Source organism: Meleagris gallopavo, chromosome 8 (assembly GCF_905368555.1).
Source record: "Meleagris gallopavo chromosome 8, MGAL_WU_HG_1.1, whole genome shotgun sequence".
NCBI classification, from domain to species: Eukaryota; Metazoa; Chordata; class Aves; order Galliformes; family Phasianidae; genus Meleagris; species Meleagris gallopavo.
Genome location: NC_139411.1, coordinates 29,886,002 through 30,014,716, shown reverse-complemented (window position 1 = coordinate 30,014,716; position 128,715 = coordinate 29,886,002). Strand labels below are relative to the sequence as shown.

General features: G+C 38.5%; 1 protein-coding gene across 1 annotated transcript; it reads right to left on the bottom strand.

Moving 5' to 3' along the window:
* Window positions 1–78,086: 78,086 nt before the first annotated feature.
* On the bottom strand, window positions 78,087–125,592 carry PLPP4 (phospholipid phosphatase 4). Its single transcript, XM_085229410.1, has 7 exons — window positions 125,111–125,592; window positions 108,644–108,752; window positions 103,690–103,780; window positions 101,038–101,101; window positions 99,453–99,577; window positions 82,484–82,654; window positions 78,087–81,114 (listed from the first exon to the last, which is right to left on the bottom strand). Exons 1-7 carry the CDS (start codon window positions 125,164–125,166, stop codon window positions 80,915–80,917), a joined length of 816 nt encoding a protein of 271 aa, XP_085085536.1. The 5' UTR covers window positions 125,167–125,592; the 3' UTR covers window positions 78,087–80,914.
* Window positions 125,593–128,715: the final 3,123 nt, after the last annotated feature.

Sequence of the window (128,715 nt, the reverse complement as noted above, 5' to 3'; positions counted from 1 at the left end):
CAATCCCAGATACATGACAGACTGGGAGAACTCACTGAGAGCTGTTCTGCGAAGAAGGACATGGGGTTTCTGTGGATAAAAAGCTGGATGTGAGCCAGCAGTGTGCACTTACAGCATGGAAGGCCAACTGCATCCTGGGCTGCACCAACAGAGAGTTGTCAGCAGGGTGAAGGAGGGGTTGTCCCCCTCTAGTCTGCCCTCATGAGGCCCCATCTGTAGTCCAGATCTTTAAGGTCCCTTCCAACGCAAGTCATTCCCTGATTTTTATGATTCTACATATATTTTCTATGCCACAGCATCAGTAAGAAGGCAATAAGCCTGTAGCTCCAAGCAGATTTCTTGAGTTGTGCTTGATGTACATTGTGGTTTTGGGGGGTTATCTCTCTTCAAAATAGTGATCGCTAATAACTGTTTATTTGTTGTTTTTCATAATGAAAAAAATGCCACTAGATGGCCAAAGTTGGCATGATCATAATGCCAGCCACATGTTTTTGCAGTGCTGGAACGTCACTTTGCCACTGAAAGTGCTGTTCCTCTTTTCTTCTTTTTCTTTTTTCTCCTTTCTCTTTTTAATCACAGTTCAATTTGTGCAAGCTGGAACTCAAGGAGCAACCTGGTGCCTTTTCCACCTCTCTTATAGAGAAATGGAACAGTAGAATCACAGTACATTGCTGACCACCATTTAAAGATGAACTTTAACTTTTTATTTCTCAAAATCTTCTCATCCGAAAATGTCTCTGTCAAAGTTAAAGCTGATGAATTACTGTTTGGAGATGTAGAGAGCTTCTTTGTTCCTTTATCACAGTTTGTAGACAACATGATCTATAGATCCACTCTGCAGAATTCTTAGCAGTCATTAACCTCACTAATTTTAGTTATTTTTTCTGAGTTTCTGTAGTCATCAAGTAGATATGGGGAATGAGTATGTGAGTGATCATAAGAAACAATAAGACCAAGTACTTCAGATAAAGTGAATAACAAGACCTATGAGCTTTGGGCTCATGTCTCTAAATAATTATGCTGTGAGCTTGAAGTAGAAAAAGCAGGATTAAGATAAAGATATATGCACAGTCTCTCTCTTTTGCATTTCTCTTTTATGTAATAGTAATTACTGAAGGAATAATCCTGTGAAATCTTCTGGGACTTCTTTAATTTCTGTGGCCTTAAGTTAGAGCTTCAGGAGTTCCTGGGATCCACCAATGAACCACCATAATTCTAGACCATGTGCTGTTGTATTTCATTATTCAAAATAATCAGGATATGTAACTAATTCATATATGCTATTGGGCACAGCTATATTTGCCTTACAAATTGTGTTAGTATTACCTTAGCATTATCATTTCTACTTCATGTATTTAAAGCTTCTTGTGTTCTCTCTTAGTTAAGTGTCCCTTGCTGAGCTGGGGCTGTCAGTGAAAAATACAAAGCACCATGCTGCTCTCAGCTTTGTCAGGGCTCATGCACAGACCAGGGGGTTTGCACAGCTATGTATATACCTCGTGCATCCACAGCATTGTGCCATACTCTCTGCCACTATTAAAGCAAGAGTTTGTCCACCACATTCCATGCAGCTCCAGTCTTTGTGGGAGATACGTGGCTGCTGTGAAGGACTGCTGCTATCCCAGGCGGTGGTTGTATGTTCCAGTTCCTAGAACGTATCAGCAGCTTTAGGTTATTGTTTCAGCTAAGGCATTACGTATTCAATGTCAGTAGAATCAGCTTCTAAAGTTGGTCTCTTGATGGTGACAGTAGAAGGCAGCTCTACAGAAACATCATGTGCATATGAAGTGGGAAGAAATGAAAGTTGATAGTAATAAGAGTACAGGAACCATGGAAAAAAAAAAACATGGTTAACAGGTGAAGGCAGTTACAAGTGTTTCTTCAATAAGGCTTCTTCCTTCGGTGGCTGATTTTTATGCTTCAGACTGCTTTCTCACATGGCATTAAGTTATGGAGAATCAAGTGACCTTTGGTACTTCTTCTACGGCAGTGTGTTACTGTTCAGATGTAGAATTTTAAAGAGTTTATGTAAATACTTCCCATAAGTACAGTACGTTTTTTATCTTTGAAATAGTGCTGAAAAAGCAATATTTATGGTCACTGATCAAGGCAACACAGAAGCAAAAATCCTCACAAGACATATAAAATGTCCTATTCGTCTGCCTGTGGAGTGAAAAGTGACTTGGCTGAAATACTGTATTAATAGGTAAATACCATGTATGCATATATATGAGAATCATCTTCTGAAGGGTCCATTTAAAAAAAAAAAAAATTGATATTGGAAAAAACATCTGACCCCTCCCCAACTAGCGGTGAATTAAAATGTATTCCTTCCCCATCTTGTCTGAGCTGTATATATTGTTTTACACTCTGTGGCATCAGCAGTATGTGTCTGTTTTTCCCTGCAGTAAAAGTAGTGGATAGAAAGTTGGATCTTTGATTTACTGATCTTTTTTCTAAAATGTTCACATCCTCTGTCTTAAAGAAGGCTCTCTAAAATGTAATCCTGTTTTCTCAACATGCAGTGGATGTCACACACACACAAAAAACAAACAGCTGTTATTTGAGAACATTCCCATGCACGCAAGAGGCTATCTGGCTTCAGCCATGTGATAAGCAGACTTTTAAACCTACGCACTATGACAGTATTCCCGTACATGATTTTATTTACCTTTCCATTTCTGACTTTACTCTGTTAAGGACAGAAAACAAAGAAAGGGAGGTTTAAAACAAACAAAAAGGAAACCAACTGGGCCTCCAGAGGTTGGCTTGATGTTCTTTCTAGGAGTGCTATCAGCTGGAGGGCTCTCAAGCCTCAGAAATATAATCTCTGTTCAAGTGGGAATTGCTATGAAATGCAGGACTTAAATCTATGAAACATAGGACTTCTACAAGGACACATGGTATTCTTCCACTCATCATTAAGATCAACTGAAGTCACTCAATCAACACTGAAAAAATCTCAGAAAAGATAAACTAAACTTGAGAAACCCTTTTTTTTTTCCCTATGATATTAGAAAGGATGAAATATATTCAGTTTGAAGTCAGTTCTCTCAGGCAATATTAGTGTAATAATTAAATAATGGTTGGCATTCATGCTGGGAGAGAAATCATAGGAATGAGAAACTTTTACTTCCAACTATTGTTATATGTAACCACTGAGTTTCGAGGCTTACATGTGTGTACTAAAAGCACAGTATCTGTTGTCACCAATATTCTCATCTTCAAAACCTTAATGTGCAGCAGATGTAAGTCTCAGGTGGAGAGAAGGAATAGCAATGGACAGAATCACATTTTTATGCATGCTGTCTGTGCAAGGCTTAGTACAATGAAGTGTTTCTCACACATTTTTAAGAATCAGAAACTAATTCCATTATATCTCTTTGATATTAAGTACAGAAGTGGGAAAGAAAGGAAGTTTGATGGATTTGAGAGGCGCCAGTCTGCAGACTGTGCAAATGAAAAGACACTCATATTTTTTCACAAATTGTTATCTGTTACAAATTATCCAAACAGAATTTGGTTTATTAAAATAAATGGCATACATCTCAGAATGCCAGTGCCTCCTACATTCAGTGGGAAGATGATCACTTTTCTCCAATCCTAAAATGGTTATTCCTCATGTCAGCTCGCCTGGGGTATGTAGGGTGCCTTAACTTTTCAAAGTCAATCAGAGCCACAGAGCTCCTAAGAAGTAACTGATGCATTAGACAAGAGGCAGTGGGGAAGTTCAAAAGATGAAGGACCCTGAGAATACAATTAAGCAGCACTGACTAATTAAGATCTCAGCTGTTACCAACCCAGAGTAAGCACAAGTCTATCATAAATGTTATTTTCACAGATTAAGTCTTCAACTCTTCTTGAAAGATTTTCTTCACTTTATTTCCTATTCTGCAAACTATTTCTTTTGACAATTATGGAATTTCTCCCATGAGAAGGTCATTTCTGCACTGACAAGATCAACAGATCTAAAACTGTGAGACTAAAAAAAAAATGTTGCTTGCTTATCAGTTCTGTTCCATCTTCATCCTTGTATTTTCATGTTCATTCTTTCTTTCCCTTGGCTACTTTTTGACATAGTGGAGAATACAGAAGTTTTTCAAATAATGTATTCTTGGAGATGAATTTTCAAGAATAAAACTCAAGGATAGCTCCCTATTCTTCACAGAAGTTTCAATAAAATATCCATGATTTGAAGAGGGAATCATCTGTCTGAATCACATCACAGACATGCATGCTTCAGAGCAAAAAACATACAAAAAATGAAATATTTAGCAAGAGTTATACAGTATTAAAGCCACAGGGGATTTGAAATCAGAGTGGTGATATTTACAAAGCATTCTTCATTTTCGTAATGAAAAAATGTCTGACCTATAAACAAATAATTTGTCTAAATTTTTACTTAATGTATTTCTGAGATCTTAATGCCTAACCTTCAGACTTGCATTTGAACAGGATAAAAGTACACTGCAAGTATATGGTGGTTTTCTTTTTTTTTTTTTACTTCTATCTATTGTCTGCTGTCATCATCAGTGTCCATTATCCTCCAAGAAAATGTTTATACATAGCAAATATCCCATCTGGAGCTTTTCTGTCCCTAGTATCCACAACAGTTGCTTTCTAGGTGGGTCAGCACTGAAATTCTCTATGTTTATCAAAGAGTAAACATTGATTCTTTCATTTACAAGCTTAAGATTGCTCTTAGTTCCTTTTAAAGGATTTCTCAGTCATTTATCTGGGTTAGGAAAAGTTGTATAAAAGTTGCAAAAAATAAGACTTTTCACACAGGTACATGCAGTTGTACCCAGTATACCCAGATGTATATCCATTTCCTATTCATCAAAACTGTTGAAGTAGGAAGTCTTAAATTCCAGAAGATTATGAGTCTTCTGATTTTCCAGGATGCAGAACAGCTTGCTGGCACACAAAATCCAACAAATAGGATACGTGCAGATAATTTGCATGGCCAACAGCCACGATTTCTTTCACAATTTTAAGCCAGTTCTGAAATATCATTTTCTGTTTTGTAATCCTTTCTAAATTAATTTAAACACAAGTAATCTCAAGGGCTTAATTTTTACATGGTATTGACAAGCATTGTGCTACAATTTACTGAGAGATAATTGCTCATTTACAGAAAAAAAAAAACAACAACAAAACAAAACACAGCAAACATAAAAAAAAACCTTTAGAGATTCCTTCCCCTGCCATGATACCACATTTCTTCACTTTTTTTTCTTTATTTTTCATGTTTTCAGAATTTGGAAGGATTCATTATGTGACTCACAAGGAAGTTTTTTTTCAATGGATGAGACTAATTATGGTGGCACTGTAAATATTTACATTGTTCTAGCCTTCTTCCTATCCTTATGCATTAAATGTCAGAGAGCAGTTTAGCAATTATTGTAGCAAGATTAGAAATTACACGAGGATGGTGGCAGGGAGGGGTAAAGAGAGAACCAAATAGAAACCTGATTATATCAGATATTACCAGTGGGATCACATAATTAAGCACATTCCTCATTCAATTAGGAAGCTCAATGAAAAGTATGTTATTGCTAGTCAGCAACACTTCTTACCAATTTTCATGTTGATTTCATCAGTCCTCAGAAGAGCTACCGGGCAAAATGAGTTCTTACATCTTTGATTAAGTGGAAAACAATCTGATTTATAATTTTTTCAATATCTGTTCAGTGAATCAGTGGCTCAGGATTCCTCAGTGTACAGAAAGATTCAGCAACACATACCCTAAGGAACCTGCTTTAGCATGATGGTTGGACAAGGTGATCTCCAAAGGTCCTTTCTAACCCTTACAGCTCTGTGATGATGTGATTCAGTAATAGGCAATTGAATAATGTAATAGTGTAATATGCAATAATTCAGTAATATGCAATTGAATAAGTTGCATATAGATCACAAAGTACCAATAGGTATGTGAGTGGGAAAAGGTAGTTTCTTTGCTAGGAGCTGTGAATGCTACCCATTGGCTATGGTTTTAAATTACAAGAGCAAGTCCTCAGTAGTCAAAAGCCAGTGGTTTGCCTTTGGTTAATTGTGTTTAATTGGTCCTGCTTAAATGAGGAGAGGAAAATAAGAATCTATAGAAGGGATCAAGAGTGGTTACTATTTGCTTAAAAAAAAACAACCACCAAACACAGAAATAGTTAATCTTATAATTTCAATGAAAAAGAATACTTCTGTGCTGTACTGTGTATTAGCATTCCTCACCACACACTTTCTAGGTGCTGATTGCACTATAGGAAAAAGCTTGCAGGATCTTGACTTTTTACGGAGGTGTCTAGTGATAGGTCAAGGGGGAATAGTTTTAAAATGAGACAGGGAAGCTTTAGGTTAGATATTAGGAGGAAGTTTTTCACACAGAGAGTGGTGAGGTACTGGAACAGGTTGCCCAAGGAGGCTGTGGATGCCCCATCCCTGGAGGCATTCGAGGCCAGGCTGGATGTGGCTCTGGGCAGCCTGGTCTGCTGGTTGGAGACCTGCACATAACAGAAGGGTTGAAACCAGGTGATCATTGTGGTCCTTTTCAATGCAGGCCATTCTATGATTCTATGATCACAGGAAGATGACAAGCTCACCTAGAGCAGCCAACAAAGTGGTGACACAAGGAAGAAAGTGTGAGGCTCTCACATCCCAGTCTGCTGTCCTAAAACATGTTCCCTCACATGAAAGGGTTCACAACCAGCAGGAAGGTGCTCAACAAAAACTCCTCATTAACTCATGCATTGTGGCTATCTTATCAACTCTTCCTTGAAAATTACTGTTTAGCTGTGAGTAACCCAGTTATCTCCCATAAAAGTCCTTGTAACACAAAAACCACTTGCAGCTACTGGGATACAAAGCACATCTGTCAAAAGAAAATCCTCATTAATAAAGTATGAGAATTCTGGCTCTTTTACAAAGCCTTAATGTGACACAAACCCCTTCTCACCACTTGTGATAATTTTGCCTTTGAAAAGAATGAAGTTTTCTAATGCGAGCTCACATCAGTGGATTTATTGCAAGGATGAATTTGATCCCTTCTTTTCTCATAGCGGCAATGAAGAAAGCAGTGCAATAAAAGAAAGGGTTGTGTGAGACAATAAGAAGTCAGCAGGCTCTTCTAACTCTCTTGTTTTCTTCACTTTCCATTGCAGTGGAGGCAAGGCACAGACTGGGCTTTGAGCAGCCCTGTCTGCACATTTGGCCAATCTCTCTCAGCACAGAGGGATGATGCCTGGAAATAGTGTTTGATTCATCTGCTGTTGGTACTCAAACACCAGCCTACCTGTAAGCATTTATCATATTAAATAACGTCCACAGCATAACTGCAGAAGAAGCGTGACAGCAAGGAAATTAATTGTTTCAATGAAAACTTTTTGCCTTGTCACCAATGTTCCCAAATTTCCACAACAGCAACTGCTGTGAAACTTGAGGCATTTGCATTTTTAATTTTCCCTTGCCACAACTGTTCTAATGAACCAATATTACAGTGGCAGTGATGGGCACAGATAGATGATGGAACTAATTACTAAGATGGCATGAGTTAAGATTTAAAATGTGGATTTAATTTTGGAAAACAAGCACAATATAAAAAAATCTGCCCTGCAGCTTTTGTAAACATAACTGACTGCACCCAGAAGATGACTTTTCTTTTCCCCTCACTTGCAGGAAAGTCCATTTTGCCAGCATATTTGCATGCAGTCCTCTGTCATACTGTAGCCTTCCCCAAAGGCCATTGCTCGTGCGTTTGCAATTCCCATCCATCTCTTTGATAAAACAGTTGAACCCTCTTGTAGTTTTTCTGTTTCTACATATTTTGATCCATTTGCCACTGCAGGAATATATTTTCAAAGCTCTGTGCAAAAAGTTTGCAAAGACTGGGAGTTTTGATTGTACCACCTGGAGTCCTCAAAGGCAGTAACATCTGCTAATTAACAAATAACTCAGTATATTAAAAATCTATCCCCGTAAGCTTTTGGTTGAGAAAAGAAACACTTTAGTAACTAGATTTGCTTTTCAGTACGATTGCTCTCATATTTTGACACAGTAGGTGTTTTCTAATAGTCAAAGAATAGGGGAAAAAAGGACCAGAAATAGGAAAGAAAGCAAAAATCGAAAAAGAACAGATAAAGGACTGAAGAGTAGGATTCCAGTCACGTCCAGTAGGGACAAATCAAAGGCTTCTAAATAGCTAGGGCAAAAATCTGTGTTGTCCTCTCCCTACTCTGTTTTACTCGTACAATCAGCCAAAGCTGACTGTTTTTCTGTATAATCAGCATAAATCATTTGGGGAAAAGTACTGTTTTGTGATCTGGCCATCTGTTACTATTATAACCTTACAGTTAAAAAAAATTGGACATCAATCTTTGTCAACTTTAAATATATATTCTACTTATATATTTTCTAACACATACTGCAAAATATCTCTTTGTTATTCATGATTTTTAGTTTATTGACCATGTTCCATACGTAACTTTTTAATTAAAATTTCTTTTAACTCAGTCTTTAAAATAGTTGCTTTTTAAGGAGTAGGTAGAAATTCCCCACATTTCTCCTGTTCTTAGCTAAGGTTTGAGGTCCATGAGTTTGGAGCAGATCTACTTTGTCTCATTTTCAAGCCATGGACCTTCTTTGCAAACTGAACATTCAACTTTGTCATACCTCAGAAGAGAGTCTTCCTAAAGATGGTTGAAATGTATCCAACAAAACCTTCAGGGCATGAACTGTTTTAGAAAGTCTCATTCTAACATTGCCCAAAGCACTAGTGGAAAAAGCTCTCTTCTGGATTAGTTTCTCTTTGATTAATTCTAACCAATTTCTCCTTTAATCACCAAACTTCAAAATGCAACATTTAGATTGACACCTTTCATTATCCCAATCAGTTTCCCAAAAGTCAGAAATTATACCAATCATTTCTAATTTCTGACAATTAAGTTTCTATCTGATGCATTTGCAGAAACACTGTATTTAGCAGAAAATTACAGGCTAGCTGTAGAAGAAGGATGCAATCAAGGTGAAGCATGACTTTTGGCTTAGCATGATTTCATGCACTGAGTTGCATAAAAGATGATAAGCATTTGGGCAGCTCATTTCTAATGCAATGCAATCAGAACCCCATGGTAGGTGTAAGGCAGCTGTCAGGTTTCTCTCTATGAAATTTAGGGAGGGAGGAGATCCAGCTCCTGGTCCATTTTGCAGCAAATGTGCATTTCTTTCTTGGTGCGTTCATACATACAGTGCTATTGCACAAAACTAAGATGGTATTTCTGTAATCATCAGGCTGCTTGTGAGAAGGAATTAATCAATGAGATGACACATACATCTATATTAAAACTGTGATTAAGGGTTCACAGATGAATTTTTCAGACCACAGACAAGATGTATAGTAATGTACTGCACATTCCAGGGCTTTCTGAGTAGTTTGGTTCTCTCACTATTATGAAAAATAGACCAAAATATGTATAAAAATTATCAAGGTTTCAGGTTTTGGACAAAAACATAAAAACAAAGCTTTAAATGCTTTTGAATTCAAAGAAATTGTGCGTTACATGTGAAAAACAGATACTGTCTTCTGCAAGCTAAGCATTATTTTTATTAAAAGCAGCTTTATTTTGGCCATACTGAAATATTGAGATGAATAGAACGTAACTTCAGCTTTTGTTCACATTTCAATTTAAAGCAGTGTCACTGCCAGGTATCTGTGTTGGGCATGACAATCCTTCATGGTCACACTGAACAGGCAATGAGGGAATGTATTTAAGTGAAATTCCCAAGCTGTGAGCTGTGTTTTATGAAGCTGTGTTGGATGTCACGTGCCTTCAGGATGTTTACAAGACCTTCTGTAAAGCAATCACCATCACTTTGCATTTAAAAAAGAAAAGAGGGCTTTAGTCTCAAAAAGACAGCTCTGCTTATCAGGACATATAACAGAAGCAAGATAAATAACATCAAAATAGATCATTAATAGTTACTTTGTAGTCAGTGCTTATTGGGTACTATTGTCACTAATACTTTACATAATGCCATTTTTGTTTCATTCATTTCATTTTACACAGCAGATGTAATTGAAAACAATGCATTTTAGGCAGTGCTGTACCATGCACAATAATTGCAAAAGGAGCCCTGAATAAAAATATGAGTTGAAAGTGCTATTGCATTCTACAGGGATTTTCACAATGAAAGCAAAAGTTAGTTAGATGATATTACTCTAAATGGATGGTAGAAACTGAGTTTAAGTTAAAACTTAAATTCTAAAGGCACTCCAACTTGAGCTCTGTGATTGATTAAACATGTAATTTGCCCCTGAAAGCATAAACTCATCTCTGGCAGCTACATCTTGAACATGAAACAACGAGGTTGTTGCTGTCACTGGCTATGGCAACAAAACACTACATAGCAACAAGATGTATATGCACAATAAGATGTCTCCATTAAATCCCTGTTCTAGTATTATCTACCTGTTCTGTCCACAAGAGCTGAGGAAGTTTGATTCCTATTGCAGCTATATTGTCAGTTCTGCTGAATTCCAAAAATAAAGAGAAAATGACACAAATATTTAATTCTACACTTGAGCTACCCTTAAAGGGAATAACTTACTTCATTTAGGTGGTGTGTCAAAAAAGGGAAGCAAAATCCCCTACATCACATAGCTCTCTTCTCAGAAAACAAAACCTATTTTCCCAAGATGTCTATAAGGATGACTAATCTGGTCTATCATTTTTTATTAACACAAAATGACTTCTGTGGTAGCACTTAGGCTGAACTGGATTTCATGCAAATCAGTGACATTAACAGATCTTATCCTGTTTTTCTGTACAATATATGCAAGTTGTCATCCAGCTGCCTGGGATGCTTGCAGTATTCCTCCTGCTTTTACTCCGTTAAATCTGGACACTTCATTTGCCTACTAATAAAATATCTTACTTCTTACTCCTTTGACAGAAAGCAAACCAGAACCCTTCTGTCCCTCCAATCCACAATGCATGGCAAACTGTAGTCTGTCTTTTTATGGCCTGTTCTGGTGAGTTAGAATCATAGAATGGTTTGGGCTAGAAGGACCTTTAAATTCCAACCCCCTGCTATAGGCAGTGACACCTCTCTCTACACCAGGTTGCTGTAACTGTAGCTGCAATCTGCTCATCAGAGAGCCCTAGTACATCAATGACACTTCTCACGGATGCTACACTTACCTGGGGTCTGCTTAGGATCAGAACTGAGATAACTGGTTTAGCTACAACCTCTTTGATGACTGCATGACAGTCATTGAAGAATAAGGTTAGAATAAGACCACCCACCTCCACCTTATTGACTATAACTGCCTCGCAGACTTGTTGCTGATGCTTCAGGTAAAGTCAAAAGCTGAATCCAGATGTCCCCAAACCTCAAATCAGAGATACCAGAGTGCTTTTTTTCCTCTAGGCTTGCAGGACTGGAAAGGATGATGCAAAGAATTTGTATGATTTGGATGGGATGACAAAGACCATTTTCAGTCTGACATTTATTTTGAGCTAGAAATCAGTCTTCTGCTCCAGATTAATATCTACAAGTGTGCTGGACCCAGTGAAAGATAAAGGGCAAACCTATTTCCTTTAACAGCCAACTGAAACTTTATCAAACTGAGCCTACAGCTATTAAATCAGTGGTGGAAATGGAAATGGTGCACTCTTCTTCTCCAGACTGATGGCGGAGCACATCAGCTCTGTTTCATCTTTATTTTCACTCACACTGCCCTTTGTCTGAATTTCAGCCTCATAGGTCTGTGGAGGATTTCTGTAGTGCATTTGTTTTGTGAAATTTCTTCCCTGGAAAGCTGTTCTGTTCTTACAAAGAGTTATGCTCTGGAACACAATACTCACTGATCCCAAGCATTATTTCTGAATTCCACCTCTTCTTTGCTACTGAGAACTTTACTAATTGATGAATTGATAAACATGATAACATAAAGAAGGATATATAAGTTCATGATGTAAAGGCGAGTGCCTTAACTATACAGACCCTAAAGGGAGAAAAACAAATCTGTAAGAAGAAATGGCTGTCGTGTCACTGAAACAGTCAGACAGAGAAAACAACTTGCAGCTCACTGCAATTGTACCCTGCAGTTTGCTTGTTGGTACAACTTTTGTGATAATAATATCTATAATAGATCATCTCTGGCTGAGAAAATTTCATGAACGTGGTGTAAAATGATGCTCTTCCACTGAAATGGAAGCAGCTATGCTGAATCATGTTTGGGGTTCAAATTTAGCTGACTCTTGCACGAGTAGGAGAAGTTTGAAAGGAAAAAGTTTTAGGCAGATGGAAAGAAATTACTCAGATTTGAGAGGTGCTATATTTAAGGTTCCCGCATGTATAAAAAGTGACAAGCAATTTTTACTAACCACAGCTTCTCGTGTACATGGATAACGTCTCGCACAAGTGAAGAACGTACTAAGTCACCACGTGTGTTAAACTATTCCCTCAGATTGGAAAGGAAAGAGTGCTGCTCCAGTCTCAACCCCAGTATTAATTACACCATTTTTCCCCAGAACTCTCCCATTACACTGTCACTTCAGAAAGTGGTTGCAAGTGTTTCATTCTGACAGGCAAATGGCACTTAGGAGGTTGGGGCTGTCCTTAAGTAGGAATGTACATATATATATTGTTTTTCCTAAAAAGCAAATTCCTTCGAAGACATTTGCTCAGGAAGACATCTCCTCATGCTTCCTCTCCTCCTCTGCAGCAGAATTCTCTGTGCTAATGAGGACCTCAGCCTCTGACCCTCTGACCCCTGTTAGGTAGACACCTGAATTTCCCACTACTGTGAGATACGGATACAACTTTTAAAATTGCCTGGAATGGAATGGAAAATTTCCTTTTCCTTTCAAACTGTTCTTTATCTGCCTTATTTGCTTAAACAAATCTCCCGTGAAAACAATCTGCACACTCATGTTCGTATTTGTCATTTCTTCGCACCTGTAATCAGATATAAACTGGATTTATTTTCACATAAATCTATTTAACCCCTTAATGTCACTCTAAGTTGCAGATTAGTTCATTAAAATTTCCTTCCTAAATGTGTTTCTGAACATGTACAAGTATGTTCCCATTGCAAGCACTGCCACTGTTGTTATTAATGCAGCACAAAGTATTTCAGCTTCCATCACAGAGCTGAAAATCACTTGTCTGGCAAATTCAGTTGAAACGTCCCCTTTTGCATCCAGGAACTCAGTTCTCTTCTCCGACTGCCGTGGCTGTATTACACTAAGGAATAAATTAGAGAAAGCACTAAGAACTGCCAGCAGCCAGCACCAGCACCTTCCAGCCCCTGCTCTTGCAGATGAAGATCTGTAAAGCCTCCAGAACAATAAATAGAGAGATTCCAACTGCAGATTGTTGCCACCTCAGAAAACTGACTCACTGGAAGATTCATGGAGATGTTTTGTGCTGCATTTGCATTTATTACTGTTCTGGATGAGTAGTTGTTCCTCCACTTGCAGTCCACCCATAAAAATCCACTCTGTGATGTTATTGCTAAAATACAGAATTCTGTTCAGGAAACTAAGCTGATCTAAATAAAAATATATAGCATATTAAAAACAGACTAGATACGCTATAGCAAACAAAAATTCAGCTATTGTGCAATGCTTTTTTGATAAATTTCTAACAGCATGCCAGCTCCTAGTCCAGGTAATTTGCTGAATTTAAGGTTTTTGAGGAAGAAAGTTTATTCAGAAGTGCTTCTTGTCTTTTCAGCCAGTCTCTTCTTTCGGAGCTTCATAACGCCAGATAGCCTGGGACTTCTGCATGCATGCAAAGAGGATTAGGGAGGTGAGGAGCAATATGAAGGAAAGCCTCACTTTTGCTTGGAGCTGCCCATTTTAAGGATGGTCAATCTAAATTCTTCAAATTTCTCTACGGTGCCATGAAAGCTGAAACGTGTGGTTATACTCATAACACTCAACCTTACAGCAGAATAGGTAGAATGAAAGAATTTTTTACTTTCTCAGCCTAGCCTGTAAATATTTTTGAGAGTGTCTGTAGCAGGGAGGGTGTCAGGAGATATTCAAGACAGTGTCTCAACAGGGATATAAGAAAGAAGAAAGCAGTACAGAATAATATAGTTGTTTGAATTGGAAGGGCCCCTTAAAAGCCATCTGGTCCAACCCCCCGCAACGCACAGGGACACACGCAGCTCCATCATGTGCTCAGAGCCCATTCCCTGACTTTGAATATCTGCAGGGATGGGCACCACTGTCTCTCTGGACAGCCTGTGCAGTGCTTCAGTACCTACCCTGAAGGTCTCTCAGGCTGCTGTCACAACAGAAACATCTCCCTTGTTAATGGGAAGGGGCTTGTATAAACTCTAGTACAGTAAAACAAAGAGCTTTCTCAACTCACCCCTTCGAAAACAGCATTTTGTTTTATGAGGCATCAGCAAGAATGTGCAGATAAATCTAAGTGCCCTCGAAATGCTTCATAACCTTTCAGCAAAACAACAGCTGTACATCCCCAAGCAGCACAGAGTGCTTTATTAAGTCTCTAGGTTGAGGTTTTGAGGAATAAATAAATAAATACATCTATTCCTTCTGACAAATGCTGTTTTGACAATTTGGCCTGTGACCTCGTGAGCTTCCCTGTTCTGTCCCATCCCAGGTTTGTGCTGGGAGCACTGGCAGACCTGGAAAACAGCCTTGTGTTATTTGCTAAACAGACATTGAGGATTCTTTGTTAAGAGAGTGACAGAATAATGCAAGAATATGAAGTTGAAATCTCTAATTTCATCCTTGGATGTCTACCATGTTGTAAATGTTCTTCTGGAAACATTTGCAAACGATTTAAAAGTCAGGATGGCCCATTTATAGTATACCATCCTTTCACAAGTGCAAAATATTGCATTTCTTTTGCAGAAAGGACAGCACCAGGAAAGAGAACAACAGATGAAAGAAACAGTCAAAGTTTTGTCTGAAACCCAGGGGTGACATACAGATGTCATGAATTTGTACCCACTGTCATTTCAGTCTGGTTTCAATATTCAAAAGAAATCCATAATGAAAAGCAAACAGTAGACTTAGAGTTCTAAAACAACTCAGATTCAAACCGAATTGGCAACTCTCTTTTTATTCTAAAAAGCTAGGCAGGAATTTACTACAGCTATCATTTTGTTATATATGGAATGATAGCAGACAAAAAGAAGTGTAGCTGCTATATAAGATTTTCCAGGTACACTGTGCCAGAATTGCAGTGTACTACTAACAAATGAAGTAAATGTTAACCAGTTCACTGGGATTTATCCTTTCTTTAAACAATGAAAAGAACTTTTATATTTGCTGAATCAGTCCCAAAGATCACACACCAACTGCTCTGCTTAATTAATTAATATCTTTTCTACAGCGAGTCTTAAACTCCCTATAATAAAATGTGGTGAGATTAAATAATGCCTTAATTACTTGTTAAATTGTACAGTATTGATAAAAAATGCTAAATTGCTGTTTTGCAGAGGTGGGCAGTATTTTCTGAAATCTGATACAGCTGCTGCTGAAAGAAATTTCAGTCTCAAGAAGTCAAAGTGAAAAGTAAGTGCAGGATGATAATTTTGCTGTGGGGGTATCATCATTTAGGTGATCTTTCAAACCATTTCATTTCCTCCTTTTAGTGTCATATGCAAAATATTCATCCTTAGTACTACTGAAATCTGCCTAATGCAGAGAGGTGAGGTGGGAATGAGATTGCAAGCACAATAAATCATTTATGACAGAAGTTTTCCTAGCTTGATTCTAAGGGCAAAATTATGGTTAGTAGGAAACAAACATTCATACTGGTAAAATTGAAACTGTTTTCCACCATCAAAAAAACATGCTGTTGGATTACTGGTAGACACTGATAATCCTTTATTGCAAAGCTGATATCTTTGGCAGCTTTTTAATTGCATCCATTGTCTATGAGTGTGTGGTCTAACAAATCATATATGATAGCTGCATGAAGTTTCTTGAAAGTCATCATTAACTGATGACATTAAGCTAATGATAAAATAATGGCCTGTGAAGGACTAATGTTGTTATTATAATTTAATAACTCAAGCAGGGTATATTTAGGATCACTCCATTATTTTCTTTAAATAATTTCTAAAACTGCTTGATTTTTTTTTTTCCCCAGGCTATTCTGCCAAAATGCCCAGTGAAAACATACAATTCCAGTGTGCAATGGACTGTGCTTTGACAAATAACTGGCTGTGGTGACATTTATGGTAGTAAACCCCGTCCATTTTTTCACAAGTCTGAGGCTTGAGGGGTCCTTCCTGCACAGTTACATGTGGATTTTACAACCTGTGGTAGAAATGAACATCCCCATCATTTCCTCATTCCATCCACTTACACATTTAACAGAACAGTCTTGCCCAGCCCAAATCTTTTTTGTATATCTAAACTTGTTGCAGGCTCAGCTGGTTTCAGGGCAGAGTTTTCTATAAAATGCTCCATTTATTGTCCTAGGTAAGGCTCCCTGCCTTAGATGTCCTGAGTGTGTGCTGCTAAAACAAGATAACAGAGCTAATTATTAGAGCTAGAGAGAAGAAAAGAAGTAAAAATATTTTCCATGATGCAAGGCGTTTGTCCATATAGTCTTCAAAAGGGTCATCAGATAATGAACGCAGCAAATAACAGCCCTTAAAATTAGTAGCCGCTTTTTTGCTTTTAATTAGGCAGAGCACTTTGATTACAAACACTGTTTAAAAACAATCCTTAATGACACAGACTAATTTATATTTTAAAAAGTAACAAAATATTCCAGTTTTTAAAATTCTGGGATGGCTCAAAGAGAGAACAATTAAATGGTTTAAGGCAGTGAAAGTCACTCACGCAGTACAAGCCGTTAGGTCTTACACAGCTTCTATTGACTCCATGTGGTCAGTGAGACAAATGATGCCCTCAGCTGCTGCACAAAAAAGTTATTTGACCACATTTCCAGCAGAGCAGAACAGGTTACCACCACCAATGCCACCAATTAAATTTCAGAGAGAAAGGCAATAATTATCTAGAATTTGGTAGCAGATAGTTATTTCTCTTCCATAACCTGAACAAAAGCTAACTAAATTCAGCAGAAAAATTTTTCAGTAATTACTAAGCTTAATCTTAGCACTTCAGTATGCTTATTATCTAAATGTACTGTTGAGAAGGTTGATTTAGTGTAGGTCAGCATTTTCTTAAACTTATGTATTTGTAGTGCGATTTAAACTGCTTCCCATACTTAAGTGAAAGGTGATGATGCAACTATCAAGTTTCCTACAGAAAAATTAAGTTTTCTTAGCACAGCCTGTAAACACTGGAAAAGGGAAGGCATTCTCTTTGCTCCAAATCACATGGAACATGGACTATTTTACATTTCATCTGAAGCGCTATAAATAATAAACATTCTAACATAAGGTCACTCGTTCTGGTTTTGCCTCTAGAACAATGGTTAAAAAAAGAAATATTTTTCTTCCCTTCTCTCACAGACCACACACATCAAAAATTCAGTGTTTGCCTAAATAATCCATATAGTTCTCCTTATTTTTCCCGTACAGATTTTTCTCCATGCTTTGGTGGTGACTGAATGCATTTTTGGTGTCTTCTTCCTCAACACTCCTTGATAATCCCTGAAGGTTTTCTCTAGTTTTCTTTCATCTGTTATCTCCTCTTTGATCTTGGGGATTCTTTTCTTTACCAGTCTTGAAGCTTGTGAGCCATATTTTCAGAATTAAAGCTGAAATTGTGAAGAACAGCATGGAATAAAGATATGCATATTAAATGAAATATAACATCTCAACCTCAGAAAGAAATCAGAAAATGAATTAAGTAGATGAAATATACTAATCTAAACATTAGATTCTAGCTGTTGTTGCCTGAAGAGGATTTCCAAATACCACCTATTTGTGTCCAGGAGCCTTTGGCCTTAGGTCTCTCTCAACAAAAATATCTCATAAGGATGAATTTCTGTTTGGCAAATCAAAGATGTTAGGGACTTTGCTTGATGATATTTTACAGTTTGCTGCACCTCAGCAAAAGATTCATAGTCTGCCTCAGATGTTGTGGTCTTGAAGGCAGGAGATGTGACTGCTGCTGGAGCTGTGGTTCTGTTAAAGGAAGGACTCAAAGCAACTACCTTGCTCTTGGTGAGCTGTCCTTCTGTTGCTTGAGCTAGGTCAACATGGATCTGGAGGATGAGCAGGGAGGAAGGAAACCTAGAAGCTGGGAATAGCACACTCATGGAACAGCAGAGGTGGGGAAGGCTGTCAGGCCTTGTCCTCCCCTCAAGGGACTTCTGGGCAAAGGCATGGCTCCAAACCAGCAAAAATGGGCTAATAGCTCTCAGTTTGACCAGCTGGGCACTGAGAGCTGATGATCTGAAGTTGCACCAGGGGAGGTTGAGATTGGATATCAGGAAAAATTTCTTCTCCAAAAGAGCGGTGAGGTGCTGGAACGGGCTGCCCAGAGAGGTGGTAGAGTCACCGTCCCTGGAGGTATTCAAGAATGGTGGACATGTGGCACTGATGGACATGCATGAATTTGACCTTGTTGTGATTGTTGTGGTTTTTCCAGCCTTTATGATTCTGTGACCTTGGGATATTAGGAGCAGGGAAAGATATCTGGAGATGTGGAGAGGAGGTAGAAGTTTTGCTGTAGTGCAATGCAAAAAATACAACGAATAGTGTGAGGAAAACTTGATCCAGCTTTTGGAAAGATGAAGCTGTTAAGCTTTGTTCACTGTTTTATGCAACAATACACAAGTATATTTATATGCTTTGTCTGCTCTCTCACCTTTTTCAGAAACTCAAACCTGCATGTTCTTCTTCCTCACTGTCCAGAGAGCCCACCACGGCCAGCACAGCAAAGCTGACCCCATCACTGCATTGCCTCCTGATGTGTGTCCTTCACTCCCCATTTTCTCAAAATTTATTTCAAAACTCTGCCATTTTATACAGTCTGAAAATCTATAGCAACTCACAGAGAAGTCAGTTGCTCCTTAGATTCTGTCACAAATTGCCTTGGTTAATAACTTTCTCAAAAGAACTATAGCCTTTTTTTAACTTTTTTTTATAGCTATAAAAGTACAATGTGCACTCTGATTTCACTGGAAAGCGTGAAGGTCTGTAAAGATTTAATAATTGATAAGAATCTGTGGACTGTGACAAACAAGATCTTTCTCTTCATCCACTTCTTATACTTTGAATGTTAAAAGACAATAACTGTGTTCTTCAGACTTCTGTGTATTTCTGAGTATTCATGAACTGCAAAACAGTAATATAAGAACACTATAAGGAATGATAAACTAGGCAGTGAGAAATGTATTTCTAAGTTATATGGTTCTGTTAAGCGTAGAGTTGCATTTCATAATATTATCAACAGTACAAGCGAGTTGTTACAGCAAAAGCAATGCTCACATTCAGTATGCAAGTGTTTAATAAGGAGAAATAGAACTTGTGAAGATCCTAACCAGTTCTTAGCAATACTCATGCAACTATAATAAATTATGTAAAGTCATTCATGCAGGAAGTTATTCAGAGATTGTTACAGATCTCAATTCTCAAGAATGTCTCTTGTATTAACAAGTAATTGAAAGTTAGAAGTGTTTAGAATATTCAAAAACATTTTCATATTTCAAACTGACAGGGACATTTTACGTTATTTACCACATGCTCCTGGACTCAGAAACTTGTTTTATTTGCTGTCATTTTTATAGAGCTAGTAACAGCACAGCTGTCTGTATATCAACACTGATCTTTCCGTTCCTCTCTCAGGCCAATTCCTTAAAACATTATCTGCTAGTACTTAATGACATTTCTTGTTATCAACCACATTAGATGTCGATATCTGCTGTCAGACAGATCAACATTCAATGCATTTTCCAATAAAGTTCATGCCAATACTACCTTGTTGAAATTCTGCTTACCTATATATTGAAAATATATTAACTGCAGAGCTGAACATTGACCAACATGTTCATTGTCCTTCAGTACTGGAATCAATTCAGAGCCTTCCAGCATAATCAAACTTTCAAGACATCTACACAAAGAGAACTTTGAGAACTTTGCATTTAGGATTGCTGCAGAAGGACTGAACTAAAAGACATCTGAGAAGCAGCAGAAATTTCACATTGAATTATGCAGCAGAATGGGAGAAACATATGCATTTTCCCCCTCCTCAGTCTATGGTATTATCTGTTACCTTTATGCTTAATTGCAATAACTGACTATGCCTTTGCATCTGTACCTTTTCAAAAAAGTACTTCCATATTTTCTGGGCTATCTGTGCCAATAATACTATATTGATGAGTGGTTTAAAAGTGCTCATAAAACATAAGCTGCTCTTCAGTTCATCCACTTCACTTCAGAGCAGGTTTTTACAATTGCAACAGCACAAGTAGGCTGACATAGGTATATATACTTGTGCCTGCTAGCTATTAGTGTATTAAATTAGCAATACACAAGTAGTTGGGAGCCTATAGAATAATCTGTGCCTGGAGTCGAGCTTTCTGGCTGTACAGACAGCAAATCCAGCTTTGTGGCTGACCTCCTACACACAATAAACATACAGTGATGGACTTCTGAGTTTCATCTGAGAGTTTAGCATGTGGTGTTTTAAACAAGGATGGGGTAAGATAGCCACACTAAGGATCAAATGCACAAAATAATTAGACTTTCATCCCCAAAAGATACTAGATGATAACCTACATCAAGTCTCATCTTGTGTATAATAAATAATTATTTATAAATAATATAAATTAATAAAAAATAATATTTCCATTGATTCCAAAGAACTTTAGATCAGCTTGTAGTACATCTACACAAGAAACACAAGAAAGCAAATAAATTTTTATTTAATTAGTATAAGTAGATATCTATATCTAGAAACCGAACTCCACACCATAGAAGGTTAGGATCACAGAATCACAGAATTGTAGGGGTTGGAAGGGTCCTCTAGAGATCATTGAGACCAACCCCCCTACCAAAGCATGTTCCCTACACCAGATCACACATACTTCCTTTTTTGTCTCGAGCCAGATCCAAATATTGTGACTGTGATAATCTTTAAACACGCTGCAGTTCTTTCATACAATGTTTTTCATTAACACAATTTATTCATAGACCATATTTTTGTCAATTCCTGTGAGTGCAGCTTTCAACACTGTATGCTTTCAACCTTAAAACTCTGTCCTGCTCTATAAACTGATGAGTTACCTTGTAATTTCAGCTCCACATGATCCTTACTACTATAGTTTGCTTTAATCCCTATTACTGTTATTATTTATGCAGTTCCCAGTGGTATACAAGACATTCATTAAATATTCTGTGCTTTGAAGTAACTGAATGTAAAGCAGGTCACCCATAGGAATTTATTACTTAAGCATCTTATTTCATCATCTCTTTAGAAAACCCAGTACTTTTATAATGTGATTCCCTGAATTACAAATTCATGAGGGATTGATTATATGGCTGTAAAACATTTCCAGATGAAAGGGGCTTATTCAGTTACTAACTCTTAAAACTCCAGAACTATTGCGTGAATACTCGAAGGTACCAACTCACCCAGGAGATCATTTCTCCATGAAGACAGATTTAGGTTAGATATTAGGAATAAATGTTTCACTCTAGAGGGTGGCAATAGGTGTTGGAACAGACTGCCCAGAGAGGCTGTGGATGCATCCTGATGTGGAATCCTCAGTACAGGGGAGACACAGATCTGTTAGAGTGCATCCAGAGGAGGGCCACAAAAATGATCCAAGAGATGGAACACCTCACCTCCAAGGACAGGATAATCTGGGGCTGTTCAGTCTGGAGAAGAGAAGGCTGGGAGGTGACCTGATAATGGCCTTTCAATATGTAAAGGGGAGTTACAGGAAAGAAGGGACAGACATAATGGGTGATAGAACAAGGGGAAATGCCTTCAACCTTGAAGAGAGTAGATTTAGGTTGGTTATTAAGAAAAAGTCTTTTTACAGTGAGGGTGGTGAGGCACTGGAACAGGTTCCTTAGAGATTCTCTCATCCCTGGAGAATTCCAAGGCCAGGCTGGATCTGGCCCTGGGCAATCTGATCTAGGCGTGCATGTCTCTGTTGCAGGGGAGTTGGACTAGATAGCCTTTAAAAGACCCTTCCAACTCTAAGAATCCTATGATTCTGATGCCAGTTGTAGAGTGTTATATTTTTTTTGGTTTGTCTTTAATCTTGTAAGTACTTCTTCCTCTGCTTAGGCTTTCTTTTTTTCACACTTTCCCTGACCTTGGAGAAATCAGACTGATTGTATCTCTATTTTCTCCCTTCAAGAAGGAGGTGATAATTCTTGACTAACTACAGCCTTTGCTATCTACTTAAAGCCTTGACAAGCAGATATCATACAGATATGAATATTAAAGAATCTCAAGGTAATATAAAAACTGCATTTCCACCATCAACACAGAAGAGTACTAAAGTACTGAAATGCTTACTGCATAGCAAAGAATACTCAAATAAGAAACTACTGTTCAGCAGAGCTTCATGGAGCTGATTAGAATGAAGTACTCTCAGATCAAAGTACACAGAGATTTCATTGACAGAACCAGGCAATTTTAAAGTTCCCATAAGATAAATCCCCAAACGTTGTGCTTGAAAATATTTTCACTTACTTCAGTAGCAGAAAAAAAAAATATGAAAAAAATTAAACGCACAATAAAATAGCTTCATGTTTACCTGTTTGTAAATGGAATTTTATGCCAAAAATAGTCATTCCTCATTTCAACCAATTCAATATAACAGCAATTCTCATAGTAGGTATTTTTTTTACCATGAGAAATCACCAAAGAAAATGCCACCTGACATGCTTTTGGTAGTGCAATTAGTTTTGAACTTCCAGAGTGAAAGCTGCCAAGACACTTGAAGACAAAAATTGTGGTGCAGATAGCCATAAGCTTAGGGGCTCATTAGACTCCTTAGGTTTAAGATCACACATGGGCTGAGCAGAGAATATCAGCAGCAACTGAACAACAAAGTAAACATGTAATAAATCCTTGATCAGACCAAAACTTCTGCTTTGATTTGGTAGTACTGGGTCTGCATCTGGAACTTGAGGCTCTCTTTCTTACACGAGATGACTCTTGTTCATCAGCCCTAATGTACAGCAGCCATTGGAAACCTTAATTTGGCTCTACAAGCAACTCTCAAAGTTCCTTTTACTATTAGAGCTAACAAATTGAATGCAATAGATTTCCTCCCCTGCACTATTATGCTTCAGGTTGTTGGCTGACACATACTGGCTTATAGGAAACATGAAAATTGTCCTTTGCCTACGATTTCCAGTTTGTCTTTCCTGTGTTTCCCTCTCTTCGTTTTAGAATAATTCACTGCCGAAAGGTAGAATCTCACAAGTGGCCCCAAACTGGGCATTGAAACAAGCCATTCTTTGCTTTCATGTTGGAAGGAGTGAAGCATGCTTGAAGTTATAAGGATAACAAGGTATCCTTTAGATAAAAAATAGTTATCTATCAAAATAATCTTTAGGTTACTGAATGAAATTTCCACCTAAGATGACCGTGATGCATAACAAAACATGTAGACAAAACAAAATTAATTACACAGACAAAATCATACTTAGTAGAGTGCAGAGAGGAAAAGGGAGGGGATCTAGAGTGGGAAACTAAAAATCACCATGAAAAAAATCTCATTAAAGAAGGAAGGAAAAATACTTGAAAGGAAATATAGCTGTTAGAGAGAGATGAAAGTTACAAGAGAAAAGAGGGAATGAAATAACAGAACGTACATAGGACCAGAAATAGCCCGAGGGGAAAATTAGACTGAAAAAAGATGGAAGCAAAAGAAGGGGAAGTGTTCAGGCAGAAGAAGAAAAAGGAGAAAACCAAAGCAGTGGGCAGAGGCAGAAAAGTGTACTACTCTGTATTTCATTACTACTGTCAGGTTTTACTTCAATAAACTGCAAACACTTAAACCAAACTGGATGTAAGCAACTTTTGTACTGAGGCTGCAGCACCCTGCAGATGTTCCCAGCAGCTGATCGCACACTGTCTCACGAGGATGTCATTCCTCATGTTTGTTTTTCTTTTCTTCAGATGTAGCTCCTGCCCATTAGTTAAACTCATCTCACTGAATCCCAAAGCAGTTGACTTCCTAACACCAGCTTCACAACTGCTCCTCTTCACAGCATCTGTCTTTTTTGGCAGCAACAAAGACAGAATATGACCCAAGTAGCTTTATGTGCAAGACGTCCATTTCTCATCTCTCAGCAGCACTTACTCAGATCTCCCTTTGCTGCCTTCAGTTACGTTTTTGCCCTTTAAGCAATAAAGCGTGTGTATAATTTTATTTTCTTAATTAGCACGGAATCAGTCTAATTAAGCAATATAATCATAAATAACAAATTTTGGCCCCCGTTGATGCTAATGTATATCAGGTGTTATTTCAATACCAGATAGTAACTGAAAGCAAAAATTGAATGCAAATCTTCTTAGCTGCTACACAACGCCAAGGACATATGAAAATAATTTGCCTTCAGATTTATAAAGGTACTTCCTTTTGTTTTAAAGGAACGTTTTAATTAATACCTTCACTTATTTCAAGTATACATTTTCCACTCTTCTACTGCTTAAAAAAGTAAAGCAGCAGTCTGTTCTTTCTCTGAGCAACCGTGCACAGAGATATTAAACCTGAGTTGATCAAAGAGGGTCACAGAAGTACCAAGACAAAGAGAAATATGTGTTTTAATTAGCAATAATTGCTCATTAACTGTTTAACAATGGTATCTCCTGACATAAAATAGATTTGCATCATATCTTGAACTTCAAGACGTGCTGGAGTCCAATGGAAGCCAAAGCTGAGACAAGCAAGTATTGAAGTCTCTACTGAAGGATTTTATAATCTGGAGTACATGACAGATTGAGAACCATAAATATATCATCATTTAATAACTCATTTACTTGTTAAAATTGATAGCAAAAGAATGCACGAGTTGGTTTTTGTATGGCTGCAACATGCAATGGATTTACTCAGTGATATAAATCAGACTTGATGGCCATAATTGTACAACATCTTGTTGTTAACAAGTAATTTGCCTCTCCACAGTCATCAGACGTACTCACACCTCTGCAACGGGATATTTTGGAGCACCAGATAGAAAAAACTCAGATGCTACAAATCTTGATAAGCTCATTATGAACACAGTTTCTGCTTTTCTGATGTTATTGATTATGGATTTGAACTGAGTAAAAGAAGAAACAAAGCCAGTGAATTGATGGATGTGGCTAAAGCATTGTTCATATGAAAAAGAATTTATCATTAGGGTAGAAGAGAATGGGGAGAGAGAAAAGAAGAGTGGTCATAATACCAGAGTTCAATGGCAGAGTTAAAGCTTTTATTCTCTCTTGAATCTCCCACAGGCATCTATTGCTTTAAAATCGTCTTTTATGATATACAGTCAGGGCTCTTGTTTACTTGCCTAAGTACCACAGATTTCCCTGCACTGGCTCATTTACTCTAAGAGAACTCTCCTGGACTTTCCAACTCTTCTCCACTCATCATTTGGGAGGTCAATGGTAAAGCAACTACAGCAGAGCATGGTTCTGTAATCTAAACTACTTCAACAATTTAAAATTGATCAGAAGCAGTATTTCCTCTGTGGGATAACTTTAGTTTTTCAGAGAGACAGAACAGCTTGGTAAACATCCACTCCCCGTTTCTGGAAATAGGAGATGGAGGAGAGCAAATGTTGCCTCTGGCTCTCCATTCCTTTGTTTCAAGGTATCTCCATGAAAAAGAGGCTGTTGCAGGCAATTTTCAGCGTTCCTATACAAATAACTTCTCCAATTTAGCTACAAGTATGTTACTTGCTTGCACTCCTCTTTGTCCTTCCCAGCTCCAAACAGCTCCGCATTTCCCTCATTAAAAGCAACGCAGGAAGGTTCAATCATACCCCCTCCCTGCTGTCCCCTAGTTACTTCGCTCTGGAAAGCTACAAACTTTTTAAAGTAACTTTGATATTTTAATTGCATTTGGAAGATTTCCCTTCCAATGTGCTCTACAGCAGTAAAGCCATTCCAATGGCTAATTAATGCTCATATTTGCCCCTTGTCATCATGCAATAAAATATGCTCTTCAGAAGAAGGCACGTGCCTGTATCATTGAGAATCAGTGACAAAGACATTTTCCCACTCAGAGCAGCAAACTTCAATGCTACATTCACAGCATTCATAACCACCTTAGAGATTTTCTGAAAGTTTGATTGCTCCTCATCAGCCTTTGTGTTTCTATGCTTCATTTTCTCCGAGATGCAGCTTTTGTTTAAAGTGAAAGCCCATCATTGCTAACAAAGTAAGAGTTTCAATTCTTAGGTACCAGCAACATCCATTTTAGTCTGCCTGTCACAGACAGCAGGTGCTGAGGCTGTATAGACAGAGTCCAAAAGCACACACCTATCTGCCATAGAAAGAAAAATGCTTGAGACAAAAAAAAAAAAAAAAAAAAGCAAAAAAGCCCCGTCTCACTGTATCAGTCTGTTTGAATAACCATTCTCACATCCCTGCCCGAGGCTCTTGTTCTATCATTTTGTAATCCCCTGACAAAGACCATTTGGGTTTTAAGTTCCTTTCTTCCCTATGGAAACTAATTAAGCAAGAAGAAAACGTTTGTACTGCAAAGGTTTGGTGTTTTCTTTTCCTACTGATTATTTTGATTGAAGAGCAAACCTCCGTTGCAGCTATTGGTACAGTCAGGTATTTTATAGCTTTTTTTCCATAGCTGCTCCGAACATTTCATATTTGCTGGATTAACTCGCACAGACCACAGTGGCCACCATCCCTCAGGGGAAGTGTTTCAGCAATGCAGAAAAGCTTTCCTGACATTCCTTTGCTTTCATATATCTCATAGCTATCTTAGAAAATGTACATTATTGGACAAGTTATTGGAAGGAACCTTTTAGCAAGTCGGAGAGGTCAAGAAACAAAACAGAAAAGAATCTTGCTGTTTAATTTTTTTCATAGTTCATTGCACTTATCCATTCACACGGTTGTTCCTAATCTACTGATACTCAAGTGTGACATCTAATCAGAGCCTTTCTGTACAGGGAACAGGTTGTTGTTTCTACTCAGCAGCCATAGAATCATTTGTTTAGCCTGACAAAACAAAAGAAAAATGCTTTCCAGAAGGTACTGAAAGGAAACAATTAACAGATGATCTTCCATGACTGCTCTTGACAACAGTACACATTCCATTGTTGTCATCTCTTGTCTTCAGTTCACAAACAGACAAAGATTCTCCCAGGAGTACATCTATGTCAACAAGTGGCTCTGTACTGGCAGGTTCAAATTAGTAGTTGACGTGAATTACCATAAAAACTTGGCATCTTTCCTCTTCAGTGCTGAAAATGAAATTTCAGGAAAGCAACATCAGGTGGAAATTAAAGCTTATCCTTTCAGAGCTCTTGTGGTAAATAATGAAGATTAGAAAATCAACACAGAGAAGAGCTGATGTAGAAGAAGGAAAAGTTGGAATAACAGCTGAACAATTGAGATAATAGAAGATAATAGAAAAAATAGAAAGACCAAATAGAGCAGCACTTCCAAGTTTGAGACGAGTATGAGAAACAGGAGACAAAGTACTTGGCTGAAAGATCAATAAGGGTTTTTGGCATGGTGGAAAAGAGTGGAAGAAAGTTTTGACATTAAAACGGAGAAAAGCTATACCAAAATTTGGCTGGAAAGAGAAAGGGAGATGTGAACAATAGGGATAAAAATCATTTTCAATTCAAGATGGAAAGGATTCTCCATCCCAAAAGCAGGAAGTAATCCTCCTGTGCCATGAGTTTTTTATTTGCCCTTGAGCCAATCACTCCATTTTCAAATGCAATTGCTCTGATTAGACCATGACTTTTAGGTCCATGGAGCCACTGCAATAGCTACAGAAAAAGAGAGGCAGTTGTAGGAGGAAAAGAAAACTTATTAAACCTTGAAAGCCACTGGATTAACAGCTCCAAAAAGTAGATTTCTTAAGAGATTAGGTGTAGAACTGTAAACAAACTCTGCATCGCTTTTTTTTTTTTTTTTTTTATGGGAACTATTACAGTTCATGCGAATATTAAAACTCAGAAGTTTTCCTGAAATTCTGCATGCAAATTCTGAACAAGACTTCAAAGGAAGTTCCAATAGGATTACCCAGGCTAAATCTCATGCTTTGATACTCCTTTCTTTTTTGATACATATAGAACACTACCTCTTGATGATAACTGTGCAGGCAGTACACAAACCCTCGGTCTACAAACAAAATGTCCCAGCATTTGGCTAGCACAGCACATTTAAGAGGCTAAAATGTGCTCCATTTTCATACCCTAAAACTCAGTCTGTTTAAAGTGGTTAGAAAAAATACATATAATTTCCCCTTTGCTTTCAGAGTAGCTTTCCATGACCAACACTGCACAAAAGGTTTAAAATCAGTTGTGAAGAGCAGTTTATTTTCCCTAATTTATTCAATTTTCACATGCTATCAAGCAAACTTGAAGATCTCCATTCAGTTACTGAGACCAGCTAGTATTTTAATCTTCCTTTTTTAGTTTATTCAATCTGATCAAATCTTATTTTAATTGCATTCAGCCTGTGCCCTCACTATACAACAGGGATGCAAAAGCAGAGCACCCTGACCTCCTTCCACATGAGGTCCTCTGCACCAGCCTCAGAGGTGACTGATGAGAAGAGGTAGCTGCCAGTGATGGCCAGTTGACAAAACTGGTCCACATCTGAGACACTACTCAATGAGATCAGGTGGCCTCAGACTGGCATTGCATCCCTCTTAATTAGTCTGACAGATTGCTGGGTTAGATAGGCAGCATTTAGAGGAGACAGAGAAACCTTCCAGTTGAAACGAAACGGCAGAGTCTGGTAGGACAAAACTGAAAATCAGCACAAAAGAAATGGCAACAACATCTACAGAATTAATAGACAGGCTCAAGAATAGACTAAGGGAAACAGATCTATTAGGGCATGGAGCCTTTGGTTTCTGCATATCATGCCAGTATTTTACCTAAGCTGGTCTACTTGTCATTACAAGTATTTCAGACACTTCTGTTGATAAAATAGAATCATAGAATTTCTCAGGTTGAAAAGGCCTTAAAGATCATCAAGTCCAACTGCAACGTAGCCATACTATCCTAACTCTAACAGCTTACAGCTGAATCATGACCCTGAACACATTTTGATGATTTATAGTTCTAAGAATTTAGTGTAAGAATGAGTTTATCTGTTAGGAAAGGTATCTAAAACCAGGGAATTATTTCATGAAGTATTTCAATGCATTCTATATTAAATGTTATTTGTGTATGTGAAATAAATATGAATAAAATATGAAGTTTGAAATCTTCACTAAACAACTTTTTTTTTTTTTCTGTTTTCAAATTAATGATAACTTTCCTTTGGTTACCTTTAAGGACTCAGGGAATAGCAGGAACGTCACCAGTGAAATTTTAAAATTCACAGGAGTTATGTCAGAACATTATACTACTTAATGGAAAACAATTTATGTGAAAGAATATAATATCTTTTTCTGAGACAAAACTTGCATAAAATAGCTCTGTAAGTCACTGTCAAAGCACACTGACTGCTGCACTGAGTTTATTTTTACCTTTGTAAATTACCTTCTAAAAATAAAAAGGTGGAACATTTTGAAGTTGGACTGAAAAATGCTAATGCGAGAACGTGAAAACAGAATGGATCCTCTTGGGAGCTCTGATGTATAATTTTTCTTCAAATAATGGCAAATCCATCCCTCATTTGCTGCCTTTTGAGTGCAGAGGTCCCCAGCCCCCCTGTGCCAGTGGCTCTGGCCAGATCATTGACTGCAAAGTTGATCATATACTCTTCTAACTGGTACTTGACCCTTATCAAAGAAATCCAGCTGCCCAGTCATGAGTAGCACATATAATATTAAACAGATTTCATTTTACTTCTTTCATTTCCAATAAAGTAAATTATCCATTAAGACCAATGATGGAAGCCAGCTCTGTGTTCTCCCAGCCTACCACCTCTTATTTTGTTTTCTGTTTTGCCTGTTATCTATGCCAGTACTTGATAACTACCAAAGCACTTACATGTTTATGATTGCATTTTCTGCTGTAGTTACAGCTGTCACAGCCAGTACACAGGAGTTCTCTGTCCAAGAACTGAGCTGTACTTCAATACACATCATCTATATCAGCCTCTGAGCCCAGAGTTTTATAAAAAACAGGAGGCACCAAATGCAATAATGAGTAGCAAGGCTTGGCTTATTTGCTTTTTAAATCAAATAAGCGTTGCCTACATTCAGATGAATTGTTTGCATTTCAGTAAAATGGTTACATTTGACATTAATATTTCCCCTATTGAACATAATTTTACAAATCCAGTTTTCTGTTGTTGGTTCCATATATTTTCTTTAGATGAGAATTATCTCAGTGACCTCTGATGTCTGTGTTCTCTCAGTGACGCTCATTTGCAGGGTACACGGCCACTTGCACTTGTTAATATTTAGGAACCTGGAGTTAATTACAGTAATTTCTATTCAAACAGGCATATCAAGAAAAAAACAAGAGGCTAGATTTCTTGATGCTGAGATGTTTTTTAATTAAAGACATAAGGAACTGATGCTTTATATTCCTCTTTAGACTTCCTCAGAATGCTAAAGCAAGTCACAGTCGGTAGGAAAATGCAGTTACTTTCATTACACCAACTGATACATCCAAGAGAAGCAGCCAAACGGGCACACAGTGCTGAGCACAGCAGCTGAAGGCCAGGTATTTACCCAAGGCCAAGCAGCCTCTGCCAAGGACACCACAGATACCCTTTAAGAGACAGCAGCACTGTGACCACCTAAGGAAAAGAGAGACCTGGGAGAGACTTCAGCTGTACAGCTCCACTTATGCTGTTTGCATGCAAATATCCCTTTGCATCTTTTGCCTCCAGCTTTCTGTAAGCAGCTCTGTCACGCACCAGACATTTCTGGTAATTCTTCTTATGCAGCAGAGTCCTCCCACAAGGACAAGTGTCAGTCACTTTCTACCTGCTTGTAAGAAGAGCGATAAAGCTCTATTCACACCACACACAGCTCCAGGCACGTCCATCAGGAGTCCTGTGGTGGTGTTTTTTTCTGAACAATTCTTTAAGCTACAGAAAGCCCAGGGTGTGTGATGAATGAGTTAGTTATGTTGTTTCCTATGTTGTTTCTTTGCAGTGGCAAAGAAATTTCTGAATGCAATATCAACAATACAAGGAAATGAAAAAACACCTACAGAATAGAAATTGGAATGCAATCCCCAGTAGTCCCACTGAGACACAAGGAAGACATCTAGGACCAACAAACAGTATTTTACTATTCAAAATAACACTCAGAAACCTGCTGTATTCCATTGCTACCTCTTATTGCACACCGACCTGGGATTGGTCAGCTTTCTGACCTTCTGTTTAACATGCAGCAGACCTCAGCTGCCTTCAGTGGTCTTAATAGCCATCACCAGCAAATGCTGTTTAAACAAAAAGGGTTTAATCACAAAAAGGTTTGATCACAAAAGCAACAATCATCACAGGCAAACACAAACGGTAGATATATGAGCAATAATACATTCCTTGATGTGGCAACTTTTCAGAAAATATCTTTTCCTATATGAAATCAGAATAATTAAGGTTGGAAAAGGTGACTAAGACCAGCTAGTCCAATCTATCCCCCACCATGCCCACTGACCACACTCATCAGTGCCACAGCCCCACAGCTCACAGACACCTCTAGGGACAGTAACTCATCCTCCTCCCTGTGCAGCCTGTGCCAATGCCTCACTGCTCTTTCTGAGAAGAAACTGTACCTAATATCCAACCTGAACCCCTGGCACAACATAAGGACCTATTATCCTATCTCTGCAACCTAGGAGAAGATATTGGACCTCACCTTGCTACAACCTTCTTGGTACCAAAATGACCAGCTTAGACTTGGGACTGCCAAAGGGTGCTCCTTCTAATAACTTCTTCCATTTTCATTCACCACTTGTTTCCATAAAGATCAGATGCATTTTAAGAGATGCCACGTCTATATTTCTGAAAGTTATTCTCCAACCAAATCATACATTTCTATTTCTACAAGGGATTACCAAACCCACTCTTAAAAGAATTACAAGTCACCACAGCACTCCTTGGTTATATCTAACCTTAGACAAATCTATCACCAGCTTGATCCAACAAATTTCCCATATTCTCATCAGACTCTGAGTGGAAATGTGGATTTCAAGTACACATTAGATAGCGATAGAATTACAAAGATATTTAATCTTGAGAATTTTAAGCATCCACTTGCACTCAGGTTAAATTTACTCAAACCTTTGAAATCCTGGAAATGTAAAGCATTTGCTATCAAATATTAACTTTACTCCAAGGAAACTATACAGAGGAAAAAAAACCCATCAATAATAGACTTAACTAGGGATAGCTTTCCAAGTAGAAGATTAAGTTTTCCACTGTTTTCTATTCCTGAAACCCTCAGAAAAGCTTCATTCATCATGATTCATCATGAAGCAAGTTCCCTGATTTGCTCCACAGCTTCTGATCTTATCAGCTGCAAGCACTGCAGACTTAAATCACATTGAGTATGTGCTGACACCAATACACATCATAAGAAACCCATTTATACAGCATAAAGCAGAATATCTTGATTCAAAGAAAACTCAGTGGATGTGGGGAGGAGAGTAAAACAGTGAATGCTCATTTATTCCCAAGTATACAGAATTTATATAAAGTTAAAAAAATAATTTCTTTACCTAAATCAAGGATATAACTTCTAAAAGTAAATTAACTTATAACATTTCATTCCTTTTGCTCCTGCAGAAATTTTCTTCCCCCAGTATATTCCCACAGTTCTGTTAAGAGCATGCAGCTGCTGAAGCAAATGCACAAAACCTCACACACACCTCACCTGGGCCCTCCTCTGATTTTAACAGCTGCTTTCACTAATATTCCGTTTTGCAGGAGTGTTTCTCTCATTTAGTTTGTTAGGTTCAGCTCTTCAGAAGTATGTAACTGCTATAATTAAACTCAGGTGTGAATTATTTCCTTTACACTGCATGCCTGCCACAACTTTGCATGCAGTACTGACCCTACTGAAACCAACAACAGAATTTCCTCTGAATGCAGTAATATTTCCATCTTCATAAAAAAATCACTGGGCAGTTGTCAGATGTATAACTCACATGGTTACCGCATGTATAGCTGCTCCTTTGGGGCATGATCAGAGCCTGAAAGACCTTTGTATTTAACAAATACCTCCTCCTCTCAGCTGCTGCTATTTGATTTCATTTTCCTCTGACTATCTGCCTCTGGAACTTTTTAATTTTCCAGCGTGTGGTTTGTGTCTTTCAGCACGCTACCCCCCATCACCAGGAGCTGCAATCCATACCTCTGCATGAGATCAACCTTTAGGGCTAAAGAGAAGAGGCACTCAGCACTCTGTGACATTTCATTTCACCACCTTTCCAGGTCTTTAGATATCTAGAGTACTTTGCTAATACTCACAGAGCTATCCCAGCTCATTAGGGGTCTGTGATTTGTCCATAAATCAGAAAGGTTATACGTGCTGAGAACTCTGCTTTCCTCATTTCTCTGTCAGCTCAGAAGAGTTTGCATCAGATTTCTTGGCTCTCCATGCAATTCCTCTGCTCTCTTCAAGTCAAACATTCTTCAGAGCTGTGGCTCTAGGCTAGAAGCAGGGTGCCCAGGGCCACATCCAAGTGGGACAGTCATGCCCATTGCCTTTTACTGCTGGCAAATATTGTTTTTTTTTTCTGAAATAAATATAGATAAGGAAAGATATGCTCAAGACTACTACCTTCGGCTTCCAGTAATGACAAACTCATGTGGGAGTCATAGTGCCACAAGGAGATGTGTAAATCAAAATTGTCCGGTAAGGGTCACAAATTTGTGACACAGAGAGCAAGGTTTACAAGTACGAGCACATCTTTGAAACCTGCTCCACTGTTTCTTCTTGTGCTCTCACACACAAACAATTCCATTTGTATGTTTATCCAGATCTATTATAGCATCTCTGCAGCACCGTGGTTTCCTGCATTCCTCACGAGGAAGTCACATCTTCCTGTACCTGATAGAGAGAATTGAGACACTCTATGTTTTTTTCTGATTGTAATCAAAGATCAAATGTTCTGTGGCCCCAAATCACTGCCAGGATAAATGAGTCTTGACTATTTATTTGGAGTGAAGATCTTGCGTATCTACAGTACGTAGAATGAAGAAACCTAAAGGTACTGAAGTATGAATTCCCCCTTTTGAGGCACTGCCTCATCTTCAGGAAAATGAAGATTTTTCCTGTGGTGTGGTTGTATTAATTATTTCTGAGTTCTCAAAACATACACAGTCTTGTTGCATTTTTCTATCTAAACTGAATCAGTGACATGGATGTTTAAGGAGATCTCACGATGATCTCTCTGAGGATACACCTGACTACATCAGGGGAAATACACAATTCTGCATTCTTGCCTCTCACCAATCACAGATATTCTGTGACTTGAAGTAGTAGTGCTTCTTTACACAGTAACATCACATTGACATTTTGCTTCAGATTTGGAAGGTTTATGTCCTAAAGGTAGGTGTGTAATGAATGATGGAAGTTTAGTATTCAGCAATCCACATCTGTTTCAGGTGGCTCAGAAGTAGCTCAACACTGAGTTAGTCCTTCAGATGACAAAAAGGAGCCGTATATCAAAAATTGGAAGAACTCAACTTCTAAGCAGATGCTGAAGTTAAACTTCTGTCTCTTATTCTATTGACTTTATTGTACTCAACATGGTTGCAGCAGAGCCATACTTTAGAGGTTTCCTGAACTAGAGCCACATGTTGAGCTCAGAAGTAAAAGAGATCACCAGAAACAGTTTGTTCACCAACAAGATATATTATACAAATAGAATTATGTTTTGAAGCAAAGACCTCCTCCACATCCAAAATTTGGATACTATAATTTTAATATTACAGATAGGAAGAGGTCTTCAGGAAAAAAACAAAAAACAACCTTAGAAATTTCCCATCTGGCATAAACTATGTATTATTTTTTGCATTTTTGTCACTGCTGTAGATATGAAATTAAGAAACCTGTCCTAAAAAATACAGAGGGATTTACATTGTCATTGGCAATGCGGGGAAAACAGTATTGTCGTGATTGGATTTGAAATGGGAAAGGATGGAGCCAGCTGACTGAATTTTAACCAAATTTATTTCATCAGTTATTATTTTAAATTGAGGAAATAATTTTTCTTTGGGTGACTGAGGAAGCATCCCAGCTAATCAACAAACCAGGCAGGTTGTTCAGAGAGAACGTCTGAGCTCCTCATATTAAACAAGACCAGGCATTTCCGAGGCCCCAGCAGACCACAGGCTGCACAATAGGAAAGGAGGGTTTTCTATCTGGAATTGACTTGTCAGTGATGATGAATATGTTATTGTGAAAGAAAATCAATGTGGAGAGATAGCAGCAGAGCTGAGCAGCAAACTGTTGGTAAATGAACACCTGCCTCTTTTGTGGTCTGATACCCAAACCTCCTTGATATTTTCTTCTAGGAAATCATACTGTGTTTTTTCTTAATTTAAGACAAGATTTCCAGAAGTGCCTACAGGTAGCAAAAGTGTCCACTCACCTTTGAATAAGGAAACTCAAACTGAATGTAAAACTACCAGCAGTGCACGTTATAGACAGTCTGTTTAACTCTTCACTAGCTCAATAACCAAGTTATGCTCTTGAATTCTTATCATAAGGTGAGAAATATTATGGCAGTGTTGCCTCCTGTGTTCAACAGAAGCTATTAAAAGTATCGTGGTCTTTTGTAAAGTCCCACAAATTATGCATCAACCATAAAAGCCACTTCCAAACTTCAGCAGGGAGAGCTGGTTCACACCACCCAGTGCCAAGCCTGCATCCACACTCCAAGCTAGAAACCTCCCTTGGCTTGTGCTACCAGTGCTGCCCTGCCAAGCAACAATTACCAGTGCTACTTATTCTCTGCTCAAACATCATCATCGCAGACTCCTGTGTGCCCTCAATTCCTGACATGTCCAGCACTGCTCTGGGAGCTTGTACTTAAGCTGCATCACAACACAAATTACTCAAGATCCTTGTTCACAGTGGCCCTTCATGAGACAGCTCAAACGTAGGAATGCATACATGTGACAGATTCAGTTAGCTAATGATTGCTTTGTATTATTTTTCCTTTGGTGGAGGAGAGGTTATTTAATGGGCTTTCTTCCTCCCTGCTGGTAAAAACTGACACTGAGGTGAAGCACAGAACATTTCATTAGCTGGAAACATGCAAGATTGCAAGGCTGTACTAAAGTGATTTTCTGAAATAAACAAGATAAAGAAAACCTTTTCAGTGCAGTTAGACATGGGAGGGGAAAAAAAAAAAAAAAAAAGAAAAAAAAAAGAAAGGAATTTTACCAGAGAAGAAATCCTGACGAAGTTATTTTAATCTCATATTGAGACCACTTTTTCTGTTTTAATGCCCTCATATCATCCTCTGTGCACTGATCTGTGTGAGGGAAGTGCAGTCTAATTTCCAGAAGATCCACCTTGTTCCTTTTTTTAATCTTCCCTTTTCACTGAATGCAGTACCTTCTTACATCAATACATGGAAATGGAGTCACAGCAGCTTAGACAAAGCAATGGGTGCTGCATTTCTGTCTTGCAACTGTGAAACAAAGGTATGGAAATGTTAAATAAAATTCCTCTAAAACAATTCATCCACTGGGGAACAAGAAATTCCTTGGATGAAAATGTGTGATTTTTATCACATGCATCTCTTTAAGACATGTGTCTTCTCTACAGAACAATGTAATTACTTTTAATAGATATCGGTGTCAGAAGTTGAAATTGATAGAAGAGACAGGTCAGATTGCAGGATGATGTTAACAACGTTTGCAGTGTCCTTTGAAAAACTGATTTTTTATGAAGACAGTCACTCTATATACAAAGTGCAAAACAAATTCGTCTGCACTAGGAAATCCCATCACTGCTATGGTTGAATACCAGGGAAGAAAGAGATCAGGAATGGGATACAGCTGACTGTATTTGTCCTGAGATACTTGAAAGATTAAAAGATTTGGCAGCAGTTGACAGCAAGAGGAATTCATTTGTGACCTGAGCTTGCTAACTCTTGTTATATCAACAAGAAGAAAAGAGCTACTTGTTTAAAAAAAAAAAAAAAACACACAAAAAACAACTCTTCTCCCATGGTGGGGAGGAAGGAGAGGTGAAAAGGCTGCATATTCCCAAGTGAGGACGTCACCATGAGGGGGAATGAGGAGCACAGTGCCTGTGGGATTGAGCCCCAGCTGCCTGGACAAGACAGCTTACATCCAGCAGAGGGCATGAAGGCATAAAGGTGAAATAGGATTTTTGGAAGAAAAGAATACTTAAAAGCTTTGCCTAAAACTTTTGAAGAGCTTGTTTGGCTTCGATTTAGGCTCCATTCATTGAAATATTAGTACAGGATTAGGGACTTACTCTGGGGCAGACTTAACTGGCTTAAAAATCAAATATTGGCTTTAGTTGAAAACTAAAGGGCTAGATTTATGGATGTAGTGAAAATTAAATTCAGAATTTACCCGAATACGAGAGTCTCTGTGTATTGTTGCTTTATATACGAAAAATCAAAAATTCCTTTCTTTGAGAAAAAAAAAAAAAAGAAAAAAAAGCACAAGAGCAGTACACAGCTGCTCTCAGTTCTGCTTCTTCGTTCTGACTCTCAAGAATTAGAGGTAGAAGTAACAGAGACTCAATGAATGTTTTGTGCTTTTAAACTCCACATAATGTCAGATATTAGATGTAAAGCTAAGAACTGAGGTTTGGACTCCAATTATCTTAAATTGTGGGCTAATTTAGAGAAAAATAAGACATCTTGTTTTATAGAAAGTGATTTGAAGGAATTAGGCATAGGTATGTACGTAGCATAGGCAAAGCTCTTGAAATAAAGTTTATGTAAGCAAGTTGCATTTTTGGTCATCTTGAATACTAAAAGAGGGAGCCATGGCTGTGTACTGGAAGCAGCTTTGAAGCCTTGCCTTTTATATGTTGAAACAAGGATTTCAAAGTCTACATGATGTTTGAAATAACTGATGGGCAATTTTGGTTTGCATTTTAAAGAAGAACCACATAAAGCTAAACCTTTAATTCCACAGATCCCGAGATCTTTTCTTATAAACACACTGCCCTGTGATGAATAATAACCTCACTATACTCCAATATTTAAATGACTGCATTTATTAGGAGAGATAAAAGTATAGTCCTCAAAGGAATTTGCTAAAGCAGAGAAGTTACTATCATATGCTAAACTTTAATGGATCTTTGAGGAAAGAAAGAACCTGATGTTTGGCATTGTTTTGTGCATTTTCATCTTTCCCAATAACTATGTTTTTTTTTATTGTTACAAAGGGAAAAATGATGATCCTTTCTTGTTTTCCTTCTGTAGTCATCAGGATTTTAACTACATATATTTAAATTTTCATTATCAGACAGATTAATGTTAATGGTAGAACTATTAGGAGATCATAGGATTGCTGACAAAGACCTGATGCTGGCTGGGAATTCAGTGCAGTGATATCTTCTGTCTATCTTTAAAGGAGTAATTCACCCTCCCCCTCCCAAGCCCCCATTAGACTATCTTGACGTGGCCCCATGAGAAACCTTCACAATAGAATGAAGAATGGTTTCATTCCTCTACAAGTTCCAATCTTTTAGCACATAAAGCTGGTTCTAAAAGTAATGGTGGCTCTTGTAATGGAAACAGGCAGTAAGGTAACTTCCAAACAGGTTTGTAAGTACCCTGACTATGGGCTACCTAGGGCTTGAGAGGACATTACATTGGGCTGCTAGTCAATAATCATCTGGAGACATAATCTGTACCCATTGACAAAGTAGACAAGGTTGAAGAGCTACTCTCTGAGAGTGGATGAGCTAAACTGTTACTGAGTTCAACACATTGTATTCCAGCTGAGTCTTAACTTAAAATTGTTAATTATCAGATATAATCATTTTGCCATTCCATACACAGAAAATCAGGCAGTCCCATTCAGGCTTGCACAATTATTTAGTTTGCGTTTTTCACCCTGACCATTAGAATATAGGAAAATATCCCCAAAATAACCACTGTGCATTCTTTTCTATTATCGATCATAACTTTTGACAGTAAAGTACATTAAGTCAATGATATTTTGCTCTTGCTCGGTTTCCTTTTTAACATAAGAATGAGGAAGATGAAAAAACATGGAAAATAGTCTGAGAGTGAGTTCAAAAGAACTCTCATTAGAGAAGGCAGAATCTACCCAGAGAGTAAAAGGAAAATGGAAATATTTCAGAACTAGAATATTCCCTTGATCACCTCACCAATAAAAAGTTAGTATAGTTCAGCTGTGCTGAATTGGTTGTGCCAACACATTATGACACCTTTAAATAAAGAGGACAAATACAGATTTCCCATTTAATAACCCAAATGAAAGTTTGCAATAAAATTTTGGTATTGAGTAGAAACCATTTGAATACATGCTCAAGCTGGAAGTGAAAGCAGAAGATTTCTGCTCTGAAATTGCATTCTGATAAAGACCATTCAATCCTCATCACTGCTAAAAAGAAAAGCTGACAGTGTACAGAGACAGAAGAGCTTTAAGCCTGTGGAAGTAATAAAAAAGGATAACGACATTTTTTCCATAGATCTTTTGCTGCTACAAGATATTGAGAAATAAAATACAAAACAAGTTCAAGCTACTTAGACTGGCTGGTTGTTAGTGAAAGCTAGGTACACTTGCTGAATGGTTGTTTTCTCCTTTATTTTTGTGTGTCTTTAGAAAAGAGACATGTTAAAATAAATTCCTGTTAGACAAAAGATTTAAAAAAAGAGACACCCAAAAAAGAGCATTACCATATTCAATTTCCCAGAAATGTCTATTATTGCAGTAAAAACAGATGGCACCAGAAACAAATGATCATCCACTATTCTTGACGTGTAGTATGTCTAATTAGAACAGGTTGTTTTCGATGACAATAATGACTTTCAAAACTTCATCAGTTTTTACACAATAAAAAGAAGTTGCAGAAAGCATTTTCTATAGCCTGTAATACCTGTATCCAAGCAGAGAGTTAATTTAATTGGTCTGCAAAGAAGTCTGTGTACTTTCTTATTTCTCTCTTAACTGACTGAGAGATAAAGGCATTTTAAACTTTTCCAGCAGCCCATTGACAATCCATAAACTCAACGTAACAGTGCTCAACTTGGTCAGAGCCTTGGATGTAACACTGCAGTGCCAAATGCTTCTTTTGACCCGTTTACTTGGCATTTATTAGTGATCATTCAGGAAGACACATCACTGCACTGAGTTACCTTCTGCCTTGGAATTACTTTATTTATTCTGAAAATGTAAAGCAGAATTGTAGGTGCTGTGGCTGTGGATGCAAAAACAAAATTTGAATTAAATGGTTTCTAAGGCTCCATGAAATTTAAGTGCAAATGTATTTAACTGCACCTAAACTATTGAAATTTAAGTACAAGCCTAAAAATACAATCCAAAAGTTTAAGAAGATTTCAGTATGAATTGGTCTTCATACCTCAAAGAAATGTGTAAACACTTTTTCTGATTTGAACGTTTGCATACAATCCAAAACTACAGCACCTGTAATCTGAGATTTTGGGTTGAAATCATTAAAGATGTACTTTCCAAAAGTTGTGCACAACGATTTCATAAATGCAAAATAAATAATAACAAATCTGACAAAGGAAAAGTGCAATGAAAGACAATTTATCAAAACATAGAACTGTTCAACTAGTGTGGAGCTTCCCTGCAATATTCAGATAATCTTTGAGCTACCATAATTGTAGCTAAAAGTCTATAAACCATATCTTTATTACATTACATATAATGTAGCACTATAAGCATACTTTTAAAAACTGATATTTAAGGGTCCTTTGTTAATCTTGGTCCTAACTTAAAAAAAAAATAAATTAAAAAATGAATCTAAGTGAGAAATCTCTTGTGCCTAAGAAAGCCCTTCAACACAGAACCTGTAAAATTGTCCAAAGTCATGAACTCAACCTTGATGTTCAGGAGTTTGTTAGTATGAATAGAAAAAGAAGAGAAAGAAGCCTGAAAACATGAAACTTCTCAGTGCTACCGTCCAAGGTGAATATATATGAATGTGTCAGTGAATTTAGTCTAGCTGAAGCAAGCATATTTCTATATCACTTACTGGAAATGATTACTTAATATTTTAGTTTAATATCCAATGTTCTTTAAACAGGCAGACTGACAATGAGGATGTGACTCAACATCTTCTGCCTTTTCCTTCTCTTCTATTAAGGAAACTCTCACCTCAGGCCAGTAAGGATTTTGCTACTTAACATCAGCATCATTAAGTATACTAAGTGTCATCTCATTAAAAAGACTGTGAATTTTCAACTATCAAATGGTTTTCTATGAAGCTTTGTCAGTACTGCTCCTAAATACTGCAAGGTAATTCATTACACTTAGTACAACTTTTCTGGGGAGAAGAACGTCCATGAGGTTCACATCCAAGACACTGAAAAGATTCAGACAGAAGCAGCTTTATGATTTAGCTATTTTGAGAACCACATCCCCCCCACCCCCTTTCTTTTTTGTTTTGTTTTGTTTTGCTTTTGCAAAGATTTACATAAGCCAGAAAATACTTTGCTGGTTCCCCAGGCTTACAGGAGCCTGGTTCTTTTGTAATTTCTAACAGCTGCAACATTGGCAGCAGTGCTGAATTTAATTAACCTGACAAAATGTCTGCTGGCCCTCTCCCTATTGAAGAACATATTTTGTTCTCTGAGGACTCAAATATTAGGACAGATCTGTGAATTGTGAAGGCTGAGACTGACTTGCCTCAACCCACAAACAATGAGGCACTCAGTATGCATCTGTAACCTCCCAGCATGAGAACAAGACCTAAAAGACATTTAAGCTCATGCACAGCATGGTTTCTGTGGGTAAATATGGCAGCAAACCAGAAGTCATCCAGTCTAGCTAGAAAGCTCTCTGCTGAGCTGGGTTGTGACATGCTTCTCTGTAGCCTAGCAGGGATCACTGAAATATCTCTATATAACACGGATGGTTGAGATTTTTTGCTTTCAGGGAACTCGAATAGCCTATAACACCTCCACAGATGTGTGCAGCTAAGCAGCCTCTCTCATGTAAACCCCAGGTCCTGCTGCTCCATTCCCACATCCTCTGGGTATGCATAAGTTCTTCTCATCAACGAAATGAGAAAGCTACCTAGTTTTTACCAAAATACATTACTGAAAACATACTTACGTACTGAAAATGTGCTTATGTACAGACACAACTCTGTCACACAGGAACAGCCTGTAGGAATAGCATACAGATGAAGTCTTGCTAAGTGTTTTCTTCTCTGATCCCTATAACAATTGCTTTCATCTCTGAAGGCAATGGGAACACTAAAAGAAAGAGGATGACAGAGTAAATCGGATACCACAGTGTCTTTCACAACAGGATTCCTTTGCTTATGACCTCTCCCATTACTTTTTCTTGGCGCTTGTTTAAAAACAGTCTGCAGCTGGGAGGTTCGGCATCTTTATCTGCTACCTCCAGGTGGCTGTGCTAGCACCTGCACAAGTCATGGCCCCACTTAGAAACATCAGTAAGTCTTCAGTCCTTTGGCCTCAGGCAAGGAGTGTTTTTCCTCATGTGCTATGGTGTTGATGTGCTTCTCCTTTGCTTGCTGCACTAGTTTGTTCCTATTTAGATCTGCTTAGTGTGAGAAGTTGCTTTCCCTCAGAAAACTAATTTTGTTATGCCCAAAAGTAAAAGCTCTTGTAGGATTCCCCCATAAATCAAGCTCCTAATTCCTGTTCCTGTTACCAATCACATCTATCTCCATTTCCCTGCCTGTGTGCCTGGCTCTGCACACCAAGAGCCTGCCATAAGACATCAGGATCTACTTATATCACAGGGCGTGTGCAGGTTTCTTCATTGCTAGAACAGCAAAAAGCCATCCTGAGGTGTCCTTGGTAACCTAATAATTACAAATTCAAGATGCTGAGAGCACAGACAAGTGCAGACAAGGAGAAGAAGGATTCATGCAGCCTGGTATCTTTGCTTCAGCAGTCACATAGCATGGCCATTAACTCGCTGTGAACCACGCTGGTCAAAAGGCAGATTTCAGTCCTCTCCCAGTTCCCCCAGCTGCTAGCAGGCTGTATGAAAATTGGTCTCAGGTGGTTCAGCTAAGCAGGAGAGCAAAGTGCCTCTGGACAGTGGGGTCACCTACTGAGGCTTAAAGTCTGATGGAAATGTCACCAGGCCTCCAAGGAAGTCCCTGCAACAGGAGGACCTTGGAGGCCAGAAAGTGGCATAAAGTAGAAGACCAGGATGTTTACAAGGAATAAAATTAATGCCCAACACTTAACGTTTTGCTGTAACATCCCGTGACCAAAACTTTTCCTTCTTATTCCTGTATCAGCTTGGCAGGATTTTACAAGCAGGGCTGAATAAGCATGAACTTCACAAGCTGATGCTGCATAAGGCAAGCTTGAAAATCATGTTCTATTCCACCCAGCAGCTGTGGCAGTTCCTTTCCTGCTCCACACACCTGAGCTCCTGCCAGTCGCTGTGGACTCTGTGCTGGTCCCATCACTGCAGCCCACAGGTGCCAGCAGCATGCCAGGCACCTCATGGCAGCCAGCAGGCATTCTCTGCCTTCAGCTTTTCCATTTCTGACCTCAGTGGGTTCCCCAGAATAATTACATGCTTCAAATGCATTTTAGAGTCTCTGCACTGGCACTGCCAGAGGTACAGGCAGAAATCCATAGATATGATTTGTTCACCTGCTTAAGGAAGGAAAAATGTAATCTATTCCCTACCCAGCATCAGAAAGACAGGAGCCATTATATGGGCCAAAAGCTGACTGAAAACACACAGATTTGTTTCAGAGACACTGTTTCAAACCTCTTAATATTGTCTTGTTCTTAAGTTTCTTCCTTTAAGATTAAAACTGGGGTTATCTTAGTTTGTTAAGGATACTTCATTTCTTTCTTTTTATGAAGCTATTTTTTACCCTTGAATTTGCAACAAATACTTCTCATTCTGAGATTACATTTTCTAATAATAATCTATTTAGTAAAATGACTTTTCTGTATGCTTTATTGCCTGATTATCAGCTGCCTTGTCTCTTTGTGTCCCTTGTGAAAGGAGGGCTGCAAATGACTCTTCATGAGGACACAAAGACATAAACGAACTCCCACAGCTCTGTGAGAAACACATTGATTTGTTGGGATCTTCATGTTAGCTCCTGGGCAGTCTTCCTCTGCCCAGCCTGGAATCAAGCTGTTAATTAGAACAGCAGTCTTCCTCTAGTGGCTGAAATCAGGAAAGGCTGGGATTGCCAATGCAACTATAAAAGCTTTCAATTTGTTTTTAAAAACTGTGTCTGCATTATTGGTTTGTTCCACAGAGTTCCTTGCAGGTATTTCATTTTCTATGGTGAAAATGTAGACTACTGAGCAACTGATGCGTAGAGATGAAACTCAAAATGTATGTCTCAATGCTAAACTAAGATTGATTTTACTACTAACAAAAATCCAGTGAAGTGGTAATGTTTTGAGATTAAAAAAAATAAATCAGAAAATCAAGTTGCTGATGGAGCTGATCACAAGGGAAGCTTGCAATCAGGAAAGCACATAATCAAAACATATAATCACTCCAAATGTGACAATAGAAAAGACCATAGTTTGGTAATGAAAACAGGGACTGCATGTATAATGGAAGCTCATCAGTCAAAAGAAGGAAAAGGATAAGCATCAGCACAACTGGATAAACTCAAGACTCCTCTCCTCAACAAGGTCTGAATTGTGCCTCAAACAGCACACTGACAAATGTGGCTGGGAATACAGGAGGTGGTATTCCATCCCACTTGTTTTCAACACAGGACAAAATCGTAACATGCAGGGGATGGCATAGAAGACAGTACAAGGTGAAGAGATGGGGAGTGATGACGAGAATGACCAGAGCATATGCTTTGCTCTGGAAAGCAGTGTTCTCTGAAGTGCTTTAGCCAAGCCCAGTGCAGCCCTGCTATTTTGTACTTAAAAGCAAATATAGATAACAGAAAAACATTGTACCTACAAAACTCTGTAGTGCCTCTGTGGCTTCTTTTCCCTCATCTAATCATTAAAAAGCACTCCTCTGCAAAGAACCACTCTGATTAAGAAAACTATAAACACAGCAAGGAACGCCTATCTTAGCCAGATTTTCCTGAGGTCAAAGCGACCATTACTTGTTTTGTTTCTGTTTGTTTTTTCTTCTCCAAGTGAAAGAATCTTTTCGCATTGCAATTCCTGGACTTTACTAACATAGTGCCACTATCTTACACATAAATCTTTTTTTTATTTTTATCACTTGCTAGAGCCCCTGTGTTCACTGTAACATCCACTTTGGCAGGCAAAAGCACGGTGCAATAAATTGTTTGGCAGAAAAAATGCTGAATTTTGTGAAGAAGCCAGAGAGAAGCTCCATAAATCTGGAAGCAACAGTTCATTGTTATGCCAGGACCCACGTGCCTCCCTGTGATCATGACATGCCTTGTGCTCCCAGCTATGGGTCATCCCAGTAGTGGGCTGCCCACAGGTCACTGCCATCTGCTGAGAAGAGATGGATAGCTGGAAGCTCATTCTCTCTTGTAGCTCCTCAATACCTATTCCAAACGACTGCAAATGCTGTGATTAAAAACCACTTTTAAATCAACAGATACCACAAACTCATCCCAAGGTAGCTGAGGGCTTGGAAAAGGCTGAGGAGGAAGGGTCGGATAATGCATTTGTGTTCTCCTAAGCAGGAACAGATAAAGACAAGCCTGTATCTGTTGAAATTATTTTATATACACATTATATACATTTGCCAGTAACTTTTCTTTAGTTCCAGGAGATGTTACATTTTTAAGCGTTTTGGTAGAATACACAAATAGAAGAAAAGCAATGATATCTCTAGCACAGGACAGATAGGATGTCAGCTCCTGCTCTTTTTCCCCACTGCTCTCTCAGCAGGCAACACAATTGCTTGGACAGAGCAAATTCCATCCTCATCTTGCCTGTCAGCCTTGAGAGGTTCAGAGGGACAGATACTGCTGTTTATCTTCCCAAGATGCTGAGCAGAAGCAGGAGCAGGCAGCATCCAGGACTGCTCATGGTAAGGCTGCATCTCTCTCTAAGGAGATGATAGCATTAAGGAGAGAACAAAGCCACCTCTAGCTGCGAGGTGGGCAATTACAATATGGCATGGCCAACAGCATCAATAGATAATAATGTAAGCAGAGAGTCATTACAAGTTGGAGAATGGTTTTATTCAATACTAATCAACTGCTTCAATCAATTGAGGAAAAATTATGCATGATTATGTTGCAAAATTCCAAATCTTTGTCTCTTGCATCTCGTTTGGTTTGTTGGTATCTGCAAACAGCCATCTGACTGGGTTTTCTTAGAGAGGGATTTTAGGGGATTCACAAATGAACAAATCTCTGCATGTAAATGAGTCTGTGTTGCACTTTACTTAGGCGCTGGAAAAAGGATGCATTTATTCCACATAAGCAATAGCTTCAAAAAGGTCTAGCAAATTCTCTGAGTGTTCAGAGAACATCTTTAGCAAATCCTTTCTATCTCAGCCAACACCTTTGTGAAACTGTTTTCTACTCCTTTTTTGTACTTGCTCTAAAACCCTCACACCAAAGCCATGTGTTCTGCAGCCTACCTACGGGAGCAGGAAATCCAGGATGTGCTTGGTGTAGGATGAAGAAAAGTTACAGGTTCCTGGACCATTTCTTGCTTCTAAAAATTTCAGAAGCAGGATGAAGTATCTCCTTGAGCCTAACCAGCCTGGGGGAGGCACCGGCATCACTGAGTGTGCAGTGGCACAACTGAACCATGCCAAGGTACAGAGCACAGAGGTAGCTGGTTGGGATGGAAGGGTGCAGTCACAATCCTTACTCTGGTGGGTGCAGCACAGCAGATTTGAATGTTAATTCTGCTGAATGAATTCAACCAGTGTATCTGATTTATATGCTAACATTTCAGCAGATGTGGTTTCCATTTACTTCTAAATTTCTAAGATCCATGTGTCAAGTCTAACATAATGCTCTTATGTAAGCAAAGCTCTAAAACATTTCATTGCCCCAAGGAATTACCTCCTGCATACTTCCCCTGTCATGGAAGGCACATTTTTAAGCAGCTAGGCATTTCTTTTAGCAGTCAGTATGCTTAGTTCATCACATCAAGGAACAATTCATTTACAACCCAGCTTGGTTAATCCATAACATTGCACGAGGAGCCAAGTCTGATCATAAAACTATTCTTGTTGTGAAGTCTGTTAATAAACTCAAGCCTACTAGTTTTACATCTTACTAAAAAACAGCCTTCAGACATCATTAGTAAAGAGGAAACCTGAGACTTGCACAAGCAATTTAACAAATTGAAGAAAAACGAAGTTCAGCTAATAGAAATACATTATTTTCAGCAAATTGCTGGGACCTTAGTTGTATGGAATAACATGAAACATTAGAAAATCAGTAATTAACAAATGCTTTTAGACTAGTGTCTAAAAAAAAAAAAAACAAAAAAACCCACTCACAATTTCTCTCAAAATCAAAACCAATTCCCCATCAAGATTTGCCAAACCAAAGCTTGGAAGTAACCCCTTTCAGTCACCCCAGTCTGCCAGTTACATTCATGTCAAACCAAATACCAAGAGGATCACCTCATTGGAAAAAATACTACCTTCTAAATGTCTAAAAGTGAACTTAAAGCCACCATTTAAAGATATTGGAATTTATATTCTAATGAGTGAGTGTAAAATAAAGATACCAACAAAAAAACCAGAGATCGTACTTTCTTCATGCATTTCTTTAATTTGGATTTTGTCATTTGATGCAAAATCTCTTGATTTCTTCAAATTCCCCTCTTTGCAGAGTGTCCTGGATGATGCAAGAATTTGACTTACGATACATAAAATATATAATAAGAACTTAATTCTCACTTTTATGGAAGCTCTCCCCTATAGGGATTCTTATCCTTGCAGAAACATTTAGGCTTTGCAAGGATGAAATGCAGCAGGTGCCTCCACCATATGACATAACACAGACAGTTGAGTGACTGGGACGTTAATGTGTTTGACAGCACTCTGAGTTGTGCTTTCTGATATTGGGTTATTAATGTCAACATGCAAACAAATTTCATGATAAGTTTAATGTAGCCTTCTTCGCCTTTATTGAGTATATATGAAAAGTGTCCCCAGATACAAAAGGGAACCATAGATTTGCAATCAGAATACTACTACGTGGGCTACACCAAAAGAAAATTATCATCAGGAACAGGTCCCATTTCTCCAAAACAGGTTATGTACAACATACAACTCTCCAATAAACAAACAAACAAATAAATTAAATATTGCAATTGACTTCAACAACACACAAGTCTTGCATCAGCTTGGAGCTGTGGTGCATTTTTTTCTAGGTGAAACATTTGCTTTCTTTAATTTTGCACTTGCTGAGAAAGCATTGTCACCACTCCCTGCCTTCCTCTCTGCCTTGTAAATTATTGCTGCTGTTAAGCGCTTCTGCCTAATAGGTTCAAGTCTGAAATACACACTGCATCCCACCGAGTTCACTGATGAAGTAAACACTGAAATGTCAGTGAAAGAGTTCAGGGAGGGAGGCAAGGGATGGAGTGAGGGAGCTGTGATTAATCAGCAATGATTTACCGGCGCTGCCTGCACACTCCTGGGATGTTTCCTGAAAACACATCAAGACTTGCTCACTGTGTGAGCAAAAGTCATCGTTAGAGTGCTCATAAGCTGCTCTCCTGGGCAGTATACCAGCTCACAGAGCACACTTTAAAGGTAGATTGCTGTATTTAAATAATACAGGTTCCGAACCTTTTCTTTACAATAGTACATTAGCATGTTTAAAAGGTTATGTTCTCTAAAGAAAAGTGAAAATATTGGCTGAGCTGCATTTTAATGTATTTTGTTTTCATTCCACTGCTAACCAGAACATTAGCTTTCCCCTCAGATTTGTGAGGGAATCAGATACAGTTTCAGATTTGTTGCACAGATGCTAAGTAAACAGGCTCTGTAATTTACAATGCATGATATGCATGGAGCTGGGCCAAAGTGACCCAGAGGACCTCTTTTGGCCTTCAATTCCCCAGTATGTCAAAGGTGAGGTCCAAAATGCATTGCCTGGGATGGCAGGGGGGTAGAAATAGAAAGGGCAAACTGAATGAAAGCAGATTCTGTATTGTAGAGTGTTGCTCAGAGGACATAAATCAAAAATTGGCCAGGTAATTTAGATGGAAGAAGATAGGATGATAAATTGGATGACCTCGTACGATCTCCTACTATCTACTTTTAAATGATGTGTCAGACAGGCTGGCAACCACTTTTCATGATCACAACAGGAGTCTCTGCTTCCATCTGTGTGCTCCTTTTTGCACTCCTGTCACATGCACAGATACCAAACTCTTATGTACATTGGTAAAGAAGTACTCTTGGAGGATGCTGTCCTTTTCTCTTCATATAAGTCACTGCATGTAAATATGTTCATCAGGTGCAGTAGTTGTCTGTATCAAGAAAGCAAGATCAACATTCCCAAAAAACTTTCCTGAGAAAGGAATAACTCAGGTAACAGGCATCATTACTTGCTGATGTGGAAACAATAACGTGGATCTTGCTTTCTGTCTCCTCCGTGCCCCCACTTGGGCTACAGAGTAGTTCCTTGTCCCATATTGCCACAGCAACAAAACTCACTGCTGAGGTACCCCAGCAGCATGCCCATGGTGACACCACACTGGCTGTCCTTTATCGTGTGGCACCTCCTGCTCAGCTTCAGGACTGCCATGCTCTCTTGTGCTCCAGCAGCAATGCCCACTTCTCTTTCCTAGGGTGCCATCAGCCCAGGGCTCTTCTCTTACAGTATCATTTCCTCTTTTTTTCCCTCTTTTCCCCTACTCTTCAGCTTGCCCTGCACTCTCTCTTGCTGCTCTTTCTTTCTCTCTGGACCTGACAGCTGAATTAATTGGTATTCATACTCCGCATCATAGATCACTGCTAGATACAGCTTTAGTGACCTCCTCAACATCTGTTTGAAGACCTATGTAAAATGATTCACTTTCTCAGCATCTAACAAAAAAGTCTGCATCCTTTATCACTGCCAGAAGGGTTATTTCAGGTTAACAGTTAGGACACGTTGATGAGGAAAGCATTCATGGCTCCCTTGACTCGCCTGGCATTGCCCATTTCACCTATCTTTGCCATTCTTTTTCATTAAATATCTATGTATAATAAGTTGTGAGAAGGCACAAACAGAATCAAAAAATGCCAGCAGTCAGACCCCTTGCATTGCTGGGCTGCAATCCTGCCTTGCTTACTGAGAGGTTGCATGTTTGTCAAGGAGGGCTGTGCTAGGAACGGATTGGAGGGGACAGATGGCAAGTCTGGATTCCTCTATTCTGATCCTATAATGTAAGGGTTATTTTTTTTAATCTTACTTGTATAGACTATTACTTATCAAATTGAATCCACAGGAGGAAGAAACTTCCCTGTAGTTTATCTTTTCCTCATTTACTTTGCTCCTCTATACAAGTTTATTGAACAGATGTAATTGCATGGAAGTTTTACACAGAGCTTAGCGCTGTGCACATCTGAGTTCCCTTCTGAGCTGCTTTCTGTCTCTACTTGATAATTATCTTTAACTTTCAGAGACAGATCTAGGCATGACTACTCTGAAATCCAACACACAGAGCTGACAGAACTGTTTTGGTATGATTATTTTAACCTTAACTGGAATATGGTTATGTTGTCTTGTCTTGTCAGGAAACTATCAAAAACTGCAGCTTTGAATGGACAGATGGAAATAGCAAGGAGCAAAGTCTTTTTTTGTAGCAACATGGGATCCTGTCAGATCCAGTTACAAGGAATACAATGCCAGCACAGACAAGCAATGGATGTATGGGCTCCAATTATTCTCAAATATACTCTTCTACATCTCCTGGTTTTCATCAAATATTATCTAGTTTTCTATGGCATCAGAACCAAAGGTGGAGTGGATTGAATGATCATGGAACTATGCTTGTGAAACTAAAGGAAATGCTCTAAAAATGATACAGAAAACTTCCATTGTTTCAAAAGTATGTTTCAGACTGCTGAAATCAGATTTATGGTGTCTGTAAGATTTCTGAAGGAAGTTATTAAAGAGTTCCACATGAGAATTTGAACCTGGCAAAATTGTCTATAAAAGTCAGAGATGCTCACATTCACGGTTCTGGTAATTGCTCTCTGAAGTCTCTCTTCTCTGGACTAAACAGGAGGAAAATAAAATTAATTCTATCTCGACAGTCATTATCTTTTGACCGTTAAGATGGAATTATTTTATTTTCCTCCCGTTTAGTTCAGAGAAGGAAAGAGTGGGGGTAAACATGATAGATTTTCAAATACAGAAAACATTATAGAAAGGAGACATGATTCTCCCTAAGCACCACATAACACAGGTAGCGGTTTTAATCTGTGACAAGGAAGTTTGAGGTGGAGTAAAAGGAAGACTGCAGTAGCAGTGGAACATGGGAACAGATTACCAGAGGTGGCTGTTATATCTTTGTCACTGGTGGTTTCCAAGAATATGATGGTCAAATTTCTGACAGGAGAGGTTTACATAATAGTCAATACTGCCTCACAAAGAAAGATCTGGGCCAGCAGCCTTCAGATGAATATTTGCTATGAAATTGATATGGCTCCCATTTTAAGGGCTGAAGTCCAAATTCTTTGGAGGAGATTCAGTAGTGCAGGTGGACCAGCAGCCCTGCTCACCCAAGCTGCTCCTGATTTCCCTAATCTTTGATGGTGCCATGGTTCTGTAACATACCCAAATCTGGCTTAAGCTTGTCTAGGATGCTCAACACTGATGATATTTGCAACAAAGCTTCCAATTGTGTGAGCTGAATAAGTAATTGTTGAATGTAGCTACGTTCTATGCCACGAAGCAGCAGTATCCTGGGGAATATCACCGTTTATGTCATATTACATTCACCACCAAGTGAAAAAAAATTATAATCCTACATGCAAGTGTAATTATTAAGATAATAATGGTTTAACAAATTATTTTTAAAAATATATATAGTCCTCCTGTGGAATTTTCATAAATATTGAGAACCAAATTATAGCTAATTTTATATCGCGTATTTGTGCATCTGTCATTTCATAGAATCATAGCATCTCCAAAGTTGAAAAAGACCTACAATATTACCCAGTCCAACCATCCTCCTATCAACAATAATTCTCACTAAACTATATCCCTCATCACAATGTCCAAACATTCCTTGAACACCTCCAGGGTCGGTGATTCCACCACCTCCCCGTGCAGCCCATTGCAGTGCCTATTTCTCCTATCTGCAAAATTGGTATTTTAGTCCTTAGAAATCAAGTAATATCTGAAGGATTATAAATTAAGAGCTAATGGTTTACTATCCTATTTTATGGAAATAAAACTGGTAGTGGTATGTCCTGACATCTTACAATAGTAATCAAAATTGATTAAACTGGGTTCAGAATTTTTCAGAACTGATTACAGATTCTGAGCGTCTCTTTAGAGAAATCACACACAGCTCTTTACAAACATCATATGGCTTCTGGATACTTAAAAGCAAGACAAATACAAACACCAGTTACTCAGGATTTACATCACAATATACAAACCTATGGGGAGCAAGAACGGCCTATCTGCAGATCCACATCTCATTTTCAAGGAATGATCTCATATAAACCCAGTTAAACCTAGGAAGATAGGCTTTTCTCTAGCTGTTTCAAAACATGTCTGAAGATAGAGCAGGTGAAAAGGGAAGCAACACGAACAGAGTTTTTTATATGCAGGAAAAATAAAGAGAATCAGATGAATTAAACATACACTAAAATAAAATTGAATGGTAAAACATTCTGAAATTTCCAGATTTTTTCCACAATTAATTCATCGTCCTATTGGAATTGCTACCCTATCAGCTGCTGGGTTTGGAGAAAAATCTGCCTTTGCAAGAAGCCCGTGGATTAGATATGGGACACGAGCAACAGAGCATGGACATCAGAAAGTATTTATGCTGTTTGTTATCCTCACATTTCTTGCTACAGAAATGTCAACGTAGGCCTTAGGAATGCCAGCTTATGCATTAAATACCATTTTGTAGCAACTTTAGCATATGGCATTTTAAAAAGTGATGGATTGGAATTAAGTGTGTGGCTCTGGAAGACAAAAAAAAAAGGTGGAAAACAATCTTAGGCAACACAGAGAGAGCACTTTGTGAAAGTGATTTTTTGAGAGTACACATAGCATACTGTCAGTGTGACAGATTTTTAACTTCATTTGTTGTGAGTCCATCCCTTTGAGTCCACACGAAATCATACCCTGACCTCAGAGCTAAAGCAGTAAGGGACGGTCCTTAGAAATCAAGTAATATTTGAAAGATTATAAATTAAGAGCTATATCTCAATATTTGGACCTCAGAGCTAAGGCCAGGGATGCTCTGTTGATGTTGATGTAGTAAACAATAGTAAAAAAAAAATCCTTATACTCACTCTCAGATATTAAATTCTTAAGTACTCTGTAACATCTGGGAGAAGATTTGATTATTGGTATAGATAAACTTCCAACCTAAGCCATTCTATGATTCATTCTATGATTTTACTTGCTTGCAGCTTTATAGACTATATTTTCAGAATGTTTCCAGACTAGCCCCTAAACATAGCTTTTAATTATCAGTTGACTGTTTTCATACATTCTAAAACAAGTATTATAAAAATTTTTGTATGAATTCTTTGGCTTAAAGCATATTGAGATGATAGCTTGCATAAACAGAAAAGATAGTGTAGCAATTGCACCTCAGGTAAAGCAACATGCAGAATTATAGTTAGATCTTACTGAATCCAATTACTGTAAAAACTTCTTTATCTTACAAACAGTAATTAAGTTAAAATTTCAAAGTTTCAAAACGTGGCTGCTTTGTTGAGATGTTTAACCTGAACTGCCCGCATTTGAAGACAAATTACTTTTCTAGATAATATTTCCTTTGATTAATATTCTCCAGCCTTTTTAGTTAAGAGTCTTTCAAGTATGTATAATTAAACTAAGACAAATAAACAAACAAACAAACAAAACCCCTATGTAATGCTTGGCAAATTAGGATCCTAGTGGTTTAATTTAGTTTTTCTGAGACCAGTTGTTCAGGATGAATAAAAATAGTACAGATTATTAAAACACAGCAGAAGAGTCATGAGGGAAAACAACCAACTAAAGGAGCTGTGCAGCGTCTCTGAACTTTAACAACAAATATTCTGTTGGTAGGCACTCACGATTAATTACATTTTATTACTCTACCAATCCACAAGGGATAACTGCTCCACTACTTCTTAAAACTGTCTGTGTAAAGTCTGCATAATAAGAACCCTTGAGTGATACGTGCCTCTATTCAGGTGTCTGTGGGCACAAAGTTGTAGGATTTAGAAAGGAGGCAAACTAAACCAAAGAGAGAAAGTAAGTTCTAGGCTTTTTCCAGGTGCCAACAGTGCTGCTGGAGAAGCTAAACTGGCAAATGATGCCCGGGTATTTCCTAGAATCGTAGAATCATTAAGGTTGCAAAAGATCTCTAAGATCCCCAAATCCAACCCATCCCCACTGACCACATCCCTCAGTGCCACATCTCCATGGATCTCAAACATCTCCAGGGACAGTGACTTCACCACCACTCCCTGGGCAGCCTATGTCAATACCTCACCACTCTTTCGGACAAGAAACTTTGGCTAATATCCAACCTGAAAGACAAGGGAGTCAATAAAGGATATCTGATTAACAGAAACTGGAACAGAAGTGTCTGACAAAGTGGGACAAGATTAACTTTGCCAACATAGCTGTTAAACTAATCACCAATCCACCTGGAGATGGAGAGCAAAGCCTCAAGGGAAACGGAGGTAGTGAAGGCTGAGAGGAAATTTGTTAAAGAGAACAGGGAATTAAGGAGAAAGGCTGAAGATGCAAGCTGACAAATGAACTGAAGTTCAGCAAAGGCAAATGCAAGTTCTGCACATGGGACAGAGTAACACCATATACGACAGAGCAGACTAGGGGCTGGCTGGCTACAAATCACAAGAGGACCTAGCATTCCTGATGGGCAAGCAAAAGCATGTGCCTGTGCACGAATTAAGATATACCAGGCCATTGTATTTTACCCACTGTAAATTCTTGTGAGCTAGAGAAGAGTGCTGCTGCAGGCTCCTCAGTAAGAGGGTGCTGATATACTACAGTCACCACCACAAGGATCAGGGCTGGGTGGGAAAGAGAAACACTTAGTTGTTGTCTATGGCTCCTAAATAGAAGGTTATAAGTAAGCAAAGATGGACAGTCCTCAGAGGTTACATTAAAATTGCTGCACACATGTTGCAGCAAGTGAAATGAATGCCACATTCTGAAGCAAGGGAGATTGCTCCAGGCATTGTGAAAAAGCACTTCACAGTGTGAGCAGTTTTGCTTTGGAGTGGAGCCCAGAGAGGTTTTGAAATCTCCAATCTTTGAAAAACTGAAAGCTTGGCTGGACAAGGATCTGAGCCACCAGATCAAGCACTGGAAGCAGATTTAACTTCAAAGCTGGCTCTGTCCTGAGCAGGCAGGACTGGACCAGATGTTCTCTGGATGTCTGATCCAATGTAAATTTTCTAGGATTCTGTAATATAGATCTGAAATTTTTTGCACAGAAACTAGGGGATGTGCTGCATGTTGAATAACTCAGCATAAGGGCAATCTAATGGCAGTCACTGCTCAAGCTGTAGGGAAACGAAAGCTACAGAGGAAGGAAACAGCTCAAAGCTAGGTTCAGACATGGCTTAGGTTGTAACATAACAACTTCTTAATGATGAGCTGTGTCCTAAGCACCAGATACATCTCTAATCCATTTGGCTTCATTGGTGGTAGAAAACTCACAGATTTCAAAATGGTGGAATAAAGTTTCTATCAAAAACCTTTCTGTTCATGATTAGGATGTCTACTCTCTCCGAGAATTGATGAAACCATCTCAGAACAGCTTTCAGAAAGACTGGGAGAGATGCAAACAATACAGCAATAACCTGGCCCTTGTCCTGGATTCAGAGAACATGATTTGGGTTGTGTAGCTTGAGTCTCCACCGAATGAGTGCAGTTCTCTCTGTAAATAGATAAGGAAGAAAATCTTGGATGCATTTTTACTGACTTGTCTTCACTGCTGTGCATGACAGCAGGAGGGACATCAACAGGGTTGTTGTTTTGTTCAAATGAATGTCGCTATTGAAAATCCCATCTGATAGTGAGGAGCAAAGAGGTGAAGGATGAGAACCCGTAAGACATGCAATAAAGGTAGAACATGTATGAATTATTGCTAAGCACACCTGAAGCTTTTTCTTACTTTATATCACACAATATTAAGGCTTCTGAATCGAACAGAGAAAGGGGTCGTTTCTTCTTTTGGGAAACTAATATTTTTAGCATTTCATCCAGTGAATTTTTGTGAAGTAAAATTAATGTAGTAAATCATTTCCAGAAATGCAATAATAAGAAGTTAGGCTTGTACTCAGAGAATTCTGATGTTTTTAGAATAAGTGATTTGAAACAATTTATTCACTAACCTTTGAGTTCTTTGAGAGTTCCATATACACAAATACCATTTTTCCCAACCACTGAATCACTTCCAGGTTAGTATAAGATTACTACCAAAAAGTAAGTAGTGGATTCAAAAGGAGATTGAGAAGTCATCAGCCACAGTTGATTTCCACATTTCCAAATGGAAAGGAAGGAATGGAAGGATAGGGATCCTTCTGCTTGTACCCCAATAATCCCACCTCTGTCTGAACAGCTGCCTCTGATCTTCTGATTAGATCACAATTAGGACCTATGAGAACTTCACCTTAAAGTTCGTTTCTGAAGAGTCACTCATTACAAAAGCAATGGTCTTACTACACTAGAGCTTCAATCATGGACTCATAAAATAATTTGCTGCTAAAGCTGAAACATTTATCATGCATACAAGTTTCTGCCTGTCTCATCATCCCTTCAACTACATATGACAAAAACAAAGACAAAAACCCTCAGAAAAATGATATATTAATTTTATCTATTTGCAAAACAATTTTTAGCAGTTCCTAACATGGATATGGCTAACAGTTTCATTCTTCTTCATGACACATTTCTCTCATACCTACATTTTTCACTCATTGTCATTTCTCCATGGTTGTATTACAATTTTAGCTCAATAATAGACTTAGCTCCTAAAAAAACATCAAAGAGAAATATAAATTAGATATGTTCTGTACATCTATATTAACAAAATTTACGTCTCTTATATCCAGCACAGTACTTAAATTTTCCATGCATACGTTTCTAAAGATCCCAAAAATTATAAAATTCAAGAAAAACAATTCTAGATTTTTGGCTTTTCAGTTAATTTCTTTAAAATGTGAGAAGCGTGGAAAATTTTTCCATTTATGTGTTGTACCCTGATGGATTTGTCTCCATGGTGAGAAGGACGAAGAAGCCAAAAAGATAAGAAACCAGAATATTAAGTTCTATAAGGCTTCAGAGGGACATTTCTCAAAATAGGCTTTTAGCAAAAGCCTAAGCTTTCAAATATTACATTCAAGAAACAAAGGAAAAAAAAGTTACCCAAATCTAATTAGGAGAGCTATAACCTGATTTCTGTGAAGAACAAAATGGAACAATGTCAAAAAGGAAAAACATCCAGAAATGTATTTTAAACAGCTTCCTCAGAAATATCAAAAAGGAAAAGTTAAAATTACAGCTGAATAAAATGTTCGCGGTAGGACCAAGAGGCCAAACAAAGATGAAAAACGTTAGGAAGACATATTCATCTGACACACAGTAATTTCCAGGGCCAGGTTTTATTACTGGTATGTCCTCCTTCACCATCGCTTAAAAGTGATTTTCTGCTCCAAAGTATAGCTGTGTACTACTATATACTTCCCAAATTTTCTCACTGATGTCACTGAGAGTAAAATAAGCAAAATCAAAGCATTTTCTCAGCAAATCAATTTCTTGTAACTAATTTTAAGCATTTTAGCTACCTGTCTTTGTCATAAATAAATAAAGATTGCAGAGGGGTAAGAAACGATGACATATTTTTTCCACATATATAATTTTTAGAGAATCATTCCAACTTTGTATAGTTGGGCTTTTTGTTTTGTTCCATTTTGTTTTCAAAAACGTTTCCTTCAAAATGTTCTTCTTACTTAAAAAAACTCAACTTAGCCATGCTTATAGTAATTTAGAGAAAAAGTCCATAAGACTGATATTCTGGCGTTCTCAAAAGACAGAAAACATTTAGATCTCATAGAGTCTCATTTGACTGCTCTTCAGACTTGCCTTTGCTGCTTGCAATAACCTTGCTGAGGCTGGAATTCGAGCCCGAGCTACACTGTCACTTCCTTCCCAGAGTTTGTTAATGAGCTGCTCAGGACCGATGCATGAGCACACTGTACTTGTTGGTCAGTGTGTACTGGGGATGCCAAGTGCTAAGCCTGAGCTCAATTGCATGTTCTGCTAACATTCAACTTCCCCAGAACTTGGTGCATTGTCACTGGGTGAGGATAAAGATCAGGCAGCCATCTGCACTCTGGGCCATCTCATCTGGGGACAACCCTGGAGTGAAATTATTTCTTAATCCCAAGGTCTGCATCAGGGAACATTCCATCCACAATCAGCAGTGGGGCTGCAATGCAGAGCACCTGGCCCATGCCAAATTTGTACCACGGGGAAGCTTGAGTAGAGGGGTACAAATCAGAAGTGGAAATCCTTGTGAGGACACAAAATGTAAAATAAGGTTATGGTTGGGATATGCTTACTGCTGCTTGAAGCATTTACTGCCTAAATAATTTGGCAATAGAACTTTGCACTGCTCAGAAACATGCAGGCAAATGTTTACTAGAGAGATTACATTTACTGGATAGATACTTAATATTTACTGGTGCAGTTAGAAAACCTCAGGAAAGCCCATCAATTGCTAAACATTCTATCTGAAATGATTCCTGGGGAAACTGAAACAAATACTTTATTTCTAAAGGACAGACAAAGCGTAGCGTGAACAGTGTGGAGGCAGTTAGAACAAGAAAACAACCCCAGAATGGCTCAGCCCCTGCTTCAGAGGGCACTGATGCTGTTAGGCACCCTGCAGAGTCACACCTCGCTGCTTATCAGACATCCATACATATTTTGATTCAAGTATACAAAAATATTCCATTGCTATTTTCATTGGTTTCTGGTACCTTGGGTGCTTGTGAATATGTTTGTGTTTATGGATCTGAAATGGAGATATTTCACTGCGACAATTGCAGTGATTTATCTTTCCTCTGTGACCTGAGGAGGAAGGGAGAAGTCCTACCATTTTTCTTGAGAAAACAACTTTCCTTGGGCCTCCAATAATCAGTTAAAGTTGTCTTTTATGCTTCTAATTTACATTTCACCTTAGAAATGAAGGGTTTGCTTTGCATAAGCTTACAGGCAGCTTAAAGAGACTGCTCTAGCAGAGTTAAGACTGTGTGCATAGGGAATGGGCTGTATCTTATTAATGCTGCATGTTGCATTCTGCCTGCATGCAAATAAAAATGCCTGCCTTCTTTTTTAATAGCCACCTAAGCATAAAAGAAACTAATCAAAGATGTAGAAAGTGATGCTGTTTACAGCCTTCAGAAGTATTTTCACGAGCTGCTTGGTGACTCACTGATCTATGATTTAAAGCTCTGGGTATCCCAATATACATGTTTTTAATGATTCAGAAAGTGCTCATAAACTGATATTCCCATCTTGTAATAGGTAATTCCTGATGTAAAAGAACCCATATTCAAAGAGCCATAAGAAAGAAATTTGATAATAAGTATCCATCCCTGCACTATAAGTCAGTAAAGCCAGAATCCTTCTGTTCCAATTTCAAGCTGGTTTTATTATTGCATAAGATGTAGTCTTAAAAATTTCTGACAATCAGACACCCCCAGGACTTTAATTCACCTAATACCAAACCTGTTTGGAGGTATCAGGCATATGCAACCAAGCTGCTGAGATTTAACAGCCCCACACCCAAGCTGTGACAATTGTCCTGAAGCAGATGCAGGCTGAGCCCAGTCTCTCATCACTGGCTACAGAATTTCACACCTATACTGATAACACATTTCAGACGATGAGAGAAGTTCAGCTGCAGTAACTTGACCAAATAACTGACTTGGTCTATGCCTATACTTTCTGAATCAGAGTCTGTCCTGTAGTTCACGATACCATTGGTAAGTGTTATGACTAATCCAATGCAGTAACAGCAGTAAGATCAACTTCTCCAAATAAGAATGGACAGCCCAACGTGTGGCTTCAGTTCAGTCTCTGGCTGAGCTTGGTGGTTCCATCAATATTTAAAGCCTACAAAGCTCCTTTGTGCTGCTGATTTACTAACTAGAGAAATCATACTTCTTCTTTAAGCGGCTATCAATTATTGACAGTCTGAACCTTTGCAGAGCAAATAAACATTTCTTCAAGTTTTAATGCAGAATAAGTAAGGAGTTACCTGCAAATTTTAGAGATGAAACTTAGCTACTTTTAAAAGACTTGTTCTGAGACACTGATTAAAAAAAACAACAAAAAGTGTAAATATTGTTCCTCACCTTCTGTGAAGATGACTGTGTTTACCTGACCTCACTGGTATGGCATACAGCCTTCCCCAGCATTTCATTATCTGTTCCTTCATAGTACCCTGCAATCAGGCTCACAATACAAAACAACTTGTAAGAAGGCTTTACATCACCAAGGTCTTCAAACCCTAAATTTTAGGGCCCGCTGAAGACAGGAATCTGAATTCCTAAATGGTATTTTGAGTTTAGTTCATAGCACTCCAACAAAGTGTAGATACTAGGAACTGCAGAGCCAACACCTTGAGGAGAGAGTCACCTCAAAATCTCACTTGTCCCTGGGATAGGAAACAGAATGTGAGGAGTACTTCTCTCACCACAGGAGATGACAACCAACATTACCAGACCTCATTTTTCCCCCCAGCACTCCATGAACAAAAGGTTAAGTCTTTCAGATAGGAGCTTATTTTATCTGACCTGGAGAACATTCAGTTGTACACCTTGAATCAGTGGGGTTCCCAATCTATAGAACGTCTACACTGTTACAAGAACAGTTTTCCAAACCTGAGGTTAAAACCTCCCCAAGGACCCTTCTCAGCAGCAGCACTACCAGACTTCCCTTCTCCACAGCATTACAGAAGCACAGACTGTGCTTTCTCTCCTTGCATATCAGATTTTACAATCATTCTTTTCCAACCTAAGTTACTCATTTATTTTTTGTGAGCTGTACACAGGAAGAGTCAGAGACCTATAGAATGACTCAGGCTAATGAATTACAAGTCGCAGGGGATGCAAAGGTGGAAAAATGACCCCTCTGTTCTCATTCATCCACCCTCAGCTCACTTTGGGTCCTGAGGCCAAAAAGCAGACCCTCTTCACTGACTCATTTCTTCCCATTTACAGGTAAATAGGAAAACTAAAATCTATTTCTGAACATTTTTGACAGTGATTCAAGAAGACATTAATGCATCTGTTTTGATATATTGGGTCAAAGTATTAAATAACAAACTAATTTTATTTAAAAAAAAATCTTCAATTTGAATTAATTCCTTTCTATGTAATATTCACCTAAGAAAGATCATGTCCTCTGGAAATATTTGAACTTTATTTTGCCATACCATGTTATTAGCTACTTTATTAGTCAACACAGAGGAGGTGGATTGTAGGAAATATCTTTGCTACCTAGGAGATAATACAATAGATATACAAACCAAATTTGTTAAGATTCTCTTCTAATAATTCATGAATTTTCCCTACTTAGTTTTCATGATTTTTGTTTTCTTCCATTCCTCAGATGTTAAGATATAAATAATGGTGTCCTCTGCAAGCCCAGAAAACTTTTACAGTTTTTTTCTCAAAAATCAACTGAGAGAATACAGCAGTTTTTTGTTGTTTCTTTATTTTTTTATTTTATTTTTTAAATATGCATGTGTCCTTCAAGGCAGTCAATAAAAGATTATTGTTGGCTTACAATGCAGGAAAGTTCAGCCCTATTGTCTTAAGCAAAAGTAAACAATGCTTTGAAGATCTTACAACCCAAACGGAGGAATGGTGGCCAACAACATTTACAGAGAGATGTGGAATGTAGAAGCACTTCAAGGTTCAAGAAAGGTCTATAATAATCCCCAGCACAGCTCACTCCAGGACTCCCATTCTCTCCAGCATGCCCAGGACATGCTCAATTGCCACTGCCATTTACCCATGACAAGGAGACCAATGCTTCCTTCCTTCTCAGTGAGGCTGGACTCCAGGGAATCCCTCTAGAATCTTGTGACTCGCTTATTTTCCCCTTCTTCTCGGATCATTTCTGTATTGAGGGAGCTCTGCTCTAACCTAACAAGTCCAGTTTCCCACTGTGTTATGTCCTTCCAGTTCAGGACATAGGTGTAGATTGCAGCAGAAGGTGCATACCAAAAAAACTTGTCCTATTCTATCTGGGGTTCCCACTGTAACAAGCATGTGATCAGTCTTGTTTCTTTTGTTCTAGGCATGATTTAGCCTATAGTACAAATCAGAGCTTATATACCAAAATCAATTCACTTTTTTTTTTTGTTTGTTTTGTTTTAGTAAACATTTTCTGAGTGGATTCAGTCAAAGTAGTAACTAATTGCATGAACTTATCCTATGGGAACTGACTCCTGAAAAAGGCTACAGGAGCATATCTAAGATGAATAGATGTAGCTCATCCTTGCACTTTTTATTCAATCACCAAAGTTTAATAAGTGAGCTTCTTACTTAAGGGAGTAAATTGCTTCTTACACATTTTCTTCTCTTGACCATATGGCTCATATAGTGGTGGTGATCTGTTTCCTTAGGCGCAATTTACTTTTTCTTTTGTTTGTTTTATATTAACAACCACAAAATCCCCAAAAGTAAGTTTAATCCAAAAACAAGTTATAACTCAGAGAAAACAAAAACACCAACAAGTTTTACTGTATTAAGAATCAAAGTTAGTGAAATTATCCGTGTGTCTAGGAAGATTAATGAAATATGGCTTTCTATTAATCAACTATTATGCAGAAAATTTTCTTATACCATAGATGTGCCAACTATGTGTGTCAAGAATGTGTCAAGTAAATGTCTTCTACAAAGGGGGAGAGTATAATAGGCTACATGAAGTTTTTCCACAATCTTAAACCCTGGAACCTTGATCTTTACACCCTGAGTATTGTCACTCAACAATGGCTGATCTGGACCACTCCCTTTATGGTACACCCTTTTGGCATGGCAGCCCTCACAGAAGATATCTATTTAGCCTACAGTTCAGACAGAAAGCTTTCTATCTAAATCCAGCCAGGACTTGATCCCACCTCTGCAGGTGCCCAGGGATGTACCATGAGTTCCTTCACACATGTAAATGATGAAGTCAACTGTGGGTGGCCTACATCCCAGTAACTTCCACAATGTCTTGTGCAAGCAATAGAGCAGGTCTGTCAGGAAAAAATTGAATGGACAAGAGCACAGAATTAACTTGTTTCTGTTATTTTTGGTTGGTTGGTTTTGTCACAAGAAAGAGAGACTAATGTTTTTGCAAGTAAAAAGGGTGTCTCAAAGAGTAAACTGTGCTATAGAAGTGAGACCTTGCAAGAGTAGAGCTTTGTCAAAGCTTTTATCTTTAATGTGTAAGGAGAAGATGGGGCTCATAAAAGAAAAAAAATGTTGATGAGTTGATTAACATGATGGTAGGGACAAAAGGAATGGAGAAGAATTAATGGACAACCATGGCAGCATAGGCAAGTAACATTCAAAAGTCTTATTTGTCTTGTTCTACTTTTAAAGTCTGAACATGGTTTCCCCACCCTGACCTGCAGCTGCAGATTTTTAAATAAAGCACACAAAAATTGCAGAAACAACCGAAAATATATAATAAAAAGGAAGATTAGTTATCAGCTCTTTCTGCAACACAAAAGTCTCTCTACTCCATTAATTTCCCTCTCTTAGGATTTTGCACACTTTAATTAATGATGCGATGCCATTCAGTTCCAACCTGGGTTTCACATTCACAGCTTGAGCCACAGTAATTCCATTTGGCCTGTACAGAACTGTGGGCTCAGCAGTTTGGTAGACATAGCTTTAAAGAAAAGGATGAGATTGTAGGAATGAACGGAGGAAGACTAGTCCTTTTGCTTTACTATTACATTTTCCTAGAATTAATGACTAACGGAGAGGAACGTTCAGAATAGGTGGTAAAAGCAAACTGGATCTAAGTGTAAGTTTGAGTCAGAACAGCACAAATTTGGCCAAATAGTAATGCGATATCATTTATTTAGGAAGAAAAGCAGGGATTTCTCAGATCATTTATAGTATGCCTTCTTTAGCATGACACACTGCTTAATGAACAACTGCAGCCTCCTGCTTGGGAACAGGAAAGTGATGTGCAAAACCATGCAAAAAAAAAAAAAAGAAAAAGAAAAATCAGGAATTTACCCACATTTGTCTTAATATAAAAGCCATTGGGAATAAAATGAAGTTTCATTATTCGTAATTTTGGGCATATTCCAAGGCAGGATGCAGAATTAAACTTGAACAAAATAAGTACTGTACTGCTTTTATTATAGAGCACAGATCTCTATAGAAATGCCTATTTCTGATCTACATGAATTTGGTATGGTTCAGATTATTGGCCTGTAAAACAGCTTTCTCACTCCCATTAATTTACACCCCTCTTCTTGCTCATCAAATACTTTGTTTCTCTTCAAATAAGGTATATCAAGTGTTTATATCCAACTACTATGAGAGTAACTGCTTGGGGCAGAAAACTTATAGAAAACATTGAAATTAAAACATGGAAACATACCAGGAAAATCAGACCCTTCACAAATAACAATTAAATCAAAGTTATGCATTCTGGCTGCTGAGGTTGACTCCATTTTCTGTACTGTGCAGGTTACACTTTATCACTGCTAATTACTAATCTTTTAAGTACTTCTAGAGATTGCCAAACTTTTGATTCAATCCATACAGATGCTGCAGCATTATGAGATCAAGATTACTCAATTATCCTTCCACTTTTAGTTCTAGCTAAGCATCATGAGTTAAACAAAAGCAGCAACTTCCCCTCTCTGCAGCCCATGTGAACCTTCACTTTCAGCACATACATATCAGAAGAACCACATATATTTAATAGACCTGATAAAGGCCTGATATGTTTCCCCACTGAAAAAAAAAAAAAAAAAAAATCCTAAGGAAACAGAAGCACAGTGCACATCTCTATCAACATGGGATGATCAGAGAAGACAATAAGTCGAGATGTATTATTACACGCATGATTGACATCACAGTTCTAATGTGTCCTGAGATTTCACTGAAAGGAGATACTGTGTTCATGTTGTGTAATATTTTAGTGCTGTTACAATTAAGTTCCAGTGGAAGAAAGTATTTTTAATATGCATATCATCACAAAGATTTCTGTTTCTCTTTTCAATACTACAACCAAATTCAAAGTTACAGTGCACAGTTGTTATATTTCTAGCTTTTGATTTATATAAAGCCCTGAGTATTGTAACGAAAACTGATAGTATTTTAAAAAGAAAAACATCTTTTTGTTCAAAAGACACTGTTGTAAATTTTTTTGCAAGCTTGGCTGACTGGCATACATTGCTGGACTATCTGGGATAAATGCACAGAGTTGAAAGCTCTCAAAACCCAAAAGTACTTTGATAATATAAAGATGAAGTTGATCAGTTTAATTCCTGAAACCAGAAGAGCTTGAGAAAAGCCATTCGTGCTTATCCTTCATTTGGGTGGATTGCCATGCAGGAGGGAATCTGGCTCACATGCAGCGTAGTCTTTGTGCTCACAGCTGGTGACCAGACAGAGCTGGAAATTTGGTAACAATTCTGATTTTGTGCTAAGTCTACGTTGCTTACCACCTAGAAAGAGAATATAAAGGAAAGCAGACAGCAAAGCATAGCAAGAAAGTACCTCTCCTGACTTGTAAATGGGAACAAAACTTAATTCCTGCTTACATGGAGAAGATGCCTTACTTTCGTCAGGTCACTAATCTAGACTGTAGTTATAGAACTGTAAGTAGTAGCTTTATATAATGCCCAAAGCTCACAGATAAAGAGATTTCAAGGGGACAATGACAGACTTCTTATATAGAGCTGCGTTAAGAAGTGAGCAATCTAGCATTGCAGGATTCTGAATGCAGCAAAAGAGCTATCAAAAATGCAATAAATACATATATTCCGTATGGAATATGAAGCGTAAGGCTGAGTGTGGCTATTATTTCAGAAAGCACTGAAAAACGTCACAGAACTGGACTCACAGAGGGCCCCTGACCCCATCTAAGTGAGGAATTAAACACAACTTTGTGTACGACAGGGTGATTTAGGTCTGCATCTCACTCCCCACTTTGGCATCCAAAAGAAACAAATCATCTTCAATCTGTGTTTATTATCTTGCAGCTGTTCAGACTCAAAATGTTCCATATAAACGATTAAATCCTATGATATTGGTCCTAGCTGAAATGGCTCAAAGTTTTGGTATTCACTTGTCTCTTTTCTGCAGATTGCAATTTTTCATCAGCAGCCTCTTATCGGACAATTAGGCTGGTGGCAGCTCTTACTGCTGAAATCATGAGATGAATAATAGTGTTGGTTCCGTGATCAATGTCAAGGTTTTGTGCTGAGCTGATGGAATTAGTACGACAAATTAAAAGTGATGGATGCAAACTATCCGACAAATCCCAGCTTGAAGCACAATGCTGCCTGTGAATTTGCTGAGTGTTTCTGCCTGCAAAAGTGCTTTCTAGAGATTTCAGGAAGATAGGAATGACCAAAACATGAACGTGCCTGAGAGAGGAATACATTTTTTCCCCATTTACATCTCCCACTCCTTCAGGTGGTCTTCATTCTCTGAACTTTGTCACCAGCTGCAGATTGAGAGCTGCAGGATCAGGGCACAATAGCTCAAACCTGGCTTTCCCAAGACTTCCACTTCACTGGCTAACAAAGTATAGGGCAATTAAGTCCTACTGTCATATGGAGTATTCATTAAGCACCAAGTAAGTATTCATATTATAACTTCCACGCAGCTAGTTTCATACTCCACAAACTTACTTTAATATTATTTCTTTTTTCTTAGCCTAAAGACCAAGATAATGACAGTATATAAGCAAGCATTTTTAGAATAAAAATGCAAGGCTATTATCTGAACACTTCCCATTTTCCCTTTCATTAACTTTCTGTTTTACAAAACTGCCAATAAGTCACTGTGTGATTTCATGGTGAGACAGAAGTGCACCCTTTTCCAATCATTTGGAAAGATTATATTCATATTCTTTGAAAGTACTAACATTCAGATGTGCCCGAGACATTTTCAGTTTTAGAAAGCATTGCAAGCATTTAGGAAGCCAAGGGATGACATTTGCTGCTGACACTGTAACCCTGACAGAAGGACCAGACCTGGGATGTTCGCATCAACACTGCTGGGATGCTGAAAGAGAACTTGTGTTTGGTGGTGTGTTAACCAGCTAACAGCCCCATGTCTTCTCTGTGACCTTACTGGTAGGACTACCCAGGACTTCATTATTTTTGGTTTCAAGTACCCAAGCTAGCCCACACTGAAGCTGGTAAAGATTTCCCTTTGCCTATAACCTACAATCACAGATAACTACCAACCTGAAGCCGAAGCTACCACTGTCAATGGACCTACTGCAAGGTTTTTAAACCATAGCATGGTTTTTAAATTTCTATTCCAAATCACCTGACAAAAAGCTACTGCTTATTTTAAGATGACAGACGGTAAGTTTATTTCGGCCCCCAAATACAAATGCAGATCACATCCACGTTTACAACACAAATTAAACGTGTCAGAATATCAGTGCGAATTCAATTTCCACTTCAAATTTGCTATCAGCTTCAGTAGAAGCCCCAAGATTTCACCGTTCCTTGTCACTTTTCTTGAGTTACATTAGTTAATTCCTTATTAAAAAGATAATATAAAGCTTAATGTGCATAACTGGATATAACACAGACTATTAGGATAAGGTCATAGAAGACCTGACCATAGAAGCTGTTAGAATTCTATCTACATCTAACTATAGTAATTCATATCACATAATGGATGACACGAAGTTCTCTTTTATTCAGAATCCAGTACTTAGGTTTAACTACACCAGAGCTATCACTCCCTTAGATAAATAATGATAGAAAAAGAGTAGAACTCAGTCTCTATTTTCTAGAGAGAATGACAACTGATCTAACAAGTTATCACAAGACCCTTATACCTGGAGATATGAAGAACTAATTTCTTGTATTGTGTAGATATATTATCTTAAGATCAAGTTTTCAGCAGCCTTGGAATTGGACTAATCTCTTTGCTTTCTACCAGTTATTTGTGAGTGCAAAAGGGATAACTGAGAATGATGTGTCTGTCAGAGTGACAAGGGGCAAAGTCACCCCATTGGTACATCCAAGCACATGCCCTACACAAAGGATCCACAGGAGCCTTTTTAAAGCTCCATTTTTTGGATGCTTGTTATTTCCCCTTTTCCAAAGTTAAAGATATTCTCGCAGAATACTAAAGATGTTTGATTTGAGCTAAGCATACTAGCTCAGGATACTCCTGAACATGCTGGACAAGTCACAATAGCCAATTTGGTACCACTTCTATGAGCTGTGCTGTGTTGTGTTGGCTTAGGGCTATCCACAAGACAAGTTTCCCTATGCATGCATTTCTTCATTTAATGATAGTTGGACTTGAATAATATTGAACTCCTTCCACTTACCAAGTGTATTTATTAAAGAATAACCATATTTATAATTACTATTATTGGCAAGGATAAAGGATTTGTCCTACTTAAACAGTACGAAACTAATAAAATTTCATATAAATGCACAGTATTATATCTATGTTCATCTGTTCCTAGCTCTATTTTATAAAGCCGCAAATAAGCTAGTAATTTTGTGTGTTCTTGTTTCTCTGGAATTAGACATTCTTCTTGGGGCCACTTTTACATCCCGGTACTGAGAGTTCCTGTTTTCAAGTGGGTCACTGCTTTATTGGCCTGTTCTTGGAAGCTGTTTATTGAACCATAGAGACAATGGAAACATCAGCAAATCTGGCTTTAAAGGAACCTCCCAAGCACTGAACAATCAGATAATCCACCAAGAAATCCAATACCTCCCGTGGGCCTTTGTGCCCTCTCACCCCTCCTCAGCTGTGCATAGCCTGAGTCCAAAAGCTGTTGTGAATTTATCAAGTCCAGAGCAGCTTCAGGGCTCAGTTGATTGAAACCAAATGTTGGCTTGTGTCTGTTTTCTGCTGTGAAGCTCCTCCAGGCCCCATCATTAGCACAGAGGTCACTACTCTGCCCTTGAGACACCATCATTCCCCAAAAGGGAGAACACAAACTGGAGGAAGCCTGGCACATACACACAGCTTGGCAGTCCAGAAGCCAGCATTCAGCACCAATAAGCCCTATCCAAGTTTCATCATCACGAAGCAGAACGAATTCCACATGCTTTCTTACAGTACTTTAGATTCCAACAAGATAAAGCACACATGATGACTGACAGCGAGGGCTTCGCAGTGGATTTCAATAAGCTCATACCAGCAAATACTTTGCATACTGACTGTTGAAACAAAGGTTACTTTTCTTTGGGGGTTAGTGCTGTCTTTCCTCAACTATTACCCATCTGCTTCAGAAACACAGATCTGCTGGATTTGTTGTGAACCATGCACACATTGCAGCATGGGGCAGCTGGCTCAGCTCTGGTGGCCATAGGCACAGTGATTTGGTGCAGGCTGCATGACCAAATATGACATCTATCAGTTCTGTGCTGTGCAATTCCAGGTATTTGAGTAGTCAGTACAACATTTTTGGAGTTAGTTGTACATAATTAGATTAATGAGTTGTCTCTCTTCAGACATATGATTTGCAATAAACCTTTCTGCTCATTTGTTTATTGACCAGGACAGTAATGAAATCTATTAAACTTCACTCAACCATCCAGTAACACAAACACGTTCTTGCAGCTGGATGCAGTCAGAAAGGCCAGGCACACACTCTGCAGTATGCATGTTTTCTGAGACTATTCAATCCAACCCAACATGCTTCTCTAAAACTTCGTCTTTGGACTTTTTCACCTGTCACAACCACAGTACAAGCTATAGAGCTATCAGAAACTACTTCCTTGTTGTTATTTTTATTATCATCTTTTATAATTAATGGATTTCTAAAGCCAAGGAGTGATTTTTCTTTAACTACTCAGTAGCCTCAGATTTTAGAACAGCCTTACTTCTAGAAAGACATGTAGTTCTGATGCATAGCCTAATGAATCATTAAAAAGGGTCAGGAACATCTCTCTTTACTTGGAAAACTTTTATCTTATTTCCAGTTTGATTATATCTTGGGGCTTTTTACCACTCATTCATATTCTGAGCTTTGATTTTAACCCGTTCCCTATCAATAACAACGTGGTTCAGGACATACATCCAGGGGTTAACTATTGCTCATCGTTGTCAGCCTGGGGCCACAGAAGTCCCCTTCAGAGCAGAAGTAGCCGTCCTTTCCATAAGCAATGTGCTGATGTATGGCATCCCCAGTGGGAAGGATTTTCCTGCCAGCTCCCTGCTTCAGCAACTCTAAGTCACTTGCTAACTCATCCTGGAGTGGAAGAGCTGGGCTATTACAGTGATTAGTACGCCATCAGTGATCAAAATTCAACAGTAAAGATAAACGTCAGCTATTTGGCCAGCTTTCCGTGTAATTGATCCACATTCTTTCTTGAGTCCTTCCAGACTTCTCCCTTGGTGGATTTAAAATGAAGTAGATCATTTAAAATGGATAATTCATGGCAAATTAACGTAGAGAAAATAAAAGCCATTCACACATAAACTCTTGGTGAAAAACTCAAGATGTATGGAAGTACCATCCAAGAAGCCAAATTCCAAAGATCCTGCCAAACTTCATCTGATGCTGTTTGCTAATTGAGAGGCAGAAACCTTGCAAGCCAAGGAGTCAGCATCTGCTCTGCAATGCAGAACTGCCAAGCTGCATGTTCTTTGGGGCTCCTCAGCTTTGCACAGCCTTCCTCCTCCTCTGAGATCTGAATGATGATTCTTAATAATATCATCAAGGCTTTAAGTAATTATTAGAACTTTTATAGAAGCAACCTATAAAATTTGTTGCCACATTAACATAATTCTTTGAAAGTTTAGTACCCTTTAAGGAGAATTTCAACTTGAACACCAAATATGCTGATCTGAGGGACAGGTGATAAGTATTTGTAATGCTAACTTGGGAAGCTGGTCATCTTACTCTAAAATCCTTTGAGGTGTATCTAAATTAGAACTGAACATGGATTTTGTAACAAAGTGTTAAGCTGAACATCATCATTATTCTCCATGTTGCACTTCAAGAAAGATACAAAAAAAGTATGCAATTTCCATGGCACCCAGGAATTTGAGAGTTTCCAGATAGAAAAGCAATACTATATACAACACTTTTTTTTTTTGGGGGGGGGGGGGGGGGAAGGGGAGGGGAAAAAGGCTTTCCAAATTACAAAATCTTTACAATGATGTTTTGGCCAACTGTTTCAGAACTCTTACAGTTTTGCACGATGTTCAAGATCTTGAAGATCTGCTCAGAATAAATACAATTAATATTCTATCTTCATCTTCACTGATATAAAACTAGAAAGCTCTTTAGTGGAAGTCCTTAAAATATCTTCTTTAGCGCAGTGCATGGTGAAAACAATCCTCACTGCTTTTTTTAAATTCTGACTAGTATTTTTAACACGCACATTTTAGAATGTTATTATAAAGTCAGACCAGGGTTCCATAGGAACTTTCCTCATGCAAATGTACTTCTGCAGACCGTGCTAAAACAGGTAACAATGCGGAGCACAGTGTGGACTCTTTCTCCATGTCAGAATTTCCAACCATTTCAGAGGCTCTGATCTCTTGCTGCAGTCACATTTCATAACACCAGAGCACTTCACATACTGATTTTAGCATTGCCCAGCAGCTACAGATGCAAACAGAAGCAGGTTTACCATGTCCTAAGAGTCGCGCAGCTGGGTGCTGGAATCACTGGAGTACACCTGTCTAACCAAGGTGAGACAAATGAGTCCCAAATGAGTGACCCAAATTCAGACTGCGGTTTGATGGTTTGAAAAAGTTTGCAGGATAATTTATTAGTGTCAATGTCTGCAGCTTTCCAGCTGTTCTCGCTTTGGAACATACACAAGGAAGATCTCAGATATAATCAATAAAATGGTTTTGAGACATCTTCCCACCAGGAGGCCTGAAAAATTCAAGATGTTCTCCAGAAGAGGCTAAAATTAATGACTGACTGGATTGAGGCCAGAGGCAGAGAGAAACATCACTGCAGTCCTTCCTGCTTACATCAGGGTAGAGGGGCTAATGACTGCTGCACACAGCAAATGGCAGTAGCTCTGCAGTGGGAAGGAGGACCCAGCCACCATCCCAGGGACAGCAGCTGCTTCTCAGCCCACATGGTGCTGTTGACACATTGTCTCACTCACAGGAAAGGGTTTTATTTTGAGAATGCTGGTGGTCAATTATGTCACTTCTCTCCTTCACCTGTTAATGAAGGTGCACTCGTTGGCCACCAGCTCAGGGGATGCTACCCCAGTGAGACCCTGGCATTAACCTCTTGTATGGGTCACCAACGCTTGCTGTATCCTAACTTTTTGCACATTCCAATTGATTTTGTCAGGAATTTGCAACACTACGTAGAGCAATTTTATATTATCTCACATTTAAAACACGGCCTAAGGGAACCAACAACGCCAAATAAATGAGGGGAGGATGGGGGAAACAGCCCAACAATAAAACGATTCACAAAACAAGGCAACATGAAATCTTGTGCTATGTGTTCAAGTTCAAACCAGAATTTTCACTTTGCACAAAACCATGAGATTTTTCTTCTGCTGTTCTCATGCATAATCAGTAATTAACCTACTTAAGTACCTGGAATAAAGGTTCTATTTAATACCCACTTCATAAAGACTATCTGGATGATTCTAAGTAGAATTAGGCATTAATAATCAATGACTTGAGTTATTCCAAACTTACAAGCTACAAGAATATCCTTTCAACTCTTCCTACTCTTGTCAGGCTTAAGCAGCAAACAAACACAAGGAGGTAACACACATGGATTCTAAAATGCTGTCTAAATCCAGACTGGCTTCAGCCTATGTGTGCCCAGACACTTGAGAGTCTCATTAACAGTGGGAATAGTTGATGATAAGATTTGCTGAATTTGAACAGAGTTTGACTGACCCACTTTTAGACTTCACGTAAAGAAACAATTTGAGTTAATGACCTGTTTAAGAGCATAAGCATGCCTGCAAGCTCACTTTATCACAGACAGAAAATAATGCACAGTATAATTCCTAGCTATCTCTGACCCCCACTGATTTCAGCAGTGACCAAAGGCAGCGCTATTTCAGACCTGCCCTGGCCTGAAACTGAGTTGAAACAGTGGTAATGAGAAGACGGTTGGACTAGATGATCTTATAGGTTGTTTCCAACCTTGTGATTCTATGATTCTAACTCAGAGTGATGGAGAAGCAACAAGAAAGCTTTTAGTGGAGTACAGCTGAGAGCAGGATATATTTTTGTATCCATCTCTCCTAGCAAACCCATTGAAACTCACATCACAGGGTTGGTTTAAATCATTTGCACCTATTAGTGCTGGTATTTAAACAAATACACAAATCCAGTGCACCTGTGAATGTCAGCAGCTCTGCCAGTGAGGCTCTAGGAGCAGGAAAGCCAGCTTACAGCCACTGGGGGTGACTGACTACACAAGGCTCTGAGGGCATCACACATTAGATAGAATTCTGTACGTTAATATTAATTACAGCGGTGACTCTTGTTGTTTAGCAGATTATCACAACGTAATGAGGCAGTCTTTCTACAATGACTCATAAAATCCTTTTTCATAGCCACACTTACTGCATCATAAATACCCTACAGCCATTACCAGCACCAATAAACAGTAACTATATACCAACGAGTCAGGACTATAGTTTTTTGGAAAGATGTTAGGTAGTACATCTACTACCTAAGGTTCTATAGAACCCCTTAAAAACTACCACAGACATTAAGAACGTACAGGCTCAGACAAGGGATTTTCAGAAAAGTCTTTCCAGAAAAAAAAAACAAGAAGAGGTTAATAGCCCTGACAGGCTACAAGCCATTGCACTTTGAAAGTTTGAAACCAGATTTTATTTAACAGCAGACAGGAATAAAGTTAAGAATACAAATCCTGGTACTTCTCAAACTATGAAGCGGTGAAGGGAAGAAAGAAATACAGAGCTGAAAGAGTTCACCAAATGATCAGCTCTCCCTGCTGCAGAAGCCCTCCAAAAAGAACTGCAAAAAAATAAGGCTGATACTGCTGTCCTTCATTCAAAAGCTGCTCTGTAATTTCACCACCCCTCTGCTTTGCAAACTTCCAGCTCTCAGCTAGCTTATTTGCATTTGTCTTAGAAACTCCCAAACAGAACAAAGGCTAAGTTTCTCTATTCCTAGAGAACATAATTTCACTTACTAGTCAAGAAGCTCTTCCTGCTCCACATAGGCCAGTTCCCTATCCCCTCCCCCAAACTTCAAGCTCCTCGATCATTCGTTGATGCTGCTTCTATTTGTGGTTGTGCTTGTTCCCACCTGCCTTGAGCTGAATACTCACATCAGCTGTGCTCATCTGGGGGAGTTTGTAGCACAGAAGGTTTCTTTTAGTATTAAAAAAATAAATTAAATTAAAAAGGAGACTCACCAGTGCTAAAAATTAAAATGGGACCACCTCCCCTATGAACTGAAACCATGTCATACTGAAATCTGGGGGAAGGCCAGGTGAGAATATATGGGTAAACACAATAGGAACAAATCATCCACTTGAGAACAATCCTGTTACTATGGGTATTTGTAGAGCATGAGTGACCTGGAAGCCTCAAAAGGGTGGAAATTGGCTCCATAGGCTGACAGAGGGCTCTGTAGAATGATGAGTGTGGAGATGCTGCAAGCTTCTTCCCTTAATATAGCGTTAAAACTATCAGTTTTATTAGCTGATATATGGAGCTAGAACTGTTTTCTAAACCATCACATCTGTGTGAAATGGAATTGCTGTTTTCCAAGCAAGTCATCATAAAGATATGTTTGGCCTTTTGTTCCGTGATCTGTTTAAGGAAGACAGCTCTGGTCCTTCTCACATTCAGTGATACAGAGGATGTTTTAAGTCACTTTTTCTTTGCTGGAGAATGCTGCAGATGCTAATTGTAGCCTATTCAAAATGACAGATTTGTACCTCTTAGATTGAAGAACGACAGTGGGGCACTGCTCAGATGTTCTTTTCCCTTCCTTTGCTGGACTGTTAAGTTGGCTTCAGTAAGAAGCAGAGTCTGAATCTTTTACTGTGGCTTCAATTGGCAGAACTGGAAATTAAGATGAAATGCAGTTATATATTCACAATTGATCTGTAATGCTGATAAGAAATGACGTGCACAGAATTCAGACTAATACAATAGTAATGTATTTTAAATCTGCCTGATAAAGAAGAGTGTTATTCCAAAATCCATTAAATATCAATAATTTGTACACATTGTACAATCTCAAGTGGAGATTCCCTTCTTCTGATTACGCTGGCAGAAGGAATTGAATACAAAGCTCAAGGAGAACTGTGACAATAGGGTGATTTCGGCAGGAGGCACCAGGCAAGTCTTTGGGCTTGTAACTCAAACGGTCCTTTGCTGAGATCTCTTTCAGGAATTACAGAATGGGCATTTATCTTATTAACATCTTTTCATCTTAATTTTCTTAATGGTGACAGAAACTCATTTTGAGAGAGATACTAACCAGAATTGTGGCAACACTGGGACAAGACTCACAGGGCTTGGAGCTGTTGAAAAGCAGAGTTATGCCTGTGAACAGAATGCCAAAATAACAGCAAACCATATCTAAATACCAAAATAAAAAGGAGAGGCTCCTTGTGCCCAGCCCCATCTATTCCTGGAAATAAGCTTGTTTCAGTCCATGTGAATTCAGTCTTTGTATCAAGTGTTAAATTCCAATAGGTCTCTAGTATAATAGGTAACAGCTGTAAAGCTGGCAGTGAAATTGAAGGCTTTTTTGGTCTGCTAACAAGAAACTCAGTCCAAAGGTTTAAGGTCTGCAGAGCTGGATGATTTGATGCTTGAAGTTCTACAATACATGTGGACTTGTTCTATGCATCGCTGTATTTATTTATCAAGTCAAAGCACTGAGCAAGAATTTTCTATTTCATGCCCCATTCATGCCTCGCTACATAGATTGTGTGATTCACACTACTCACTGATGCCTTTTGTTTTTTTGGGAAGCTTTTTTGGAAAGGTTTCTCAGAAGCTGGCAGCAAAATAATAACGGGCAGATCTTTAGTTTCTGTAATGTCCGTGTATATCTATTGCAGCTCAACTGCTTTTCATAGAGGTTTCTGGGTTTAATCAAGATCCACATCTGGCCTGAGTGGTCTGAACAGTCATTTCTTGGGCATCTCTGCAAGTTTCATCAAAAGTCCTCCAGCAGTCAGCCAACAGTGGGATGTGCCAAGCATGTGCAAAAAGCATCTCAATTCATCTCAGTGTACTGGGAAAAATCCATCCAGTCTTGTTATTTTAATATTTAACATGTTCATTACGGGTTCTCCATTGAGACTTAATGATGTTCCAGGCTGTTGCCATGGAGGCAACAAGAAAAAGAAAATTCAAAGCAATGTTCTTCCTCTGACTTGGTACTCAACTTCTACTCTGGCTTTCAGCATTGCATCCTAGGAGGAACAGAAATTCCATTTTCTTGCTTTGAGTGAATACAAGCATGGAGTAACTCTTCAGTGCCAGGCCCTGCCTTTGTCCCAGCAGGCACAACACTACTGTAGTGCAGTAACACTGGCAGGGTAGGTGATACACAAATGAATAAGATTATCTTACATGCAGGCCTTTGCATATACTGAACATCGAAAGCAAGGAAAACAAATGCCTTCCCTCTCATCATCCTAATGCTGCTATGGTCAACACTTTTCCTTTTTCATTAGGTTAGATCAATCCAACAGATCTCTAACCCAGGAGAGGAATATGTTACCAAAACAAAAATTTGGTCAAAGGTTACAATATTTCATTAACTATTGTCCTAAAAATGTAAAAGTATGAACAGAAATGGTATGAAGGCTTTATGTCACTTACTGGATACGATGTGATTAGTGATCCACAAAATTTCCACTGAAATCAGTGGAATTTTATTACTAGCAAAATGAATTAAAATATATATATATATATTTTATTTTTATATCATCAGAAATTATTTTTAGTCATTGAAGGAAAGAAGAAAAAGGAGGCTTCTCTTCACACTAAATGTAATTCAGGTGCTTTATGCGTGGGGAAAGAAGCGAGGGTGAAACCAGATTAAGTTGCACACAAGAAAATCTGAGAATGAATCAGCGTTTGTGCTCCAGTTCTATTCACAGCACATTGTCTGAGATATGCGTACAATGCAGGGACATTCTGCTGACTGATTTGCAATCTCACACGTTTGGTGTCAGGATATTTCTGCTGTGTTCTATTAGATCCTGTTGCCTTTTCCTAGTCTAACCACGCTTTACAAAATATGGCATTCCCAGTAACTTCTGAGATACAGAAGGTGACAGGTAAAAGGGACCTGTTGCAGACTAGCTGGTTTAATATTTCAAAATTTCAGCCTTGCAGGCTTACACTGTGCATTTTCCTGGATGGATGTTGCGTAGCATATTTTGGTTAAATGAGAAAGGCTAGAAACAATAATCACTTTTGGAACTGCTATTGTGCATAAATAACACAGTTGCATTAGGGCTTGTTTTGCTAATACTCTACGTGGTTTATTAATTAAACTACTTTGATAAAAAATGGTAACACTCAGATGTACAAACCCATATTCATGTGTTGTTTTATTGGTGCATTACAACATTACATCTCCTTCACACTGAGAAAGCATGAGATTAAAATACATTGATCCACAAAAAATGCCTTCCCCACGCTGACTTTACACTGGTAATTACAGCATCTACAGATCCCGCTGTAAGTTTCACCTCATTATGTCTTTCATAATTTTAATTACATTTTAATCAAAGCTTTCACATTGTCTATATTATGACTTTCAACTTAATTACATAAAAACTTGTTATTCTTTCCTGCTTTGCAAAGCTCACCAATTACTCTTGCATCATACTATCAATGCTGCTTTACATTTCACATTCCAATCTTTCAACAGCCACTACTCATTTAAGGTCTGCACAAGCACTTCCCAACCCAAAGAAAATCACCTAGTTGTATCAAAAGCCATTAAAACACTGGGAATGTGAACAGCACAGTTAGGAGGCCCCACTCACTTTTGAGAATAAGCCAGATCTATATAAAAACATGCAAAATTCACTATGCATCAGTATTAAACTTCTACTTTTAAGATTCTTTTTTTTAACATTTGCATATTACCTGGAAGACGAAGGTTCCTGCTGAAAGAAAAAGCTAATGGCAAAGCCCTATACAATGAAAAGACAACACCCTTACTGCAGGGCTTTCTTTTAGTCATCCCATACAACGTAATAGAAAATGGTATCACTGTTACAGAACTCGATAGGATGGTTTAAAAACTTTATAGAAAGATTAAACCTTCACTAAACTTTGTGGATTTCTACAATAAGATCTTAATTACACCAGAGAAGTGTTTTGTCAACAGTGCATGTACAAAGCCAGCACAATTCTGCTTCAGTTTTGCTAGCTTCATGACCCAGAACATGTACACCAGAAAGACAGGTTTGGCCAATTGTGTCAACTCTATAGCTCAGAATACTGTAACTGTCAGTAAAAAATCCTGCCTCTTACATTCTGTTTGACTATACAGCCAAACCAGTATCAGTAGATCAGGCCTAATTTCTACAGAATCCTGATGGGATTATGCCTATTAGAATTTGTCCCTTCACATCACTCCCTATTTACAACGATTTTCAAATATCTTATATGTTTATACACAGTATTATTGTATTCTCTTGTACACAATTACTACAATTTTTAAAAGGGAGTTTAATTTCCTTGTTTTCCATAAAAATTCAAGTGTTGACAATCAGGAAGTAGCTCTTCTCAAAACAAAAGCCTACAAAGATTACCTTTGACAAAAGTAAATGACAAGCATTACATAAAGACATTGAGCTGTTAGAATCACAAAATGCCAACAAGGCCAATACATATTCCAACAGGAACACATAAATTATAATTATGGCAGCAGTCTCCTCCAGTCTAAAGCACCGTAAAAATGATTGTTGGTCAACACTATCTTGATTGCTTTAAGTAGCAGCCCCTGTTAAGAAATGTTTTACTGCCTGGACATGGTCTAAAATATCTACCTCTATTTTCACAGGATATCCACAAAAAGAGATTCTGGAATCTGACAATCTGCCATCCAAAGCTATATCATTTCACAGGAATGTGATGTATACTGCATAGTGCATACGTAACAAAACTGGATCCTAGTAATAATAAATTAACTAAGGTTGTTTGGTCGTCCTCTGTACCAACACTGTTTTCAACGAAGTGAGTTTCAGTTCAAGTACCAAGCCAATCTTTGCAAATGCCATGCACAAGAACATGATGAGCTGCAAATGTGGAATGGTTAAAGTGGAACACCATAGCCAGCATTCCTCTGGATATATTACAGTGCTGGAAACCACCAAAAGCATTCATGGTCGTGCACCCAAAGTCACAAATGAAAATCTTTGTATTTCTTCAGATCGCCATTGCTGCAAGTGAGTCACTACACACAAATGAACGTGGTACACTGAGAATCACAAAACCATTATGTTTCTTCACCCTCAAACTTTATTATCTTTTTAAATTTGTTTTAAAGACTTCTGCTTGTTGAATGTCATGAATATTCCTTACTTTCACTTTGCTTTGACAGCAGTTACTGCAAGAACTCTCAAAGAATTGCTAATGATATAACACCAAGTTTCTGATCCATCCTATGAACACACATGTTATTGCAAGCTGATAATTTTAACAGTGTGGAATTTCTCAAATATCAGCATCATCCTCTAGAACTACTAATGTGACAAGGTGTGGCTCTTACAAACTTGTAACCACTCATGCCTGTCGGCGGCTTGATTAGTAGCTCAGAATGACCTTGCCAAAGCTTAATACAAAGTTCTCCCATCATAAGGAGTTTATTGTGTTAGAAGGCAACAAGATAAACAGTAGGATGATGCCCTAACTTATTAAATTACACAAAGAAACATCTGGCCAGAACAGACACTGAACGCCTGATGAAAAGTGCTGTGTGTACTCATCACCCATTGAAGTGAGTGAGTGCTGAAGACAATCAGAACTTTCTAGGAGATACAAAGTATTTAAGAAAATCTGTTTCCAGATCTACAGTATCCTCAATCACATCTTTAAAATTACTTTCTTGATCAATCTCCATGTGGGATTGTCTTTTAACGTCCTTTCTGTTTCCCCTGAATAACCTATCTGTTTGCAGTAGACTGAAAACAGATAATTCAGCAGTCAATATGAATAGAAACTCAGAATTTAAAAGTATAGTGATACTATGGCATTAAAAAAAAAAAAAGTCCAATTTGTCTTTATAACAAGGAAACGAAAAAAAGAAGTGCAGATCAAGTGTATGGTAAGAAACACTGTGTTAAGAGACCAGCTTGGAGAAAATGTGAGAAAGCTAAAAGTTCATTTTGCATCTCTTAGTCATACTGGACCTTCAGTTATTCCCTCCAGAGGCAGGCCAGTAGCATTATCTGCTGTAGGTCTCTCTTCTTTCTTCATTGAGTTCTGATCTAGCAGGCTGACGTAAGATTTATGACAAGCTGTATTACCCAAAGGAGGGTAGTGCTGTCTGTAGCAAATATAAGCAAAAATGAGGCCAATGATCCCTCCAACAAAAGCATCTAGGTAAGAAAAGCAACAAAATCATGTTACCACAGAATGGACAGACCGTAAGGAACACTGTAAATACAAAGCATTTGATTGACCTGTGTTTAACCCAGTCTTACTTTCTACCTTTTTCCTTTGCCAGTAAAGGAAAAAGAATATTCTTTCAATTTCAGTATTTATCTTTTCTTTCCTTAAAAGAATCTCTAAATGGAGATCACGGGGACTTAAAAGCAGTCAGTATATTCAGGATTCATAATGAAATATTCTAATGTTCACCTATTTCAACAATAAATCCTGAACACTACATTTTCTAGCCAAACTTAACGGACTTCCTAAAATCTCATAATATTAATGTTCTCAGTCTTGGCTTTGTAATGTACATATACTCTACTCCACCTTTCACCTACAGTATGCTGTCCTGGACATCATACTGATGGTCTTTGTTCACACGCCACAGCACAGTTAAGATGATTGCAAAGCCACCACAATCAATACAATTGGATGACTCTGTTGGGCATGAAAAACAAGGCCTGAGTTTTGGCATAGCATGTTACAGAGTGAACATGACTCTCCTTTGAGAAGATAGTTCTTCCAGCTAAGGGCACAGGTCACCTGCAGAATATTGTGTGCCAGCATGTTTCTAGCTCGGGAAGAGCTATCTGAGTTTCCAGATTGAGTTTCAGAAACAAAAATATGAGCACCTGTAATTGGATACAGACACAATCCCTTGGGTATAGTTTCCATCCATCATATATAAAATACAGCATAATAATGTGCCTCAGAGCATACGTCAGTACATAAATCCTAATCCTTACTCTTGGCAAGATGTAGTGCACAATGCAAACACACATCCAGAACTAGAGAGTAAACCTGTACGCTGCTGTTCATATTCATTTGTGTTAAACTAATTCAAACCAGCCGGGTCTCACACAGAGCATAAGAACCTAACAGCTTCGTGCTCTCTGATCTGAGTGCACCAAGCCCTGGAACAAGGCAAGAACTCTGCAGGAGATCAACAGATTCCTTCAAGAGCATGTCAAGGTTAATGGATTGTGATTAAGCTTCCATGGTAGAACAAGATGCTGCACATACACAAAACCAGAAGGGAAAAAAAAAAAAAAAAAAAAAAAGCACGTAATAGGATGTCTTGCTCTTATGGGGACTTCTGTATGAGATGGGAAAGAGCTCAGTGGGACCAAGTAACACTTAATTGAAACCAAAAGGTAGAAATTCAGGAGCGTCAGTCAAGGAGAAAGAGAGGTCTGCAATAATGTGCATTGTAACTCACATGATTTCAATGAAACAAACAAAAAAAATACAGAAATGCAAAGCTAGTAATATAGATGATATAGTAATACATGAAAAGGTACCTCCATAGCTCACCTTGCCAGTGGTGTTTGTAATCACACATACGTGACAGAGCAATCATCATGGCACAGTAGAGAGGCAGTATTGCTGCACAGAGCCGCCAGCTCTTCCCCCGGCCATTTTCCGTGAAGCAATGCAACTTTCCAGCTAGGTAGAAGGTGGTAAAGCCAAGGCCTGAAAATGCAACTGAAAGAAAAATGCAGAATTATACTAACTTGTCATGAACACACTATAGCATACTATCCTTTCAGATCTGACAGTAGAATCCTTCTACTGCAGAGAAGCCGTGGTCTCTACAGGGGGATATGAGGAGCTAAGCTGAGATGGCAATAAGCTCCATCTACGAGAAGTGAGGGAGTTTCAGAACGTGAATGGTGATTTTACATAATCATATTAATGATGCAGTTATAACTCTTAAAACAACATGGTCTATGCTCTAGGAAGAGATATTTTATTTCTTTTATTTATTTATTAAAAAAAAAAAAGTCAATCATTGTACAAATTAATATTAAAAACAACCACTAAACCACACAACGGTACTTTATGAACTGAATGGGCAAAGATGATGTGCAGATCCATGACATACATCTGCTCTCCAACAGCAGTGGTGTTACCTCTGCAGCAATACAAGCAATCAGGGAAGTAAACACTGCAATGTAGAGCCACTGCCATCTGATATGTACTGAGCTCTCATATAATCCAATGCATCTGCAAATACTGTGCTACCTCTAGCCATTCACATTTCCAATATTGATTCTTTTTTCCTTTAGCAACTCACCTTTTTCCTTTGGGAGAGAAAGTGGCTGCATAAAGAATCTCTGATTTTTTTTTATACATTAAGTTAGATATTTAGGTGAATTTATAACTTGAGTCACAAAAGCCTTTTCATGTTTAACCTTCAATACGTCTTTCATGATTTGAGACCTATTGTAAAAAGTTCAGGCTCAAAGCTGAAAATGAAAAGGAAGCAATTGTCTTAAATTTAAATGATATTTTATATTCCATTAACCTACAGAACATGCTGAACTGGAAGCAATTACAGAACACAGCAAGTTTTTGAGTTCAACTTCCTTCCTCTTCTGTTCACCTTCCAGAGTGCAAGTGGGGTGTTGTGGTTTTTTTTGTTTTGTTCGTTTGTTTTTAGACACTTTAATGTATTTTATAGCTGTAGGAAAATCAGTGCTGCTGCTGAACAGGTACCCCTGCAAAACGCAGAGAACATCCACAACAATCATACATCAAAATAGAGCATAATCACAGAATGACCCTGGTTGGAAGGGATCTCAAACATCATGACGCTCCAACCTCTTATCACATGCAAGGTCCACCAACCTCTAAATCCAGTACTAGACCAGGCTGCCCAGGGCCCCAGCCAACCTGGCCTTGAACACCTCCAGGGCATCAGGGATGGAGCATAAGCACATAAAGCACTGACAACAAAATTATTAATATTTATCCAAGTATTCAAAATCCTTTTTTTGGCTGCTTTTATATGTTTTACCTTTCTAATACCTCCCCAGCTCTGTGAGAGGTGATAAGTTGCATTCACGATAGAAAATTCTGAGTTTCTGCCCTCAGTGCTGGGTCAGACGTGTCTTTTTTCTAATCTGCTAAGGCTTTCTAAATGCCCTTGTCCTCATGTTCCCAAATGCTAAGTGTGATAGAGTAATTACTCTGTTTTGCTGATGAATCTATGGGACGGACTATTTTAGCTGACAGCACAATGGTTTTATAAGTTTATACCACACAGCTGTTTAAATGCAATTATCGAAGATTTGCATTTCATCTTCAAACACGCAAATAAATCATTTCTTTAGACTGGATAAAGAGAGACAGACAGAATGCTAATTAATCAGCAAAGCAACACGCCAAATGCTTTGTTTCCTAGCAGCTTTTCTAACCATTGCTGATTCAGTATTTGTCAGAGGACGGTGGGAGGCAAACCTTAAAATATAAGAGGTTTGAGCAATTGAATAAATCTAAGATTTATTGCAGCCCGGGTTACATTCTTATGTTCAGTCCTCTGCAAGTGATATACATTTGCTTTGCCCTTCATACCATCTATCTGACAGGAAGAAATTATTGCTTCTGCCATTTTTATATCATGGTATTCTTGAAATGAATTTATTTTCTTATGGCTTCTCAGAGCAGCAGGTTTTTTAAACAGAACGAAAACAAAACAGGATCTGCATTTCATTCAGATTTCCACTCTATTGGAAAAAAGTCTTACAAGATGTAGGAGCTTTTTGTGGGATCAGAACAGAAAAAAAACACTGGACTACCCTTGTACATTAATGCCTCTGATATACAGAAAAACCAAATTTTATCATGACCATATCAATATAGTAGATAATGAAGAATGCAGAGAAATCTTTCCTTTATGCACTTAAATTTGCAAGTGCTCATGCCTTAAGTTCCTCAATCTAAACCTTAGTTTCTAAATTGAGGTTTCATATTCATGATTCAGGTATGGTAGAGCTGACCTGCAAAAGCACTACAATGAATATTATAGCAACATCCATCGAAATCAAAATGCACTGCATTGCCTTTCAGCAACCTAACTTAGCCCCCAGTTAACAGAAGGCATAAAACAGAACTTTCTTCTTTAAAGGTAACTGCTTCATTTGTTTTTGAAGTGGAGTTTAAGCTGAGATCTTCCTCGATAGTTAATCACTCATGAAAGATGAATCACTGTAGGATTCTCAGAAAACTGACTGAGGAGATCAGCACCTTAAGAATTTGTTCTACTGTAACACTCTTAGTAAGGCGAGGTTCCTTTTAGGTATGGGACAATGTAATTTTTTATATCTATCTCCAAATCAGACTGAAATACTTATTCTGAGCCTGAGAAGGAAAATTGCACGCATCATAAAGAACATCTGCTGCAGATGGAACTGCTGAATGGAAACTGTTCTTTTCTCCATAGTAATCTACATTGAAAGCACACAGTTTGCTGCCATGAACGCTTTAAAGAGGTGAAGCAGCACACAGGAACACTCTCAGCCACAGTAGCTACACACATTTTCATGATTTCTGGACTTAAGACTCTGTGGATGTTATTTATTCATTTATTCACCTTGAATTATAAATAACTACTTTCTGATCTTGGAAGATGAACTGTAACACAGTTAGGATTTAAGCCCTAACTAGACATAACTAAGCATGTTCCATAAAATGGGTGTTTGACATAACAGCTCTGTCATAAAAGCAAGACAGCCGAGGAAAGTACTGAGTAAAACCAATTTATGTATCTGGACAAAACTCAAGAAGTATTCAATTCAAAATGAAAAAGTAAATGTTTCAATTCAGGAACTTTGCCTTTCTTTAGGTCTGTTCCATCCCATCCAGTGCAAAATGCAACCTCCAGAACTGCAACTGTATTGTCCTGATGGCAGAGATCTACAGGATAAAGGAGTTTATTCAAATGAGCATGGACGGTAGCAGGTTTAATTAAAGAGGCTTTAGAGCAAACCTCATGATACTTAAAAACACGTTTCCAGAAAGAAGAGCTTGTGAATGAACAGAGAATATATTTTTGAACTAGACGCAAAGCCAGATTTTGCCACACATGGTTGTGTTCCTCTAAACTGAAGGTGAAAAAGAAGAGACTCACACACACTCCTGCAAGGGAACTTAAGCCCAATGTAAGTTGGAAAGGTACCAAAACGATATTCTAGCTTATAGCTATGAAAATAATAATTTGCAAAGCAGCTTCGTGTTACGATATTATAGGACTGATTTTCCTCACCCTGGAGTGTGCACATCCAAAAAGAGCTGCTTGACCCATATTCACAGTGATAGTTCAGTCAGCAGAGAAGAACATGGAATTAACAGCCGAATACTTGGGGATGTGAGACTATTTAAACGTAACAATACATTCTGAAGCCGTGGTTCCTCATTCCACATTTATCTGCTAGGTTTTCATAATATTTGGGAGGATTTCTCCTGTTTCCCCACAGCAGAGTGTGTGGAACTAATTTAATGCTAATTACCATCTAAGAAAGGCAGTTCTTTTTTCTACTTCCATAGGAAAGAATAAGGGAAATGTATTAATTCTAGGGACATGCATGTCAATGAATGTAACTTAAAGCAAATGGATCTGAATTTGGCAGGTTTCAAGCTAAGATCCCAACATTTCTGGGTTAGCAGATGGAAAAATTATCCAGAAAAGCCAAATTCATAATTTTTTTTTTTTTTTGTGATGCAGTTCAGCTGTGGAGCTTGATACCTTGATGCCAACACTATTTGAGATTAATGCACTACATGGGATTGGCAGTGGGGTTGGAACTAGATGATTTTTAAGGTCCCTTCCAACTCAAACCATTTTATGATTCTATGAAAGAACTCAACTGCTATGCACTCCATGCAGGCTACTTTGCTTGATGGCTGTATTTTAAAGATATGATCAAGTCAAAAACATTAAACAAACAATTTACTCTTCAAGAAATCTAGGACTGCAGGTGATATTTACACTGAAGAACTGGTCAGTCAGTAGAATGTACTTGAGAAGCCTTTTTTTTTTTTTCCCCCCCCATGCAGGCTGGACTCAATATTTCACTGCATCATAGGAAAAATGCAAAAACGTATCAGATGACCTACTCTATTACATATGTGTTTTCAAATTGTCTAATGTAATAAAAGTTATCATTCTGAATAAGAAAGATGGCAAAGAGGCACAGCAACGTTCCTCATCTATGCTAATACTCTTACTATGTTAATTTCTTACAATCTGGAAGAAGCCAATACTCTGTTTACATAAATAAAGCAAGGAGTTGCATAAAATATCAGCCAGCCCTATTTAGAGACATTGGCACAAAGGAAAATGAGAAAATCAGTTTGATTCAATTTAAAACAGCATTATTTTAAGATATACTTAACACAAATTCCAGACAGAAATATTTAATTAAGTGCTCAATGAGGAGAAAAGAACAAAGGCACATTTTTTAAACTACACAGTAATGGTGCTTGAAGCATATCAGAAAGAGCTCTATCTCAGCATTCTCATTATTGGAATACACAGAGCTTTGTTAGATTCAACTTTTCAGATTGCATCTGTCACCCTCTTTTAGAAAAAAATGGTTCAGAGAAGAAGCAAAGGGAATAACAGCATCTAGGAGCACAGCAGACCCCATTCTGACATCTTAGTCTCTCAGGGGACGTAGGTGGGTTTAAAAAGCCATCTGTATGGAGCAAACCAATTATCAAGTAAAAAGGCACAAAGGGACAACCTGTGAACAGGAATCTGATCTAAAGCCCCCAAATAAATTATTCATTAAAAATGAATAGCTTTTGTGGGTGTTTTCTGGAAACTGAAGTACCCCTTGAGGACCTTCAGCATCTCAAGTTTCAGTGGATGCTTTGCTAAACACACAGTATGTGTCTTCCTTACATGATGCAGCTTAAAAACTGGAAGGAAAAAAAAAAAAAAATACCCCCAACTCATTTCAGTGGCAACAAATTATGAAATTGCAAAACAACCATCACAAATGGCCTGTCAGAGAAAATGATCCATCTCTTTGTCTGTAATGCCTTACACTTGCAATGATTACTGTATATTTTTCGTATTCAAACACGTACTATTCTTCACTGGAATTGCACAGCAGCCTGCCGCAATTCTAGCTGGGGCAACTGGTGAATGTTTTCAGTTTCACACTGTTCAAAGGCTGAAATATTTATCTTTCCTAAAGGAAAACATATGATACCAAATGGCTGCATAAATTTTAATGCCGAAATTCAATTCAAAGAGGTTTTTATAGGAGTACAATTCCCAGAGTACATTTTGAGCTTATTATCACAGGCAAAATATATATCTGTTTTTCCAAGTGGGATAGTCAATCACCTTCCCTGTGGCTCAGCTTTATTAATTTCTTTCCACAACAGCAAAGAAATACAGGTTAGCAGAAGCAACATGAAAAGCACGTCACAAAAAACAAAAGTATGCAAGGATCTGGAAAACAAAAAGGAAGTACTGGAGACAGAGACACGTTAGAACAAAGAGAGACTTATATTATCTGAAAGGTAAGCAAGCAGAGTATTAGTCATTAGCTTGCTTTGGCAGGACTGCTGCAAGGAATTCCCATGAAACTTCTTTGTGCTTTTTTTTGCCTGATATGTTATTTACAGGAACCTTTCAAGACATCTCACAACATCTGAAATATCTAAAGTGGTCTCAAGGCATGTGTCACATCTGGGGAAAAAAAAAAAAAAAAAAGTGAAGTTCTCCTGAATTGTTCTGTTAATTATGCTATTTAACAGAAAGTCCTAGAGATGAACCTGTTCCATGGACTCCTTTGCCATTTCTGATGGCAGAAACCTTGAACAAATCCCCTTTCTCTGAGAACACAGTAAAGACAAAGCCCAAAACGTCTCAGATTCTGGAATTACTTTGACTATAAAAGAGGACAGCACTCGGGCACTAAGCAGGGCAGCCTTAGCATCCAACACTACAACAGATCATCTGATGAATTCAGCCCTCTTCATACAGTTGTGTCAGACTAAAATACATCTCTGCAAGGTGTGGTTTTTACTCTTTACTCATTACTGTGATCTCCATGTTTTTCAGTCACACTTGGTGAAATTAAACCCAACTAATGAATTGATATTGGATTTAAATCCAGGACAGAATGGCATTTGGGGAATGGCACTGCTCTAGTGTGGTCTGTGGATAAGGCATTTATCTCCTTACAGGCACAAGGTACCATGGATTGACTGAACGGTTTTGTGAGATCAGACCTGCATCCCTTTATGAAATAAAGAAAATACGCCTCTAATTTCTTCCAGAAAAAAAATGTTAAAACTGAGACAAGATTTGTAGAGTACTTCAAACAGGTCAGCTCTAATTAAATGCCTAGTACCTTGACATTTACAATAGCCAGAAGATAATTTTTTCTTTCTGCTCCTTGTTAGCATAAATACAGCATCTAAACACAAGCTTTAGATCATGAGCTATTTAATTCTAGTACAAATTATTGTCACTATGGGATTTATGAGGCAACTAAGTATAAATAAGTCCTTCCAAGGACAAGTTTTTTCTTTTTTTTCTTTACAGCTCAACATTCCTTCAAAGGGGAATATACCAAGTCTCACACAGTGAATGGGGTAACATCTTACCTCCCGTTCTGCCATACATAAGTCTTCAGTATTGTCCTTGTAAATGGATGACATACTGCTCAACTACTTACTCTCTCATTTATCATGCCAGGTAGTTGCACCAATCTCTCTTGGACACATGGATCAGCATGTGAAATACAGTCAAAACACAATTTGAAGAGTATTTTAGTGGACAGAAAAGCTCTACAGCAGAGGCTTGGAGTGTTTCCACCAAACACATAACACAGTATGGTAGAGAGCATCCAGGAGTATGCTGTAAAAGCTGTTGCCTGTTTGTATTTTTAATTCAAGAAAAATAAGTCTTTTGGAGATCTGCTTGAGATGTACGTAATCTGAATCTCAGACTAGCAGGAGTTGATTTGTTAGTAGTGCTGGAGAACTAAGCTTTACAGAGTTTGTCTCTTAAGCCCCTCATGAATTCAAACAGCCTTTGAGTGCTGAGAGGTAAATATGTCAAAGAGGTAAAAACCTAAAACACAAACATTCCTAAGTATACTTACAGTTTGAATTAAGCCAATAAACCCCACAGGGGACCTTTTTTTCTTGCCTAAGACATTTATTCCTTACTTCTCGAGATACTTCTATAAGAGGATGAAATATTTCAAAGAGGCACTGCTATACAGTTGTTAATTAAGAGATTTATCTTGAAAATAGGGAGTAGCAGCAATTACTGCCAAAAACCTGTGGCTTGTAGCTCATCTGTTACTTAAAATGTTCACTCTCAACTGAAGGAAATATGATTATCCTCCATGAAATTGCTAGCTAAAGATAATTAACAGTTGAAATTTAAATACCCAACTATAATTACACGTACTGCAGTAATATTTGATATAAATTATCACAGTGTAGCAAACAATTCTATTGAAATTCAATAATTTCTTCACTCTGAATCAAACCAACCTTTTTTTTTTTTTTTTTTCAAACAAATGAATGTCTTTTAAAATCTAAAAATATTTTATTTTCTAAAACTGGCTAATTTCAGTTACTTATTGAGAAAGAAAGTGGCTGTCCACTGTTCACTTAAAAGACATAATACTTTCCAGCCTCTGCCTCCTCCTATTTTTGGGTTGTTTGAGGCTTTTTTTAGTGACACAGCAAGACACACCACAAATACAACACAAACATACATGAATGCAGTGAGCATAACAGCTAATTTTAGAGATAAAGGAGAAATGAAATATTAAGCAATCTGCCAGTCAACATCAAAAGTGCTTTTTTTCTTTTCTTTTTGTTTTTTTTTAATACAGCTATGATTTTCCACATCTAAGATGATAGGTTTACACCAAGAAGTCTCCTACTCTGACTATAAGAAATATTTATAACATAAATGTGTTTGAACTCCTACTTTTAGACGTTTTTCTTATTTGCAGCATGTAATAGTTCCATTATTCAATACAGGATCTTGCTGCATTCATCCACACAAACTTACTAAGGAAGTCACAAAGGAAGACAGCCAGAGCAGGCAAGACAGAGAAGCCAGGTTAATAAAATGCAGAATAAAATAACTAATAATATGACAGAGGACTTACTGCATCAGTGAGCACCTTTCACCAATTTAAATTACACGCAAACCTGAGTCTGTAGAATTTGCTTTGCTATCAAAAGCATCTGAACCATTTGGATTTCCTTACTTAACTCTCTCAGTACATCCACCCATGGATTTTTCCCTCACCCCATACAAGAGATATTTTAAAAAGAGCTCCTATGCTACGATTCACTAGCAATTTCATTTGTGTGTCCAACTTGTATGGTTTTCCAACATGATATGGAACTTCCAACGCAATCATTTTCCAAAACTTTCTGCTAGCTCAAACAGAATACAGAAAATTCTAAAATCACACTTAGTTTAGATTGAAAACAAGCAAGAGCTAAAAGTCTCAAGAGAAAAATCACCAGAAAAATTCAAGAAATCAGTTGACTGCTACAAAGCAGTATTCACTTTAAAAATGTTTTGCATCAATATTTTATGTGTAGGGTTTGTTAGATAAAGCAGTGACTTCATTATTTGCTCAGCTCTCTGCACAAGGGAGGAAAAAAAGATTACCTATCTGCTCACTTATCTGTAATAGTTGGTTTCTTTCTATCTAGAACTGACAGTAATAGCAAAACCCAAATGGGACTTTCTGTAGATGCTCTGCACTTCTCTCATTCTGGCATAAATTACAGTCTTGATTTCATGCCATCTATCGCACAGTATTTATCTCAGGAGATTTTTAGCATTTCCTTGTTTTCAACAGATACATTTACATGATCAGATATCTTTATTACTGAGTTTTCTATAACCTGATAAATCAGGCAGACATCTCACATTTCAGCCTTTTAATTCAATTTTGAGGGTTCTACTGATTATTATTTTTTTGTTTAGTCTTAGCATGGTCTCCTACAACATAATGCAATGTGCGGCAAGAGGGGACTGTCATAACAGTTTCAACAGCATACACCTAATCAGAGTGAAAATGGTGCCACAGAAAGTCTTACCCAGAATCTCTAAAGATTTAGAAATTTATCCTATCAAAAATCAAGAGCTTCATACAGTCATTCCTGGACAAAATAAATCACAGAACCCTTCGCACCAGCCTCCTCTGTCTTCAGGTCTGAGTTGATACATTTATTTTTGAATTTCTCTTGAGCTTTCTGACCCGTTTTGCTCCACAGAAGAGCTGTCATCACAGTTCACAGACTAAAACTGATATTCAGATCCTTAGTGTAACTCAAAGTCATTTTTGCTGAACAGGTCAGTCAGAAGAACAATGGGCTTAGCTTTGTGCACAGCAGAAGTCTACAATACCATAACCTTTTCTTCAGGCTATGAAATCAAGCATGTACGTCAACCTTACTGAAAGCTTAAGGTTAGGCAAAAGAATGGAGAGAATTAGTCTGAAAGCTTTTCCTCTACACTGATGAAAGAAAATTCAGCTGTAATGACCAAGAAGAAAAAAACAGCTATAATAACCAAGAAGCAGCAAGAGCTGCTGCAAAAACTTGTTTATCCAAGTCAAATTCAGAGACTCTTACTTCCAGCTCATTTCTTTGCTTCTCCAGCTCTTGAAGAACCACCATGTCAGCTCTTAAGAGCCATTCATTCTACTCCTCAGTAATGACCTAGGATGCAAAATGATAACCCTTTTTTCCCCTCACTCTCCTTTGAAGCCTCAGTCTATTCCTAAATTCCCTGTATTACATGAACTAGAGATTAGGAAAAACAAAACAAAACAAAACCCTCCTAAACCTTTTGGTTTCCTATGTGAATCACAAATTAGAGTGAACTGCAAATCATCAAATCACAGTCCTGAGACTAAGAAATCTGCTACAATTTAGTTACAATTTTCTGACGTCTCATGTAGGCCTTGATAATGCTAAATCACATGCTACTACTGTGAAGAATTACACTACTTCCAGGTTTTCTTCCAAGAAGATCTGGTAAATGTTGCTAGATAGCAGAGAGATGTAACACCTCAGTTTTTTCAGCCATCTTAACAAAAAAGGCTGCATGCTGCTGAGAAGCAATCCCTCATATAGATTAAAAGCAAGCCTACTGTTTTCAGAGAAATTGATGGAAAAATAAGGACGTTCCCTTTCACCTTAAGATTTGGTGTAGCCTCAAGCAAATAAGTGGCATTAACAAAGAACAGCATAGCTACATGGCTATACCTGTTCACAAAGAAAATGGCAGCTAAATAGCCACCTTGATTAATACAATAATATGCATTAGAGCTGCTCAATAAGTCAGCATCTGAGTAATTCAACATACAGTCTTGATAGCTTGTGAAATTTAATAGGAACTCTTTCTGGGAAATGTGTCAGAGTTGGAGGGAAAGGCATACGTACTCCTAATAGGATGTGGAGGCTAATATTCCTTGTGAAGGAAGACATGGAAATGCAATGAGAAAAGGCAGCTGGGACCCCTCTCTCTCCTTGGTCACAGATAGGACTGGAGTATCTCTGCAGAATACTTTTCCTTATATATTTTTTTAAGCTTGTTACTACAGGCTGAGCAATTACTGCAGTCATTCATAATAGAATCTGGATACTTAAAGTAGAAAATTACTATTCAGAACTGGTCCAAGGATATAATCTCATTTATTAGCCCAGCAGAAAATAACGACCCTTTTTTTTCCCCTATTATTGTTTCTTTTCTAGAGACACTCCTCTTTCTCCCACCAAATAAGCACAGGTGATCTCGTATTCAATACTCTTATCATGTACATATCCTATTTTTAATATAAATAGAATCTACACTGTGCCGTGTGCTCAACTTGCAAAGTTTTCTTAAAGGCAGTAACTATACTAAAGTGCAAGGTAGGTATCAAGATCCTAATTCTTTGGTTACTGCTCCCATTAACTGTTTGCTGATCATTTATTTGATGTAGCAATGATAAATATTAAGAGAACACAATTCTCCAGCTAATTCAGTTTGGCATTGATTCTGATGAGTAAAATTACCCTCTACACTGCAAAAGAACATTTTACCTTAATCTGTGATGAGTTTATACCTGAAAAGGCTCACCCAAAATAGGGAAATTAAAAATCAATTCCCTGCAATGTTACAAATTTGAAATGCGAAACTCTTGCAAATCAGGCCATGGCAAATGTTAATTACCTAAACAGTGGCATATCACCAGATAGGCCATTTTCATAAGGAAAGTGCAAGTTGCTAAAAAAACACACAGTTTAAAAGAAACAGTACTTGTCAAAGAAGAATTTCTAATCCAAAACATACAAATTGATCATTGGTTTACTATTTTCCTTCCTGTCTATGGAGATCGTGAGGTATTTCCAAGCTGTGGGCTGAAAGAGACACAAAGTTGACATACATTCAGCAGTTTAATACTCCCAGAAAAATATTTTTTTAGGAGTACCCAATAAAGACTCAACACATAAAAGATAACTCAAGTTACGCCAGTAAGAGTCCCACACTGACCTCACTGTGCTGTTTCTCTCAACACTCCACAATCCCAGACCACAGCATTCACAGCCATAGGCACACAAGAGCCATAATATATATTTGCAGTACATTTGTACTTGGCATTGGTGGCATATCTTCATTTCAACAATGAATTCTGGGTCAAAGATGCAATTAAAATGCAGTGTGGCAGGTCTTTCTGATTCAGAGCCGAGTGCAAAACTTGGTACCACCAACTTAAGATGATCTGGATTCATAGTTTTAAACCAAAATTTTCACAGATGGGAGCTTAGGAGAGTTAATTGCAGGCAGTAATTGGAAAAAGATGTGGATTTCTATGAATTTCAAGCTTTTTGTGATAATTGTTTTTCACATCTTTTACAGTATCCCTCACTTTCATCGTACACACAACGGCCCAACTTCTTCTCCATCTGAAGAAATCTAGTTGCAGTCCTGGAAAACAGTACTTTAAAATCAATTATCAGTCAGTGTACAAATAGTCTAAATGTATCTAGACTAGATAAGCACATGTTCTTACACTGAAATCTGTTTTGGTCAAAGATGATTTTTAGAAGTGATCAGATGTTTTCCATTGGTTTTGATACCTTGGAGAGTTTCACAGTGCGGTAGCCCAAAAATATTTTCTGGACCTCTTATTAGCATACTTGATGAGAAAAGGAAGTTACTACAATAAGGAAAAAACCTCAGAACTATGCAGAAAATTACTGGAGCATGCAGTAATCCATAATTTTCAACCAGAGCTTAAGAGGAAAATCATACTAGCATGATGCATTCGAAGCAATTAGAAATGAGACACCAAGATCAGAAAAGAGATATCCAATTAGGTGGCTCAAGATTAGATCAGAGGGAGGTATTTATCCTACAGGAAGCTCACAAACCGCATGCCAATCAAGCTAATTTTCAGCTGTAGGAAAAATGCTACAATATAAGATGTTTAAAATTAATATAACAAAATGTTTATGTTTTTTAAATTTGTCATGAATATCTGCATATGGCAGTGAACTGACACAGCACAAATGATACAAGGAGGTTTTATTATCTTCATTGTCTAGGAATCTATGCATATACCTGAAAGACAAAGTATGTTTCCAGATTTAATTCTGTAAGATCTCAGGGTGCTGACTCCCTGGTCAAACCTTCCAGAAAGAAATAGATGGCAGTAGATATGCTCAAAAGCCATCTGTGTACAAGCTCACAAAGACTTTTTGGTTTATTTGTTTTCGTTTGTTGCATAGAAAGGGATCAAAAGCTGAATTGAGCTCTATCATTTAAAGTAGGAAAAAATATACAAAATAAAAACAACACACAACCCACAATATTTGACAGGATCAGTTTATATTTGTGATATTATCGGAACTATAAAGCGAAAAAAGAATTTTGCTCCTTCAGTTCTCCCCATCTTACAGACACCTGATTGGTAAGATGGCAACATGACAGCTACCTTAGTGGTCACAGTCTTCTTCTCATCTGCCTCTACGTTACGACCATCACTCCTACCATAACCATGGCATATCAGCTACAGATCTGCAGCTCATTTGTAAAACTGCTGTAAAAAAACTTGTAAAATTTTTCAATGTCAGCTTGCATTTTTTGCTTCTTCACTTAATGGAGTATGAACACAAAGGGCTTAAAACCTCTTTTCCTATTTCAAATACCTCTTTCATTTCAGGCAATGATGTAGTTCACATCTGTCTGAAAGTCTCTCACTTTACAAAACAGTCTGTGCTCCACACTTTTCTAATTTGTTTTATACAACCTGCTTGGTACAGGGAGATGAAAGACAAGGGAATTTAAGTGAAAAAATAAAAAAAAAACACCAAAAAATACAAAAAGATTATCTGTGCTCTAATGAGGAAACTGAACTCTCCTTCAGGGCACAAGTGGGATACAGGTAGTTCACAACATTATTATTGACTACACAAGGTCAGGTCAGGCCATCTGGGAGTGCCAGCACTGCCACTACTGTTACACATCCCAGTACTACATTTCTATCACACAACAGTCACAGCAACACAGACTTTCTTGTTAAAGGACACATTTTGCATGGCTGACACTTTAGATCCTGATATAACAAAGCCTTTGATTGACAGCCTGTCCAAGGAGCACTGCAAGAAAAATGAGTTTCAGGATGAAAATGGCTCTCTACTAAAGCTTCTAATCTTTCTACACAGGCAGTCTGGAAGCTTTCACTTGTGATTTACTTTCTTCACGTGTTCCAGTTAAATAGAAAATACCAACCTACAGCTGGCTACTTTTAAATGTAATTCCAGAAGAGGTACTGGAGTTCACATCAACCCTCATTTTCCCCATTAAAATTTCTGCAGCTGTGAAAACAGGAAGAAGAACAAACACCAACATCAAAAACAGTAACCAAAATCGTTTTTGCTGTCACTTCACAAATTCCACACCAAACTGAGGATGACAGAAATCTGAAGAATGGAACTCCTTCGCTTTATCTTGTAGTGATCTCATGCTGTAGGAAGGGAAAAAGTAGCAAAGGGAAAAAAAAAGTCTTGTATTGAATTTATGGAAGGAAAACCTGCAATTAACAGCACGTTAAGAAGGCAGAAAGGGTAAATTTTTAAAGCTAATGAGGGAATAATTTTTATTTTATTTTACTTTTTACAAAGACAAGGGAAATGTAGATTACATATTACACAAAGCCAAAGACTGAAAATGCAGAATTACAGAAACAAATTCTGAACAGAGGTGACAATATCCTCACTGCTTCACACATCCAGGAAGGCAGTGAAATGTGTTTCCCACAATAATGTCTATCAAGAAAATAAATACTACCACAAGTATAAATTATTCTTGATAAAATACTAGTGAAAAAACCTCCATCTAAATAATTTTGCTACACAGAAGGCAAAAGGGATGGCATCCCATGCATATCAATTTGCAATTGTTTCCTTCTCCATTAGGAGAATAAAATACTGGTATGGATTCAATATACACAATCTTATCAGACTTAAATATTATAACATCAGGCTCCAAATAGTTAAGTACTTCAAGCAACTTCAGAATTGCCTTAATTTCACATACACTTACGAACAGATAAAAGCTACTGCACGTAAAATATCTCTTCATTCTCATCACATGATAATGAAAGGCTTTGCGGCAGGAAATAAAGTCAACTCAGCCACATGCTAATATTGTTCTATCAGGGAAGGGAAAAGCCACTCATAATTTTTTTTTATCTAAGTCCACCGGGCCATCATTCTGCTCCTATTGAATTTTCTGTGAGCTGCAGGAACATTACTCAGTGCTGATAAAAACCAATGGCAGCTACAAATAAAACCTCAGTGTGTTCTGTGAGCTGCCCCACTGGCACGGGAACAACACACTATGCATGGTGACAACCAATCTCGGTAAGAGAACTCTGACATGGGTCAGAACTACCCAGAGCACGTTACACACACACAGGCTGTTTCCAGACTGAGCACACCCAAAAGCATCTCCCTAGCTTAAACTTTGCAGCCCTAAGGAGTAAACTGCTACACTGCAATAAAGTGAGCAATTATAACATTTGCTGTTTATTGTGGGGTAACCTGTAGATTCTAGGTACATCAGCGTGTACTTTTAATTATTTTTAAGCCTTTGTTGTTACACAGTGAACCAAGAGACTTGCAATTAAGTGTGACAGTCAGCATCTGAAGACAGTCTAAAGATAGCAGTAAGTACCTTTTGTTCTAAATGGCATAGGATATAATCTGTTACTGTCTCTCTAATGTGAATCAAAACTAATAAACAAAATTTGACACAGCTGGGTTGGTTTACCACTCAAGACTATAAAGCTTATAAGCTTACCACAAACACCACAAACGTTCTGGGACTCAAACAAGAAAAAGGGAACAAGATCAGCCTAGAATTTCATTCATCTCATTAAGTGACTTGTTATGTAACTCTGTTCAGTTACACAACTTGAAGTTATGAGTTTGAAAGAAGATCAGGAAGATAAATTCCGAAGGTTTGCATGGGTGCTACTGAACTGGCAGTTGTCAGAAACATAACAGTGGAAGAAACAAACAGTATCAGCCAAAAAAAAGGAAAAAAAACACACAGAATAAACCAACCTTGCAGTAATCAAGTTATTTTACACATCATAAAAAGTTTCATGAGACCTTCTGACATCAAACACAGTAGAAGTCAGGTCTAAGACAGAGGAAGGAACCTCTGTAACATCTGACTTAATATAACTAATTTAATCAGATCTGAGTTTTCACAAAGTCACCTACATGTCTTCCAGTTTACAGCACTAGCTAGAAGCAGCTGATCTACGTAATGGACCATCCCATAATATCCCATGTGGATAACGTGGATATTGTCAAAAGAGTAAGAATACGGGGATTCATTCTTCTACTAGCAAATTATGATAACTTGTAAAGCTGTGGAGACTTCTTGAACCCATCTCATACCCAGTTCACTACCATGAGCAGCACCACAATGATGCACCACGATCTCTCTGTATTCCTTCCTATCCCTTTCACCTCCAAGCATATAATTTCCCATGAAGAAAAGCATTTTAGTAATAGAATATTATAAAAATAGATCTACTAGATCTTTTTTTTTTTTCTTCTCTAGTACTTGTAAGATATTAACTCAAACTTGTCAAAACTACGTCGGTCAAACACACTCTGCCACATTTCATGTTTCAGTGGAATATAACAGTATTTCCTATACAAGCACAGGATGCACAAATCGGCCTGCATTAGGAAACAGGTATCTGTTCAGAACAGCACTGTTTTCTTTAACCCTGTATAACATTTCACCCTACTGATAGTCCTGCTACGGCTCTCAAGTGGTTCTCATGATAAGGAGAGAGAAATTTGTGGCAGTGGTGACTGAAGACAGGAGCGCCCCTCTAGCAAAAATCAAGCTCACCATCTAACACATAAAGAGTAATTCCAAAACATAGACACAGTACGGCTTTTCACTGAATGAACTTACAGGAAGAGTGGATACTTGGAAAGCTTTTCCTGCCTTCAGACACCAGATCTGGATCACCTGTGCAGTGCATTTCAGAGTTCATTACTCCATCTGGAAAGCAGCGGTAAAAGAAATCGGGACGCGGTCTACAAAAAACACCATGGATATTAAAAATATAAATGCTGTAGTAACAAATAAACCTCAAAGTGATTATTACATTTTCTGCCTATTTCATACTGAGTACGCTTCTTCCTGCTTTGAACACAGAAGCAGAAATGTTTCGTTTTTCTGAAATAATCAATTTAAGACAAATTTTTTGCAGGCAGGCTCCCTCAGGGAGTCCTCCAGTGCAGCATGCAAGTTGTAGCCTGTCTCTCCCCACAGCATGTTTAATTTCAAAGAGCATGCAGGATCTCAGCTCTGGAAATGAGCATGTAAGGCTATACCTCCCTACAGCAATCAGTCTTGCGTAACACTTCCAGGGACAAAGAAAAGTAGTGTAGAAACCCCAGAAAGTTGCACAGGTCTCGCTGACACTTGGTTGAGAACAGGACTGCTTAGGTTATGGAACTGTCACCAGAACAACAACCAGTTCCTATTGCCAGCTTCCATGCTGCCTCTGTATATGCACTGAACAAACCAAGATTCTTTTGCCCTGCTCTGAACTGAGTAGCAGCATGTAGGTTTGGCTGGTATCACAGTGACTGAGCTAATAAACCTTGCAGAGAAGCAAGGTGAATGAGACCACATTCACAGACAAGCTGACAGAGCAGCTAGCTGCCTTGAAGTGCAGGCAAAATGAGCTCACGTCTGCCTGAAGAAGATGGTGCAGACATTCTTAAATATATTGCAAAAGCACTCCTTAAAATAAAAGTGCCAAGTACTGTTATTGACAGGGCATCAGCTCTGTAGCAGAGAGGGTCCATCAGACACCAAGCACAAATACATAATGTTGCAACACAGCTGAAGCTAATCAGTTAAACGATGTACAAATTCAAGTCAGTTATACGCCTTTCAGGAGAATTTTTGAAAAAGAGCCAAAAACCACTTGAAAATTATTTTCCAGAAAATTTGCTTGCTATAATTTTTTTTTTATTCCTTCATTCAAATTTACACTTAAAGAATGGCCTACCAAGGAATGTGCTCACTGCTCGGCTCCAAGGTCTGCTGTTAATTACCACACTGAGCAGAATACTTCATATAAAATGCAGGCAGTGGGTTATATCAAGGCTCAATTGATTTCTGTTCCAGCAGACTAGTGGCACTAGCACCTAAACTCCCACATACTGTGACCCTTCTGCGTTACCAACATAATGAACTGGTGTATGCTCACATCTCTGCTTTCAGACTCCTCATTTGTCTGGATCCACCAACAGGTCAAACAAATAACACAACACAAGGGTACACATTCCTATCACAGTTGGATGTCACATAATAAAGTTATACAATACCTGTACCAGGGCAAGGACAGTTTTCCAGAGGCCCCTGCTAACTCAATATGCTTTGGAGCAGCAGTTATATTTTTATTAAGATGTATTGTACCTGACAACTCTTTCTTAGTTTCTTTAAAAGTTAAAGCCATCATTTATAATATGACAAGACTTACCTTCCCACTATTAATTTAATAGTATTTGTGCAGACTCCATTCAGAGCTAGAGCCAAGGAAACAGCTACAAAACAGAATGAAAAAAAACAAAATACAACAGAACAATAGCAACATAAATACCAAGCTATATACTGTAGCATTACAGCATTTGATTTACAGACTGAAACCATCAGTGAACTGAAAACTGAACGAGCTCTGAAGCCAACTGTATTTTTTCTCAACTACCCATATTTAGGGTAGACCCCAAAGCATCAGTTGCTTTGTTCTTCTTTTATTCTTCAAAACCTGATTTTCCTATCATGCCATTTGCACAGACATAAACCATCGATTAGTAACAATAATTAGAGAATCAGTTTCTTTGTTTATCACTTTTGTAATTTACTAAATTAAAATCTTATGCTCTTTTGCTAAAGAATTCCTGTATATACCTCTTCTAAAGTTATGTATACATAAATAAAAACGCATGGGTATATGCATATGTATGACCCAATGAAACAGTCTAGTTTAAAGATAAATAACAGCCTTTTGGCTAAAATTAGAACTGAATGATCTTTTATTTTTCTTTCAAAAGGATGCGGATGTTTTGACTAAAAGTCTCAACGTTTTCCCTATATTCTCTCCTAGGATTTACCATCTTTCCCAATAAAACAGGAGTAATAAACAGGAGCTCTCATACTAGGTATGACTGGATGATATTCTTTATTTGTACTCACACGCCAAGTCCCAAGACTTTCCAAATAACCTCATCTAAAGCCTGCAGATATCTCAGCCTTGATTTCAGTGGCACTATATCCATTCTCTTTTAGTATAAAACTAACCCAACTTTGCAGTCCTCAGTGTAGCTCCCTGTTACAAGACACGCATCGCTGAATTTTATTCCTCATCAGAAAAAAGTGTAAGTAAATAAATCAGGCAAATCTTTGATTTCCAGAAGAGTTGCAGTAATAGAGCTCTTGACTGTGACAGCTGCATGAGCTGTTTTCCCATTGGACTGCTGCCCCAGATGCTGCACTTCAGCAGCATTCATCCTACCTCCATAAAATCATTGCCTGAGGATATTATAGATCATAAAGATGTGTGTTGTAGCATCTTTCTTTAAGTAAAAAAGAAGAAAAAAAGAGGACCTTCATCAAGACAAAATAAGGGTTCTCAGACTTTCAGATTTTAACAGTAGCTGCCAGCAAAAAAAAAAAAAAAAAAAAGGAACAAGTAAATTCTGGAGACAGTGATATTGTTCTAAACAGTCTTCCACTTTCAGCACCTATGTTCAGAGTGATTACTTATGCCCATGCTCTTTTTCCTCTCAATTGTTTTCTCTTGGTTATTTATAGTGATCACATATCATGAGAAACATGCAAAATTCCAAAAAATCAAATGCATGTGAACAGTTTTGTCATAGCACATCCTCTATTTTAAAAATGGGTAAATGCACAGACATCTGCTTTCCAAGACATGTTTTCATGTCTTTTCATTAAGCCATTGTTTGTGACATGTCTGAATGAACCAGGCTTCTTCCACTGTTGCATATCATTTACAATGGCAATTTAATCATCAGATGTCTGTGTTGAAGCTGGTAAAAAATAAAAATAAAAAAATTACGTCTACCCTCACTTTATTTACTTCAGGAAAAATTCACACTGCCCACCACAAGGTGCATAACTGTGTCAAGGAGGCACTTCAAGAGAAAGGATTAATGGCACCTATAGCAGGAAGCTAACTGCTACTTAGCCTCGATGCATTGGATTACCTTTCTTATATTAATACCTATGTGATGAGCAAAGCATTTTCACATCCCTTTAACCATTCATTCCTTAAGAAATTCACCTTTTGAGGGATTTCTCTTTCATTCATTGTGGATGTTATGTGCTAGATCTGAGCACAAATCAGCAAGGCTATCAATTACAGAATCTTCATATCAGCTTCACATCACCAGATGCATTAATACACTGAATCAAATCAATGTACAGTATACTTAAGCATAATTAAGCCAAAAGGAGCTGTACATCTATGGCACTCATTGAACAGGGATACCTTGCAGAACCATCAAGGTTGGGGTTTCCTTAAAGTGAGAATAGCAGGGAACATGGATCTGAGAACAGATTCCTCATGGGCTCTATAGAGGGAATCATAACAGAAGACAACAACAGCAGGAAAAAAAAAAAAAGCCTCTTGTAAAAAAGTGAGAAAAAATGATGAAGAAATTAATCCAAAGCTCCTTTTCTTCACACACCACAGAAAGTGAAACTCAGCACTGTTACCATACATGATTTATTATTCAAGGATACTTCAGCTCAATAGACTTGACAGTAAAATATCACTATAAGTCATTTCAGAATTTACTACAAATGACTGTTGGAAGCCAAATCAAAAGTAGGATCTTCTCACACTTGCGCTAGAGCACTTGGAGAAAGAACAAGCTGATAAAATTCTGGCCTTTGCTAGCTAGGCTTTGTAAGAAAGGCACAGAATCTGTACGTTTAAAAGCGTACAAGAAAATCAAAGATTGCAACATGGCTTGCAGCTACAGCAGCACTGAAACCTACTGTAATGGACTGCAATGGAGATGGGTTTTCTGCTTGACTCAAACTACAACTGGAATTGATCTCTGAGAACTATCACACATCTTCCATCTTGAAATATGACATACGTTACCTAAGAAAGCCTCTTTAATCTCAGTCTTGTCTGTCCGCCGGATTATTTTCACCACAAAAATGACTGCCAGTGGCGTAAGGAATGAAATTGCCTGTAAGAGGTAAGAAATATTGTGTGTGAGCATCGATTACTTTTCAGTCCAACTGACTAGTAATTAGTTCCAGTTAGCTCCATTTAAGCTGGAAGGCTGAATGATCTTTATCAAACTCTTGACCTCCAGCAAAGTGGGACGATTTGTCTTTGCAACTACAGGGCAACGAATGCATTAAAACTGTAATAAAATTTTGAGCTATAATTGATTTGCAATTGCCTGGAGCTACATTTAAAGTGTTAGCTTCATAAATGAAAAAAGCAACCAACTCTCAATTCTCTCCCCCAAAATTCACACTCTGATCCATAGAGAACCTGTATGTTTTTCCACACTAAGTATTGCTTCAGGAGGCAGTCCAAACAGTCTGTGCTCTCAGCAAGGCCCTATCCAATCCAACACCATATTTGATTTTCTAAAGAGCATCTGCATCAGCACAGAACAATTTGGACTACAGTTGATGACTGACATTAAACGTGTCTGTTAACTCTAAAGTTAACAGTGTAGTGCTAATACATTACAGGCTGTCCTCCCATCCCAACTTTCTCTGCAGACACAAACCAGTTTCTCCCAATTATAATACCAAGGAGTTTATCATTAGTAGTTTCCCATTTAAACCCTGAGTTTGTTCCTAGCTAGTCCTTCCATCATCTTTTTTTGTCTCAGACCTTCAATCACAGAGGCAAAAGGCAGCCTGTCTGAAATCTACAAACCTCTTCACAACCACATTTCTTTAAAGGCAAATCAAGGTCCTTCTAAAGCCTTCTAGCACTTACTGAAAAATGAAAATGACAACTTTTAAATAAGGCAAAAATTAAGCTGTACGTGCCACTTTGGGGGAGAGGAGGGAGGGGCAAAGTCCCACTAAAATTATCCTGTCTGTACTGAGACTGAACCACAACTTACTTCCCCACTGAAATAAAAGAGACACTGATTCAGAACACGATCAAGGATCTGCAATTCCTTTCTTCTTTTTATGACATAGATTAATCCTAATCCTCATTTTACACTTTTCATGTTGATTCATACTCAGCACTCAGCATTTATTACTTTGCTAGCGAATCTTGGACAAGATTCCCCTCACCTGCATCTGCAGAAGAAGATTATCTAACTCTGTAAGCCGTGTAGGTTAAAGCAGTCTGTTCCTTTTTTTTTTTTTTCTTTTTTTTTTTTAATACATTTAGAAAGAAAGCCACATATTTTTGCAAAAAAAAACAAACCGTATTTTTCACTTGAAACTCACACAGCCTGGAGACAGAAGGGAGCTTTAAGCTAGATTATGCTACTTCAGAAACATTCATTTCTTTCTACACTCAGCAATAGCTCAATATCTGCTTTCAGAGGCAAGGAGTAAAATAAAAATTGTTAAAGCAGATCCTAGAATTGTTAGTTTTATTCAAAAAAGTAAGGACTGCCACCAGGAAAGAAAAGAAGAAAAGTATCTCCATTTCATTGTTGAAGAATGTGTCGTAATAAAGGCAGGCTGACAGGCCTGTAGATGCAGCTTAATGGACTTAGAAACCTTTGGAACAAGCAGGAGCAGCAAAAAATCAGCGAAGAATAGAATTCAAGTAACAACTTGTTTCAAGCCACTTCACAATTAATCTTTGGAAACCCAGTAAAACTACAGAATTCCCCATATTTTACAAGCACATGGATCTTGTAGAGAGATAAAGAACTAGTTGCTGATCCTCACACAAAAGCATTAGCTGAAGGGTTGTTTTTTTTTCATTCTGCAACAAGATGTACACAAGAAGTTTTGGCTTACCAAAAGGATTCCTTTTCCTTTATTTCATAAAATCATTCTGTATGGCTCATATCCTTAAGAGATTTAGTAGCAGCCTGATGAACAACACTAACCTCAGATACATCTCTGTAAGGTTTTATTTTCTAGCAGTGAAATATTCCAACACATTTCCTTGCTTTGCTGAAACACAGACAAAAAGCCTATCCATCTCATTCGTTATTCATCCCAGCAAGCCAAAGATACGCTACAGTTACACCCCACAGAGAAGCACTCCATCTACTTTGATAAAACCCACTTCCACATACAGCATTATTTGCACATGGAACAGCAGTGATATACAATACTGTTTTGCTGCAGGATCTCTCAGGATTTTTCAGTGGCTGTGTCTTTGGTCAGAGCCCTCCTGAGAACAGTGTGGCAGAAGAAACCCCACTTTCCAAGGGAATCTCGCACACCACTCCTGGCAAACTGCGTAGAGATTTGTGACTGTATAGTACCAAATGTGACTGACACATTTCATACTACTCCAGTTCTATCCCCCATGGGACGCAGAGCTGTGGTGTGCCTCACTCTACATGAGGATCCAGTAAGTTCCTTTGCCTTAGGACTACTGCAGTGTAGCAAGAAGGCGGCAGTGCACTAATACAGCGTGGTAGTTTGGAGATGGACAAGGGAAATCATATGACACTGGCATTTGTCACACTGGTCAAAACATTAGGCTCAGACCTATTTTCCTATTCAGTCCTACTGTGCATTTTCTTTTGCTGTTCTTTCCTTTCTCTTGCCAGCACTTTGCAAGCTATCTGCAAAGCCTGTATCATCAAAGGATGGGAAGGAAGAGGAAGAATAAGAGGCAGGCCATCCGTTTTTTTCTCATTTACATTTTCCCAACAGGGTCCTGGAACAAACCAGAGCCGATGCAAGGTCAGATGAAGGTGGATAAGGCAGAGGCTCCAAGCCTTGTATCTCAGGAGAGCAGTGAAAACAGAAAGCAGTCTCACTGGGGAGTAGGGAAGCCATAAGCATAGAGCACCTTCCATGCTCTTACTTAAGTTAAAGAATGGCAAGTGTTTTTAATATAAGTATAAGCACTTCATTCTCTTCTGGCTGAAGACACTCTGAGGCAGGGGCTTCCTCATACTTCCATGCATCAAGAGTAGTTAACAGTACCTTGCACTTTACAAGACAAGGAATATCCAATGCTACACAGACAGAACAAGGCTCAGGTCTTCAAGTCCTCATGACTTGCCTGATGATGAAGCTGACCTCTGCATTGATAAGCATCAGGATTTAGAGTATTCACAACATTTATCTTAAATGCAAAGCTCTGAGCATATAAAAAATTCCCAGAAGTTCATAAATAAGATCTAAGAAATTGCCTTCTGTTAAGCCATAGCAATATATTTTAATGCTGGAATATAACACCAGTAGCAATAAATTCTTTACACGATGAGAGCTTGTGATCAATATTATGGTTGGACTTATCTTCTTTCTTCTTCTTAATTAATGAAAGAAGTACAAACCATATAGAAGTGTTCTGTGTTTCTTGTTTTAAGAAGCTGTTCACTGAGATACTGCTGTGGTCTGAGCCAGAAAGAAAGAACACAGATTTCAGAAAAGTTACTGACACAGATCCCTGGAAGTTACAGCTGCCATAAAGTATACCAAGAGCTGGCTCTGTGTGAAGTTGGTGACAAGCCTAAGTGCTATGCTTACATCTCAGAATTATGCTTCCCAGTGGATACTGCTTAGAGTACAGAGGAAGGACTAATGATCACTCCAACCAGTTTCAAAAATAGTTTCATCGCCAAAGAAATCTCTTGTACGATGATTCACTATTGGTCTTTAAAGCCTTTAGTTATAAACACAGATCAGACAAACCACACAGCAAGTAATACTCAGCCTAAGAGAAAACAGCAAAATTAAACTCAGAGTCTGTCTTTTCATAGCACAATGATTTCATGTTTCATTTTGGTTGTTGTTGTTTTAAACAGGTGTTTTCCATTCCAGAAAAAAATAACAATAATTCATCTCTCTAGGCTGAAAAAGTACTTAATAGAGCTGATTCTCAGTGCAATATAAATAAGTTGGTGAACCTAAAACCAGGTCTTAAGCCACTGTCTTAGAAGGCTGAAATAAGTTGTTGCCTCGTAAACAGGAAGCACGTTTAAGTTGTTCCATGTTTAATTAATACATTCCATAACTTGAGGCTTAAAAAATAAATAAATAAAAAGACAAATTACATATATGATTTGTGTTTATTCTGAATTCAGGTACTTCGTCTGAACAGTAAAACTCTGGCTTCATGGAAATCATTTAAACACAAGGATACTAGGATTTGACATCATCTGCCATGACCCTTCCTGAAAAATGTCCATGTGGACTGAAGGAGCTTCTCCAGACAGACCTGGTTGTTTTAATAGCCAAACTATATCCCCTAATTTCTTAGCATTTATCTACTGTCTATCTTACTACGCTCTTATACATAGACTTTTTGATAGTTAATCAATATTGGTAGTGAAACTTACCAAACCCATGAATTTTGATAACCAGACCAACAGTAGAGATCAGATAGTTAGTCTGCATGTCAGCATGAGCCATGCTGGGGGGAACCAGAAGAACAGTAGCAGCTCTATTGTGCATTTAATACACTCCTGATAGCTCAGGACTGTTGGCAGATGCCAAAACAAAGGTTTTGTCTACAGTATTTGAAAACAAATAACTGAGTGCCTACTATGCCTAAAGCAAATTGGATTTCAAAATTCAAGCACTTAACCTAATAAGAGCACTTAACCTAATAACAAGGTTTAGTGAGGTCACACAACCAGCTAATTCTAAAAGCTTCTCTAATTGTTTCTCTAGAATCTCTCTACTTAACACTAGTTTAAATCTTAATCTTAAGACTCAACATTCCTAAATTCTGTCAATCTGGTATTACTGGTTTTTAGACACTCTCCACAATTCACCATATTTAGCTAGTTTGGACATTCCTGTTTCGGAAAATAATGGTCATTAGAATTAAAGGAACAAGCTGTTCTTAAGAAAGGTTTCTCACTGCTTATCGAACAATAGTGGATTTAGTTTACAGCTATCAAACGATCATGAAATGTAGTACTTACAAACATAAGACGAGTAGGTATGTTGTCTGATTGCACCAAGGGATTTTTATACAGCCAGATCTCTTCTGGCTGGATAACTCGCTGGAATGGATCCAAAAATTCTGTAAAACTGAAAATAACAATTGAAGATATATATATACATTTATTAGAAATGATTAAAAAAACATAGAAAACTCACGATCATTTAAAACCTTACCTCACATTAATTATGGTACAGCGTGCATTATTTATCTTTATAATACACTCCTATCCTATACCAGTGCTTTTTTTAAACCTTCATTAATACAGGAAAATGGTTTTTAAAAGTCTATATTCTACAACTTTAAAGAAGTTCCATTATCCCATTATATTCTTGTGGGAAAAGTGTGCAAAATATTGTGGAAGTAGAAAAATCACATGCAGCAGATGTTTTACACTGAAGAAATTACGTGCCAGTTATCAAACACAAAGGGCATTTCAAACTGCAATGGTGACAGCACTGGTGGACAAGGAAAGAGGAAGCAATGTCATCTGCCTCAACCTGTGGAAGGCCTTTAATGCAGTCCCACACAACAATCTTGTCTCTAAGTTGTATGATGAAAAGAAACTGGTTGGCTTGCTGGAAGCCATATTCAAAGAGCTGTGGTCAACAGTTTGATGTCTAGGTAGAGAGCAGTGATGAGTGATGTCCCTCAGAGGTCCATATCAGGACCAGAACTATTTAATATCATCAGTCGTGAGATATATGGCAGGATTGAGTATACCCTCAGCAAGTACTAAGTTTGTGGTGCAGATAACACTTTAATGGGAAGAGATGTCACCCAAAAGGACCTTGACAAGTTTCAGAGGTGGGCCCCTGCAAACCATGTGAAATTCAACAGGGCCAAGTGCAAGGTCCTGCAATTGAGTCAAGGCAATCCCTAACATCTGTACACTGGGTGATAAATGGATTACTTTGCAGGGAAGGACTTGGAGGTGTTGAGTATTTCATCCATCAATACAAGCCAGCAGTGTACACTTGCAGCCCAGAAAGCCAATTGTACCATGGGCTGCATTTTGATGAAGATCTTTGCTCTTTCGAGAAAAGTGATCAGAGGGTGAGGGAGGTGATTCTCTGCCTCTACTTTGCTCTCATGAGATCCCATCTGCAGCACTGCATTCAGTTCTGGGACCACCAATACCAATGGATCTTTTATAGCAGGTCCAAAGACAGGAGAGGGACTCCAGCCTTCCAAGGCAGGCTGAGGGTACTGAAGTTATTTCGTCTAAAGAAAAGAAGGAATTATTTATTGGCATTCCAATACTTAAATTGGATCTACAAGAAAGATGGGAAGACATTCTTCACCAGGGTGCGTAGTGCATAGACAAGAAAATGTTTTTAAACTAGAAGAAGATAGATTTAGAATAGAGATAAGAAAAATTCTTTACTAGGAGGGTGCTGAGGCACTGGCACAGGCTGCCCAGAGAAGCTGTGGATGCCCCATCCCTGGAAGTGCTTATGGTCAAGTTGCACAGGGTTTTAACCAATCTGATCTAGTGGAAGGTGTCCCTGCCCATGGAAAGGACACGAGAACTGGACAACTTTTAAAGTCCTTTCCAACCCAAACTATGATTCTACAATCCTATGACTACATCTTTCAGATTGTTGCATCTTTTCTGACACACTCTCCAAGCTATCTGCTGGTCTGATGACTGTTTTGAAACAAATCTCAGAGCAGTGGAGCTGATGGATATGCCATGGAAAGCCTTGAAGCAGAAAAACGTCCTTTGACGTATCTGGGCCTCAAAGCATTTCTTCAAAATGTGAAGAATAAACAATACACAAACATTTATGCTTCAAGGCGATCTCAGTATTTCCAAGAACCAGTGCACTTTTAGAAAATGTGTCACATTAGACAAGAAATTTAATTATTTTGACATGATGACATTTGACATTGAGATGTTAAATGAGTTAAATATGTGTCTGTTTCTTTTTCTTCTTTCTTCTTTTCTCCTAATTATGTAAGAAAATTCAAAATAAAGTAAATTGATTATTTTTTGTTTCTCTGATTTCTCGGAGAAACATTCTCAGAGGAATCAGAATGATCCTGAAAATGTCATTTCTTTAAAAGCAAAATAATACACATGCTATTTTACACATTTTCATCTTTGTAGCATTTGATTCCAATTGCGTACTGATTTTCTGATTATTATATATTACCCTTGTAATCTTCTGAAGAAAGATCAACCTCAATGAATCTACCAATGTCAGTAGTAGTTATTATAATTATCTCTTATTTAGTAGTAGCAGTTTTTTATCCATCGCCTACTGAATTTGATTATGTATCCATTTTTTCCTCTTATTTGTGTTATCAATTGTCTTCCAAGAAAAGCAGTCAAATATTATGCAGAAACATGCAAACAAACAAAAATGTTGAAGCTGTGTAAAAAATAGTTCAAAATCACCACTAAAGGTGAAAAGATATAGATATAGAGGGTGGCATATTATTTCTGTGTGAGCAATACAGAAATTAAAAGTAAACAGTCAAAGGAAAGTGACTACATCAAAAGAAATCACTTTTTCCATGCTCAGAAAGAACTCAGCTGCTAATTAAATTTTTATAACCAAAATTCATATGAGAACAATTCTCCTCTTTATTTGAAGCATTGCGGATGGCCGACTGGGTACAAGATTTCACTAGCTTGAAGGCAATTCCCTTTGTACTCTATTAAACAATCATGAGGACATACTAGTTTCTAAGCTGCCTGACACTTAGTGATTTATGTTCCTTCAATCTAACCAAAAGTTCAGTCTATTACTATTCATAAGCTAACACAAGCTTGTTTAAATGATTAGATGTTGTTAGAAATGGATGTGGCCTTTGGATAAAGAAAGCTAATTTCTAGACATTATAGCTGAAAATAGAAACTCAGTGATATAGTACTCATTGGTAGCAGGTATACAAAGGAAGCTTTGTAAGTTGCCTAAGTAGATAAAAATGCACTCTTAGCTTCTTGCCTTTACATTTTCTGCACATTTACATATTTACTCAGCATTTTTAACAGTTTATTAAATATGGTTTTTAATAGGTCGGTCTGATAGCATATACTGAAGGCATAAAGAACTTCCATTAACTTCAAGAGCCTTTTAATGTCACTTTCAAAGGAAAGTAAGAGAAAGCAGTGATAATAAGATGAAAAACCTCAGTGATGAACACATACCCAAGTGCCTGAAGTTGCTTTGGGCATCTCAGCTTACTGCCTAAAAGACTACACTAAATAAAAATTGCCTTCTTTTCTAAGGACACAAGCACACTTCCAAGTTACATTACCCAGATTTTCATTTAACAACATGTAACCCTGTAAGATAAATTCTATGCAAGTACTTCACCACAGACTGATCAAGGTAAAATTCAGTGGTAGTAAATGAATCAAACACTGAACAACCTGTGTGAATCAAACCCTATGACCTGTGCTTCCACCATGCTCTTCATCTTCCATAATGGCAAACTATTGCTTAGCACCTTACCTTAGCGCTTCAAACGGCTCCTATAGCAGCTACCACGCTGTGGCATTCAAACAAAAGCAAGAAAACAAAAAGTAATGACATTTGGAAGTTGCTAAGAACAGAGGCAGAGCAATAAGCAGCACTGCACCAGCAAAGCTGGTAAGGTAGAAACCTTTAAATGTTTCAGCACAAATGTTCCCAATCTACCATCAGGAACAGGATGAGTGGGCCCTCCGTTAGGATTACATTGTAGGCATGATAAAGCATCACAAGAGAACAAACATGATTGTGGTACTCAGTCTTTTATATCAGATAACTGGTTACCAGTTCTTTGACAAGCAGATCTGATCCTAATTTTTTTTTCTTTTTTTTTTTTTTTTTTTAATCTTGTTCCTCATTTGAGCAAACAGAGAAGCAAAGGTGCAGGTGTTCATCAACTCCCCTTATAAATCACATTCAAGGACTTGTGAAAATGAACCTTGGGTCTGACCATCATTTCCAAACTCCCCTCCAAAACAAATTAGCAATGATTGTGCTGCTTGAGCCACACCACAGACTTCCTTTCATGGATGCTTTTCTCTCAGAACATTCCCCAAAGCAGGTCTCAGATCCAGTAATAAAAACTTTTATCGTGTACATGCCAAGTTAAATCGTGCAATCAGTTGTCCTGAAGTTAAAGCTGCACAACTGCGAGTGGCATCAGCAAGACAGAAGTTGGGAGGGCTCCGTACAGCTTCTCCTAATTACAGTAGCATATATGCACAATACATACCTCATTGAAACATTCTCACACAACTCATTTGCAGCCCCAAAGTTGTTAAAGAAGTAGAGCGCAGCATAGGGCACAACAGCTGTGAAGGAATTCCTACAGGGATTACAAGTGCACAACCTAGGTTGAACAGAAAGCTGTCACTGTTTACACCAGTTGGGTGTATCACTCTGAATGCTCCTTTTGCACATTGTCTGCTCGCATCTGGACCTGAGATTTTAACTGATCTGCTCTTACCTGACACACACTAGTAGCTGGAAAAACATTTGTATCTTGTTATTTGCAACAACAACAACAACAAAACTACCCTGAGAATAACTACTCTTCTTTCTTCTCAATATTATTAAAGAAAAATTAGAACTTTTTAGTGGACTCTTCCAAAGAAAAAGAAAATATTAGAAACTTGACACAGTCTGTGGCTGGAGTGCAAAATCAAATACTGCTGCTTACATATATGAGTGTACATGCTTGGGAAACAAAATTAATGTTTTTATTGATTCTTCATAAACTTTGATGGAAACCTGTTATTTTACCCATCATATTTTAACTGCACTGAGCCATTTTAAGCAGTTTACACTTGCACTGAGAAGCTATAAGGAAGCAGCTCTAACAATAGAAGGTAAGTTTTACATCTACCTTTTTGAGCACTAAAATGCTGTTCTGTACTTCCCAATACAAGGCCATGCAGTATATGCACCTGTCACTTTTGATTAACATTCTATAATCCTAATATGAAGCTTTATTGGGTTTGAATGTCTTGCAGGATACAGGGTAGATAATATGCACCAGAAATGCCATGAAAATAATTCAATGTAGTCTTTGTTGCTACAGAAGTGGGAGGATCTGCTGCCTTCCCAATACTTGCAGAAACCCTCCGTTTGTAAGCTAGCATTCACAAAGACTGAGTACTGTCAGAAAGTGAATGTAGCTAGTGTAACATAGAAACACAGAATCCTTAGAGTTGGAAGGGACTTTAAAGGCCATCTGGTCCAACTCCCCTGCAATGAGCAGGGACACCCACAGCTCCATCAGGTGCTCAGAGCTCCCTCCAGCCTGACCTTGAGTGTCTCCAAACACTGCATACCTCGTATCCCTTATTTTAGCAGCTTAATTTGTAGATTAAAATAGATGCTATCAAGGTTAGCAAATGCCTCCTCCTGTGGCACTTGCCTAGTGAATGGGTGATCTTCTCCTACCCTTGAGAAATTGCCTTTATTATTCTCCTCCTAGCAAAACAATGATTTGCAGTCCTAATATTCTTACAGATAACCCAAATGAAGAGCAGTGTCAGCCTAATAACATTCCTAAAATAGTATGTCTGGAGTAATGCATTTGAAAACTTTGTTTCATTTAAAACACAATAACAAGCTAGCAAGACTTGCCCACAAGTAACAGAAATCAGCAGAAGCATTAAATTAGAAAGCACTTAAGAACTGAATTGGAGGAATAAGGAGGAAAATGGGCAGATATTAATCCAGTAAAATTAGGTGTAAGGAAATATAAGAAAAAAATAAAAATAATAATAATTTAAAAAGCATTTTACATCTTGTTTTTATTTAATGGCAAGTAGAGGATATTTTCTCCAGGGTAGGTTTGGCTTTGGATGAGTCACTATCACCTGATGGAAAAGATTTCTGAATATTTTAAATTAGCAATTGCAATGTTATGTTTAATTAGCACATATGCCCACATTAGCCCTCTAGATATGAGAAATCATTTTGAGTAAGGGATTTAAAATAAATCCTGATGCAGATTAATATAATAGATATAGATGTACGAAATCATGGCTGTTGTATTTTCCAGATGTGATGATGAAAGAGTTTCCAGCATTTTTCTTTAATCATACTAGCAAAGCATAGATTTGCTTCATATATATCCATTGATTTAGCAGATGTATGTCTGGGTGCTACGTCCTTCCAAAGCCAAATGGTCATCCTGCTTTCTGTTCTCCTTGAAGCTAGCATGGGACCCCACTCAAAGCAAACTTCGCTATAATTTGTCCAACAAAACCAACTGAAGTACGAGATGAGCTCTTCAACAATGTGCCTAACAAGATAACGGAGTTTCTCAATATTTCTGAGCCACTGGACCCTTCTCTGATATGCTATTTGAGGCTGTATTTACTCAGGTTTCCCCAGCTGTGCCTGGGATCAGGCCCAAGTCTGCTGCAGCATGACTTGAGCTACGTGTACCCAAACCGAATATCAGGAAGAAATGGATTAAAACCAGACCCAACACTTCTTCTCAAATTTTCTCTTCCAACCTTAGCCCAAATTCAAGAAATAATATGAATTAAATGACAGGAGTCTTGCTGTTTATGAGACGATATATAAATGATATGTAAATGCTCTTAGAAAACACAAAATAGTGAGCCAGCAATTCTTTCACAACACTGAAAAGAGAATAGCCTGGAGTATAAGAATCTAACGTGAATTTCCTTAGTCCCTAAATTATACCTCTACTGTTTTCTCTAACACAGCATTTGAACTACCTCTGGATATTTCCTTCGTGACATTAACTCAGGCAAATTAGCCTACAAGGAAAGAGAAAGGATTACCCAAACACCACAGGTCATCAACAGAACCAAACAGTTGAGCTGTGAGAGCTTCCAGTCTCTACTATCTCCTTGTTTGTGTGCTGCCTGCACCTTTACCCTTAAACATGGCTCAGCTTCATTATTGCCAGAATGACGAAATTAAGTCTGGAAAACTTCCATGCATAGGAAAAAGTTGGGCATCTGGGAGTTAGAATACTTAAGCAGCTCAGATACAATCTTTTTGCCATCACTTCTTCCTTAGAGAAGTGGAATATTTGGAAATGAGCACAGTGAAAGAAACTGGGAATAGTTGGTCATGCTGCATTGCAGCTTGGAAGAGAAGAGACAAGTGGTTACACTGAAACAGGAAGAAAACACTGTAAAATGAGTCACTTTGTCATGTTAAGGCTGTTTTTATATTTTAAAGTTTTCTTTCACATAACGTGGAAAGTGATCTTTGCATTTTTTTCCTTCCTGTTCAGCAGAATATTATGGGGAAAAAAAAAAAAAAAGCTCTAGCATTTAGAGCTTTTGAGGTGAAAAAGGAGTTCAGTTCTTGTGATCCCTGTTCACACAGCAACAGTGATGCAGATCAAGCACAAGGCAAGCAAGTTAGAGCAGCTCCTTATTGTCTGCACTGTACTTCAGTCAGTGCAGTAGAGCTGCAGTACTGCACCTTGCAATAGAAACAGTCAACAGTGACACAGCCTTACAGTGGCATAGACTCCAACAAAGTGAAAACCATTGCATACTCTCTGCTTATCTATCATTTTTGTTAATGAAAGCACAATTTATGGTATTAATTGTTCCCTCTGTATGATATTTTTATGAAGTATTTCCTATTACAGAAGCTGTTTCACAGAAGTCATGTGTTTGTGTGTGTTTTTGGGGAGACGTGGAGAGAAAAAGAAAACCTTTAGTAGCTCAAACACTGACAAAGCCAGCAGAAGTTTCAAAGCCTGCAGGGGTACACCGTTGAAAATAATGGAAGAATAGAATTCATATTACAGGTTAAAAAATCACCCAAGCAAGTATCTGAGTAATGAATCAAAATACACTGCAGATGGTCAAAACTTTGCTTTCCAAGCATTTTAATGATTGATTTTTATAATCTCAAATGCTTTTTAGCCAAACAATTCTCAGCAGTTCCTCAGACAATTATCTTAATGTTATAGCAATTCCTGGTCAACCAAGAACATACTATTTTAACCACAACAGATTGTTTTGTTTGGGAATCTATCAAACTCCATTAATCTTATTTTTAAAAATGCAGATTATAAAATGAAACACTTTAGTATAATTCAAGAGATACTTTCTGGGCCAAGATATTCACTAAATTTAATATGAATTTACAAACCATTTTGTTCCCATTTTTCCTTTCAAGTTGTTTTATGCAATGACTTCATTATTGTCCAAGGGAAAAAAAGAAAAAAGACCTGCCTAACTATACTCAAAATCAAAATTAAATCAAACTCACTCACTCCAAAAACACTTGTGTGAATAATTACATGTTCCAGAGACTAGCATTAATAATGATCAAAAAAAGATATATTAACAGGAAATATGAACGCCACTTTTAGCATTTTGTGACAATTACTGAAGTCCAATAGCAAGAGCTACACTCCTATAAAAGCACCTTGGACACAAGAGGAATAAAATTATTAACGCCTTCTATGTTGGCTATGAGAGTACAGTCAGGCTTTTAGATCAGTTCTCCCATTAGGGGAAATGAGCAGCTAATGAAAATATAACACTTGATATCAAATGATGTTCTCCATGCTGTTTTCAATTTGTAAGGTTTCACAAATTAATTTCACAAATACTTGGTAGGGTGCCACAAGTCCTTCAAAGCTGACATATTTCTGAGCTGACAGTTACACCTCCATTATCAATTCCGAGGTCAGCAGTAAAACATCTTACTCAAAATACAGTAAAACGTTGAAATGCATGATTGCATGGTGAAATATTTCATGTAATTTACGATTTCATTTTCCTCACAGTCTTATCAGTGCAGAATCTTTAGAATAAGTTATATTTTATATTATGGCCCACCAGCCATAAGGGATCATCAGCTTCTCCTCTATCTTTGCTGAAGTATTCTCCAGGTAACTTGGTATTAGTAATACCATTCCCTTCTCTGCCCATCAGCATGAGCCAAACATGAAACGTTGCTTTAATGTCTCAACTTCTCCCAAATGCTGGGACAGATGCTCAGGCAGAACATATCACAGTCTGCTAAGTTACTTCATGTCAGCCTACAAGGCCACCAAGTCTATCTCCTTCCAGTAATGGAATTTCAAATTCAGATAAAAAAACAACCAAAACTCCTGATGTATTTTAGAATAAGTTGCTCTTAAAAGTTTCCAGTGGTGCAGATTCCACATGTGCCTCAGGTGATCCATCCCAGCACTCAGATGTCCTTAGAATTGGGTCGTACTTCCCCACACTCCACCTAAGTTTCCCTTGCATCATTCCTTCCTCAAAGTTCCCAAAGGACAAGAAAAGCAGTTTGCTCTCTTTATATGTCTCTACAGCAGCCTCTTAAAGGAGGAAATTACTGTCATTTCTAGACTCAACAGCTCAATTACTTCCACCTTTTCCCCACCCACCTCCACCCAAGAAAAAAAGTTCTCTCTATCCTCCTACCATCTCAATCCTCCCTGATCCTTTCAAATTTACTTTCATGAGTTATCAGCCACTTCTTATAAAATCACCAGTTGCAAATCCTGTTATGCTAACCTACACTTCAAAACAAAAAAACCACAACAAAAAACCCCACCACCAACAAAAAAAACACCCAAAAATCACACTTATTCAATTTTAGTTGTTTAATTAAAAGTCAGTATTTTAACTAGGGAGATATTTAGTAGTAGTAAAGGCCTAAAACAAGTTGTAATGCAGAAAAATAAATTAATACAGTACATAGGGACTGCAAAAATTTTGTTTTTTGCAATTTTCCTGATCTGGTTTGCTTCAGAATCACATAGATTAGTCACAGAGTTTCTTGCATGGTAATGACTGGACATAATAATTTCAAATTTACAAGGAGAAGGAAAAACATGAATTAAAATACCTTAAAAAGTTGAGAAATTATAAAAAGCTTATTTCAAGTGCCACACTTATGACAATTTTGTTTATTCTATGAGGACAATCCAATTGGATCATATGTAAAGCTGTTATTCTCATTCAGAAACCACTGAGTCTTTCTTCAGTCATTCAAGAAGTAAATCCCTGATGTTCATCAGCCCATCACCAACAAAACTTTAAAAAGGATGCATATGTTGTCTTTGCTTTCTTTGCATCCATCAGTCCTTGCAATACAGATACTGTACTCAAAACATCTGTTCAGTATCAGTAGAGTGCTCACTATAGGAAAGAAAAAAAAACCCACAGGAAATACACTAAATCTAGTCTTTAATCCACTCTCAGTGTCAGTGATTCTGCCAATTGCTTCTGAGCACTGACTTTTCAAAGTCATCACTGGACTGGGAGACCAAAGATGTGGCATATTAACTCTAAACCATGCACAAGTGCACTCTCAGCAACGAGACTGCGGCACATCTCTATTTCTTACAGCAATGGCTTTCATTGAAAGTACAGCTCAACTGTGCTTAGATCAAAATATAAAATTCCATTTTTTAAAGAAAGCTTTCCCTTACAGGAACTACATCAGGCTTAGTAAAATTCTAGCTATAAAAAGTCCCCAACTAAGGATGAGAGTGAAGTGCCAAAGGCAGTGAGTACATAGGATTCATTGTGAAGACACACAGTCACCAGTTATTCCCCAAAAATCTGAAGCAGATGCTTTGGCATTTAAGAAAATACCCTTTTTCAGCATGGATTCATGTGAGAGTTTAGCTATGGACAAAACTGTGAACCCTGTCCTATTCACAGGAAAGTTAGACTTCTTGACGTTAAATCCCATTTTGTTTCCTGGTACTCAGGTAAGACAAACAAACTCAATGGCATAATCAGTCTAAAAGTATTGAGATTGTTTTGTAGATTTTTTGTTTACCTTTTGAACAGACAGAAGTCTGCACACACCAAAAAAAAGCAAAAAAAAAAAAAAAAAAAAAACAAAGCCACATTATGGGTACAGTTTTTTCCTGAATAACTTATTATTATTTTTAAATCTAAGTCAGTACAATACTACTCCAGCTTCAATAAATAAAATAAGAAAACAATGCAAACAGAAGCTTCAGCTCTGTGAGGACCAAACTGCAATTGTCTCTGTTAGCTTGGTGATATTTCATCTATATTAGGATAGGCACACAGCCATTGCATTGTGTGCTTTGTATTACATGAGGCACAACGGGTACCTATGAACTTTTGTTTTACTGTAACCTCTCAAGGAGACATAGCTGAGAGAAGCTTTAAAAAAAAAAAAATCAGGTTACTTTGTGGTGTATCAGTGAGTTAGTGAAGCTCCATGGCATTCTAATTCTCCCATGGCTTCAAAGGCATCCTGAACTCTGCCGAGCACAGAACAAGCCTGTTGCTTGCTGCTCAAGCTCCATATGCAGCCTCTGAAGCTCCATGTGCAACCTTTGATATATGCTCTCAGATCACAGGCACCAGAGAAGCTAAGGTCTTTTTTTAAAGCCAGTCTCTCCCTTAACTGTGCATTAACCATACTCAGTGAAGGAGAGCTCAGCCTGCGCTACTGATTCCCTCATTTTAGCATGATCTCAATTATGGTTTACAGTAGAGTGCCTATTTTCAAACAGGCAGTAATCAAGCGTGTGGATACTCTCACTTCCTATTATCATTACTACTTGCAGAACTAACTCTGAAAAGGCTCCATGAAAATTCACTGCTCAGAAGGCTGGCTACTGTCCACATGCATTTTAGTAAAGAATTTATCATCTAAATGAACCAAGGGTCAGAAAAAATATTATTCTCCCTTCACAGAAGTGATTATTAAAGCCCATGACTTGAGATCAAAAACCAGGTTCTAAACCAAGTCAAATCTCAAGGTCAAGAAAATAGGACACAAACAGACTAACAAGCTCATGTGGCCAAATACCAACTTCTCTTTGAAACGCTCCCCTATAGATCCTACCCTTGAAGCATCCTTTGCGTTCTTGGTCCAACTGATTTGTGCGACTTGTGTCAAGAAGAGGAAACGTCTTGATGTCACAGCCTGGTGTTTTGCTTCTGAGTACTGTTCTGCTTATGCTACCTACAGATCTCCAAGTGCTCAGTGGTCCCAGCTCAGTCTATCCTTCAAAACTCACCGGATATTACATAGAAAAGGCAAACTCCAGCTGCAGGAAAATAGGAAGGCAGTACTGCAGCACTGTGAAATTGCCTCAGCTAATTGATTTTCTGTCTGTATTAACAAGACAATACACAGTATCATTTCTGAAGGCAACTTATCCAGATCCCCACCCATGACAAAGAAAGCTGCCTGAAAGTGCCTCCAGCCTAAAGCATTTCACGCACATTCATAACTCAATTAAAACCACAATACTGTACGTTTTGAAGAGATCCAACATACACTGTATCAGTTTGCATTGACTTAAGCCAGAGTCTGAACAAAGCACGCATGCAAAAGACATCAGTATTAGTTAGCACTGTACACTCACGTGTGTGTAAATTCACATATCAGCCTGCAGATAAACACTCTGCCCCAAGGGAGTCTATTAATGAAACTGTGCTGTAGGCAAGACATCCAATTACTCCGAATGATGTTTATATTTTAATCACATCACACTCAATGAATAGCTTGAGGTTTGATGAAGCAGTCCTTGGAAGACTTTTTCATCATTTAGACAGCTCATGGAACATAAGCAATATGCTGCTGACACCAGAAGTCACTGCACTAAATACACCACAAGACACAAATCCTTTCATCTTCCTATTAAGACAACATCGTGGTCTTGAAATGACTGAAAAAGTTTTCCTTGTAGAAGATAACTAAAAGTGAACAACTGAAACAGAATCAGCCTTACCGGCAATTTCAGGCTTACTCAGAGCTACCACTCAGTGTATTCCTTATTTTTAGAGAAGATGAATATCGTTTTAAGGACATCACTCCTTGTGCTGGCTCACAAATATTTTCTTCAGTCGCCTTAATAAAATCAAGTCAGTCAAAACAATTTGCTTTCATCAGACATTCAATAATGCCACCATCTGCATGGAACAGAAAAACTGATCACATTTAATGTGGTTTAGCATCAGTCAGGCATCATAAAGTGCTCTAAGTCACAGGAATAAATATAAAATGAAGAAAATAGGGATGCAAGATCATATATCATTCTTTAAACTACTGTGTTGTGGTTTTTTTTTCCTATAAACACAGTATTTGTAACAGTTGTTATAGTAAATAGACCACTTCTATTTCCGATGCCTTACATGAAAAAAATCTCTTTCAAAAATCCAGTTGTGTACAAATACTTCTGAACAAATAACAATCTAAAACAAAAAAAATTGAAATGATAATTGATTCAAACTTAACTGAAAAACATGTGAAACTGCATAAAGTAATAAGTGGTTGAATTACACTGTGAGGATTTTCTTTGTCCAGTATGCAGCAGACCATCTACGCTCATTACGAACAGTTCAGTTCAGTCAAAAGGTGCAAGGCCAAGTATCTTGGGAACTAAATACGAATTTGCTCATCTTGAGGAAAGAGGAAAAGCTGTAGGGAGGGACAGAAATATTGCTGATCTCTCTGCAGTTGGTGACTTATGGCTGGAGAGCTGCTTTGCTGGAGGGAACTCAAAGAACATCTAGTTACTCTCCCAGCCAAGTGAGCATCAAGTATGTTTTTGACTGCAACCAGTTGTTTTTAAATTCTGCTTCTGAATCTTAGGCAGCTGTAGGTCCTCCAATAAATCTCTCCTAACTAATCTCTTCTTCAACAGTAGTAAATCCTGAGGGATAAAATGCCCTTCAGTACAGATCTCTTTTAATGCACAGAAGCTTGAGCTGCTTAATTTCAATACCTAAGCCAGTCTTTAATTGCTAAGTGAACACTTCACAATTACTAAGAACACAATGGGTAGAACTGAGTCAGTTGTTATCATTAAAGCCTGCTGAACTCACCCAAACAAATACACAACCACCAAAAACATGCATAACTTGTAATGCTGCACATTCTTGTGACAGAATAGAACATAAATGAAAAGTATTGGGTTTTTTGCCTTCAAGTGACACGAGCAAAGTTGGTAATTTTCGCTACTGGGGAAAGAAAAAAAAAGTTGCCAGCCTCAAGGATAGAAAATACGGCTGTTGTTGCTGTAAAATACATTCAAACCGGCAATACATTTAATTTCAGAAATCAGCATAAGTTTTGACACCTCCATTTTTTAAGAAATCGCATTTATCACCAAGTAAAGCTAGAACACATAACATGCACCTTTTCCTTTTTACAGTACAAAATATGCCAGTGTATCATTCTGAGTTACATTAGTCAGTAGGTTGAAACTAGAGACATCTGGGAAGCACAGATGGCTTACATGACCACCCCATAACTATGGAACCATTCTCTTCAAGCTCAGACTTCCAGCACTGGTTTGCAGTGACCAAAGTGATCAACATCTTCTCAGGATGAACTAATTCCCTTCAGCCCAATTCCTGGTCAACAATCATCAATGCCACTGTTAGCATCTCAGACCTGGCCTCAACTCACTGGTGCTAATGGCACTCCTTTCCAAGGGGGAACAGAACCACACAGCCTTTTCATTCCTAGAAACAGTTTCTGCAGCAGAGCTCACACTGCTGTTGCCTGGGTTCCAGTCCCAAGGCTTCCAACTTCATCTGTAATTGTTCGTTCTTGAAAAGATATTTCAGTGAACTCAGAACTCCATAAAAATGCATCTCTTGTTGTCTACAAAGCCACAGAAAACAACAAGCACAAAGGGGTTTCAAAGGATAAGTGCCCCTTTGAAAAGCGGAGGGAAATACTAATAGCAGTAGCAATTTCAACAAGAACAAAAATATACTTGATGTTAAAATTATTTCATTATAAAAGCCATTGGTTCTGTTTACTTAGAGTTTATATTCTTGCAATCACTGCCAACAAATAAAGCGCAGTTCTTCACGAAACTAAATGCCAACCCTGATGGAAATGTTTAGTTTTAGATGTCAATTAATGCTCCTAATGACCTATTACAACATCTAAATTATTCCGCAGAATTCCAAGCAGGCAGGAGTTGAGCCACAAGAAAACACAACAGTTGCTTCCACAGGCATCAGCCATTTGGCACTGCAGTGACTCCACCAAAAGCATTTCTTTCAGCCACCCATTCAGTTAATTTTAAAACAACTGCATGAAGAACAGCAAAAATTACGAAATAGGTGCTGAATTACAAATACAAAAGGTATGATCCCAATGTGGCATTGCATCTTGAGGTCTGCTCCCATCCTGTAATCACATGCATTCCAGGTTAGAGTTCTGCTGAAAGGAGCAGGACTACTTTTAAGGTAAAGATGCAACTGAATCGAAAGGTATCAAAGGTACCTCTCAGTTTATTGAAAGAAAGTCTTTCCTAGAAGAAAGAGGATGACACTGATTAGATACATTGCAAATATACTGATGCAAATGAAGATCAGAGAGAAATGAGCAACAAGGAACAATTCAACTACTAGCGAAGTGGGCAAGTTATTCATTAACCATGAGACTCAGAAAGGAGTCAGATCAAAGCATGCCAGCATTGCAGCTGTAAGTCAGTGCTGTGCTTTAACAGATGCCCCACTATTGCTGCTCGCATCTGGTACAATCTGAACCCACTGCTAAGCAGGCAAACAGGCAACAGCAGAACCTGGTCTGCGATGCTTTAGAGAGACCACAAAGATTTCGGATATTCATCTTTCAACGTCAAGCCAGCTTAAATGAAGAACTGAACTTCTCACTGCTCCAATGCATGGAGAACCATCAGGAAAAAAAAAAAAAGAAACGGGTATAGCTCTGAAAGGGCATGGAGGAAAATAACACAGAACTGCTTTCTGCTCTTTCAGCAAGCAGACTGTCATCACAGAATGGCCAGGGTTGGAAGGGAGCTCCAGCATCATGAATCTCCAACCCCTCTGCCACATGCAGGGCCACCAACCTCCACATTCAATACTAGACGAGTACTAGTCATGACTTGCCTTCCCACGTAGCAGTGTGCGGCAGTGTCTTTCCAGCCCCGTTACACACACCTCACTCAGCTCCAGACGGCGGCTCTCCACGACAGGAGCCTGCCCCGGGGCAACCAGAGCTCTCCCGCTGCCGAGACGGGATTGCAACTATAATCGTCAAAGCGACAACAGCAGTAGGTTTGAGGGTTGGGGTTGATTTGTTTTATTTGTCGGTGTTTGTTTTTTTTTTTGGCTGGTTGATTTTTGCACACTTCTCCCACAAAGCATTAGGAACATAATTCTCTAAAAATCTCCTGCAGCGCATCATCCCGGGTCAGCAGTGTTCCCACACCTCCAGGGACTAAACCTCCTCCATCCCCCCAGACACAGCGCTCCCCCTCACTTTGTCCACTAGAACAGCAACATCTCCCCTCGCCCAGGGCTCCCGAGAGAGGGAGGGCAAGTCTCCAAAAGAGGCTGCGGGGCGGCTATCGGCTGTTACCCGGCGCTGAGGGGCTGCCAACCCCTCGCCCCCTCCGCCTCCCGGCTGCGAGGAAGTAAAGTTGAGGCACTACCGGAGATACTGGTAGTGGTGCCGTTACCCCCTCCCGCTGCCCGGCCGCTACTCACACGAAGACCCCGAAAAGCAGCACCCGTATGCCGATCTCGATCGCCAGCTCCCTCATGGTGCGTCCCGGCGGACTCCGGCAGCCCCGCGCCTCCGCCGCCGCCTCTCATTCCCCGCTTGGGGCGGGGGGCACCCGGGGCGGCTCGGCCACCTCACGCCGCCGTCCGGCAGCTCTCCCCCTGGCTCCGAAGGAACGTGGCCGCCGCTCGGAGCCCCTCGAGGTGCGATCCGCGTCCCTCCATCCTCACGGCCGGGCTGCGCGGGCGGCGAGGAGCGGTGCTGCCGCCAGCTGACAGCGCCGACGCCGCGATAGGGGCGGGCGGCAGCGCGGGGGGAGGGTCCCGGTGACTCACGCGGTGTCTCCCCGCGCGGGGGCCGGGGGGGTTCCTGGGGATTTCCCGGGATCGATGCCCCGCCTCAAGGAGAGCGCCCCGAGGCTGTTGGACGGGCTAGAACAGACGTGAGAAGCGCTGCCTCTGCCTCGATTGCTGCAGTCCTCGCTCCAAGCCTCAGCTGAAAGACATTAACTCTTTGCCCGCTACGAAATTCAATCTCTCCCTCCCCCCCAGGAACAGTACAGCTCACATGAGGAGTCACAGTGCGACTTCGGATGGAACGCTGCACTCCCGAAAAGATGGACGCCCCCAAAATAGCGGGGTGCGGGTAGCAGCTGCTGTTCCCAATAGCTGTTGCTAGTTTGTGCGACGGGCAGCTCCATCCTAGACCTCCCATGTCGGCACCGAGCTTGGCGTGTTTACATAATCTTTGTGTAGAGGATTTGCAGTGCTTGAACATTTCCTGCAGGGTGTCTGTAACAGGAGTTCCACGCGTTCAGGTATCAATGTTGTTTTAATCCCTACTGCCTATTGTTAACGCAAATAACCCGGGATGGCACTCTGCCTCAGCCGGTCAGGCTCTACGCAGTTCATCAGCTCTTCTACTACAGAGCCAGTCCAGCTCAATGAGCAGGCAGAACAGTGGCTATGTGGGACTGCAGATTGCCGGCATGGAACACAAGTGACAAAACAACTATGGCTGCCGTGACATTTTCACCTCGTCCCCATGGCAAGCTCTGAGCCACCTGGTCCTGAAACTGAGAGGTTGTGGATGCCCCATCCCTGGAGGCATTCAAGACCAGGCTGGATGTGGCTCTGGGCAGCCTGGTGGTTGGTGACCCTGCACATAGCAGGGGGTTGAAACTAGATTATCATTGTGGCCCTTTTTAACCCAGGCCATCCTATGATTCCATGATCTTTGTGTTGCCTTAGCCTACTTTTGCTGAAGGTTAGTTTAACTACCTTAGGATTGAGTCTAAATGACTTTATTGTAAGAAAAGTGCAGGCTTACCACACTAAATCAAACTAATTCACATCTGAGTGCTTTTAATTATCCATCTTTCTGTGGCTGTTGAAGGCATGTGCTTCAGGAAAGCCTTTGTAGCTATTAATATTGCACATACTTACAAAGCAAAAATCAGCACTACATTAAGGAAACAATCTATTTTACTGCATGATTATTGCCCAAGAGTTAATGCTGGAGAGGCTTTATTGAACCTATATCCACTATGTATTAGATGGAGGCATTGAACTCCAAATTAAGTGCCATGCAGAAAAACTCTTTCTGAGCACCCTCGTGGAACACTGTGTGAAAGGAGCTCCGTACTGACATCATCTAAGCAGCACAGCCAGGAGAGTGGCAGCAGCTCAGAAAACACAGATGTGTGACTGCCATTGGAGACAGCACTTAAAATGTTAGTGCTACTTAAACGAGATCTGCCTCCCATGTGTGTCTCAATTCACAAAAAAAAAAAAAAAAAAAGCGATTTGTTTCAAGAAACAAAGCTAAATGTCAAATCTACAAGTTGTTGCTAAAGGACACCTCCCCTTCCTTTGAGAAAATGCACAATTGGTTTGTATGCTACTACTGAATATTTGTACTTTCTTTAGTTTCTGCCCCAAATGACAGATGAGTTCATGTATATGTTGTTGGTAGGTATGCATAAGAAAAATCATTGTTTATAGAATCAGCCCTTATTTATAGGAATAGCCACATGCTTGGTGTAAATCAAGCCAGCCATGTAACCTGGGAGCTGCAAGGACTGTCAGGCAATACTGGTTAGGTCACCATCCCTGAATGTGTTTAAGATCCGTCTGGATGTGGTGCTCAGGGACGTGATTTAGTGGAGGGTTGTTAGAGTTAGGATAGCATGGCTAGGTTTTGATTGGACTCGATGGTCTTTAAGGTCTTTTCCAACCTGAGCAAGTCTGTGATTCTATAATTACCAGATCCACACCAGCTATGGGGCACACAGGTGACAGAATGGGCCAGCTGAGCTTTCCCCACTTGAGTATCTAGACACCACCTATATGGTGTTTAAATGGAAAACAGTCACATCTTTTCCCATCTGCATTTTTTTCCTGCAATTATATATATTTTTTTCACCAGCCTGTGTTATTTTCATCAGTCCCTTTGGATTTGATACAGTACTTGCAGTACTACAGAAGAGTGGATTTTCCTGATAGATTGGTGTAACACTTCGGGACCATTCAAGTCATATCAGCAGAGCTAATAAATAACAGTTCTAAATTAGAAATGAAACAAAAGTTATTCTCCTGCAGCTATCTACTTGCAGTGTTCTGATTCTCTAATATGCATTAGCTGATGGTGATTTATGAAGCTTAAATACTTTATTTTCTGAAGTTAGATTAAGCTTATATCTGACTGCTGAACAGAACTTGTTCTGAGTTTTCAACCAAATAGGAGGGAGAGAGACAACTGGCAGGCAATAGACTTCAGGCTACAACCTGCAGCGTGAAGTCACTGTGCTGCAGCTGCAGATTCTCACAGCAAATCGCAGTGGGAACAACTCAGCTTGCTATTCGTCCCACCCTAGCATAGGCATAGCAGGTGGGCTTAATGCAATTGACTTAGTTGTTACTGCAAAGGAGAGAGAACTGATCCCACTCCTACAGAAGTAGCTATCAAGCCTTTCAGGTGGCTGGCTGGGGCTGCCAGCAGTTTTCTCTCACCAGGATTAGTGTTAAATGTGGAGGGTGGTGGCCCTACCTCTAGCAGGGGGGTTGGAGCTTGATTATCCTTGGGGTCCCTTCCAACCCAAGCCATTCTGTCACTCAGGGTTAGACTCCCTGTTTGTACTGGCTCCAGTTTGGGAGCAGAATGGAGAAAGCAGCTTCTTCCTTTCCTCAGCTGTGCACTTGCAGGAAAGCCTGAGCCGCCTGCAGTCCACTGAGGGGTGTTCAGTGGCATAAGCAGCTGCATGGCTCATCCTGTGTTTCTGGAGGGTACAGCTGTCAGTTCAGCATGATGTACGACTGCATCTCACCTGCCTTGGTGCCACACCTTGCAGCCACACTAAATTCAGTTTCAATAAAAAGACTGACTTTGCACCGAAGTAGGTAAATTTTACCCAACCAAAAAGCTGTGGAAAATAATATACTTGTAGCAAAAGAGTTGTGACAAAACCCAAAGTGGTGGTTACAACTGAAAATGCAGGCTGTTTTTTTCGTTTTTTTTTTTTTCTTTTTCCGGAGAGCTTGTGACTCCTCTGGGATCTTAAGCACAAAAGAAAAACAAGCTTGAAATAATG

Coding starts and splice junctions, on each gene's coding strand:
- PLPP4 (XM_085229410.1), bottom strand. CDS start 125,166: ATGAGGGAGCTGGCGATCGAGATCGGCATACGGGTGCTGCTTTTCGGG. Junction 103,781..108,643: donor TACCTACTCGTCTTATGTTT/GTAAGTACTACA, acceptor TACCTCTTACAG/GCAATTTCATTCCTTACGCC. Junction 99,578..101,037: donor ATTAAATTAATAGTGGGAAG/GTAAGTCTTGTC, acceptor TGTTTTTTGTAG/ACCGCGTCCCGATTTCTTTT.